Consider the following 144179-nt stretch of genomic DNA (forward strand, 5'->3'; position numbering starts at 1 on the left):
GTGCCAAATGTAATATTTTGGATATCCTGTCACTTTTAATCCTGGCGATAATGGTGCCAAGGACAAATCGAGAGGGTGAATCTCTTTGCAATGGGGACTGAGGCTGTTGGGCAAAACTTTGGTCCTTCTTATAATGCTAAAACTTAGCTGCCCCTTTCTGCCTCTCGTATCAGTGAACCAATAGGAATGTGTTTTTGGGGGGTGTGACGAACCTGAATAGCTTCAACACTACCTTGATGTGTTGGAAGCCAAGGCCTGTCAGAATTGCCCGGGCTTTGGTGTGAAGCACGAGGCAGGTATATTCAGACACCTCTGCATGGCTGTACTTTATACAAGAAAAATGTCAGCACACCTAGTTCCAGCTAAGCAGTTTACTGGAGTTCTATACTGTCTGACACAATGTTTTTTTGGAAGCAGAGGCCTTCTTTCCCAGTGTAGCATTTAGAACAAACAAATAGAATATTGAACTGAACAGAACATAAAGAACTGTCTAGTATGATCCAAAAAGACCCACCCCCCACAATTTTGTATCAAACGCTGCTCCCAAGGCCCATTGACAAAGTGCTCCTGATCAACAGAGAGGTTGCATTTAGTGGACAGCTCCTACTTGTGCCTATAATTAGAATCGGGACTGTGAGTGTTTGAATGTTCCATTTGACGCCTGTAACGATAACCAGAAGTTTTGCCATTGCACATGCTTTCCAAGCACAGAAAGCCCATACTGTGCATGTGTGAAATGCAAAAAGAAAGGCCAAGATCCAAAGCTGAGGAAAAACAGCAGTGGGGTAGCACCAGGAAGGAGCTTGTTCCAAAAGAGCAAAATATGGTATAGTACAAAATAACTTTCCGGTACAAAACTGGCCTCTAGGAATACCGGTTTGTATGGTGTAAATCCAAAAGAAATTCTTCTGTAGTAGAATCTTTTTCCTGTCGCCACCATGGTTAGGCCGGAATGTGATCAATTACTATTCCTTTTTACTTTATGGATTTCATGCTAAGCATTACAAGTGGTCTGCAACTGGCTTATCTTGATTATCTTGATGGGTTTGTTTTGATGGCTATTCTCCAGGACCATCCAAATGTTGCTCCAGTGTTTTTGAAAATCTGCAGTTGAAGATACCTGTAGTCGTGTCAACATACACCAGAGATCACAAACATTTTAATTAGTAGACACTGTAATCTGTGTTACAGTTGTAGCATTGGCATAACTGAAGGGTCTGGCCCAGGCCCAGACTGGGATCAAAAATGGGCCCCCACATTTTAGAATGAGCAGCCCATTTTTTTTTTTTTTTAAACCAAATTACAAGAATAACAATTAGAAGAGTAACGACAATATCTGGCTACGCCCATAGTGTATCCTAAGAACGTTGCGTATCCTACGTAATGCGCGTAGCCTGATGAATCTTTATTCCTCCTCTGATGGGTTGCCTAGACGAACAGCCTAATGTCCCTCCCTGAATGCCGGTGTCCTATCGAAAATAGTCCCCCATCGGATAGTGTCCGCCCTCTACTGCGCAAGCGCAGAGCCTGGCATCAGATAGTGTCTGCCCTCTACTGCGCAAGCACCAACGGAGTACATAGGACACTCCGAAATGAGCCTAAAATCAACAGCTGAGCATTATCTCTACAGGGCGCATGCGCACTTTGCACAGTTCATACCATAGTATGTCACATGCACCCGCATGGCCCCGCACGCTCCCAGGGCTTGTACAACTTTGTAAGGGGCGGTGTGTGGGGCGGTGAGAAGGGCAGATACTTCTATTTTGCTGTTTATCTTACCCCTGCACAGCATCTTTCTACACGTTTTATGGATGCATGATACTGTGCCTAATTGTTTGTGTTAGGTCCTTAAATACGTACAGCAAACACGCCCATAAAAATTGCTAAACCCACCCTTCACTATAGAAAAGATGCCCCCCAAAACATCCGCACATTTTATAAATCCCCTCCAGCATCAGGAGCGTGCGGAAGCCTGTGACAGAATGTAACATGAATTGTGCAGGCGCCGTTTATACTTCTTCATCAGCTGTTCTTCTTCGGAGACTTTCGGCGTCTCCTTTTGTCCTCCTTACTGTGCAAGCCCGGCGCCTGCGCAGTACGGTGTGGACACTATCCAATGGGGGGACACTTTTCTTCAGAACACCGGCATCCCTATTGAGTGCTGGCATCTCTACGACGGTGGCCTGTGTGAGGGTGCAATTTAAATTGAGTAAATATTAAATATATTAAAATATTAAATATTGCAGTTCTTGGCATCTAGAGCAACCCTTCTTGTCAGAAATAAAAAGGGAACTTTCAACTATTTTCTCATTGGTCAGCTCTGATCAGTAAATCTCTAAAATTTTTTACTTTGTTTGAATGTGTGTATTGTCACAGGAAAGAATACTGCCATGGATTTATCAGTTTAATCCATTCAGATGTGAAGTTATGCATCTGAACAAATGGAGCTCCAACAACACCACCATCTTGTGACATCTGGTTCAAAACCATATTATTTGTTCTGTCAAGTGCCTTCTTTACGATGGCTTTAGGGTACTTTGAATCCCAAGAGCTTGTTCCTCATCAGATTGATCTGACGATTCCTTTTCGAATAACATCGAACAGGTGCATACCATCTGTACATCTGTGAGACCAGAAGGTTTTCACGTAGGCATTTGAGGTCTGTAGTGAAGTGCAGAAGGCCATGCCCATTGTGTGGGTTGTCTGTCCACTAATTTACATTCTAAACATACTCCTAGAAATACACGTTCATAATTTTCCAGGTAGGTGTTTGGTGTATTCCTATGGGTAGGTTTAGAGCATAAATTAGTGCAGATATATAGCTTACAAATCCTTTATTGTCCCTGATGGCAGCCAGGCATTTGTATAGTACTGTACCCAGTCTTGTGATTTTCATCAGGAAGATTTATTTCAGTGACGAGTGCAGTCATTTATTAATCTCATCCACTCCCTCAGACACATTGACATTTAGAGTATGTGTTGTTGTAACTAGGCTCCGATCTGTGTTGCTTTTTATGGACAAATCCAGAGTCATTCTAGCAAAAGCCAGATACTTTGTACTTTGATCGTGAACATTGCGATTATTATTTGATAAGTTGGCTCGGGTAGCACGTACTGCTCATACTCTACATGTGACTTTTCATGGCTCCATGGAGATCCTCTGCACCGATGGACACATTTTGTGACGGATATCTGTCACTATTAATGAGATACAAGGCACCATACTATATAGAACGCCTCATACATGGACCTTCCTTTAGCAGAACAAGGGGAAATGAGAGCTATGCCTAAACTTGTGCAAATCGTAAACCAAGGTATCCGTTGAATTCTTTCTTCTCCTTCAACTTCTTAAAATAAATAAATCACTGCGTATGTATAGCTTCCACCTTCAAGCTTGAACATATATATATATATATATATATATATATATATATATATATATATATATATATATATATATATATATATATATATATATATATATATATATATATATATATATATTTTAACGTTCTTCTAAATTAATATTTCTAATTTCCAGATCATTATACATAACATGTATTTCCAGGCATCCTGATAATAATCTTCAACCATGTTGTTTGTGTTTAACTTTGATTGATGTGGACATAGGTTGCTTTTACAATTATTGTATGCAATCAAATTCTGCTAAAAGTTGACTGTTTTATAGGCAGAGAATAAATTATTAATAAAAAAATATTCTACTGTGTTTTAGACTCAGAAACATCCAGGATGTCCTCATCTAGGACCCACCAGTCCCCGAAGAGCTCTAACTCCGGACCTTCCTTCCTGAAGATCCGCTCTCCGTTTGCATCTTTGTTCTCCTTTAGGAAGTCAAAGCATGAAGTGAAACTCCCAGCACAAAGCGAGAGGTAATGGAAGACCTTTATCTGTCTGGGTATTGTACAATGTGCAGCTGTTATAATTACTGGTAGGAATGTGTTATGATCCTGGTTATATAATCTGTATTTTCCTTTCCCAAGTCTCACTGAAATCGGGAGGGGCATCAGCTGACAAGCACCCACAAGCCACATCATGTGCTGGCAGCTGCTACCTGGCCACAGGGCACCCGGAACTTGTAGTCTTTGGAAACTAAGGGGATGCAAGTTGTGTTGTACTACTGTATACCAAAATGTTTTCGAAAAGAACTTCTGAGGTGTGTTAGAAAAATCATGACATTTAGCCATGAATGTATAAAAGTGTGCAAGCTTTTTGTTATCTGTATCCCATTTGACAGAAGCAGCTGTATCATTTAGACCAACCTCTCTTAACCAGGGTTCCTCCAAAGACTGCTAGGGGTTCCTTGAGCTGTGGTTGATTGACCTTCAATTTGATGGTTTCCCGCATAGTTCTGGGGTCACCACTTGGCAGAGTCAGCTGCATAAACACAGTGATCTTTTTAGCTGTTTGTAGGGTGACATTTTAGCCACCACTAGAAAAAGGGGGCACTATTCTCACTAGCTATCAATGTAAGGGGTGTTTTTCCCACTGACCACCAATATATTCATTTTTGCAAGGGTTCCACAAGAACTGAAAATTATTTCAAGGGTTCCTGTGGGGTAACGACAAGATTGAGAAGGTCTAATTTAGACTTACTGATGCCAACCCAAAAACATTTTTTCTAGTTTTGAAATGGAAATATTAGAACTCCTATTGGGTTTTTACAGGTATTCATCACTCTGTTAGAGAGATTTCCCCTCACTTACTGAGCTGCTGGCAATGGTTTCCCCAGACACAATGTAAGGGTAGATTTGCAACAGCAACATAAATCTGAGGCCCTGGCCTTCCCCTACTCTACTAAGGAAAATCATTTATTAGTTTTGTCTGTGCTGCTGTTGTCTCACTTGCTGTCTGGTAAATCATTGTCAGCAGGTTAGGAAGAAATGGTAAATCTCTCTGATGCAGCTCCGGATTGCAGTAAAAATGAGGGAGGGGTTCTAACCCTTCCACACTGTATTCAAAACCCAAAAAAAACATTTTGGTTGGACACTACTGTGCAATGCATGAATCTATCCATTGCATATAGGGGGGTGGTGTGGAAAGAGGAGACGGTGCCCGGGCGCCCCTAATGGACTCGCCGCCACTAACGCAAACCCAGGGAAGAATTCTAGTCCACACCCTGAGAAAGAGATCTGAGGTGCCAGCCCAAAGACCCAAGCCTAGCCCGAATGCATCAGTTCCAATCTGTCTGTGGATGTCAAGTTCCTTTCCTTACAAAGAGGCAAGTTTTGGGGTGGATAATCTTCTGTTTACATGAATGACTACAGAATCAAATCTTTGGAGGTATCTTAAGTTTAGGAAAATTAAATGATAATGTGGACCTTTTTAAATTTTATGGACATTTATAAGCCATACAAGAGACTTTTTTTGTGCTCTTTTTGGGATCATTTTTCATTAGCCTAACGACCGTCATGCCCCCTACCTCTTGGTTTTATGGACTGTCATGCCCCTTCCCCTTTATTTTTCATGGACAATTGCTATACAGCTGAGATCTTGATATCTACTTATTCTTATGTGTTTATTATTCTCTATTTTTACATGCTTGAGATAGTGGTACATTTATGGGAAAGTAATCCAGGTGAATGTTAAGGGCATATTGGGGGCAACAGGGTTTGTGATGGTCTCTCTTGTGACCAAAAAGAGTTGGTTGAAAGGGTCTTGTAAAAGCCCCTCCTAATGTCTATACTGCGTTTTGCGATGTTATTGGAACCTATGGATGGATTACTCTTTTAAATTTATTATTTTGCTTAGCAGTAAGGTTTAACTATATTATTGCTTAAAGCGGGGGTCCACCTATCTATCGTTTTTTTTTTTTTTTGGAGTTCATTCACAAACTTTTCTTCTCATGATTATCTACTCACATGTTCTGTGTAATAAGTCCGCCTGTGTCCGATTTTGTTGTAAAGAATAACTTATAAAATTCACTGAAGGCGGTTTCCATCTTCATTGTGGGCATTTGAAGCCCACAAGCATGTATTTCCTGGTTGCGGTGAATGCTGTGCTCCCAGCATTCACCGAGATGTTGTGATGATGTTGTTGCATAATGCATGCTGGGAAGCCTGAGACTAGCTCCCAGGGGACTGTGGGAGGTCTGGGAGAGGCTAGAAACACGCCTACTCCCATGGGAGGAAAACCAGGAAGTGCTAAGAAGATTAGAAAAAAAAAGGTAATTACGGCGATTTAAATTTTTTTACACAGCATGTCAGCATCTATGCAAGGAAGAGAATGCGTAGAGATAATGTTCAAAATTTGGGTGGAACCCCGCTTTAACAAGTAAGCTTGTGTTGAAATTGAAACTCAATATGAGGAACTTGCATATGGGACCAGACAATGTGTCTGGAAACCATAGGGTTTGTTTTTATATATTTTAAGTGACATAATCAGTGATATAATAGTTTGCTTAGCTACAGATATGTAAAGAATTCTGAATATATGTATCATTATAATTGGTTAATTGAACACGTTTCATTTGCATTCTGTATCTTTTTGAGTTCTTTAAACCATAGCGAATACTAAACACAATGCAGTTCTACCCAGCGGTCAATCTTTTAATCGACAATATTTCTCACGTAAGAGGAGATTGCCTCCCCTGTGTGTATTTGGAGGTGCACAACTGCCAAAAATGGCTTCAAAACAGCACTTCCTACTCACGCTATAATTGCTGCCTGTACATGTAGCCATTTCCAGGCAATTTCAGCCACTCTCAACCAGATTTCAAATCACTAACACAATCAAGATTGATTGAAAATACAAAGGAAATTTACTGTATTATCACATTTTATCTCTGACAAACTTAGATTTTTTTTTTATGGATTGAAACAGATTTAATAAACCGAGAGAATAATTGAGATCAAATGGAAATTGATCCACATCAGGAACCATCATAAAACAGTATGGTAGAAAGCAGGTAGATGTTTCCTCAGCTTGACTGACCAGCAGTGATTGTTCTTCTTCTCTTTTTTTTTAATGAAAATCAGATCTATATTGAATAACAGTCAGGTTGCTATGTGTATAGCCAGCATTACATTTAACCTACACAGGTTGAACTAGATGGACTATTGTCTTTATTCAACACTACCTACTATGAAACTATGAAACCTAACCCATCCAATGGATCGATAATACTTAGACTAGTTATACTTGTCTGTTTAAAAAAAAAAAAAAAAAAAAAAAAAAAAAAGAAAACTAGTCGTACTTTAAGCACACGTCGTCCCCCCTCCTCCTTCCAAGTAAGAACCCCAAGTCTTGTGTTAATTTGTCCCCACTCCAAGATCTTAGAAAAAGGCCATTCTTTGTTCATCACAATTCCATTCATATTTTGTTAGGAAAATGAGCAGAAGGGGCACAGAGCTGGAAAAAGCATACAGTTAGTGAAGTCAGAACTGCAAACTTGTTCCAGATCAGTGATTGTGAAAGTATTAAAGCATTTGGATAAACTTCAAAACAAATTACCATTTTCAAAAGGGAAATGGTATCCTGTGTATTTTGTCAGTACAGGCTACCCTGGAAAGGCACTTGCCTGGGAGAATGAAAATACGGTAGTTACCTGGCTGTCATGGAGGTCAGCAATGGAAATATTTCTCTGCTGATAGGTATTCTGGGAAGTGTGTGCTTTTCCAAATCCGCTGTCAGTTTATGTGCCTTCAGCTACACTTTAAGATAATATTTGAGTACAGGTCCATTTGTAAGCTATATTTTTAATTCCACTGAAAAGCAAACATTTTAAAATAGAACATGCATTGTTAGTGGGGACTGTGTCCTCTGCTAAGCCAGGCAGAACCATTAGGGGATCTAACATTATTGGAGTGCTGAGGAGCGTGGAAACAAGAGTAATTACTTCTATCAGGAAAGCCTGCGGTTTACAGGGACACACTATATGGATACGTTTTCCCTCTGCTGTGATTAATCCTAATGATTAATGGCATATCCCGTTAAATGGGAGTGATTAATCAACTGACGTTCTGGCAGTGTGATTGATGGGGATATTTGTGGCCATCATGCCACTAGAAGAATACAATTCCCCTGGAATACCTCAGATTATTATGTGTGGCAGCTATCAACAAAGAAATGTATGTCAAGTTACGAAAGATCTAAAGAATTCTGCTGTTGACCAGCCAATACGGGTCAACCATAGTATGTTTGTTTTTTTTATAGAGAAACCACAAAGTGGCTAACTGGTACTTTCAGTAGAGATGCAGGGGTCATCAAAGCCTTTAAGTTAAATTCCTCCCAGACAAAACATGGCTGACACCCATTGACCTCAGCCCAGTATCTTCTTCTTTTTTTTTTTTTTTTTTTTTAATTTTAATTTTCATTTGTCTAAATTTGTCTGAGCTGTAAAATGAACAATAGAACATCAGCAAATACTTAACATTCCAAGGTGTGTTACAGGTCTGTATTTGTGCTGCAAGTGCTCTGTCACCTGTAATTGTTGTTCAGCAGTAGGGTCACTTTGTTATTTATTTAAAAAAGAAATGTATTAGTTTTGGGTGGAATGAGGCAGAGTTTAATCTTTAACAAAAAAAAAAAATCTGCGCTAATATGTAAACGACTAATGAATACAAGCAGCCAGCATAATTGGTTGATATCCAAGCACAAAAGTCCAAAATCTATAAAATGCGGCGCTAAAAATAGCAACTGATGGAATGTCCAAAAGAACTAAAAGTTGGGGGTAATCCAATCACCAGCTATAGTGCATATATGGGGAGCACTCAGCACCACGTGATAAGGTAGTTTGCTTACCAGATGACTGTAAAAGATAGGCATGTGAAAATATTCTCAGGCTCATCCCGCACATTCGGCTCTCTGGAACCCCTCATCCATTAAGAAGCAGCAATATCCAGGTGGAATTCCCCTCTATCAATTTCTCCCAGATTTCACGCCAGAAGCAGGACTTCAAAATCATGATCAGCAAACGATATTATGAACCCGAGATGGTTCAATCTATAGATAGGAGGCGATGTGCCCAAAAATGGAAGGAGTGAGTGGTGTCCAGGAGACGCAGGAACCTGACCAGCATAATCCCTCATAGATACACCTATGGATTGAACTAGCTCGGGTTCTTAATATCGTTTGCTGATCACGATTTTGAAGTCCTGCTTCTGGTGTGAAATCTGGGAGAAATTGATAGAGGGAGAATTCCACCTGGATATTGCTGCTTCTTAATGGATGAGAGGTTCCAGAGAGCCGAATGTGCAGGATGAGCCTGGGAATATTTTCACATGCCTATCTTTTACAGTCATCTGGTAAGCAGACTACCTTCTCACGTGGTGCCGAGTGCTCCCCCATAGGCACTATAGCTGGTGATTGGATTACCCCCACCTTTTAGTTCTTTTGGACATTCCATCAGTTGCTATTTTTAGCGCCGCGTTTTATAGATTTTAGGGTTTAATCTTTGACTAAAGCGGGGTACACGCTATGAGAAAATCGAGCGAACGATCCTCACGGTTTTTCTCGTTATTACACAGCAAGTGGGAACCCAGGGAGGAGATAATGTGCAAAAGTTCTCGTACGACACAGGCTTTTTTTTATGTTTAGTGTATCTGATCATGCGCAGTCTTTCGTATCTGATTTTTCTCATACAAAAACGGTACACATTAAATGAAAATCGTTCGCCCCTTGTTTGAAAAAGGTTTGCCCCTTCGGACATTTTCATTTGCAAAGTCAGAATCAGATTTTGAAAGTTGTGTAAACACTATACGAAAATCGAATGGTCATGCCTTGTACAGAATCTTTTTTTTTTTTTTTTTTTTTTTCTTATAGTGTGTACCCAGCTTAAAGGAGTTGTAAACCCTCAAGGTTTTTCATCTTAATACATTCTATGCATTAAAGTGAAAAACCTTCTGTGCTGCAGCCCCCCTTTTTCTTACCTGAACCCGATCGTGACAGGGACGAGCACAGCAGCTCCAGCCGCTGTCTCTGGTCCTCATTGGATAGGTCGATAGCTGCAGGAGCCATTGGCTACCACTGCTGTTAATCAAATCCAGTGACACGGACCCGGGGGGCGGAGCCGAGTCCTGCTGTCTGTATCAATGGACACAGCACCAGAACTCGAGAGTGCGCCCTCTTGTGTGCCCTCATGGAAAGCAGCTCTCCGTGGGGGCAGTCGATAAAAAGGAGGAGCTGGGAGCGCCGCCGTGGGACCCCAGAAAAGGAGAATCGGGGCCACTCTGTGCCAAACCTTTGCACAGAGCAGGTAAGTATAACATGTTTGTTATTTAAAATTTAAAAAAATGAACCTTTACAATCACTTTGTCTTTAGTATCATTGCTCACCTTGATGGTGAGACCTGATTTTCCATGTCTTACTTTGACAGTCATGGAGTGTGGTGAATTGCCCATCATTTTCTTCTCTCTAAAGTGCAGAGCCCTGGTTTGGTTCTGCTGTGTTAAATGACCATCCTTGGACTACCTTTTTTTACAATTTGCGTTCCTTGCTAAAAAAACACTTATAGGTTCCAGTTCAGCAATCATATATTCATTTGATTAGAACTTCACAGAAATTCCCCCACTTCCCTGACTGTAGTGGACCTGGGACAATTTTTACCTTCCTCCCCATGTCGGTCATCTTTCTTCTAACGAGGTCTTCGCCAGGTTCTCTTCATCCTTCATGTGCACTCTGGTATAGATCTTGTCCATGGGTAAGCTGTACTGCATAGGACCACTGGAGACCTCTACGAGTATGGCTTATGCATATGAATGAAAAATGAATGGAGCCACGGCACAGTAAGAAGAGCAGCCAGTCAGGACTTTGTTGCAGTTAAGATTTCTGGATTGGGGAGGAAAGTAAGTATTATAGCGGGTGGCTGCGATTGGGTATCTTTCAGAAACTCGTTAGGTGAGATATTTGCACTTGAGTTTCTGACTATACACACTTGATGGTGTGGTGGATATTATATTGGATATTTTGTTAATTATAGAAAATGCAACAAAAGGAACTGGAACACACAAAATCGAGGGGAAAGAGCCAAAACTTCCAGGCAGAAAGCAAACAGAGTTGGAAATTTTGGCAGGGAGAAATTGCTGTTGGGATATTCAAGACTTATAAAAAATCTTGGGGTAGATGGAGATCACCAAGCTCTACCCATAACTAAAATATTACTTTTGAATGGGCTGACCCTTTTAAAGCAACCCATTCATCATATAACGCATCCCCTGTCCACTCCATTAAAATCATAAACATGAGAAAGTCTAAAAATAATTTGGCTGAAGAAAACTTTGCTCTAAAACACTATACCAGCCAGTCACGTGACTTTGGACCCCAGACCCACATGTTTTACGCTGAAGGGATGCCTTCATGTGATTGTCCACCACAGCCCTGCTTTCTTCGAGCAAGGTAGGCCTTTTAGGACGTTTTGTTGGCTTTTATAACTTTCCAGGAGCAGGGTAGATGGGATGGGGGTGGGGGGCTTTATATGATATAAGGCTACTTTTAAAAGCCATGGAAAATTATTTGTTTGTAATATTCATGGGCTGTAAACAATGCTCTGTTTTATGCGGGAGCATCAAATGCTGGATAATTGAATAGTCTATTTCCTGTTTAATTGCCATATAAGCATAGGATTGGCTCACTACCAGCTCTTTTTTGATTTTATGTTCAGTGACATATTCATTAGAGCATGGTTGAGTTTGTTACACTCCTGTATTCTCAGTTTGATACACCTATGCAGTTCTGCATTCTTGTAATATATATAATGTAGTCACTTGGGCACTAGGTGGAACCGTAATGGTAAATGTAGATGAACTGGGACCTGACTTAACCAGTCTCCATCCACCTTACTCATCTTTTGGCTCTTGAAAAAGATCAAGTACATTCCAACAAAACACCTGGCAGGGGACAGTTAGTTTGTGATTGTGCCTTCTTATCTAACTGATTAAGCTATAGTGTAAGAAGGTGACTAGTACTCTTCCTCATCACTTGCTATGAGCCGATGCAGGGACAGACTTCATTGGAGTGTAAATTGATCCCTGTGTTATTGGCCAATAAAGAATTTTGGGATGGAGCTTTGTTTCAGTTTAGAGGATGCAGAGAGGGAGAGTCTTGTTGCGTGTTGGAGTGCTGGGCTCTCCCATTCCCATAGAAAGGTGAAGAAGCTCCACAGATCACCATAGTGTTCGATCACCAATGAGGGGTAATTTCATTTGGCTCGATTGCATTTGGGAATGTGTGTTTACTTGTTCCATGTAACTGACTTAATGCTAGAGTCATTGCATTAGCAGGGTCTAATTTACCACCAGGCACAGTAGGCACTGGCCTATAGGCAGGAGAGTCAGATTTTTTTTGGTATCAACCGTACGTTCTTTATCTTATCAGTAGGAATTGTATACAGGCTCAGTAGCCATTTTATACACGCTCATTTACACAGTCACAATATTTTAAGCCAAGTAAGAACAACAATATACAAATTGTATTAAGAAACCCCTTCAGGTTGGTCCACCTTTGTTCACACTACTTCTGGGTGCACACCCAGCTCATTACTGCAAAACAAAATTAAAATAGTAGATGACCACGCTTCCAGTAAAGTTTTTCTTTTTCATACAAGTCTATTCTAAAAGGTATACAAAGAAAAACCGAGACCTCTGATGTATTTACCACCAAAAAGCAAATAATCATAGAGCTGCTTAATGATTAAGCGTGAAATACATCAGAGGTCTCTGTCTTCGTATGTGTACCCGTTTTTATGGATTTATATGTATAAAGAAGTCGTTTAAACTTTACTGGATGTGTTGTCATCCATTGGTTTATTATGTTCTGCAAAATAGATGTTCCTAGCAGAAGGGTATACATTGAGTGCCTACAGGTTGTGTCTTTCCTATTCAAATGTGTGGTTAAGCAGCTGAGCCTCTTCATCATACCTTATGTATTGAGTGGCAGCTCCATAGTTCTCACTCCACCTATTCATATTAATGACCTTGTGTTTTTAAAGTATTTTTAAAGGTTAAAATAAAGAAACAGTGTACTGTCTCTTTTAAACTATGTGATCTCTCCTGTCTGTATTGTATATCTGGTTGCCGATGTTCTAATTTACCCGATTGATCCTGCCTGCACCGCTCCTCCCAAGTAAACTGACCATGGTAGTATGGCAGCCAATCCATGCTACCGTGGTCAGTTTACGTGCTCCTGCCTGTATCTTCTGTAGTCAGTGCTGTATAGGCAAGTGTATTTAAAAAACAAAGCTCAGTCCATTCCAGCTTGATTTTATTAGTTCACACATGGTGTTTGTAACATCAAAGATTACAACTACTTTAAGGCTGGGTTCACACTGGAGAACGCATGTGGCTCACAGCAGGAGTCCGGTACATCTCCATTCACAGTTTCTGGTCCAATTTCAGCCCAAGTTTTTGGCTGAATTCGGACCTGAAACCAACCAAAAGACGCAAAGGACTCCCGTGCAATTTGCACCGAAGCCGCTGCAGAAATGTGCGAACCGGCTCCATAGAGAGCCGGTCACAATCTCCTGCTATGTGAATTAGATGGGGGGAAACCCACATCCAATTCGCCATAGTGTGAACCCAGCCTTAAGCAGTATTAAACCCAAAAATGTATTATATTGCAAATTGTGTATAATGCGCCACCGAAAAAGACAACTGGAAAAACAGTCCAAAAAAGATCTGGAGAGCAGGAGGAATCCAATCACCAGCTATAGTGCATATACAAAGGGGCACTCGACACCACGTGATAAGGTAGTCTGCTTACCAGATGGCTGTTAAAAATAGGCATGTATAGATATTCTCAGTAACATCCAGCAAGTTCAGCTCTCTGGAACCCCTCATCAATACAGACAGCAATATCCAGATGGTTTTCTCCACAGATCAATGTCTCCCAGAAATCACACCAGTAACTTCTTGCAAACTCAACTGAACGCGCAATGAACCTTATCTTGCTTGTGTAAACTTCTACTCCCATCAGTTCACCTTGTAATAGAAATGAACAACAGCCTGTGTGACAAACAGGGCTGGCCCGGTAAATACTCTTGTTCTTGTTACAGCTCAAAGTTTTGGATCTCACGTTACTTTATTTGCCATTAGTGACGATATCAGTGCCTGAGCATGTTCAGATCACCATCCTGGAAAAGCTCTGAAAAAAAAAAACGAAACTCAGTCCATTCCAGCTTGATTTTATTAGTTCACACATGGTGTTGGTAACATCAAAGATTACAACTACTTTAAGGCTGGGTTCACACTGGAGAACGCATGTGGCTCACAGCAGGAGTCCGGTACATCTCCATTCAGTTTCAGGTCCAATTTCAGCCCAAGTTTTTGGCTGAATTCGGACCTGAAACAGACCAAAAGACGCATAGGACTCCCGTGCAATTTGCACCGAAGCCGCTGCTGAGATATGTGAACCTGCTCCATAGAGAGCCGGTCACAATCTCCTGCTATGCGAACTAGATGCGGGGAAACACACATCCAATTCGCAATAGTGTGAACCCAGCCTTAAGCAGTATTAAACCCAAAAATGTATTATATTGCAGCTTACCAATCATTAGACGTGGTTGCTGCATTTGTTTTCTTATCTTTTGGCTTTCTTCCCTCTGTTTTGACCTTGTGATCTGGTAACACAGCTCCTGTATTAGTGAGACACAACTCTGGATGAATGAGCACAGGAGGTATAGCGGCCAGCAGCATTGTCAGTCTGGGGGGTGGGGGGGAATATATATATTAATGTATTAGCAAATATAAATACACTACACAAATTGAACCTAAGCTCCAGCTCGCACTTTATAATCAGTTACACAAACAGTTGTTTTCCTTATGCAATAAAGGTTTTGTATGAATAAATAAAAGCTGATCATTTTAATCACCCCTGCCAGTTTTAATTGGCTTGTCTCATCCATGTAAACTGATACATTCTGCTGGAGAGCTTGTGCTTTTGCAAAACAACAGATTTGCTAGCTGGATCGCCAGATGAAAATAGAAGAAAGAAAGCCTAAGAAAAGAAAACAAATGCAGCCATCACATCTAAGAATTGGTAAGCTGCAATGTAATGTTTGCTTTTGGGCTTAATAACGCCTTAAGAAAAGACTCCATAAGCTACAGCAGTCTTATTCAAGTTTACCCCCCCCCCCCCTCAAAATGGTGTAAACCACCACTTCATGTAAATGACGCATATATAGAACCTGAGATTTAAATTAACAATAATAACCATACTAAGCGAATAAAGAAAAAAAAAAAATGAAGCCAGAGATGGGATTTTTTTAGGGATAAGGTACCAACACAGACATAAGCAGTTGCTCTCCCCTACTGTTAGCTGAAGTGTTCTGCCTATTGTTGCTGCAGACATGAAGGAATGTGCATACAGTGTAATGAACATGTTTTGTGTTTTGGGTGTTTGTGTTGCCTGGTGATCACAGTCATCTGCTCTATGACTTGGCTCTTGATTTCTACGCACATGGCGATCAATACGTACTTTAGCAAGTAAAAACCTGATCACCAAGATGACTGACAGGCTGCAAAGCGGCTGTGCCTTTCCCTCCAGAAAAACTTAATAATTATAAAAAAAAATAAGTTGTGGAGTGCTGGAAGGCAGGGAAGGACAGTATTACCATCCACTCTAATTTGTTGTCTGGGCTTTGGCTTCACTTCCTGCAGATTAATTTGTGGATAAAAAGGGTATTCTGTATGTGCTAGTTGTACCTTGCTGCAAACAAGGTTAGTAGGGTCTTATAAACTGTCTCCTTTTTTGTTTGATTTTTAATTCAACAATTTTATATATGGTCTATTAAAGGTTAGCTGCACACTAACAAGCAAATTCTGCTTGATTGCTAATAAGAATCATGTACAGCCTTCTGATATATCCTGTTGAATTAGCTGAATTGTTACTGTACATGATTTATATAGTGTCACTAGTTTAACAACTTGCTTACCAGCACATATATGTAAAAATGTTTTTTTTTCTTTTGCTAGAAAATTACTTGTATCTATCTATCTTATCTATCTTATCTATCTATCTATCTTATCTATCTATCTATCTATCTATCTATCTATCTATCTATCTATCTATCTATCTATCTATCTATCTATCTATCTATATTATAATAATGTTTTTATTTTATTTTTTTTAAGCAGAGGCCCTACAGAATAAAACAGGGGTCATTGCAATTTTTTATGTCACAGCGATTTGTGCAGCGATTTTTTTTTTTTTTTTTTTTTTTTTTCATACGCAATTTTTTGGGAAAAAATGCACTTTAATTAAAAAAGAACAAAACACAATATATAACCAAATTTTTTTGTACAATATGAATGATGTTATGCCGAGTAAATAGATCCCCCAACATGTCATGCTTCAAAATTGTGCACGCTCATGGAATGGCACCAAGCTACGGTACTTAAAAATCTCCATAGGCGACACTTTAACATTTTCTACAGGTTACCAGTTTAGAGTTAGAGGAGATCTAGTACTAAAGTTAATGCTCTCCCTCTGACATTCACGGCAATAGCGCACATGTGTTTGTTGTTTGAGCACTGTTTACGTATGTGGGTGTGACTTAAAATTCACTGCTGCACGCGAGCATGGGGGGGGGGTCAAGGGCGGTTTAAACTTTTTTTTTTTTTTTTTTTTTTTTTACGATTTCCTTACTTTTTTATTTTTACACTGTCCCTTTTTAGAAAAGCTTTTTTTAAATCACTTTTATTTCTATCACAATGAATATAAACGTTCCTTGTGATAGAAATAAGTAGTAACAGTTTCTCTTTATGGAGAGATCTGGGGTCAATAAGACCAATGTAAAGCGTTAAATAAAACAAATAAAATCTTGATCTAATGCTTTAAAAAAAAGGCTTTATTTATATTGGCCCGAAACCGGAAGTGACGTCATGATGTCACTCCGGTCCTTCTTGGCCAGTGATGGCGAACCTTGGCACCCCAGATATTTTGGAATTACGTTTCCCATGATGCTCAACTTCACTGCAGAGTGCATGAGCATCATGGGAAATGTAGTTCCAAATCATTTGGAATGCCAAGGTTCCCATCACTGTCCTAGGCCACAGAGATGAGTGGAGGTGATCTTTCCTCCGCTCATCTCTGTGACCGGATTGGTTCCTGGGGATACCGATCGCCCAAGCCTGGGAACCATCAGTAAAAGGCGGGAGGAGCGACCCCTCCCCCTGCTTCTAAAAGTGATCCACTTGGATCACTTTTAGTGGTTGGAGAATCGCTGACTGAAAAAAACAATTCTGGGGTTATGGCATATTGCTGCAGCCATAACCCCGGTATTCAACCTTCTACCAAGTATGTCCTTTGACTATGGCCTAGTAAGGAGGTGGTTAAACAGTGCTTTACAATTGTGAGAACCAGTTTCAAACAGTAGAGCATTAAGGGTTTTATAAAGCAAAGTTCCAGTTTAACACTTGGGTTTCCCTCACAGGGGTTATCCAAGTCTCTACGAAATCTCCAGACTCCAGGTCCCAAGCCAGGTTTTACCAACTTATAAGGAAACTGAAAATCCAGTTTCCTTTATATGAGACAAGCACCCTGCAGCCCCTTAACCTACCCTGATGAGAACCCTGTGTGACACAAAACCCTCTTCACACCATGGCAGGGCACAGCAGTCACAAAATATAAGGAGGGACAGTATAAAAACATTGCAGTTCAAGACAAAAGGGTTGGGAGGATCCTAATTGTGAGAGCTTACAATCTCAAAGGGAGCAAAAGGGTAATGATTGAATGGGGATGAGTTAATGAAAAAAGGAAAAATTCAGTTGTTTGGTAGAGGCAGGATAGGCTTCCCAGAAAAGGTGGGTTTTCAGGCATTGCATAAAGGCAGATAGAGTAGAAGATAGCTGGAGAGATTTGGGGTAGGGTGTTCCAAAGGATGGGAGAGACTCCTTAGAAGTCTTGGAGGCAAATGTGGGAGCTGACAAGAAAGCTAGAGAGCAGGATGTCTTGGGAGGAGCAAAGTGGATGGTGTAAGTGATAATTTTAGGCGAGGTTGGTGATGTAGCTCAGGGCAGAAACGGAGTGGTTGAGAAGGTGGCCGAGTCTATTGGTAGCAGATTGAAGAGGAGAGAGCCTGTGTAGAGGTAGGTCAACAAGGAGGGAGTTGCGGTAGTGTAGGCAAGAGATAAAGAAGTGAATTTTTGGCGATGGTGTGTTCATATGCACAGTGGGGAAAATTAATTATTTGATCCCTTGCAGATTTTGTATGTTTGCCCACTTACAAAGAAATGAAGGGTCTCTAATTTGTATCATTGCTCCAACAGTTGTCTCTTTCTCACCAAGCTTCTTGCTGGTAGTCTTGTAGCCCATTCCATTCTACAATCTTGTCCCTGATGTCCTTTGACAGCTTTTTGGTCTTGCACATGATGGTAAGGTTCATGTGGACAGGTGTTTATTATACACATAAAGAGTTGTCGTCATTGACAGGAGTAATCTGTGTATCACGTGAACACATACTGTAGCCAGTCTGAGGGAGCCATAATTATTGTTGTTTGGTAGGGGATGTAATACTTATTTTACTCACTGAACTGCAACTCAATTTATGATATTTGTATTGTGTTTTCTCTGGATTTTTGGTTGATATTCTGTCTCTATCATTGAAAATAAACCTATGATAAAAATTATAGACCCTTCATTTCTTAGTAGGTGGGCCAACTTACAAAATCTGCAGGGGATCAAATAATTTTCCCCACTGTATTCCTTGTATTCATCCTGCATTTTAACATTTCTGCTGTACAACATTCAAACAGCATGGAGGTGCTTGTGGTATGTTCTCTGTATCCCATAGTTCAAACCTATTCCTGTACTTTGCAGGCGCTTGCACATGTATTCCTATCACTATATAGACCTCCCTCCTGCATATCCATATTGAAGAGTTGCACGCCTTTACTGTCTTGATGTGGACTTGCATTTCTGCAGATACAAAATTTCTGGTGCCTATTCATGTCACCACAATTGGACACTCAGCCTTATTCACCAGTGCATTGGCTTCTTCATTGGAGAATATTGTCTTTTACATTAAAATATCCCGTAGCAAAGCATCAGCACCAAGGATGGCATTTACAAGTCAGTATACACCACATATTAGGTCTTAATTTTAAGAGCAAAGGTAGGTTTAAAATGAATGATAAATTAACTTGTGGTTTAACTACTTTGCATCTTTCTTCCCTCATCCTTTTTTTTTTTTTTTTTTTTTTTTCTGTAACTCTTTTAGTCTGTACTACTAATAATTTATTAATCATAATGTCAAAAAACACGTGTATGAGCTCGAGTAGTCGTGTTATAGTGATAAATACTCTGGTTCTTGGAGTTCCACAGTGTTGTTCAACTCTGGAGGACATTTTTGGTAAAACTTTATTACATATAACTGCAAGTTAGCTTGGTGTTTTGTAATTGCTTTGTACTATTTGATAAGGTTGACTACTGGCTTTTGTTACACTGCTTTTTTTCATACCAGGGTCTTGGTATGATATATGAAAAATCATCATCATAAGGTCTCTTTTCCCTGTAGATTCAACATCTTCTCAACCTTGAACCGGCCACCTCCAAACACTCAGCCAGTGAAAAAGAAGGTGGGTGTGGTTGTTAGAGATCCTACCACAATTAGCTGAATTCCATCAGGTGAAGCATTTGTGACTATCATTGTAAGCCTCACATATGAAGTACTTTAAAGAAGTGTTTCAGTTCCCTCCATGCCATCAGGTATCTCTTCTCTTCACTAAGAACATGAAAGGGTGACATGTTGATAGGGGAAAAACAGGGACATATCATCAGAGATACTTAGAACATGAGGACCAGTATTGTAAGGTGGCTGATTTTACAGTTTGCTTTGTTTTGAAATGACTCTCTGTCATTGATAGGCATTTCCATATTATAGGTGAAATTAGAGATCTAGATGTGACACAAAATGTATACCCTACACTATCAATGTTTCTGCTCCCCAGAAGCCGGTAAGTCCCACTGCAGTCTACTATGGAACCTGTGAGACTTCTGCATCTGCAAGGCAAAAAGACAGAACAGTTGCCCGCAGGCAGTGGAGTTCGATAGGGGCCTACAACCAATAACTGGGGTATATAAAACACATAACCAACATAGACACTAGGGCTCATGCACACTGCATCTCAAAGAAGCTGCTCCTACAGGCTTTTGAGCTTTTTTGAGCTCTCGTTTTTTTCTGCCTGGAAACTCCCCCTCCATGTTAGCCAATGTGTCCATGCACACTATGGTGTTTTCAGTTTACAGGCATATGAGCTTACAGGCAGAAAAACCCCCCACCAAACTACATTTTTGAGAGGAGCTTTAGAGGAAAAATAAAACTGGAAACGCACAACAACAAAAATTGAAAAAGATGAGGGGAGGGTTTGTGGAACAAAAACGCTTATGCTCGAAAAAGCTCACAAAAATGCAATAAAAATGCCAGAGCACAAAAAAGCACAAAATTCTTTAAGCTTATAGTAGTGAATGATAAATCTATAAAGAAGGTTCTTGGTCAATAATGCCTTGTTTCCACTGAGGGGATCAGTTCGGGCCGGGCCGGGCCGGTACAGTTTGAATGGCCTAGAATGGTCTGGTCTATTCTGGTGAGCGTTTCCACTGCAAGTGGGACCACAAGGGGCCATACAGGGTTTAGAAAAAATGCCTCAGCATAGCACAGCGGAGGGTTTTCTGTCAGCCAATCAGTGGAATGTATCGTAGCTCCGCCCTAACCGAACCGTTCCATTTTCTATGGCCCCACATCTGAAGCAGGACCCTGAATGGAACGGTTCGGTTGTATGGGCTGCTTTCATAATGGAAACACCCAAAATAGCGTACCATACCGAACCGATCCGCTCAGTGGAAACAAGGCATAATATAGCCACTTCAGCTCCAGGCCTTTTCTGGCACTTCTTGTTTACATGTAACAATCAGTATTTTTGTTAGAGAATTTCTTAGAACCCCCAAACAGTATATATATATATATTTTTTTTTTTAAAGCAGAGGCCCTAGGAAATAAATTGGTGGTTTTTTGCTAATTTTTTGTATATCACACAGTACCGTATTTGCGCAGAGGTTTTTCAAATGCAATTTTTTGGGAAAAAAAGAACACTTTTTTTAATATTAATGCAAAAAAAAAAAAATACATAACCTAATTTTTTTGTAAAATATAAAAGATGATGTTACGCCAAGTAAATAGATAACAAACACATCGCACTTTAAAATTGTGCATACCCGTGCAACAGTGACAAACATAAATTTTACTATTCATAAGCGATGCTTTAAAAGCCTTTTATAGGTTACCACTTTAGAATTACAGAGGAGGTCCAGTGCTAGAATTACTGCCCATGATCTAACGTTCGCGGTGATACCTCACTTATGGGACCATCACTGTTTTCATGTCTGCCGGACTGATGCATGCGCTCGCCTTTGGGCATGGGGGGATAGGGGCACCTTACAATTTTTTTGAATTAATAATTTATTTTATTTTTGCTGTAATTTATTTTCTATCGCATTTATTGCTGTCACAAGGAATGTAAACATCCGTGTGACGGCAATAGGCATGTGACAGGTTATGGAGAGATCTGGGGTCTATAAGACTATGGTGTCTGAACATTAAGGTGAGGTTCACACTGGTGCCATATGATTTTGATCCAATTTTAGGTGCAATTATGTAGTGCAACTTGGATGTGGCTGGCATATTCTATGGGGCCAAAATCATGCTGGAATGACACCAAAGTAGTACAGGAACATTTTCCAAAATCACACCATGCTTAGTTGCATTGATGTGAATGGGCATCATTAAAAACAATGTGATTTTCCATTGTCATGTGATTCTGTGCGACTCAAGTCGCACCTGAAATGGCACTAGTGTGAATGGAGCCTAAATAGTTGACTGATTTTATCATGTTTCCTTTTATATTCCTCTGTTGCAGTTTGAAATCTACCAGTCAGCAAGAAGCGTAAAACAGATTGCCAGCTTTTTTGAGTCCCATCAGAAAAAAGTGAATCAAAATATCCCGTCTGATGTGCAGCTGCAGAGAGAAGCTTTCCAAGGTAAGGAGGGGACATTTTAACATCATCTGTTATAAAGAAAGTAGTTATGCATTAGAAAACTGCAAATTGTTTATTATTTTACACCAAACCAGAGAAATCAGCTTGTACCTGCTTAGATTGGAACAGCTTCCAGGATTAATGCTGCTTAGCAATTTTCACACAACATTATCTTTTGGACTTCTGCCCTCTGGAAAAATGACAATACTGGCTTGTAAATATTTTTTTCCAAATCTTCTTATTGAAAGTTTTATCATTTACAGATTTTTACAACCAAGGTAAACTAAGAGCAATTGTTCTCAACCAGTCACTATTAAACACTGTTAATGAACACAACAAGTTAGTCTGAACATAGTTTGGAACAGTCTAAAGCCGGCCATAGATGATTAGAATCTTGGCAGGTTTCTGATAAACCAGCCGAGATTCGAACCATCTATAGGCAGGCTGATTGTACCCAAGTCGATCCATCCAAGCAGCATGTTGGATTTATATACGCAATCACGGTGTTTGCAGGAAAGAAAGCTGCATCATCTATGGCCTGCCTTAAGCTGCTAAACCAGTGATGGCGAACCTTGGCACCCCAGATGTTTTGAAGCTACATTTCCTATGATACTCAACTACACTGCAGAGTGCATGAGCATCATGGGAAATGGAGTTCCAAAACATCTGGGGTGCCAAGGTTCACCATCACTGATAAACAGTGTTAAAGTGTTTGTAAAGTCACTATGTCACTATGACTTTACATGTATGCCATGCAGATATGCAGCCATTAACAATAGTGTAAGTGTTTGTTAGAAATGAAAAGGCGAAATACCGTTTCACACCACAGCTGTGTGGTCACGTGATCTCCCTGTGCTTGCCGGCCTTAATCTACAAAGAGAAGTGGGAAGGGCCAAGATTCCCCTGTGACGTAAGCCAGCAGAGGGGAATCTCGGCCCCTCCTGCTTCTCTCCATAGATTGAAGCCGGCCAGCACAGGGGGATCACGTGACCGCACAGCTGTGGTGTGAAACGGTATTTCGACTTTTCATTTCTAATAAACACTTACACTATTGTTAATGGCTGCATATCTGCATGGCATACATTGAAATTGATCTCATGCTGATGGGGGGGGGGGGGACTGTCATAGGAGAGAACAAAGCTGCGGATAACGAGGCACATAAACCGACCACGGTAGTCTGGGCTCAGCAGCCATGATTATCGTGGTCAGCAGAGGCAGGGGGACTCAGGAACTGGCAGGATCAACCAGGTTTATTATCAGTTAGTAATAGAAGAATTGCACAGCACAAGCACTGTGCTGTTATTCATGCCTTAAAGGAACAGGATCTTTGGGGGGATCTTTAAAGCTGAACTCTGGGCAAAAATACAATATAATGTGGTTGTAAATGTATTTAATAATAATAAAATTAAAGTGATACTAAAGTCTGTTTTTTTTTGTTTTTTTTTTTCAATTAAAGATAACAAACATGTTATACTTACGTGCTCTGTGCAGTGGTGTTGCACAGAGCAGCCCAGATCCTCCTCTTTTTGGGTCGCTCTTTGATGCTCCTGGCCCCTCCCTCCTGTTGAGTGCCCCCACAGCAAGCAGCTTGCTATGGGGGCACCCGAGGCGAGCCAAAGCTCTCTGTGTCCATTCAAACACAAAGCCACAACCTAGTCACAGCTCAGCCTGCCCCCTTTCTCTCCTCATTTGCTCAATTACTTTAATAGCAGCGGGAGCCGATGGTGCCGTGCTGCTGTCTCAGCCAATGAGGGAGAGTCACAGACAGCCGAGTCTCTTGTGCAATATCGCTGGATCTAGATGGACCTCATGCAAGCATTAGGGGGGCTGAGGGGGGCTCCTGCACACAGAAGGCTTTTTATCTTAATACATAATGCATTAAGATAAACCTTCTGCCTTTACAACCACTTAAACCAAATCTGCCTTGACATGAACCTCCCGCCATCCATTACAAAGCAGCCCTCAGACTTTGAGAGATAGGGGCAGCAGTAGGTGCCAACAGACGGAGGGAGAGAGCAGAAGAAACAAACTTAATCGCTTATGTGTGTGTTGCTGCTCCATTATTATTCAATCCGCATTCTATAGGTGCAGAGATGACTATACTGTATTCTTTAAAGTGTACGATAGTCCCCTATGCCCAGCCAGTCTTACACTCACCTGCCACTGATTCCAGCCGACCCAGCGCATGTGTTCCTATGACGAATTAAGCTTTGTACACACGATGACTATCGGACAAATGATTGCTTGTTTTTTTGGGGGTTTTTTTTTCATGCTAGTCTCATATTTAAAACCAAAAGGTTATGATAAAATACAACTTTGGAAGTGATGTAATGTGTTGTATTGTAATGTATTGTTTTTCATTTCTGAACATAGGTGGTCTTAGTCTTCGGACTTTTTTTTTTTTTGATAAATACTGTTTTCATGATTGTGCCTCCTGAATACATTCAGATGAACTGTCATGATCAATTCTCGAAAGATGTGTACTGCCGATCAGATTATAGGACAATCGCTTTGATTGATTTTTCTCATCATGTGTACTAGGCATTAGTCTGAAGTGTGATCTTGTATTCAGAAGGGCTAAAGAACCCTTGGGCCAGTTGAGAGTTTGACAAGCTAGTGTGCAGCTTCATTGTATATACACTATATTACCAAAAGTATTGGGACACCTGCCCTTACACGCACTTTAATGGCATCCCAGCCTTATGCCTCGTACACAGGTTCCGATTATCGGATGATAAAAATCGTTTTCAGATTGATCGTTCGATAATCTGATTGTTAGTACACAGCTTTCGACAGCCGATCACGACTGTCTAACAAAATATGAAGGGACAAACACGAAAACTTTGCTCGGACGACAGCCCATCGTACGACAATCGTTTAATCAGTTACAGTAAGCGTCCGCTAAAAATCGATAGACAAAAACCACGCATGATCGGAAACGCGAAAATAAACCAGAAGGACACAAGGATCACACGTATTTGACATCATTTCAAATAACGTAGCTACGCACAGCGGAAGGTTTTTCCAGAATCGTATGACAAAAATCTTACTTTTGGCAGAGCACATTTTGCACTGTTGTATTCGATATTATTTTTTTGCAACAAAATGCGAACGATTTGTCTTACGATAAACGGAACATGTGTACGAGGCATCAGTCTGTAGGGTTCAATATTGAGTTGGCCCACCCTTTGCAGCTATAACAGCTTCAGCTCTTCTGGGAAGGCTGTCCACAAGGTTTAGGAGTGTGTCTATGGGATTGTTTGATCATTCTTCTAGAAGCATATTTATGAGGGCAGGCACTGATGTGGATGAGAAGGCCTGGCTCGCAGTCTCCGATCTAATTTATCCCGAAAGTGTTCTATTGGGCTGAGGTCAGGACTCAGCCAGTAAAGTTCCTCCACCCAAAACTTGCTTATCCATGTCTTTATGGACCTTGCTTTGTGCACTGGTGCACAGTCATGTTGGAACAGGAAGGGGCCATCCTCAAAATGTTCCCAGATAGTTAGGAGCATGAAATTGTCCAAAATGTCTTGGTATGCTGACGCCTTAAGAGTTGCCTTCACTGGAACTGAGGGGCCAAGCGCAACCCTTAAAAAAACAACCCCATACCATAATCCCTCTCCAACAAATGATTTGGACCAGTGCACAAAGCAAGGTCCATAAAGACATGGATGAGCGAGTTTGGAGTGAAGGAACTTGATTGACCTGCATCTCAACCCGATAGAACACCTTTGGGATGAATTAGAGCAGAGACTGCGAGCCAGGCCTTCTCATCCACATCAGTACCTGACCTCACAATTGCGCTTCTGGAAGAATGGTCAAACATTCCCATAGACACACTCCTAAACCTTGTGGACAGCCTTCCCAGAAGAGTTGAAGCTGTTATAGCTGCAAAGGGGGGGCCAACTCATTTTTGAGCCCTACGGACTAAGACTGGGATGCCATTAAAGTTCATGTGAGTGTAAAGGCAGGTGTCCCAATACTTTTGGTAATGTGTATCTCGCTGGTTTGGGAACTGCTGAATGGAGGGCTGTAGGTGCAGTTTTACGCTTGGAAAAAAGTAGTATCACGTTTCTGGCTGTGCTGTATGGCAGTGATGTATTAAGTACAAAATTGGCTGGACAGAATTGCACATCCTTTGGCAGATTTGCTCACTTGTGTATTTTGAGGTTTGCCTGGAATGCGGCTTTAATAGTTACTTGCACACTTTATTATTTTTTTGTAATGGGAAAAAGTTTCCATCACATCTCCTCCACTTTTTTCTCTAAGGGTACGATTAACGATAGTTGCATTCAATCAAGAAAATAGTGTATATTTTGCATTTGCAGCTCCTGCACGACTTTTGTAATTCCCCTGTGAATTATTCTATTTCCCAGCCTCTGCAAATCCAGGCTCTGTGCTATAATTGGTAAATCTAGTACAAGAGCAATATTATGACAGTGACTCATACATTCCTTTTTATCTAAGTTAGTCTAGGAGGGACTGCTGTCCCATTAGAATAGCAGCTGAACGGCAACAAATAAAAATGTTTTCTGCAGTGCTGAGCATGGAACAACTCTGTGGCTTGAGGGGTGTGTAACGTTCTGTATTATGTGTTTGATGACCAGTGATTTATAGCATCATCACATGAACATAATTATTTTCACATGTTTTCTTTTCCTTGGCTGCTCACTTTTTTTATTACGCATTGTGGATAGTTTTAATTTATTATTAAAGTTTCGGGTATTGGGTGGTCACGTGTACTGTGATTAAAACTTGAACGTGCCAGTACAGCTACAGATCCATGGCTTACTGATTATTTGATAGCAGTTACAGCACATGACTTCTGCTTGTTTGGTTGCTAGAGATTACTGTACATCAATACTGCTCACTGATCGGTTGCTAGATGTTACTAGACATCCTTACCACTCACTAATTGGTTGCAAGAGGGTACTGAACATTATTACTGCTCAATGATTTGTTGCAAGAGGTTAGTGCACATAATCTCCTCACTGCCTGCACACCATGGACTGGGCAGGGAAGGGACCCATCAATAGACGGAAAACTCCCAGGGATCCTAGGACTCCTGGGATCAGTGGCAATGTTAGGGGGGCATTTGATCAGTGCAATGCTGGGGGGTTGATGGGATCGGTGGGATGATGGGATTAGTTAGGAGGCAGTACACTTTGACAAATTCTGAATCATGTAGAGCAAAGCTGGGAATCTTTGGCAAGTATATAGTGGAGGATTGTACACTGACCACTAATGTAATGGGAAATTACAATCGCCACCAAAGTGAGGGGGGATTTACACGGACCACCAATGTGAAGGGGAATTTGCACTGACCACCATGTAACGGGGGATTTTACACCACACCCCATTATCGAGAGGGATTTCTACACTGACACCAATGTAATAGGAGCATTTACACCAACTACCAGTGTAAGGGAGAATTTACACTGACAACCATTGTTGAGGAGGTTTTGTACTGACCATCAATGTAAGGTGACACTATTACACCGACCACCAATGTTAGGGGGATTTACACCGCTGTAAGGGCAATTTTGCACTTACCACCAATGTAAAAGGAAATGTACACTGATCACCAATGTAATGGGGGATTTTACATCAACTGACAATAAAGGGGGGATTCTACACTGGCCACCAATGTAAGGGGGGGGGGGGGGGATTTACACTCGCCACCAATTTAAAAGGGCTTCTACATGGACAACCAATGTAAGGGAGGATTTGACCACAAATGCAAGTTTGGATTTTTTTCCAATTTCCAATATAAAGAGGAGTTTTTATATTGACCACCAATGTAATGTGGATTTACATTGACCACTAATGTAATGGGGATTTACACTGATTACTAATGTAATCGGAGCATTCACAGTAACCACCAATGTAAGGAGGGATTTACACTGGCCACCAGTGTAGATGAGATCTACATCCAAATCAGCAAAGGAATGGCTTCACCAGAAGAAGATTAAAGTTTTGGATTGGCCCAGCCAGAGCCCAGACCTGAGTTCAATTGAAAATCTGTGGGGAATCTGAGGAGGGCTGTGCTCAGGAGATGCCCTCGCAATCTGACAGATTTGGAGTGTATTTGCAAAGAAGAGTGGGCAAATCTTGCCAAGTCAAGATGTGCCATGCTGATAAACTCATATCCAAAAAGACTGAGTGTTGTAATAAAATCAAAAGGTGCTTCAACAAAGTATTAGTTTAAGGGTGTGCACACTTATGCAACCATATTATTTTATTTTTTTATTTTTACTTCCTTCCACCTAAAGATTTCAGTTTTTTGTTGTTCAACTGAGTTGTACAGTTTATAGGTCACATTAAAGATGGAAACAGTTCTGAAATTATTTATCTTTGTATCATTTTTTTACATCACAGAAACCTGACATTTTAACAGGGTGTGTTGATGTATAAATTAGGTGTTTTCAGTGAAGGGTGCTGCATACAAATAGAGACCAAATACAGAATGATTCTGTATACAATTGTCTTGTCAATCAATTTACTGTCTAGGAGAAAAATATGATTGTAAGATCAAAAAGATTGTTTGATGTGCCATACATTTAATCTGTTTTTTCATCCAGACCAATCAGAGCAATTTTGAGCGAATCATTTGATTTAATTAAAGCAGTTCTAGAGGCTGAAGGGATTTTTTTATCTTAATGCATTGTATGCATTAAGATAAACAACCTTCTGTGTATAGCAGCTTCCCTAATACTTACCTGAGCCCCATCTAGATCCAGCGAATTTGCATAGGAGTCTTGGCTGTCCGGGACTCTTCCTTCTCATTGGCTGAGACAGCAGAAGTGCGTCATTGGCTCCCGCTGCTGTCAATCAAAGGCATTGAGACAATGAGGACAGAAAGGGGGCGGGACCTGAATGTCTAAATGGACACACAGAGCAGCGGCTCAGCTCGGGTGCTCCCATAGCAAGCCGATTGCCGTTGGGGCACTCGGCAGGAGGGAGGGGCCAGGAGTGCCAATGGGGGACCCGAGAAGAGGAGGATCTGGGCTGCTCTGTGCAAAACTACTTCACCTAGCAGGTAAGTATAACATGTTTGTTAATTTTAAACAACAAAAAAAACTGACTTCAATATCACTTTAAAATAAATCGAGGATACATGTGTCTCTTTGAGAATTCTTAGATTTGATCATATTGTCAGGAATGCAGATTGAGGGCCAGGTCTTGTTGTTCAACATCAGTACCTGACCTCACAAATACTCTTGTGGCTGGATGGGCACAAATTCCCACAGACAACTTTTGAAAATCTTGTGTAAAGACTTTCCAGAAGAATGGAGGATGTTATATCCCTAAAGCGGCAGACAACATAGAAATGCTCATGGTTGGTATGGATAGGTGACAGTGTCAAAAAAAAGGGCGCCACCATCCCTGATTAGCATATACAATCAGAGGTTATTTAGTGGGATTTTATGGGCGCCAGGCAAATAAATTTAAACAAACATCAAGATTAAAAAGTATAAATGACATTTTATTGAACACAAACAAAGTTTAAAAATGATTATGCTGGCTATGCATAATATAGAACAAACAGCGATACATATCAACATAAAGAATAGGGGGTCACTCAGCACTATAGTCCCGACATGTTTTACCTGTTGGGGCCTCCTCAGGGGATATGTGTTGAGGGACCAAGCTGGATATGTCACTGTATAGAGTAAAATATAATTAGAAGCCATTCAAATATTAACCAAAAATATATGATTAAAGAAAAATAGAAAAAAAAAGAAAAATGTTAGCGACTGTCCAAAGCTAAATTATTCAACTGCCCACTATTGAATAGTTACCTGCTGTAAAGATGAAACCAGACGTAGGAAAACGGACATTGTGCTGTATTGGGGAGAGTTGGCCTGGGTGGGCCCAGGTAAGGGCCATGAGACCAATGTCTGCCACATAAGAAAATAATGTGAGTGGAATGGTGATGGAAAGGTTGAAGGGTGGAATAGTCAGGGAACGGGGGGGGGGGGGGGGGGATGGAGGGAAGAAAGAAGGGGGGGAGGATGCAGAGGAGAAAAGAAAGGAAAGGGAAAAGATGAGAGGAAAAGAACCAAAGGGGAAAGAAAAGGAAAAAGAATGGGGTGTGGATAGTAAGAAAAGGGGAACAAAAAAGGGGGGGGAGAGAAGGGACCAGAAATGGACAAAAGGGGAGAGATAGTGTAGGGAATGGGATGTGTGTAAAAACAGCCGGAGGGTGGTAATGGAGAAGGAGGGGCGGGCGCTCGAGCAGCTGACATAGCCCATTTAGTGGGTGCGCCTCTGTATATAATAATTTAGCTTTGGACAGTCGCTAACATTTTTCTTTCTCTTTTTTTCTTTAATTATATATTTTTGGTTAATATTTGAATGGCTTCTAATTGTATTTTACTCTATGCAGTGACATATCCAGCTTGGTCGCTCAACACATATCCCCTGAGGAAGCACCAACGGGTGAAACATGTCGGGACTATAGTGCTGAGTGACCCCCTATTCTTTATGTTGATATGTATCGCTGTTTGTTCTATATTATGCATAGCCAGCATAATAATTTCTAAACTTTGTGTTCAATAAAATGTCATTTATACTTTTTATCTTGATGTTTGTTTACATTTTTTTTGCCTGGCGCCCATAAAATCCTACTAAATAACCTCTCTGATTGTATATAGAAATGCTCATGGTTTTCTAATGGGATGTCCAACAGATTATATAGGTGTGATCTGACTTGCGTGGATATAGTTAGAGCAGTAAAACACAGTTGCTGCACATTGTTACAGAGCCACAGCCCTGTGTTTAAAATAGAAAATATGGCTTAAAATATGTAGTTAAAAAATATAAACCAAATTGGGTTTCTTTTACACCTTGAAAAGAACCTGTCAAAAAAAAAAAAACGCTCCAGCCACCAACTTGGCACCTACTAAGCCTTAAAAAATCTGCCAAATCCCTGGCCAGTATGTCAGGCAAAACTTCCCTGTGGTGATGAGCCCAGTCCGCTGCTTCATGCCTATTTCCCCTGGCAGTCCAACATAGCAATGGGATAGTTTGAATGTGAGCAGTACAGGAGGTAGTGGCATACTCAGACGCTACCTGAAAGTGCTGAGGATTTGCCTGTCAGGCTGTGCAAGCAGGAATGTAGAGGGTACTGTTGGTATGCGCAGATATTCCTAGGTGCCTTCACTGTAAACCTGCAGCAGTTTTTTCTTTTTTTTTCTAATCACAGGGTCTCTTTAACTTAAGCTGATCTTGGTTACATTAGCTGAATGGCAAATATAGCTAAAAAATGCATAAAGACTAAAAATGATAAAAAATGATAATGTTCAAATTATTATGGTAGGATGCACATTAACCATTTTGTATATTTAGTTTTAGGAGATCTGGACCAAAAACTTGCCCAAGAACAAAGTTGCAGCCACCCATCGAGAACTAGCATAGCATCAACTTATAAATATGGCAATACGTACAGCATGGAAAGTTCACATCACCATACATCAGACTCAAGGAAAGAATACAGCACTTTATCCTCTCATAATGAAAGAAAAAAAGTCTCTTTGGGAGATATGCATACCACCCACGCCACATACCAGCCAAGGAGGTTTTACGAAATGTACTCAATCAGGCATCAATCAACATCACAATCAGAGGCTTACAGAAAGAGTATCTATGATAAAAGCCCCTCTTTGTGCTCTGACACCCACTGTAAACCACCAGGTTTTGTACCCATCTCTGGGAAATTTTCTTCAAGCAGCTTGGATCTACCATCGGCGAGCTTAAAACAAGAGTGGATCAAACATCACAAGCCAAGGAGGATACCCATCACCTCAATCAGATGGAATACATCATCAGCTTCTAGCCACCCTGAGGTGTCCGGAAGACCTTTCCGAACACAGTCTGCTCTGGATCTTACAAATTGCGGTAACACTTCTCAGCAAAATCGAATATTTAATCTTTACAATTCCAACAGAGTTACTTCTTCGGGCTCTGATTTCCATAAACTCAACTATCAAATTGACTTGACAGGTAGATCATCTCAAAACAGTTCAGATCAATGCCCCACTGGATATTACACAACAGACTCTGGTGGCCATGGATCCATAACCAAATATGTGACACAAACTAACAGCCACTGGGAGGAAGAGAACAAGGAAAATTCTTTTATGTTAAACAAAGTCACAAGCCAGCCACCTTCTTGTGCTAGGACTAAAACAGACAAGGATACAGAACCTATAGAAGTTTTACATGAACATCCAGCACTAGATAATGTTTGTAACTTACAGGATCAAGTAGCAGACTTTATTTTCACAAGCAATATATCTGATCCACATGCTTTGAATTCACAAACAGAGAACATCTCTCCTAAAATAGATATGTCAGCAGTCGACACTGAACATTTTAGAGAGAATTTGGATGTGGGTCAGAACATTCCAGTAGGCTTCACAATGACACATAAAATTGAAAACAAAACAAAAGAACCTGTCAAGACACATTCTGGTGGCCTATCGGAATTGGAGCCCATGGAAGTTGATGTTCCAAAGGCTTCACTTCCATCTACAGTGAATTTTTCATCCACTGCTGAAGACTTGAGACTAGTTGGCAACAGTAATCAAAAAGACACTTCTCTTCTATCTCTACAAAAACATTTGTCTTATACTGGACCTTTGTTCACTAACCAGGACAAAGCAACATTTTCATTTCAAAGTTCTAAACATTTATTTGAACCTAATAATATAAAGGGAGATTATTCTTCTGTTACAAATGTGTTTACATCTTCAAAACCCATTGTTGGGAGTGATACAACTTCAAAAAACCTCTCCACTGATATTGCTGAAAGAATTTTAATGCTTAACTCAAGACGGGGTTCAAAGGACAATAACTTTGAAGGGTATAGGTCAGATATGCTGAAGCATCAGAAAAGAAATGCATCTTCACTTCCAGATTTAATTGATAAGAAAAATGAGCAATGCTATTACACAGATGACAGTTCCCCAACAATCAAAAATGGCTCCTTAACCACTGTGTCCAACACAAAACTGTCTGATAAAGCACAAATAATGTGTTCAGGAAACAACTTCAGTTCCCAGAATTTCACAAGCCAGATTGAAGATTCAAACTTCATAACTTCGGATTCTCTAGAAATGGTAAATACATGTTCTTTTGATCCAGAAATTGACAGAACATCAAAAGAAAAAGATATCCCATTGCTGGAAAGGGTATCCTTCTTGACAGACACTGTAACAGAAATTGATGGTACAAAAGCCTTACATATGCCAGAGACTGATCCTCCTAATTTAGACCTATATCAAAGGTATAAAGCATTGTATGTTAATAATCGGCCAAATTATGTCCAGCGTGGAGCTGATACAAATAATAATAGATCATTTTCCAAAACAGTACAAACTCCTAAGGAACATAGTGAAACTGATGGGTCAAACAGTGTGTTTATTTCAGTAACAAATCAACAAGATATTGATAGAGGAACACAAAATGTAGAAACTGTAAAGGAAATGTCCCAAAACCATTTGAATCCACAAAGAACTAGCAAGATAACTGAAATCAATGAGCCTCCCAGAATTCAAAGCATAACCATCATTCCCAACAGGCAGATTGTGGAGGAGAATTTACAAAGAAAGGACGACGCAGATAAAAAGTCCTCAAACCTACATAAAAAGCAGTTGCGTCTGGCACCAGAGCCATACAAAAAGAGTGTTAATACCAAAGAGGACACCAACCCCCCATTTTCTGGAGGTGGGCTGAAGCCAAACATTTATACTTGTGAAAATATATCTGATGATATCCCATCTGTTGAAATCAACACCATTTCTGAAATTCAACAGACATCTAAAACATACACTTCTGAAGGAGTAACAGAAAGAACTAAAATTTATGAAACGTGTTACACAGATTCCTCAAAGCCTGATGTTGATACTGTTGAATATCATAAGGTTGTTTCAATCTATTACACCTTACCTCGTAAATTTTCTAAAAGACTGTCAGATGTATCCCAGAACAACTTGAAAAACATTGATCAGACTCTTGAAACTAGTCGAGCTCCCAGTGCTCTTTTGGAGAGGATATTAAATAGGTGCTCAGAAGCTGAAGAAAAACATGACTTCAGTTACCAAAATAAGGAAAAAATATCACCGTCCCATTGTATGCCTGAAAATGTATTGACCAAAGAACTGGATTCAGGAGAAACTCCTTTAAGCCAACAGCATCTTTTAAATTTCAATCTCATTCCTTTGCAAACTAATCTAATAAGTAAGAACAGCACACCCTTTCCTGGTGCAGAAATTACTCCAACTGATTTTAATTTGACAGACCAGTTCAATTTGGAGGACCAGTTTAGTTCTTTGCATATCTCCCAGAGTGGTTGTGGTCACAGAGGTAATGACTTACAGATACAAAGAAATTCCACAAACCGAAATGAATATAGTACTACAAGGACTTCACCCCGGCATAACCAAAATACTTCCTACACGTTACCCAATAGGAAATGTAATCTCCAGGATTTGGAGAGAAGTATTCTTGAGAATGATGTTGCTATGGCACGTAACAGATGTAACGTATATTCGAAAAGAGAAAACTCATTTCCTGTAACTCCAGAATTGCAGGATGTCATTTTATCACCAACGTTTGGTTACGATAATCTTCATTTTACTGGAGGTTGCAATTCAATTGACTTTCAGGAAAGGCAGATGAATAATATCCATAATTGTGTGGAAAAAGAAGACCGTTTGTCCAATAAAGATTCCTTTGGAGGTGGAGTTATTTACAGAGAAGATATTCCATCGTTCTATAAATCAAAAAGTTTAAATAGACGTGAATCACACCATGCAAGAGACACCTCACCAAGCATGGAAACCAAACTCGGTAACCAATCTCAAAGCCAGCCTTATGCTACTAGACCATCTTACAACTCTGAATTTGTCCAGAAGAAAATGAAACCTATAAATGCCAAGAGATTTACTTTTTCCTTTGACAACAATGGACAAAGAGAAAACAGCAACTCTCAGTCAAGTGAATCATTTGGTGAATGTATTGGGCAGTCTGACGTTGATTCACCATCTGTGTTTTATTCACCAAAGGGCAATTATTCTTCATATGCAGACAGACATTATTATAAACAGAGAAGCTTAGCTGAGGGCAGAACTTCTCAATCTTCCAATATGTATCGCTCCAAAAGTTTGAAAAGCATCAATCATGATTACAAAGAGGAAGAGATTGAGATCAGAAGAAAAAGTGATGGAAATTTTTCTTCGAAAAGTTATGGTGGGAATATGAAAGGCAGGAATCCTTCAGGCATCTGTGACAATGGTACACGTAACAGGATACATTCAGCTGAGATTATTGATGAGAATGATAATTGGCAAGATAGCAGTACGGGCAATGAAAAAACCCCTGTATACACTGCTAAGGCTGTTGACTATGGAATTTTTGGAAAGGAGCAACAGGAAGCACTTTTAAACAATGTAAAGAGATCACTCACTGAAGGCAGGTTATGGAGGCCAAGTTTTCTAAAAAATCCAAACTCCTTGAGGAATGAGGATTCTTATGAAACAGGCTGTAAGCCTGATGATGATCTCAAAGGGACTCTAAATATATATGAGGGCGTGGTCCCTCCCAATTCAGAATCTGATACTGATACAACAACTGATGATGAATATTACTTGAATGAAAACGACAAAGAATCTGAATTGTGAAGTCCTTCAGGATTAGAACCGACACAGTATTGCTGCTTTTTTCAGACACTGGCTTTACATGACAATATGTGTAAAATAATTTTGATATAGTAACGTTTTGACAATAATTTGTTTTATTAAAGTGCAATTTGGAAGGTACAGTAGCTTCTTCTAAATCCCAACTACATATGTATATTTCAAGAAATATATAGCATAAAGAGGGTGCCAGTTATGGTTTTAGGTTTTAAGCAAGATAAGTAAAAGAAATATGAAAGTATCAATCCCATTCTTGTGATTTGCAAATTTTAGGGAGCTATGCCATGCGCTTTTTGTAACCGGTCCCTTTACCTGTGCTGGTGAATGGCAAAACCTGACATACACTCACATAAAAAAACAGTTAATTTACACATTTTATACATCTTATTGGTGCTGGTGAGATATGCGTAGTGAGGTATACCTCCAAAAATGAACAATTTAAAGCCACAGCCCAGCAGGAAAGGTTTTGTTTTTTCTGATGGCTACTGGAACCTCTGAGTAATGATGAAATGCAAAGCCATTTATCATGAAACAAGGGTCAACGCATCAGCTCTAGGCACATATTTTCAGTCCCTTGGTATGTTTTTGTTTTGTGTTTGTTTTTTTCATTGAAATGCATTTTTGATACTGTTTTACTAAAGCAGGGGTCTCCAGACTTTCTAAAGAAAGAGCCAATTTACTGTTCTTCAGACTTGAGGGGGGCCAGACTGTGCCCAGTGGGAGCAAACAATGCCCGATCTTTGGTATTAGGGGGAGAAATAGTTGGGGCCATTGGGAGGAATAGTGCCCCATTTTTGTTTTCAGTGGAAGCAAATATGCGCCATTGTTTGTGTCAGTGAAAGAAATAGTGCCCTATTGTTCGTGTCAATGGCAGGAATTATGCCCCATTGTTGGTGTCAGTGGCAGGAATGATGGCCAAATATTGGCAAGCAAAGGGCCACATCCAGCCCCAGGGCTGCAGTTTGGAGACCACTGTGCTAAAGCATGATCAATCTCTAGCTAGGTAAAACTTTTTTGCAATTGTCAAGTGCCTATATGCATACTATTTTTAAAGAGACAATGTCACCAGACCATTCAATATAACAGTCCCCGTTTTACTTACCTGAGCCCGGGAATTTCCAACGGCAAGGACACGCTGTCCCTCTGCCCAGGGTTCTCGGTACTTGATTGGATAGATTGATAGCAGCGCAGCCATTGGCTCCCGCTGCTGTCAATCAAATCCAGTGACCGGGGGGGGGGGGGGGCAGAGTCCGGCATTCGTGTCTATGGATGCAAATGCTGGACTCTGAGGGTGTGCCCGGAAGGTAACCCCCCCCCCCCCCCCCCCGGGAGAGCACTTTCCTAGGGGGTTATTTGATATGGGGAGGAGTCGCTCAGGGACCCCAGAAATTGAGGATCGGGGCCACACTATGCAAAGCGAGCTGCACAGTGGAGGCAAGTATGATATGTTTGTAAAGCTTTGTTTTTTTAAAAAATAACAATCACTTTAAGTGTACAACCCCAATTTCAAAAATTTGGTCCCAATGTGTAAAATGCACATAAAAACAGAATGCAATGATTTACAAATCTCAGAAACCAATATTTTATTCACAATAAAATGTTTAAACTGAGCAAATGTACCATTTTAAATAAAAAAATAAGGTCATTTTGAAATTGATTGCAGCAACATGTCTCAAAAAAGTTGGGACAGGGCAACTAAAAGCTGGCAAATGTAAGTGTTTGTAAAGGTTCAAACTTTTCTTTTAAAAACAAACCTGTTATACTTACCTGCTCTGTGTAATAGTTTTGCAGAGAGCAGCCCCGATCCTGCTTTTCTCAGGTCCCCCGCAGGTGCTCCTGGCCCCTCCCCCCTGCTGAGTGCCCCCAGAGCAAGCTGCTTGCTCTGGGGGCACTCGTCCGTGCTCGCTCCCAAGCCTCCTCTGTTTGTGACACACAGAACCCTGCTCGGCCCCGCTCCCTTCTCAATGAGTGCGATTGATCGCAGCGGAAACCAATAAGGAGAGAGAGATACCCGGGAGAGCGTCTGCTTTTGTGCACATTGCTGGATTGGGATCGGTGAGTATAAGGGAGGGCTGAGGGGGGAGCTGCAGACTGAAAGTTTTTTTACCTTCATGCATAGAATGCATGATGGTAAAAAAACTTTCAGTCTGTAGAGCCACGTTAAAGTGGTACTAACAAGGAAGAGCTGGAAGAACATTTTTTTAACTAATTGGGTTAATTGGCAAAAAGGTCAGTAACATAATATGGTATAAAAAGAGCACCTTAAAGAGTCAGTGTGTCCCCGTTCGCCTGCCAGAGTCGACCAAAAAATTCACATGTAATTTCCAGGTTGGCTCTGGGGCATTGCTTGCACAGTGCAAAAGACTGTTCCACTGCCTTGGCAGTTAACCAATGCTGCACTGTTAGAGTAAGGGGGCAGGGTCACATGTCATATTTACTGAACAATACTAAAATTCTGATGAGGTTCAGGTTTGTGTGACTACGAGGGAGCTAACCGAAGGCAAGTACAGCACTAAAGAATAGCTATGTAGCAAACCTCTTAACGTGCCCTGACTGGGCAAAATACAGGTTCGCTTTAAGAATTTTAAAGAGGAGCTTCACTTCCCAACCCTAGCCAGCCCCCCCATACCATTTTATGCTGAGGTATGGCAGGTACACATGCCATTGCAGTAGAAACTGGACAACCTTCGGCCCGTGTGTACAGCTGCCTATCTGACAGAAGCGCATCTCATGACTAGCAGCCGACCGGAATCCGATCAGTGATTGCAGCCAATGGCTGCCAGTGCTGTACTGGCATGTTCTGGCAGGGGGGTGGCACCTAGGGGGGAGATCACTGTACTAACATTGCTTGTGTAGTACAGCGATCTGTCAGTTTTTTTTTTTTTTTTTTTTTTTAATCGTCCAGCCCGCTGAGTTGAATGAAAAAAACTTAGTGTGTGTAGGAGGGTTTATCCACAAAAACTTACATGATTAGTGAATCCAGTATATTCTGCAGTGATCCAGCACATGCTTACCTGGTCCCACGCCACTATCTTCTCTTATGTCGTTGGCAGCTGGCTGTCAATTCCAGATTCTTGCCCCCTGATGGCGCACTGCAATAACCAGACCCCTTGATGACATGGTGTGCCCCGGAGTCTCTTCGGATGCATGATGTAAGTATCCCAGGAGGCTGCGGGCAATTAAATACATCTTTTTCATCTAGATGAGAAGCCAGGAAGAGCGGGATGTGTCCCCAAAAAAAGGTAATAGGAAAAAAAAAAGTTTAAAAAAATTCCGACTGTGAGGGAGTAAGGGGTTAGGAGTGGAATGCTGGAAAGTGGGTGGGGAGGGTGAAGGTCAGCTTTAACTTCATTTGATTTAAACTTGGATGTGATCACATTTCTTCACGTTGTCTTTTGTTAACATCTTTCTCTGTCATAGCTAATGCAGGTGAAAATGGATACATCTCTTTTAATGAAGCCCTTTTATATTTTTCTTTATCAATGGAATCAAAGACTGCATATGTATTTGTCTCTAAAAAAAAAAAAAAAGGAAAAAGTTTGTAAAAATGTTACTTGTGTAATATAGAGATGGTGTGACTAATCTGCATACGCCCGCTGCTAAGGAATTGGTCAGGCACACATACTAATTTAGGTGTCCTGGCTGCTGGTACCTTGGTTCACAGGATATAATGTACTATAAATTAAATCTGGGCAAACCTCTAAATCCATTGTTATAAACACACAAACTGTTTCTGGAGGCAGTCTTGTGATTGGGGCAGTGCTGCCAGATAATACAGCCCCATCCTAGACCTTCCTGCAGACTACACTGCAGTTAGAGACCCTGAGAGGATAGAAATATGGAGGTTACCAGTACTGGTCTGAAATATTTTCTGGCAGATTTATTGGATTCAGTACAACACTATGCATATTGTGTGTGTTTTTTTTTTTTTGTTTTGTTTTCTTTTACATGACTGAAAAGGATTGCATTTTAAATGTTGGCATATTCTGACTGAATTGAACAAACTTTGAGCCATGGGGGTCCTACAAACACCTCCCTGGCTTGACAAAAGTTAATTTTCCATCCAGCTCAGATGATTTTTAAATCATCAGCCGTACAGTGACTGTATACTATCAGATGCAGCACCACTGTATTCAGGAAGCCATAGGAATCGTGGATGCCAGATGCATTGGAGTTGATTTACTAAAACTGGAGAGTGCAAAATCTGGTTCACCTGTGCATGGTAGCCAATCCGCTTCTAACTTCTGCTTGTTAAATTAAAGTGATTGTATAGTCTTTTTTTTTTATTTTATATTTTTTTGTTCAAAATAACATGTTATACTTGCCTGCTCTGTGCAGTAGATTTGTACAGAGCAATCCAGCTCCTCCTCTTCTCGGGTCCCTCTTCAGTGTTCCAAGCCCCTCTCTTCTGTTGAGTGCCCTTACAGCAAGCAGCTTCCTATGGGTGCACCCGAGCCAAGTCACAGCTCCCTGTGTCCATTTAGAAACGGAGCTACGGCCCGGCCCTGCCCCCTTTCTCTCCTCATTGGCTGACTGACCTTGATTGGCAGAAGCCAATTGCACCGCGCTGCTGTCAGCCAATGAGGAGGAGAGTCGTGGGCAGCTGAGACATTCCTGTAACATCGCTGGATCTATAAGGACCTCAGGTAAGTATTAGGGGGGCTGGTGTACACAGAAGGCTTTTTATCTTAATGCATAGAATGGAAACCTTCTGACTTTATAATCACTTTAAGCTTTGACAAAAAAAAACAAAAAACTGGAAGCTGATTGGTTTCTATGCAGAGCGCAACCAGATTTTACACTGTCCATTTTGAATCAACCCCAATGCCTGGCAGTGGTAATTCCTATATCCACACTATTGGCATGGGAGGGGGAATCAATTGCTTTTCTCTTTTTTTTTTTTTTTTTTTTTAGCCCACGGGCTGAACAAGAGAAAGGTGAGCCACATACAGTAAGCATATGTCTTTACATTAAAAAAAAAAAAAAAAAAAAAAAAAAATTTTTGGATAAAACTAGAGATAGTGGAGGTGTTAACAACAGCAGCCAGATACTACTTGTCACTTTAGGGTCAGCAGATATTTATAATCCAATGTCCAAGTGAGTCCTCCACTCATGGTTAATGATGTATATAGCTGTAAATAAACTGACCGCACTTTCAGAAATATTTATTTTTATCAGAACTGAAGTATGGATATATTTTATAAGCAGGGTGTAATGCTTGATAAAAAAAACATGTAAAGTATTTGTATTATCTATTGATGTAATATAATGAAAAGTATTTTTTGTATTTTTTTTTTACTGTATCATTTGTAAATGTAAATGTATAAAAAAAAGTTTTGTGCTTTTATGTTTGTTCTAAGCCGTGGATGAAAACTTTGGTCTTGGAAATAAAACTGTCTGTAAGACGCGTATGCTAGGATTGGAACGTGTAATTCTCAAATAAAACTTGCACTTGGTACTTTTGTGTGTGCCGTTTTATTATCTACATCCAATGATATACAAATATTAAAGGTCCCAGTGGAATGGACGGAAATTAGATCATTGTTGACTGTAGTATAGTAGCTATCCGGCTTAAAAGCTTTAAGTAAATTCCAGACCTGGGTTCCTTGCCTCCCCAATGCCAATCCCTCTTTGCTACCCTAAATTAAATTACCAAAGTAATACAACTTGGAACAGTGCCGATTGCAGCTGAGGAGAGATTCTTGTAGAAGATCTAGACAAGGGTATAGCTACTGGTGACAAGTGCAGTGATGCTTCCATATAAATGCCTATTATTTGGTTGTGTCACCAAGTTTTGGGGACGTTTAAAATATTCCCACCATTAATTATTGTCGAATGGCATTCAGGGTAACAAGTTCACATTTAAGAAGTTCCCCAGAGTATAACAGCTGCAGCAGTTACAATGGAAGCTAATTTATTTATTACAGGTACTTGTATAGCGCTGTCAATGTATGCAGCGCTTTACATATATATTGTACATTCATATCAGTCCCTGCCCTCAAGGAGCTTACAATCTAAAGTCCTTAAAACTCACATTCATACATACACATACTAAGGCCAATTTAAACAGGAGCCAGTTAACCTACCAGCATGTCTTTTTGGAGTGTGGGGGGAAACCGGAGTACCCAGAGGAAACCCAAACAGCTACAGGGAGAGCATACAAACTCCAGGTAGTGCCGTTGTTGGGATTCGAACCAACAACCCTAGTGTTGCTAGGCGGATGTTTACATCTCTATCATGCATTGTCTCACCAAAAGTGCAGCCTGCATCCTTTTTTTTTTCTTTGCTTTGCCTTGCTGTACACATTTGGTGTGGGGCTTATAGATGAGAAGAGTATAACAGATACTGCGTTTATAGCAGCATACCATCCGAGTAGTCAAACATTTTTTCATTAAGGTTTACAATTATCTGTGTGCATTTTTCATGTGTTCCCATTTAAGTCTAGAGAGCCAAAAACATGCATTGTTCAAGCAAAAAGGAACACTGTACTGTTTTCCAAGAAGATAAAAAGCATAGGTGTGGGCGGGCCCCATAGAAAATGTTATCCTGCATTGGCCAATACATGTAAAATCGCACAGGTGTGAACGGGGACTTTATTATTTATAATGCATGTAACAAAAATAATGGAGGGTGGTTGACCCACATTTAAATGGTTAGCAAGAAGATATATGCATTAAAGTGCAAAAAATACCTGTTTATCCTGCCTGAAAGCCAGTGACTTTGCAAGCTCCTATGCACTATGACTGTCGTGCACTGAAATCTCAGCAATGCTGTCATGTTCGCATCTGTGCACTACAGAATACCTCCCCCTTATGGTATGGAGAAGAGATGTGTTCAGTAGTCCAAATCAGGTGTGAGCAGATTGGAGTGATTACAGATTGCAGTACAATGAGGGAGCAGGGTTAGACTAGGACAGGAAGTGTTTTTGCTAGCAGGATCACTATGTAAAATGAAAGGAAAAAGAAAGGCAGCCATCACATCAAAGGGACTGGTAAGTTGCAATTTGTTAAAGCTAAATTATAAGCATACAGTACCTTGAAAAAGTATTCATACCCCTTGAAATTTTCCACGTTTTGTCATGTTACAACCAAAAACATAAATGTATTTTATTGGGATTTTATGTGATAGACCAACACAAAGTGGCACATAATTGTGAAGTGGAAGGAAAATGATAAATGGTTTTCAAAATTTTTTACAAATAAATAAGTGAAAAAGTGTGGCGTGTATTTGTATTCAGCCCCTCAGAATCAATACTTTGTAGAATCACCTTTCACTACAATTAGAGCTGCAAGTCTTTTTGGGGATGTCTCTACCAGCTTTGCACATAACGCAAGCTCTGTCAGATTGGACGGAAAGCGTCTATGAACCGCAATTTTCAAGTCTTGCCCCAGATTCTCAATTGGATTTAGGTCTGGACTTTGACTAACACATCAATAGACTTTGATCTAAACCATTTCAATGTAGCTCTGGCTGTATGTTTGGGGTCATTGTCCTGCTGGAAGGTGAACCTCTGCGCCAGTCTCAAGTCTTTTATAGACTCTAACAGGTTTTCTTCTAGGATTGGCCCCGTATTTGGCTCCATCCATCTTCCCATCAGCTCTGACCAGCTTCCTTGTCCTTGCTGAAGAAAAGCATCCTCACAAAATGATGCTGCCACCACCATGTTTCACGGTGGGGATGGGGTGTTCAGGGTGATGTGCAGTGTTAGTTTTCCACCACATATAGTGTTTTGCTTTCATGCCAAACAGTAAAATTTTGGTCTCATCTGACCAGAGCACCTTCTTCCACATGTTTGCTGTGTCCCCTACATGGCTTCTCGCAAACTGCAAACAGGACTTCTTATGGCTTTCTTTCAACAATGGCTTTCTTCTTGCCACTCTTCCATAAAGGCCAGATTTGTGGAGTGCACAACTAATAGTTGTCCTGTGGACAGATTCCCCCACCTGAGCTGTGGATCTGTGCGGCTCCTCCATAGTTACCATGGGCCTCTAGGTTGCTTCTCTGATTAATGCTCTCCTTGCCCAGCCTGTCAGTTTAGGTGGACGGCCATGTCTTGGTACTTTGCAGTTGTGCCATACTCTTTACATTTTTGGATAATGGATTGAACAGTGCTCCGTGAGATGTTCAAAGCTTGGGATTTTTTATAACCTGACCTTGCTTTAAACTTCTCCACAACTTGGCCTTGGCCTTTGCCTTTTTGATGCTGTTTGTTCACTAAGGTTCTCTAACAAACCTCTGAGGGCTTCACAGAACAGCTGTATTTATACTGAGATTAAATTACACACAGGCTGACTATTTACTAATTCGGGGACTTCCTAAGGCAAATGGTTCCACTAGATTTTAGTTAGGGGGTATCAGAGTAAAGGTGGCTGAATACAAATGCATGCCACACTTCATTTTTTTATCCCAATAAAATATATTTACGTTTTTGATTGTAACATGACAAAATGTGGAAAATTTCAAAGGGTATGAATACCTTTTCAAGGCACTGTATATATGAAATAAGATAACACAGCTCTGTAATCATTATTGCAATATTAAACACATTTTTAACATACAAGCAGTGTATGTACCCACATTTGACCTGGTGTTAGCCTCTTGCAATTCCTGGAGAGCAGAGCTGGAGCTTTTGAGAAAGAAGCAGCTTAAAGAGCAAACCAGTTCTCTGAAAAGAGGAGAAAGCAGAGGGACAGAAAGAAAAGCCAGTCACTTGCACTGTCTGGTTACAGCTTGGGGTGAGTTCAGACTAGAATTCTGCTTTAAATTTGTGTTCTTGGGTTTGGAATGTTAAAAGTGGAGGAGATCGTGTATTTTCTCTCCTTCCTTTTAATGTTTACCAGTACTAAAGGGTGCACTAACAGTGTGGACACTTACATCATATTGTCCAATACAACATACTATGCATTAGGTTTGTGGTACATAGCATTTGGAACAAAGAAATGAAAACCAACATACATGTTGGATAGATATTGACTTTGAAGAAATTGTTCTCCATCCATCTCCTCTTAATCTTTCCAGTTATTCTTGGTATATACAGTGCAATATATATATGTATATATGTGTGTGTGTGTGTGTGTGTGTGTATATATATATATATATATATGTATGTGTGTGTGTGTGTGTGTGTGTGTGTATATATATATATATATATATATATATATATATATATATATATATATATATATATATATATATATATATATACACACACACATACAAAACCCCAAATTCAAGAAAACTTGGGATTCTGTGTAAAATCCACATAAAAACAAAATGCAGTTATTTGCAAATCTCACCATCTCTTCCATTTTAAGAAAAAAGGTGATTTTTAAATTTATGGCAGCACCATGTCTGAAAAGAGTTGGGACAGGGCAACAAAAAGCTGGCAAATTAAGTGGTACTAACAAGGAAGAGGTGGAAGAACATTTTGTTACTTAAAGTGGTTGTTGTAACCTTTAAAAAAAAAAAAAAAGAGATCCTGTTCCGTTACGTTGAACCGTATGGTGCTTGTGCTGTCTAACCTGTCCCTCTGTAAGCTGAAAAAAACCTGGTTGATCCTGCCTGTTCCTGTCCCCCCTCTGTGTGCTGACAGTAATTATGGCTGCTGAGTCCTGATTACTATGGTCAGTTTACGTGCCTCCGACATCCGCTGATCTCTCTCCCCCTCCCTCCCTGCCTGTCAGCTCCTGTGTCTGTTTGTGAGCCATCTCAACACCCCCCACCCCTCTCTCCTGCCACTATTAGTAGCAAACTTTAAAAAATTTCACTGCCACCCCTTCTCTTTTATCCAGCCATAACACACAGTGTAAGTGTTTGCTGAAAATGATGCCTCTAAATACCTTTTTTCAGATATCATCAGGCCAGCCACCTGACTCCCAGCCGCTCTATTCCTTCAATCTACGGGCAACAGTGGGAGGGACAGAGACCTCCCTCTGATGTCAGCCTGGGAGGTCGTGTGACTGGCCAGAAGATATCTGAAAAAAAGGTATTTAGAGGCATCATTTTCAGCAAATACCTTTTTTTCAGATATCTTCAGGCCGGTCACACGACCTCCCAGGCTGACATCAGAGGGAGGTCTCTGTCCCTCCCACTGTTGCCCGTAGATTGGAGGAATAGAGCGGCTGGGAGTCAGGTGGCTGGCCTGATGATATCTGAAAAAAGGTATTTAGAGGCTTTGTTTTCAACACTTAAACAGTGTGTTATGGCTTTATAAAAGGGAGGGGCTGGCCGTAAATGGTTTTGTAAGGTTACAAACACTTTAAGTTAATTGGCAACAGGTCAGTAACATGATTCAGAGTAAAATCTGTAAAAAGCTTTGTCTACACTAAGCAATTGCTGAACAATTTCAAAATACAGTGCCTTGCAAAAGTATTCACCCACCTTGGCTTTTTACCTATTTTGTTACTTTACAGCCATTAGTTTAATGTTTTTTTTAATCTGAATTATATGTGATGGATCAGAACACAATAGTCTAAGTTGGTGAAGTAAAATTAGAAAAATCAGTAGATAAAACTCTTTTTCAGAAATAAAAAAAATGATAATTGGCATGTGCGTATGTATTCAACCCCTTTGTTATAAAGCCCATAAAAAGCTCTGGTGCAACCAATTACCTTCAGAAGTCACATAATTAGTGAAATGATGTCCAACTGTGTGCAATCTAAGTGTCACATGACCTGTCATTACATGTACTCCCAAAATATATGGAGGAAGGTGCTCTGGTCTGATGAAACTAAAATTGAACTTTTTGGCCATCAAAGAAAACGCTATGTCTGGCGCAAACCCAACACATCACATCACCCAAAGAACACCATCCCCACAGTGAAACATGGTGGTGGCAGCATCATGGTGTGGGGATGTTTTTCAGCAGTCGGGACTGGGAAACTGGTCAGAGTTGAGGGAAAGTAGGATGGAGCTAAATACAGGGATATTCTTTAGCAAAACCTGTACCACTCTGTGTGTGATTTGAGGCTAAGATGGAGGTTCACCTTCTAGCAGGACAATGACCCCAAACATACTCCTAAAGCAGCACTTGAGGGGTTTAAGGGGAAACATGTAATTGCGTTGGAATGGCCTAGCCAAAGCCCAGACCTCAATCCAATAGAATATCTGTGGTCAGATTTAAAGATTGCTGTTCACAAGTGCAACTTGAAGGAGCTGGAGCAGTTTTGCAAGGGAGAATGGGCAAAAATCCCAGTGGTAAGACATGGCAAGCTCATAGAGACTTATCCAGAGTGACTTGGAGCTGTGATAGCCGCAAAAGGTGGCTCTACAAAGTATTGACTTTAGGGGGGTGAATAGTTATGCACATTTTTCTGTTATATTTGTTGTTTGCTTCACAATTAAAAAAAAAAAAAAAAATCTTAAAAGTTGTAGACATGTTCTGTAAATTAAATGATGCAAATACTCAAACAATCCAAGTTGTGAGGCAACAAAACATGAAAAATGCCAAGGGGGTGAATACTTTTTGCAAGTCACTGTAATTTTCCTCAAAATTGCTAAAAATGGAAACGCAATACCGGATGCCTGCGATCCAAAGATGGTACCGCATTAAAAACAGGCCTGTTTCTGTGATGGACATCACTACATGGGCTCAAAAATGCTTCCAGAAATTGCTGTCTGTGAAAACAGTTTACTGTGCCATCCAAAAATGCAGGTTAAAGCTCTATCATACAAAGAAGTCATATCTGACCATGATTCAGAAACACTGCTGTTTTCTCTGGGTCAACGCTCATTTAAAATGGTCTGTTGCAAAGTGGAAAACTGTTCTGTGGTCAGGCAAATCGAGATTTGGCAATCTTTTTCGCAACCATGGGCGCTGTGACCTTTGGGCTTGTTATCAGAGCCGATTTCAAAAACCTGCATCTCTGATGGTATGGGGGTGTATTAGTGTGTATGAAATGGGCAGCTTGTACATCTAGAAAGGCACCATCAATGCTGATATATCAAGGTTTTAGAGCAGCATATGCTCCCATCCAGACAATGGGGTTTATTTACTAAAGGCAAATCCACTTTGCACTGTAAGTGAATTTGGAAGTGCAGTTGCTGTAGATCTGAGGGGAAGCTCTGCTGATTTCTATCATCCAATCATGTGCAAAGAAAAATGATGTTTTTTATTTTCCTTGCATGTCCCCCTCAGATCTACAGCGACTGCACTTCCAAGTGCACTTGTAGTGCAAAGTGGATTTGCCTTTAGTAAATCAACCTCAAAGTCTTTTTCAGGAAAGTCCTTGCATATTTCAGCAGGACAATGCTAAACCACATACTGCATCTATGGCAAGAGCATGACTTCATAGTAGAAGAGTTTGGGGGCTTAACTGGCCTGCCTGCAGTCCAGACATTTCACGAATTGGCAGTATTTGGTAAATCTTGAAATTAAAAATATAATAAAGGAGGCCTAGGACTGTTGAGCAGCTGGAATCCTATATTAGGCAATAATGGGACAACATTACTCTCCCAAAACTCGAGCAACTGGTCTCCTCAGTTCCCAGAAATGTAGGCCTCTTGCACTTGATACTCCTGTTTGAGAATCTACTCAGACTTTTTTTTTGTATGTATCTACACATATTTACACGCATTTTTGCGTATATGCGTTTGTGCATTTTGGCACGCACTCGCGCAAATGCGCGAAAACTTATTCTTGCGTTCTCGTTCTGCACAATATAGATCATTTGTGCGCATGAGGCGTAAATTACTGACCAAAAAAGCTGATTTTTCTATGTTTTTTTTTTTTTTTTTTACTGAAGAATGCACAGCACTTGTTTACGTGCCTGTGTGCATAGGCACCTTACAATTAACGGGCTGTATTTTAGCTCAGTAAAAAAAAAAAAAAGCTGTACTGAGCTTTTTCAAGCTGCAGTGTGCAAGAGGCCTTAGGCTGGATTCACACCTATGCATTTTTAGTGCTTTTTGCATTTTGCAGATTTGCACTACAGAACGTGTTCCATAGGAAACCATGGTAAAGGGACTGTAGTTCAAATCTGCAAAATGCAAAAGCACTAAAAATGCATAGGTGTGAATCCAGCCTTACAGAGTGTTGTTAAAAGAAGAGGTGATGCTACACCATGGTAAATCAGGCCCTGTCCCAACTTTTTTGAGATGTGTTGCTGCCATCAATTTCAAAATTATCTTATTTTTTTTTTTAAATGGTATGTTCTCTAATTTTAAACATTTTATATGTTCTCTATTGCCACTCTGAGGGGCCAATAGATGGGGCCATGTATTGTAAAATCTTGGATAGGAACCTTCTTCCCTCCCCAGAACACTGAAGATGGGCCTTCCAGCATGACAATGACCCAAAACATACCGCCAAGGCAACAAAGGAGTGGCTCAAGAAGAAGCACATTTACGTCATGGAGTGGTCCAGCCAGCCTCCAAAGCTTAATCCTATAGAAAATTTATAGAGGGAGCCAAAGGTTAGAGTTGCCAAGAGACAGCCAAGAAACGTTGAAGTAACCAGAGAAGTATAGTTTTTATTTTTATTTTTGATTCATGCTTATGTGCATACAGCATCAGACCGATTGTGCAGCTGTCCCATGCCGTCTCTGCACTGAGAACCGAGCCACCAAACATCGCCGATGGCTCGGTTTTCACAGATCCCCGAGAGGAGAGCTGGTGACTGTCAGTCAGCAGCTCTCCTATGTGCTTCTCCACGCTCATTGGAGCACTGAGCTGTGGAGGGGCGGGGAGCGGCCGTCTCAGCGGCTTGCTGAGACAGCCTTCAATTAAGGCAGCTGGTGGATCCAGACTTGGGAAGTGGGGATGATACGCTGCCACGACTGATGGCAGTGACGCAAATTGCACTACTGTGACCCAGAGAAGAAGCTCAACCTGGACTTCTCTTTTAAGATTTTAGAGAAGATCTGTAAAGAAGAGTGGACCAAAATCCCTCCTGAGATGTGTGCAAACTTGGTAACCAACTATAAGAAACGTCTTACCTCTGTATTTTTTGCTTGGGGATCAAATACTTATTTTACTCACTGAACTGCAACTCAATTTATAACATTAGTATCATGTTTTTTTTTCTGGATTTTTGGTTGATATTCTGTCTCTATCATTTAAAATACACCTATGGATGGCTCGCGGTTGTCGGCACTATACCTCCAATTGCACAGACCTATGTAAGTTACCACTCTGAGGGAGTGTCTTCACCCCACCCCTTGATTTGTTGATAGAGGTTCAACTTTTCAGACGTAGCTCTTTAATTTCAGACACATCACTTGAAGATTGGCAACAAGCCATGAAACGTGTAGAGCCAATACATGCCGTGTTTCCCATTATTTCGCATAAGTCCATTATCTATTTTATGCTTTTACCTATCATTATAGGGATCCATGAAGCCATAGGCCAGACGGGCACTCTTCATAATAATTATGTGTGTGTGTGTATGTGTATGTGTGTATATATATATATATATATATATATATATATATATGTGATATCTATTGCTACCCATGTTAGTATCATGTTAACTGTTGTCAATTAGACATTGAGATCATATGTGTACCCTTTTTATATGAATTAAATAATGTATATGAATCTCCTCTGACATCAACAAGGCATTTTTGTCCACACAACTGCCACTCACTGGATATTTTCTCTTTTGCAGACCATTCTCTGTAAACCCTAGAGATGGTTGTGCATGAAAATCCCAGTAGATCAGCAGTTTTTGAAATACTTAGACCAGCCTGTCTGGCACCAACAAACATACCACGTTCTAAGTCGCTTAAAGCAGAGCTCCACCCAAAAGGGCCCCCCTCCTCCTTGCCCAGTTGCCGGGCCATTCACAAAGTGCAGCGTGCTTCGCGCATGCGCAGTAGGGAACTGGCTGTGAAGCCGCAAGGCTTCACTGCCGCTTTCCCGTAGAAGAAATGGCGGCGGCAGCACCCGAAAGTCGATTGAAAAATCAACTGGGGTGAAGACACCGCTGGATACCAGGGCAGGTAGGTGTCACAGCATTAAAATTCAGCAGCTACAGTACTTGTGAGCAGCCCTGAGAGACTGGTGCATCATCAGTTAGAAGTCTGGTTTTGATCTTCATAACAGGGAACTAGTGCAGGGATTTATAGTGAACAAAAATATGAACTTAAAATCTTTTTGATCAAATTGTGAAAATGACATTGTTGTCCACACTTCTCATCTTCACCTAACCTATCTTACTACTGTTGTAATTCATTAGTGACTTTCCAACAATGAAGTCATCAACAGGTGGCCAAGTGACCTAAACAGACGTCAGTTGTTGCCCATTCTTGCTGATTCAGATGTCTGGATATTCATTTGTCGCGGCCAACAGACAATGTCCGTACATACCCTCCAGAGAGATTTTCTGCAGGCAGTAGCTGTGTTGAGGATATTTAACCTTGAACAAGTCACCTGTTTCCTAGACACCAAAACAATAAAATGTTGGCCCATTAAACTCAGGAAAACAAAAAAAAAAAAAAAAGACACTTGGGGAATTAATTGTAATTACTGCTTTAATATGAACCTCAAAAATAATCCTGTTCAAAGTAATGATTACAAAAATGTAATTTTAATAAATCTTTTAAGGGGTTGTAGACCCTCGTGTTTTTTCACCTTAGCATCCTATGCATTAAGGTGAAAAAACTTCTGACACTGTCCAGCCCCCCCGTTTTACTCACCTGAGCCCGTTCGTTCGCTCGGCAAATCCAATGACGCGGGGGGCGGGGCCGAGTCCCGCTTTCTGTGTGAATACATGCAGAAGCAGGACTCTGGAGCGCGCCCACACAGGTGTCCACCAATAGAGCCCTTCTCCATCGTGAAAACCTGTTGTGGGGAGGAGCTACCAGCGCTGCCAGGGGACCCCAGAAAAAGACGATCGGGGCCACTCTGTGCAAAACGAACTGCACAGTGGAGGCAAGTATGACATGTTTGTTATTTATTTATTCTTTTTAAACAAGGGTTTACAAACCTTTTAATCTTTCCTATTACGTGTTTTCACAGGAGGATCTAGCCACCAGCAATGCTACATCCTTGTTTCCTGAGATTTCTCCCCTGAAGAGTATATGAAAACAGAAGCACACAAGGAGGAGAGATACATTGAAGCAGTAATAGAGATAGAAGATTAACATCAGGCAGAACCAGAACCAGGAATAGAAGGCAGACAAAACTCAAGTCTCCAGGGGGGACTAAACACTAGAATTTCAACTGAAATCTCAAAGCTTGGTATACACTAGTAGAATTTTGTTTGAATATTTTCATTGTAAGAAAGTTCATACATTTTTCTAATCATTATTTGGGTCAGATTTGAAGAGGCAGGATGGAAAATATTTCTCAAGTGTACAAATTTCTAACAGTGTTTGGGGTGTTCATGCGGTAAAATCTATTCATTCCAAAATCAATGTTAAATGCAAACAAAATCTTGAACTTCTATCGAGCAAGATTTTAATGTACTAAGAATTTTTGTAAGAATTTTAATTCAAAATTCTACTAGTGTATACCCAGCTTAACAGTGGGTGGCTCTGCCAGCTCGACAAAAGTAAAATAATCAATCACCTCCTGTCAAAAGACCCATGCTTAATAATTGTTGGACAAACTGTGCCTGCAGGCATTGTTCATGTATTCTGACAGCAGGGCTGGTGCAAGGATTTTTGACACACTGGGCAAAAACTCATTTTGCCGCCCCCTTGGCGCTGCCCCTGACTCCACACCCTTTGTCTTGCCCGTGTATACCCCACCTTTTTAATGACTGCTCCAATTTTGGGGGTGTAGCCAGTCACCTGACTCACGCATGATACGCAAGCAGGGTATGTAAGAGCCAGGAAAGGGTGGGGATAGAGATTTTTGCAGCACCTATTTCTTCAGCTGTGGTCCAAGGGCCCGCACCTGCGCCTTTTGGACCTGGCCGGAAAACCCGGAAGCAGTGGCATCACTAGGGTTGGTGTCACCTGGTGCACGTAAAACTTGATGTCACCCCCCCACCGCAGCCCAGTGTTGGAGCTCGTTGGCGTCAGTTGCGGCAGTCAATAAGGCCCACAGGCAGTATTAGGGCTAGAGGATAGCAGGTTAGGCAGTTCCCAATGGCTCAGTTCCTAGGTACAGTAATCGATAATGGCCGACAGTGATCCCTCCGGGTGGACATTCGCTCACTCTGGGTTGCCCGGGGTGACTCTGCTCAGTGGTGGTGCTGGGCAGCGTGGCTCTCTCTCTGGTGGCGCTGGGCAGCGTGTCTCTCTCTCTCTGGTGGTGCTGGGCAGCGTGGCTCTCTCTCTGGTGGTGCTGGGCAGCGTGGCTCTCTCTCTGGTGGTGCTGGGCAGAGTGTCTCTCTCTCTGGTGGTGCTGGGCAGCGTGGCTCTCTCTCTGGTGGTGCTGGGCAGCGTGGCTCTCTCTCTGGTGGTGCTGGGCAGCGTGGCTCTCTGGTGGCGCTGGGCAGCGTGTCTCTTTCTCTCTGTTGGTGCTGGGCAGCGTGGCTCTCTCTCTGGTGGTGCTGGACAGCGTGGCTCTCTCTCTGGTGGTGCTGGGCAGGGTGTCTCTCTCTCTGGTGGTGCTGGGCAGCGTGGCTCTCTCTCTGGTGGTGCTGGGCAGAGTGTCTCTCTCTCTGGTGGTGCTGGGCAGCGTGGCTCTCTCTCTGGTGGCGCTGGGCAGCGTGGCTCTCTGGTGGCGCTGGGCAGCGTGTCTCTCTCTCTGGTGGTGCTGGGCAGCGTGGCTCTCTCTCTGGTGGTGCTGGGCAGCGTGTCTCTCTCTCTCTCTGGTGGTGCTGGGCAGAGTGTCTCTCTCTCTGGTGGTGCTGGGCAGCGTGGCTCTCTCTCTGGTGGCGCTGGGCAGCGTGGCTCTCTGGTGGCGCTGGGCAGCGTGTCTCTCTCTCTGGTGGTGCTGGGCAGCGTGGCTCTCTCTCTGGTGGTGCTGGGCAGCGTGGCTCTCTCTCTGGTGGTGCTGGGCAGAGTGTCTCTCTCTCTGGTGGTGCTGGGCAGCGTGGCTCTCTCTCTAGTGGTGCTGGGCAGCGTGGTTCTCTCTCTGGTGGTGCTGGGCAGCATAGCTCTCTGGTGGCGCTGGGCAGCGTGTCTCTCTCTCTCTCTCTCTCTCTCTGGTGGTGCTGGGCAGCGTGGCGTTCTCTGATGGCGCTGGCCAGCGTGGCTCTCCCTCTGGTGGTGCTGGGCAGCGTGGCTCTCTCTCTGGTGGTGCTGGGCAGCGTGGCGTTCTCTGATGGCGCTGGCCAGCGTGGCTCTCCCTCTGGTGGTGCTGGGCAGCGTGGCTCTCTCTCTGGCTTCCCCCAGCACAGTCCTCTTTTTTTCCTGTATCCTGTAGCTCAGGGATGTCAAACTGGTGGGCCTCCAGCTGTTGCGGAACTACAAGTCCCATCATGCCTCTGCCTGTGGGAGACATGCTTGTAACTGTCAGCCTTGCAATGCCCCCTGGGACCTGTAGTTCTGCAACAGCTGGATGGCCACCAGTTTGACACCTGTGCTCAGCTGCTACAGTGTACTTACTCCCTGAGCTTTTTTCCGGGATCCAGGCTCCCCCCCCCAGTAGAGTGCATGCTGGAGGCTGTAGTCTGTTCCCTGTGCCAATCTTCGGGGACTACAGGTCCCATTATGCATTGCTCCCCTAGTCTCTTCTAAATGGCCCTCAGCTGTGGCCAACGGGGAGGGAAAAAGAGCGGGCAGGAAGCTGGTGCGAGCCGCTCTCTTTTCTCCCGCACTGCTGACAAGAGAAAGAGAGGGGGCTAGTGGGAGAAACACTCTGACAGCCCACAGCTCGCCTATCCCATGTCACAGCGCCGCTTCCTGGTGGACTGAGCAGGGGAAAAGAGCCCAAGCGCTGTCACCGTTTAACTCACGGGGGGGTGGGTTCAGCACAACTGACTGATGTACGCTTTAGGCCGGCGCCTACCTTGCCTATAAGTAGCGCCAGCCCTGTCTGACAGGTGGCTTTAGCAGCTTTTAGAATACAACAGCCCTGCAGAGAAGATTTGTCCATCCACGCTGTTGGTATGTATGAATAAATCTTTGTGTATGGCAAGTAGTATTATCATACAGGATTAATGTAAAGCTAACATGAACATGAGACGGTTGTATAAGGCTGGCCATACATTATACAATTTTCTTGTACAATGTTCCTTTAGATTTACCAAAACCATATAATATGAGGTCAAATCTAAACACTTTCAATTTTTATGCATTCAGACAGGACCTTGCACTACATGGTTAAAGGTACAGTATCTCACAAAAGTGAGCACACCTCTCACATTTTCGTAAATATTTTCTTATATCTTTTCATGTGACAACACTGAAGAAATGACACTTTCCTACAATGTAAAGTTGTGAGTGTACAGCTTGTATAACAGTGCAAATTTGCTGTCCCCTCAAAATAACTCAACACACAGCCATTAATGTCTAAACCGCTGGCAACAAAAGTGAGTACACCCCTAAGTGAAAATGTCCAAATTGGGCCCAATTAGCCCCCCCCCCCCGGTGTGACTCGTCAGTGTTAAAAGATCTCCAGTGTGAATGGGGAGCAGGTGTGTTAAATTTGGTGTTATCGCTCTCACTCTCTCATACTGGTCACTGGAAGTTCTACATGGCACCTTATGGCAAAGAACTCTCTGAGGATCTGAAAAAAAGAATTGTTGCTCTTCATAAAGATGGCCTAGGCTATAAGAAGATTGCCAAGACCCTGAAACGGAGCTGAAGCACAGTGGCCAAGACCATACAGCGGTTTAACAGGACAGGTTCCAATCAGAACAGGCCTCGCCATGGTCAACCAAAGAAGTTGAATACACGTCCTCAGCCTCATATCCAGAGGTTTTCTTTGGGAAATAGACGTATGAGTGCTGCCAGCATTGCTGCAGAGGTTGAAGGGGTGGGGGTCAGCTTGTCAGTGCTCAGACGATATGCCGCACACTGCATCAAATTGGTCTGCATGGCTGTCATCCCAGAAGGAAGCCTCTTCTAAAGATGATGCACAAGAAAGCCCGCAAACAGTTTGCTGAAGAAAAGCAGATTAAGGACATGGATTACTGAAACCATGTCCTGTGGTGTGATGAGACCAAGATAAATTTGTTTGGTTCAGAAGGTGTCAAGTGTGTGTGGCGGCAACCAGGTGAGGAGTAAAAAGACAAGTATGTCTTGCCTACAGTCAAGCATAGTGGTGGGAGTGTCATGGTCTGGGGCTGCATGAGTGCTGCCGGAACTGGGGAGCTACAGTTCATTGAGGGAACCATGAATGCCAACATGTACTGTGACATACTGAAGCAGAGCATGATGCCCTCCCTGTGGAGACTGGGCCGCAGGGTAGTATTCCAACATAACTACCCCAAACACACCTCCAAGACGACCGCTGCCTTGCTAAAGAAGATGAGGGTAAAGGTGATGGACTGGCCAAGCATGTCTCCAGACCTAACCCCTATTGAGCATCAGTGGGGCCTCCTCAAAACGGAAGGTGGAGGAGTGCAAGGTCTCTAACATCAACCAACTCTGTGATGTCATCATGGAGGAGTGGAAGAGGACTCCAGTGGCAACCTGTGAAGCTCTGGTGAACTCCAAGAGGGTTAGGGCAGTGCTGGAAAATAACGGTGGTCACACAAAATATTGACACTTTGGGCCCAATTTGGACATTTTCACTTAGGGGTGTACTCACTTAATGGCTGTGTGTTGAGTTATTTTGAGGGGACAGAAAATTTACACTGTTATACAAGCTGTACACTCACTACTTTACATTGTAGCAAAGTGTACTTTCTTCAGTGTTGTCACATGAAAAATAACTAATAAAAAGGAAATAACCGCGCTAAATATAAGTGAAACACATGAAACAATCTCCAAGACTTCCGTGAGGAAGTACATATATAAATACAAAAATGTTGAAAATTATTAACAATTAAATTATGAAAAGTACATGGGTCAACACATGTATGTATGAATCAAACATGAGTGTCCATATGTGATATTTGCGAATAAAAATAAGTGTCCATATATAGTAACAGAAAATAAAAATGTGAAGTAATGATATGAAAACAGTCCAAGAAAGACCCCTTGGATGAATCCAACCAGAGTCAATGGTGTAAACAATATGAGTGACAACCCATACAGTATCCGCAAATACCCAATAATTGCGCTTACCGCAAGGCAAGCGTACACCAGCCTGTATCACGTCTTGGGTTGGAGAATCCAGATGGTGCTCTTAGACTGTATACATCGTAGCTGAAAGGATGCAATGAGGACACCAAACTTCCATCTCATAGACATGTAAATAAAAAAAAACTGGCCATAGTGTAATACTGCCAAACTAATTAAAGTTTAGAAAAGGTAGAAAACTTACACTAGTGCATAAAGATACAGCAGGAAAAAATCAAACTCAGTAGTAAAGATGAGACCCCACACTCCGTGCAAATATTGCGCTTACCACAAGGCAAGCCAACAACAGCTTGTGTTCAGTATTGGTTAACCACACCACACTACGTGATCCACCACCAGGCAAATAATGCGCTTACCGCAAGGCAAGCCAACCACAGTTTATGTTCAATAGCAGTATGAGAGATCCATTGGCGTTCTGGACTGCTTGTGGCAGGAACCGGGGGATACAGCAGAGACTCCAAAATGACATCTCACAAGCATGTAAATAAAAAGGAACTGGCCATAGTGTAATACTGATAAAAACGATTTAATAGATAAAGGTAGAAAACTCACATGAGTATGTAAAAATACAGCAAACAGCCGGCCGGCATAGCGAGCACCCGTCTACACTGAAAATGGCGATGACGTCAGAGCGTCAACCTCCCATTTTCTTTTTTGTTGAAAGTTTTGGGTACCAACTGCAAGATGTAAACCAACATAATTCACATGTGTATGTTTGTAAGTCTTAGGTACAAAATGCACATCTCATCTAAGGTATTTATGGCCAAAGATCTTGTCCAAATTTCCAAATAAGTATCCATTTAGTCCAGCTTGACAAAGCCAATGTCCTTCGCATACTGCCTGAAGCACTGGCGGCACATGTTCAGTCCATATTTGCGGATCAGTCCATGTCGGTTTGAACACACGCGGCAGGAGCGGGATCCCTGGCCGAACTTCCTCGGGTGACTCCAGTAGAGCTGCTGGTGGCCCATCGTGCTCGCCTCTCTGCTCGGGAAAAGGCTTAGGGAGGTTGACACTCTGACGTCATCGCCATTTTCAGTGTGGACGGGTGCTCGCTATGCCGGCCGGCTGTTTGCTGTATTTTTACATACTCATGTGAGTTTTCTACCTTTATCTATTAAATCGTTTTTATCAGTATTACACTATGGCCAGTTCCTTTTTATTTACATGCTTGTGAGATGTCATTTTGGAGTCTCTGCTGTATCCCCCGGTTCCTGCCGCAAGCAGTCCAGAACGCCAATGGATCTCTTATACTGCTATTGAACATAAGCTGTGGTTGGCTTGCCTTGCGGTATGCGCATTATTTGCCTGGTGGTGGATCACGTAGTGTGGTGTGGTTAACCAATACTGAACACAAGCTGTTGTTGGCTTGCCTTGTGGTAAGCGCAATATTTGCACGGAGTGTGGGGTCTCATCTTCACTACCGAGATTGATTTTTTCCTGCTGTATCTTTATGCACTAGTGTAAATTTTCTACCTTTTCTAAACTTTAATTAGTTTGGCAGTATTACACTATGGCCAGTTTCTTTTTATTTACATGTCTATGAGATGGTAGTTTGGTGTCCTCATTGCATCCTTTCAGCTACGATGTATACAGTCTAAGAGCACCATCTGGATTCTCCAACTCAAGACGTGATACAGGCTGGTGTACGCTTGCCTTGCGGTAAGCGCAATTATTGGGTATTTGCGGATACTGTATGGGTTGTCACTCATATTGTTTACACCATTGACTCTGGTTGGATTCATCCAAGGGGTCTTTCTTGGACTGTTTTCAGATCATTACTTCACATTTTTATTTTCTGTTACTATATATGGACACTTATTTTTATTCGCAAATATCACATATGGACACTCATGTTTGATTCATACATACATGTGTTGACCCATGTACTTTTCATAATTTAATTGTTAATAATTTTCAACATTTTTGTATTTATATATGTATTTCCTCACGGAAGTCTTTGAGATTGTTTCACGTGTTTCACTTATATTTAGCGCGGTTATTTCCTTTTTATTAGTTATTTTAGTGCACATCTCACTGTTTAACTGCTGCTTTTTGGGGGGATATTTTCTATAGGTAGCGCAGTATTTTATTTTTTTTTGAGGGGTGAGGGGTGTACTCACCTTTGTGAGATACTGTAAATCTAAAGGAAATTGAATGAGAAAATTGTATAATGTATGGCAAGCTTAAAGTGATTGTAAAGGTTCATTTTTTTTTTCTTCTTTTAAATAACAATTTGTTATACTTACCTGCTCTGTGGTTTTGCAGAGTGGCCCCAATTCTCCTTTTCTGGAATCCCCCGGCGGTGCTCCTGGCTCCTCCTCCTCATCGGGTGCCTCCCACAGATAGACGCATTCCATTGGGGCACTTGTGCAGGCGCGCTTCTAAGTCCTGCTGCTGCGTCCATTGACAAAGACAGCAGGACTCAGCCCCGCCCCCCCATCACTGGATTTGATTGACAGCAGCGGGAGCCAATGGCTCCCGCTGCTATCAATCTGTCCAATGAGGACCGGACCAAAGTCCAAAGAGGCTGGATCTTCTGGACTCCTTCTCATCACTGGAACGATCGGGTTCAGGTAAGAAAAAGGGGGAGGTCTGGGGGGAAGTGCAGCACAGAAAGTTTTTAGAATGCTTTAAGTGAAAAACGCTGAGACTTTACAACACCTTTAAGACTTCTCGGGTAAGCTGTGTCTAATGTAAATATCTAATATGCCTCACCTAGTTGCCACCCCATGTGGTTTCATGATCTATTCAATTATCATGGCTTTAAGTTTATGAACTTGATGATTATGCATCACAAAATGGACCTCAACTAGCTTGTTGGTGTCCAAGTCCCTACCCATGGCTGTATGTTCAATGGCCAATTTAATATCGCTGTGATGCTTCCGAAAAATCATTTCCTAAAAGGGCTAATGTTTTTCCTTATGTAAGATAGGAAACATTATTCTAGCAATATGGACTACAATCGTAAAGTACAGTAACCTCTGGCATTTCCATGCACCGCATGTCCCTCTAGTGATCAGTATAACAGGTGACATCATATTTGTGTGCCAAACAAGAGATTGTGGGATAAGTAGTTCTCCCGACTGATAATTACTTTGCATGATTATGTGCCTGGACTACATATCCCAGGGATCTTTTCTACCATCAGGAAGATTGCCGGGAGTAGCTATAAAAAAAAGCAAAAGCCTGCGCAGAGCTCTCTTCCTCCTGGGCCTGAAGCAAGACGGACCTCTCCGTGCATGGAAAGAGGGGTCGTGGCCTACCATGCGGTGTACCACCTTCCAACCCGTACCAGAGGGGCCTAGCTCTGCCAGCACCACTCCGGTCGCCTGCCAGTTGGTGTACCAAGCTTCACACAGGGGGATAGTAGATCCGCTGCACAAGTGTCGCTCCACAAGTTACAGTCCGGAAGACATCATATCGGCCTGGTTGTTGGTGAGAGGGCAATCGCCCAACCTTTACAAATACTTTATCACGGTTTTATACTTTGCACAGACATCTTTACCTTAGGAATTCTTTACTGAACTCACTTTGAACACTGTGCAGAGACACCTTTAGTTATGTTTACAAGGAACCTATTGCTTGTTACCACCTTATTGGATTACAGTTAATGAGGTCCTACATGCCGGTGAAGAACATCAGATCTGCAATGGGGACATTACTGTCATTACTGCTATAAGGGCCTTTATACTATCACCTTTAAGTCTGACCTCTCATTAGGGAGCTTATTGGCCGGCCAAGGACTCCCTCTTAAGAAGTGTGCCAGTATATTCAGATATCTGTGTCCATCCTTACAGGTGCTAGCAGTATTTCATTGACCCAATGTATATAATATATTGTTCTACTTAATAATATCTTGCTTTGTGTTATTTGGGGGAATTCCTTTACTGAGTTGGCGCTGTCGCCTAAAACTCAGCAGATCTATTACCTCCTCTTTGTGTCAATATCCTTTTCAATCTGTTCTAGTAAACCTTATCAGAACATGAATACACAGAGTTGTCTGACTTATTATTTTAAGGTGGTGCAAGGATCTCGGAACCCAGAGTGTCAGGTGGGTTGGAATGTTCACCAGGTCATGGCAGTGGTCTTTTAATGGCTCATGAAGGAGGATTGTATCTTGTAATGAATAGGATGATTTCAGTATAATCACATAGAAGGTTAGATGTTGGTGCCCTTTCCCTAGCAGCTAGTAAAGTACAAGAGATCCATCAATTTGTTGTACGTGTGTTGCAACTGCTGTTCGCAATCATCAGAATCAGAACAAATTTGTAAGACCCATAGAAACTGACCGAAAGTCGGCAACAACATGAGATGTTGCGGTTGACTGGTATGGTACGTAAATTTAACAGATTCGGTGCTTTGTGGACTTTAGGATGGCTTTATATAGGGGTTTTTTTTAGTAGAATTCAAATATCATTGTGAAGTCAGTTACTGCATTCATGTATATGTAAATATTTCTGTATCAATCATGGTCACTATGTTGCCCTTTTAGCTCTTGTTAGTCCCAACAGCATTGGCTGATCCTTTACTATTATGAGTACACCCTGCATTTACAATAATAAAGAATTAGTCAATGCTGGCAAGGGGTGTGTGAAAAACTGTAGTAGCTACAGTTCCACCCCTGACAGGCCCTGTGCATCTTGCTGCACTCTGCAACCTTCTACAGAAGCAGCTAGACTCTAAAGGCCCATACAGTACACACGATCAGATTTTCCAACGGGAAATGTTCGATGTCGGGCTGTTGGCAGAAAATCCGACCGTGTGTATGCTCCATCGGACAATTGTTGTCAGACTTTCTGCCAACAAATGTTGGCTAGTATGTCTTCAAATTTTCCGCCAACAAATGTGTGTTGTCTGATCTTCCAATCGTGTGTACTCAAGTCCGTCGGACAAAAGTCCAAAGTACAAACACGCATGCTCAGAATCAAGGAGAAGCCAGAAGCGGTCGGTCTTGTAAAATAGCGTTCGTAATGGAGAATTAACATTTGTGACGTCGCAAATTATATCTCCAAAAGTAGCACACATTCTCTTCTTCTTTAATGGGATAATAATGAAGCTGCTTTGCTGGTGATACTGATGGAATTATTGCAAACAAATTTTCAAAGGCTTTTTTTTCCTAGTGATATCAAGAATAATATATATATATATATATATATTTTTTTTTTTTTTTTTTTTTTTGGTAAAAGTTACTACAGCACCATTATCCTGTAGTTTTTAAGATCAAAAGATACAACTATGTTGGTGTCCCTTGTTAATTTTACATTGTATTTTTTAAATGTAACTGCCTACTCCCAAACTGTCATTTGAAGTAAAACACATAGCCAAGTATTATTCTACACATTTTTTTTTTTTATTGTGCATTAAAAAAAAGAAAACAAATACAATTAGACATGCTATCTGCGAATAGAACTTAACTAAAAAGTTCATTCTATGCATCCAAAAATATACCAAATCAAATCATTATTCAACCAAAAAAAATAACATCAAAGCAATAACTCCAAGGCCAATAATAAATAACACGTTATCTCCTCTGATTCTGCAACATGTCTGGTTGACGAACGGCCATTCAGAAACAAACTGAAAAGCACTAAATGAAAAACGCGAAAAGAAAAGCACGAATCAACACTCACCAAACTTCTACTAACACAAAATTAGCAGAAGGAGCCCAAAGGGTGGCGCTAAATAGCTGAAAAACCACGTAGTAAGACTAGTACGTCACTACGTTTGTAATTGTTGGCCAACATTTGTGTGACCATGTGTATGCAAGACAAGTTTGAGATAACGCCCTTCGGACAAAATTCCACGGTTTTGTTGGCGGAAAGTCCGATCCTGTGTACGAGGCATAAGGCAGTGGTTCTCAGGACCCACAAACAGGTCAGGTTTGCAAGATAACTGAAATACATCACAGGTGATATAATTTGCTGCTCAGTGATTGCAGTATTCTAGTCTGCATCTCCTTAAGGTAATACTTAAAATCTGGCCTGTTAGTGGGTCCTGAGGACAGGAGATGAGAACCACTGCTCTAGGGGAAGACACACAGGGGTTAATTTACTAAAACTGGAGAGTACAAAATCTGGTGCAGCTCTGCATAGAAACCAGTTTCCGTTTTTTTTTTTGTTTTTTTTTTTTTTCTCAAAGCTTAATTGAACAAGCTGAGGCTAGAAGCTGATTGGCTAGAATGCACAACTGCACCAGATTTTGTACTCCCAGTTTTAGTAAATCAACCCCACAGAGTGCAGGGGGCAGCAGTTCCAAGCATGAACTTGCAAGCAGTAGAGCTGCCAAGCTCCGACCGTTTTTTGTAGTACATTAAGTAGTGAATGGTATACTTGGCCTATAAACTGGGTTATTACTCCTCTCACTATATTCAGCACATATCTCTGTACCTCTCAGACATCTCTTAGATCAGTGTTTCTCAACTGCAGTCCTCAAGGCGCACCAACGGGTCATGTTTTCAGGATTTCCCTCAGGTTCAAAAAACTGTGGTAATTACTAAGGCAGTGAAGCGGATTAAATCCCTTGTGCAAAATAATGGTAAGCCTGAAAACATGACCTGTTGGGGCGCCTTGAGGACTGGAGTTGAGAAACACTGTCTTAGATGAAGCCACACTAGCCCTGAGAGCGACATGCTCCAGCTACAAAGCCCAAAAGCTGGCCATGGTAAGCAGGATCTCCGTCAGCAGGTAGACATTATATCTTTGGGCCATTGACACGCATTGTATTTACTTCAGTCTTGTGTGTGCAATTGATCATATTGTTTATCATTTTCAAAACAATGGTCAAAGTCAGATAAGACAGTGAGCTGAATGGTGAGGACTAAGGCTCCTTCCACATGGGATGGATCCGTTTAGCAGGGTGCGCCAGCTCAGCAGAAGATCGCTCTGTCGATCTCTGCTGAGTCGGCGGATGACAGGTCCGTCTTTGCTCACTGAGCGAGGAGGAGCCTGTCAGAGCCCCCGCTGCTTCCTATGAGGAGATCAGACGAAAACGAACAGCATGTCCGTTTTCATCAGATCTCATCTCATCCCATCCGATCTGCCAGACAGATGGCTGAATGTATTGCCATATGTCTGATTTTAGCGGATCGGATGGCAGATGAGTGTCAGCAGACACATCTCCGCTGACATCCGCTTGCCCATAGAAGTCAATGGATGGCCCGCCCAGATCCGCCTGAAAAACGGACAGGCGGATCCGAGCAGGCTTATCGTGTGAAAAGGGCCCAAACCTTCAAGAGCACATTATTTTTTACTGAGGGCCACACCTACTTATAGCACCACCCCTTGGAGGAGCCACTGGATTGTTTGTAACCTTCAACCCTGCACCATTGATGATATCCCCTGTACCTGGCCCTGAGTGTTCACACACCTAAGAATGTTTCAATAGGCTTTAATAACACAAAAAATCCCTGAAATGGAAAAGGTTAGGCAAACAAATTCAATGTCAAACAGTTTAATAAGCAACAACACACTTGGCATAAAAATGGCCTACCTACAAGCAAAGGGCCCTGGCTCCACTGGCCAGTGGGACAATATCTTATAACCCAATCCTACTGGAGTTAGAGCCCTTGGTCTCTGATGGAGTGGTTACCTCTCCCATCTGAGGGTATTGACATTGGTAATTGAACTGAATTCAAAGATACTTGTGATCCAGTTAAGGAGGGGTTCTGGGGAATGTGACTATGTTTTATCCTAAAGATGGGTGTAACGTGAATCATGGAAAAGGAAGAGGAAAGGGAATTGCCAATAAGAGTAATTTTTTTTTCCACTGCATCCCATGACAAAGCTAGAACAGATAAATATCTAATGGGTGGGAAGCTTAAAGTGGATGTAAACCTGATTCATGAAATTTGACCTAAGCACATATACAGTACAGTGGGGCAAAAAAGTATTTAGTCAGCCACCAAAAGTTTTCCCACTTAAAAAGATGAGAGAGGCCTGTAATTGTCATCATAGGTATACCTCAAATATGAGAGACAAAACGTGGAAACAAATCCAGACAATCACATTGTCTGATTTTTGAAAGAATTTATTTGCAAATTATGGTGGAAAATAAGTATTTGGTCAATATCAAAAGTTCATCTCAATACTTTGTTATATATCCTTTGTTGGCAATGACAGAGGTCAAACGTTTTCTGTAAGTCTTCACAAGGTTGTCACACACTGTTGCTGGTATGTTGGCCCATTCCTCCATGTGGATCTCCTCTAGAGCAGTGATGTTTTGGGACTGTTGCTGGGCAACACAGACTTTCAACTCCCTCCTAAGGTTTTCTATGGGGTTGAGATCTGGAGACTGGCTAGGCCACTCCAGGACCTTGAAATACTTCTTACGAAGCCACTCCTTCGTTGCCCGAGCGGTGTGTTTGGGATCATTGTCATGCTGAAAGACCCAGCCATGTTTCATCCTCAATTGCTGATCGGAGGAGGTTTGCACTCAAAATCTCACGATATATGGCCCCATTCATTCTTTCATATACACGGATCAGTCGTCCTGTAACCTTTGCAGAGAAACAGCCCCAAAGCATGATGTTGCCACCTCCGTGCTTCACAGTAGGTATGGTGTTCTTTGGTTGCAACTCAGCATTCTCTCTCCTCCAAACACGACGAGTTGTGTTTCTACCAAACAGTTCTACTTTGGTTTCATCTGACCATATGACATTCTCCCAATCCTCTTCTGGATCATCCAAATGCTCTCTAGCAAACCTCAGATGGGCCCGCACATGTACTGGTTTAAGCAGGGGGACACGTCTGGCACTGCAGGATAAGTCCCTGGCAGCGTAGAGTGTTACTGATGGTAGCCGTTGTTACGTTGGTCCCAGCTCTCTGCAGGTCATTCACTAGGTCCCCCCGTGTGGTTCTGGGATTTTTGCTCACCGTTCTTGTGATCATTTTGACCCCACAGTGTGAGATCTTGCGTGGAGCCCCAGATCGAGGGAGATTGTCAGTGGTCTTGTATGTCTTCCATTTTCTAATTATTGCTCCCACAGTTGGATTTCTTCACACCAAGCGGCTTGCCTATTGCAGATTCAGTCTTCCCAGCCTGGTGCAGGTCTACAATTTTGTTTCTGGTGTCTTTCGACAGCTCTTTGGTCTTCACCATAGTTTGGAGTGTGACTGTTTGAGGTTGTGGACAGGTGTCTTTTATACTGATAACAAGTTCAAACAGGTGCCATTAATACAGGTAATGAGTGGAGGACAGAGGAACCTCTTAAAGAAGAAGATACAGGTCTGTGAGAGCCAGAAATCTTGCTTGTTTGTAGGTGACCAAATACTTATTTTCCGCCATAATTTGCAAATAAATTCTTTCAAAAATCCGACAATGTGATTGTCTGGATTTGTTTCCACATTTTGTCTCTCATAGTTGAGGTATACCTATGATGACAATTACAGGCCTCTCTCATCTTTTTAAGTGGGAGAACTTGCACAATTGGTGGCTGACTAAATATTTTTTTGCTCCACTGTATCTCACAAAAGTGAGTACACCCCTCACATTTTTGTAAATATTTTATTATATCTTTTCATGTGACAACACTGAAGAAATGACACATTGCTACAAAGTAGTGAGTATACAGCTTGTATAACAGTGTAAATTTGCTGTCCCCTCAAAATAACTCAACACGCAGCCATTAATGTCTAAACCGCTGGCAACAAAAGTGAGTACACACTTAGGGGTGAAAATGTGGGCTTATTCATAGCTGTGGCTATGAGTAAGCACTCGTCATAAGTGCGAAACGCGTCAGTGATCCCTGTACGTTCCTGCTGTAATGTCTTGTACATTCTATGATCCAGTTTTTTATCAATAAAGGCACTTGTCATCTAGTCCGGTGTGCGGCTATCCAGATCACTTTGCTTACCTCCGCTCAACTCAGCATCAGCCAGAACCTGGGGCTCTTTTCCTTTGAAGGATTCCAATTTGTTCATTCTCCTATCGGTTCAGGCCTGCCTGAGTGGTGGAGCACCCTTTACTTTGTTTGGATTTCTGAATATTACATACTGGGCAGACCATTGTACTGGGAATAATACATACTGGACAGACCATTATACTGGGAATATTACATACTGGGCACGCCGTTATACTTGGAATATTACATACTGGGAATAATACACACTGGGCAGACCATTATACTGGGAATAATACACACTTAACAGACCATTATACTGGGAATAGTACACAATGGGTAGACCATTATACTGGGAATAGTACACACTGGACAGACCATTATACTGGGAATAGTACACACTGGACAGACCATTATACTGGGAATAGTACACAATGGGTAGACCATTATACTGGGAATAGTACACAATGGGTAGACCATTATACTGGGAATAGTACACACTGGGGAGACCATTGGGAGGAGCGACGTGCTGACGTCACCACGATCCTCGCTGATCCCGGAAGTTACGGGCAGCAGTATGCAGTCGGCCGGCAACTGTTTTTATGCGTATCTTATCATCAACATTGTGAGTGTGGTTCTTTTTATTTTTATCTTCAATAAAGTGTTAAAATTTGTTACGCTATGGGAGCTGTTGTTACTTATATTTACATGGGAAACGAGTGACCATCTGCTACGTAGAGGATCCCTGTCACAGAGGTCTATGAGTGTCCGTTTACGGTCCATACATACCTGAGGCTGGGGTCAACAGCCATACGCCTGCTTGATCTCCCGAAAAGAGATCTAGGGAGTCGGTAAGGGGCCATTTTCTACATAGGTGGAGGAGCTTTCCTGTCATCACTGAATCCTGGGTGATTTAGCCATATGTCACATACCATTCGGATGCTTACCACTTTTTCCTCAGGCAAAGATTTTGCACATTTATGAACTGTACACTCCATGTACTCTGCATTTTGGACTTTATGTTGTTCACTACACTGGGGAGACCATTATACTGGGAATAATACACACTGGGGAGACCATTATACTGGGAATAGTACACACTGGACAGACCATTATACTGGGAATAGTACACACTGGACAGACCATTATACTGGGAATAGTACACACTGGACAGATCATTATACTGGGAATAGTACACACTGGACAGATCATTATACTGGGAATAGTACACACTGGACAGACCATTATACTGGGAATAGTACACACTGGACAGATCATTATACTGGGAATAGTACACACTGGACAGACCATTATACTGGGAATAGTACACACTGGACAGATCATTATACTGGGAATAGTACACACTGGGGAGATCATTATACTGGGAATAGTACACACTGGGGAGACCATTATACTGGGAATAGTACACACTGGACAGTCGATTATACTGGGAATAGTACACACTGGGGAGACCATTATACTGGGAATAGTACACACTGGACAGACCATTATACTGGGAATAGTACACACTGGGGAGACCATTATACTGGGAATAGTACACACTGGGGAGACCATTATACTGGGAATAATACACACTGGGGAGACCATTATACTGGGAATAATACACACTGGACAGATCATTATACTGGGAATAGTACACACTGGGGAGACCATTATACTGGGAATAGTACACACTGGACAGACCATTATACTGGGAATAGTACACACTGGACAGATCATTATACTGGGAATAGTACACACTAGGGAGACCATTATACTGGGAATAGTACACACTGGACAGTCGATTATACTGGGAATAGTACACACTGGGGAGACCATTATACTGGGAATAGTACACACTGGACAGACCATTATACTGGGAATAGTACACACTGGGGAGACCATTATACTGGGAATAGTACACACTGGGGAGACCATTATACTGGGAATAGTACACACTGGGGAGACCATTATACTGGGAATAGTACACACTGGACAGACCATTATACTGGGAATAGTACACACTGGACAGATCATTATACTGGGAATAGTACACACTGGACAGATCATTATACTGGGAATAGTACACACTGGACAGATCATTATACTGGGAATAGTACACACTGGACAGATCATTATACTGGGAATAGTACACACTGGACAGACCATTATACTGGGAATAGTACACACTGGGGAGACCATTATACTGGGAATAGTACACACTGGGGAGATCATTATACTGGGAATAGTACACACTGGGGAGACCATTATACTGGGAATAGTACACACTGGACAGTCGATTATACTGGGAATAGTACACACTGGGGAGACCATTATACTGGGAATAGTACACACTGGGGAGACCATTATACTGGGAATAGTACACACTGGGGAGACCATTATACTGGGAATAGTACACACTGGACAGACCATTATACTGGGAATAGTACACACTGGGGAGACCATTATACTGGGAATAGTACACACTGGGGAGACCATTATACTGGGAATAGTACACACTGGGGAGACCATTATACTGGGAATAGTACACACTGGACAGACCATTATACTGGGAATAGTACACACTGGGGAGACCATTATACTGGGAATAGTACACACTGGGGAGACCATTATACTGGGAATAGTACACACTGGGGAGACCATTATACTGGGAATAGTACACACTGGACAGACCATTATACTGGGAATAGTACACACTGGACAGATCATTATACTGGGAATAGTACACACTGGACAGATCATTATACTGGGAATAGTACACACTGGACAGATCATTATACTGGGAATAGTACACACTGGACAGATCATTATACTGGGAATAGTACACACTGGACAGACCATTATACTGGGAATAGTACACACTGGGGAGACCATTATACTGGGAATAGTACACACTGGGGAGACCATTATACTGGGAATAGTACACACTGGGGAGACCATTATACTGGGAATAGTACACACTGGACAGATCATTATACTGGGAATAGTACACACTAGGGAGACCATTATACTGGGAATAGTACACACTGGACAGTCGATTATACTGGGAATAGTACACACTGGGGAGACCATTATACTGGGAATAGTACACACTGGACAGACCATTATACTGGGAATAGTACACACTGGGGAGACCATTATACTGGGAATAGTACACACTGGGGAGACCATTATACTGGGAATAGTACACACTGGGGAGACCATTATACTGGGAATAGTACACACTGGACAGTCGATTATACTGGGAATAGTACACACTGGGGAGACCATTATACTGGGAATAGTACACACTGGGGAGACCATTATACTGGGAATAGTACACACTGGGGAGACCATTATACTGGGAATAGTACACACTGGACAGACCATTATACTGGGAATAGTACACACTGGGGAGACCATTATACTGGGAATAGTACACACTGGGGAGACCATTATACTGGGAATAGTACACACTGGGGAGACCATTATACTGGGAATAGTACACACTGGGGAGACCATTATACTGGGAATAGTACACACTGGGGAGACCATTATACTGGGAATAGTACACACTGGACAGACCATTATAATGGTTCTATGTGTCCCCTCAGTCAGTGGGATCTTTGCAGACTGTCCCCTCCACAGTGCAGGGCGATGTGTTGATTGGCCGCACAGAGCACCAATCAGAAGCGGCCAGATCCTCCGGCCCCCTCCCCCCTGAGAAGTTTGAATGACTGGAGGATCGGAGCGGGGCAGAGTTGCGGGCACACATGGCGTACTCCGGGCTGTCCGTCCCTCCGGGGCCCCCGCTCCTCCTCCTGGCCCTCTGCTTGTGTGCCGGTGCAGAGCCGCTGAGCCCGGAGCGGAGCTTGGTATGGGGTCCGGGGCTGGAAGCCTCCATCACCCTCCCGGTCAGATACTTCTACATCCAGGCGGTGGACAGCGCAGGACGGCCTCTCACCTCCTCCCCAGGTAATGATCCGTCCCGATCCCATCCCAGGTGATCCATGGATCCTCCCAGCACAGCCAGGGACACCCGGCCCGCCCCCCTCTGACGTCACCCGCCTCATTCCTGGCATTTAACTCTTTCCCGACCCTCCTCATGGTCCAGACTCTGTGATTGGAGGATCATGTCTGATCTCTTCATACTCCTCCGCCTGGCTGTCATACTGATCCTCATATGCCGGGGATCAGAGTGACAGCCAGGAATGTCATGACTTTTCCAAGTTTTTTTATATATATATATATATATATATATATATATATATATATATATATATATATATATATATATAGGGCTCATTCACACAACATGCACTGTCACTGTGTGATTGGCGCAGTTAAGTAGATGTGCGTTGACATGCGTTTTTTATTGCTTTGTGCGTTTTTGTTGTTTTTTTTGTTTTGTTTTTTTTGCAACAGAAGCCAAATTTCTTTGTAGTTTTTTTTCCTTAAAGTGAAATTCCGCCAATTTTCTACATGTGGAATCTTTATAATGGCCATTAAAAGTTGTTGCCGCCTTGGAGGCAGCCATGTTGTTATTAGCGGCGGACTAACAATGTCCACTCATTATATCCAGTATCATAGTGAATACGCTCCCGGGTTCTGTGAAAACAGGTAACTAGTCCAAATCTCCAATTACTGCTGCAGAGTCACAGGAAGTGACATGATTGGAGATTGTGGCTGTTTTTGGCAGAACACCGGCGGTGGGGAAAGGAGGAGGGGGCCGAACTTCCGAGTGATCTCGCCGCGGCAAGATCTTTCCCAAGTGGGGACGGGTACCTGTCAAAAACAGGTACCTGCCCCCCCCCCCCCCAAAGGTGCCAAATGTGGCATCGGAGGGGGGGAGGCAGATAAGCGGAGCTTCCACTTTTGGGTGGAACTCCACTTTAGGAATGATATATATATATAATGTTTAAGTAAATAACTTTTTTCCTTATTATTTTCAGCAGCACTCCCAGCTGCGACCGCCCAGGCGATGTCAGTACTAGGCGATTCGCAAGGACTCCTGGGATATCGGCGTCATGTATCCCAGGAGTCTATGCGAATCGCCTAGTGACGAAATCTTGAGTTCTTTCCAGACCGGAAATGACAGGAAAGGGAGGAGTTGTGCACCATTTTTTAAGAACTGCATCTGCCGGGAGTAAGGATGAGCTCCGGCGTGTTCGCACAGCCCACATGCAAAGCCCGCCAGTTAGTCGGCACGGCGCTGCGCTAATCACAGGCAGTGAGACATTTTCAATCTCTACAGCCACACATCGAGAAATGTCTCACTGCTTGTGATTAGCGCAGCGCCGTGCCCGAGTTCCTGGCGGGCTCTGCATGTGGGCTGTGCGAACACACCGGAGCTCATCCTTAGCCGGGAGGAATGAAGTATCTCTGATCAGGACCAGCCTGTATGTACAATAAAAAAAAATTGGCACTGTCCATCTAAATCAGGCAACATGGCATTGACAATCTCATGCTGGGTAGCCAGCTGCACCGAATCCCAAAAATGAAGAGTAGATGCCCACACCTGACATGGAACCTGCCTGCTTCTGAGATCTGGTTAGTATTCACTATTTTCACAGAAACTACAAGGAACACACATATGACATTATCAAATTTGTGCACAAGTACGGCAGAGAGTTAAAAAAAAAAAAAAAAAAGAGGAGGAGGCATTTTTCTTGAGCTTTTCTTGTACTAAAGGTGCGAATAATGGCCAACGATAAATTCAAATTAATTTAAATTGATGATATTGATTAAAAAGTTGAACACACCGCGCTGCCGTACAGAGACAATAGGCGTACACAAGCCCTTCACTGAGCATTTACCTGTTGTGCGGTCAGTTTAGCTGTATTGAGAGCCGGTTCACACCAGATGCAGTCAAGTACGTTTTTATTCCGTATTAAAACGCATGGACAGTATTTAACATGGATTCCAATGGCCTTAGTTCACACCAGTGCAGTGTGCTCCAATGCAGTCAACAAAAGTAGAACATGCTGCATTTTTTTTTGTATGGAACAGATCTAGACTAGAACACATCAAAATTGAGAACTAGGATGAAGAAAAAAATATGATGTGAAAAAACACATCAGAACGCAGCAAAAAAGCTTAAACACGCACCAGTACACATTTAAAAAATGCATCAAAAAGGTGCATGCAGAAATGCATCCGCAATGCAGAAACTGTGCTGTGAACTGGCCCTTAGAGAAAATAGAATTCTGTGCATTCAGGATCTGATTAGAAACGCTAAGGCTGGGTTCATACCAGGGTGGTTATAAATCAATGAATTAAAAAAAAAAAAAAATCAAAAAAGTCAGATTTTTTATTTTTATTTATATCAGATTTTTTTTTTTTTAATCAAATTTATTTTAATAGAATGCTCTTGGAGTAAAAATCTATCTAAAAGATAGTTTTCTGTTTAAGATACATTAATAATTTAGTATATTCAGCATAAAACGGAGCTTAGTTATGTAGCATGAAGCTGTATATTCTGCAATATTTACATTTTACTTATTCAGTGAATCCAAACTCTGCAAGCTGGGATAACATGCACTGCATTGATGCATTCACACAATTTCACTGTAACCATGAGATAAAACAAAGTTCAGCAATATTCCTTTATCCCATTGTGTTGCAAATCTATGTACACTACAAACTGTATGATTGAATTGGTTCTGATATTGCTGTTTTACTAACCTGACAGCTTATTATTCTAAATAGGAAACCTTCATTTTATTTGCAAATATTAAATATTCTAACTACCAGCAAAAATAAGTCCTTAAATTTAAAGAGCACCTGTCATTTCAGATCTATCATGTCCTGTTAGCGGGCTTCCACTCACATGCTGCCGCCACGTCCCTCACCTTGTTGTGTCACTGCCGCATCATCGTCCTATTAAAGTGAATGGGACTGTTGGTGAGTCAACAGCGGGTCAGAGGAGGAGCCACTGCGGGACAGAAATGACAGTTGCTCTTTAAAAATTTTGATTTAAATTGAGTTGATTTAAATCAAGCCTTTTTACTAGTGATTTAAATTGACTTGATTTAAACCAAATCCACCCTGGTTCACACTTATACGAATTGGATCCTGGTTTCTCCGCATCCAATTCACATGACAGGACAGTGTGATGGGCTCACAATGGAGCGGGTTCACACATCTCTGGGGCGGCAATGGAGCGCACAGCAGAGGGGTCATGTATGTCTTTGGCTCTGATTTCAGGCAAAAATTTGGACCTAATTCATCCTTGTAATGGAGAACAGGGACGCACCGGACCCCTGCTCTGAGCCGCTCTGCACTGTGTTTGAACCTGGCCTCTAAGCGACTAAACCCACAGGAAGATCTAAATGCAGGAAAACGTGATCTGCAAGCCATAACAGTTGTGTCTGATCACTTCTGGTTTGTAGAAAAGCTAAATACAGCAGTGTCAGTGTGAAGGAGGCCCGAGCCTCGGAAAGAGGAAGTATTCCAACACCTGTTGTGACTCGGGACAAGCATGCAAATGAGGAAAGGTGACATTCCTGCTCTACATATCTGTTACAGGAGCACAGAGGACATTCGATCAGCAGGACAGCCAGGCAGGGAGCATTTTCAGGAGAAGAGGATGGCAGTGTCAGGGTCCACATTCTCTAGTACAGGGTTCCTGGAAGGAGAGATCACATACGTCTATACAATTTGTACCATGTAGGCTTTATGTCTGAATTGTCAGTGAACACAGAAGGTGCGGAGCTCATGGCCGATCGTCTTTCCTGAGCACGTTCTCTGCTTCTTTCCTCTACAGACTGCTCCCACATTTCCTTGGCTGACCCTCTCTGATAGAACAAACCCTTACATAATAATATTGGCAGAACACGGTCCTTCCCACAAACTCAACACTAGCCAAAGAATGAGAAGCCTGCATCTGTCTCTGCTCTTGCTTTTTCCGTTCTATATTTTGTGTGCCCAGTGTATCGTATGACTTTTTTTTTTTTAAAGAAAATACTTGTATCTTCTTTTTTCATCTTTGTTGCTTGTCAATACTACTGATCTCCTGTAGCCTGTTTGTAGCCACTTTGGGGTTGATTTACTAAAACTGGAGAGTGCAAAACCTGGAAAGGGTCGGAGACTTTTTTTTTTTTTCCTGCAGCAGATTGCGTTTTGCATGTAATATGCATGACTTCTCCATGACTTCAATGGAGCCGCACCAAAAATGAAAGTGTTGCATCCTGAAAGGATATCTAAAACAAAACAAAAATGTCATACTTACCTCTTCTGTGCAGTTGGTTTTGCAGAGAGTGGCCCCGATCCTCTTCTGGGGTCCCTCAGTGATGCTCCTGGCTCCACCTCTTCTCGAGTGTCCTGTTGGAGAGCCCCTCTCCCTCGGGCGCGCTCCTGTGTCCTGCTACTGCGTCTGTTGACACAGACAGCAGGACTCGGCCCCACTCCTGGCTCCTGCGTCATTGTATTTGATTGACAGCAGCAGGAGCCAATGGTTGCGCTGCTATCAATCTATCCAATCAGGACCTATGACACCGGCTGGAGCTGGTGTGCTCGTCGCTGTCGCTGAAAAGGCCGGGTTCAGGTAAGTAAATTGTGGGCTCTGGGGGGCAGCTGCATCACAGGAGGTTTTTCACCTTAATGCATTATCTTATCAATCCCTTTAACAACTGATAAGTCATCAACTGTCAGCGGCCATTCTTTTTAAAATTTTAGTGTAGGGTTTTCCTCCAAATCCGTACCAGACCTAAAAAGGGGTACCCCACTCCTTTTTTTATTTTCCAATTTTTTTTTATTTTTTATTTTTTTTTTGATGACCATTCTTTTTTTTACATTAAGGCCTCTTTCACACGGATGATCCGTATGTCCGTTTTTCATCCATCCGTTTTCGGATGAAAAACGGACATACAGTCATCCCTATGGAGCGTCGGATGTCAGCGGTGACATGTCCGCTGACATCCGACCCCGCTCCGATCCGAAAAGTGTAAGGCCTCTTTCACACGGGGCAGATCAGTCATGATCCGCCCCGTGAACATCCGCTTGCTCAGCGGGGATAGCTCCGCCGATCCCCGCTGAGCAGGAAGATGACAGGTGCATCGCTGCACACTGTGCAGCGACGGACCTGTCAGAGCGCCGCTCTCCCCTATGGGGGGATCGGATGATGACGGTCCGTAGTGTCCGTCGTCATCCGATCCGATCCGAAAACGGAGGAAAAAGTAGGTTTTTCCTCCGTTACACTTTTCGGATCGGAGCGGGTCGGATGTCAGCGGACATGTCACCGCTGACATCCGACGCTCCATAGGGATGACTGTATGTCCGTTTTTCATCCGAAAACGGATGGATGAAAAACGGACATACGGATCATCCGTGTGAAAGAGGCCTTACGGAGGAAAAACCTACTTTTCCCTCCGTTTTCGGATCGGATCGGATGACGACGGACACTACGGACCGTCATCATCCGATCCCCCCATAGGGGAGAGCGGCGCTCTGACAGGTCCGTCGCTGCACGGCGTGCAGCGATGCACCTGTCATCTTCCTGCTCAGCGGGGATCGGCGGAGCGATCCCCGCTGAGCCAGCGTGTGTTCACGGGGCGGATCATGACTGATCTGCCCCGTGTGAAAGAGGCCTTAGCTGTCAGCGGGGAACCCCACTGACAGCTGATGACTCATTGGTTGTCAAGAATGTGGCAGGCCAGCTTCCTGACCCACTCCACAACCAGCTATACACAGCTATACAGTGTTTTAAGAGAAAAAAAAAAAAAGAACACAAAATGCATGAAAACTGCATGCAAAAATGCAGGTTTAAAAACGCAAAACGCACCTGAAAACAGCATAACTGCAACCACATAGATGTGAACCTAGCATAAAACCTGGAAGCTGATTGGTTTCTATGCACAGCTTCACCAGATTTTGCACTCTCCAGTTTTAGTAAATCAAGCCGTTTGTGTATACATGCATACATTTCTCAGGGTGAGTTTACTGATGGTGACAACTGTGAACCATATCTGTGTCACTTGTATTTTCAGTTGGTTGCCTGTGTGATAGGGTGACAACACAGGAGCACAATTGGGAGGCAGAGACAGCATGTTGTCACCCTATAACAGAAAGTGCTTCAGCAAGATTCTCATGTATGCATGTTAAAAAATATTTTTTTATTTGTATTTTTTTTTCACATACACTATATTGCCAGAAGTATTGGAAGGCCTGCCTTTACACGCACATGAACTGTCCACAAGGTTTAGGAGTGTGTCTATGGGAATGTTTGACCATTCTTCCAGAAGTGCATTTGTGAGGTCAGGCCCTGATGTGGATGAGAAGGCCTGGCTTGGAGCCTCTGCTCTAATTCATCCCAAAGATGTTCTATCTGTTTGAGGTCAGGACTCTGTGTAGGCCAGTCAAGTTCCTCCACCCCAAACTCGCTCATCCATGTCTTTATGGACCTTGCTTTGTGCACTGGTCCAAATCAGTTGGTGGAGGGGGGATTATGATGTGGGGTTGTTTTTCAGGTGTTGGGCTTGGCCCCTTAGTTCTAGTGAAAAGAACTCTTAAGACATCAGCATACCAAGACATTTTGGACAATTTCATGCTTCTAAATTTTTGGGAACAGTTTGGGGATGGCCCCTTTCTGTTCTAACATGACTGCGCACCAGTGCACAAAGCAAGGTCCATAAAAACATGGGTGAGCGAGTCTGGGGTGGAGGAACTTGGCTGGCCTGCACAGAGTCCTGACCTCAACCCGATAAAACACCTGTGGGATGAATTAGAGCGGAGACTGCGAGCCAGGTTTTCTCATCCAACATCAGTGCCTGACCTCACAAATGCACTTCTGGAAGAAAGGTCAAACATTCCCATAGACACACTCCTAAACCTTGTGGACAGCCTTCCCAGAAGAATTAAAGCTGTTATAGCTGCAAAGGGTGGGCCAACTCAATATTGAACCCTACGGACTAATGCCCCGTACACACGGTCAGACATTGATCGGACATTCCGACAACAAAATCCTAGGATTTTTTCTGATGTTGGTTCAGACTTGTCTTGCATACACACGGTCACACAAAGTTGTCGGAAAATCCGATCATTCTGAACGCGGTGACGTAAAACACGTACGTCGGGACTATAAACGGGGCAGTAGCCAATAGCTTTCATCTCTTTATTTATTCTGAGCATGCGTGCCACTTTGTGAGTCGGATTTATGTACACACGATCGGAAATTCCGACAACGGATTTTGTTGTCGGAAAATTTTATAGCAACCTCTCAAACTTTGTGTGTCGGAAAATCCGATGGAAAATGTGTGATGGAGCCCACACACGGTCGGAATTTCCGACAACAAGGTCCTATCACACATTTTTCGTCGGAAAATTCGACCGTGTGTACAGGGCATAAGACTGGGATGCCATTAAAGTTCATGTGTATGTAAAGGCAGGTGTCCCAATACTTTTGACAATATAGTGTATGCGTTGGTGTCAAAATATGCTTGTCATAATTTTCCTTTTTTCACTGTTTGCATGCTGCCTTACCTAATTGTGATGGAGGGAATTTAGATTTGTCAAAAGTGAATTATTCCCTCTGGATTCCCATCCTTGTAAATTCCTATTATCCTTGTTGATGTCTACACAAGCAAGATTTTTCCAGATAAATACCATATATTAAATGCACATGTACAGTATACTGTATGGTACGTTTTGGTGTGCGGCTGGTGTGTAGCATCGGTGACAAGCAGTGCCTTTACAACACAAGGCTCTGTATACTTAAAAAAAAAAAAAATTTTACTAACTTTATTGGAAGTGTACAAATTGTACACTTCATTGACAGGTCTCTGCGTATTGCACTGCGCTGTGGTGACCTGTGGTGCTATCCAGTGTGCTGCAGAAAAATGGAAGATGCCTGCATTTTTCCACATTGCACATCACAACAGTGTGAATGGGGCACATAGAAAACAATTGCTTTCTTTTTGTGCTTGCAGGGACTGGCATTGATCTAGTGCAATGGTCTCCAAACTGCTGCCCGAAGGCCAGTTGTGGCCCTTTTCTTGCTTTTATCCGGCCCATGGGATTATATTTCATCCTCTGACACCAACAAAGGGGCACAATTCCTTTCACTGACACCAAAGATGAGACATTGTTTACTCCCACTAATGCTGGGACATTTTCATCCGCCTCCCGTAAAGTCTGCTGAATAGTGTACTGGCCGTTTCTCTTTTTTTTTTTTTTTTACTGGCCGTTTCTTTAGAAGGTTTGGAGACCCCTGATCTAGTACAGTAAGATTCCAGTTACGGCAGAATAATATTATAATAAAGGATTTGTATAGTGCCAACAATTTGCACAGCACTTTAAAAAGCGAGGGCAGACATTACAGTTGCAATACAAATCAATACAGGAGGAATCAGAGGGCCCTGCTCATTAGAGCTTACAATTTAAAAGGGAGGGTTAAGTGATTCAAAATGTAATAACTGTGGGGGATAAGCTGATGGAGAACAAAAATAGATTTGTTAGGTGGGGGCCAGATAGGCTTCTCTAAAAAGAAGGGCTTGTCAGTTTTCAGGATCATCTAAAGTTGGATAAAGCAGGAGATAGTCGAACCAGTTGAGGTAAGGAGTTCCAGAGGAGGGGAGAGGCTCTAGAGAAGTCCTGGAGGCAAGAATGGGAGGAGATGGTGAGGGAGCTAGAGAGCAGAAGGTTTTGGGAGGAATGAAGAGTACGATTTGGTTGGTATTTGGAGACTGGGTTGGTGATGTAGCTGGGGGCCAAGTTGTGGATGGCTTTGAAAGTTGTTGTTAGAATTTTGAATTTATTTTGTTGGGTGAGTGGGAGCCAGTTGAGGGATTGACAAGGAGAAGTAGCAGACGCTGAATGGTTGGTAATGTGGATGAGCCTGGCAGCAGCATCCATGATGGACTGAATAGGGGATAGTCTATGCAAATGTAAGCCAATGAGGAGGGAGTTGCAGTAGTCGAAGCAAGAGGTAACCAGGGAGTGAATTGGTGTCATTGGTTAGAAAGGAGCATATTTTGGCGATGTTGGAATCTAGGATTATTACCCAGCACCCTGGCATGAGGGGACAGACTGGTATTTTTTATTGAGAAGTTAGTGAAAGGGGCAAGTTGGAGAGAAAATATTGTGAGCTCGGTTTTGGATAGATTGAGTTTGAGGAAGTGTTGTGACACCCAGACTGATGGGTCTGTTAAATTATTTGTGATGCCTGAGGAGACTGATGGGGTAAGCTGAGGGGTAGAGTGATAGATTTGGGTGTCATCAACATAGCCTCCCATGGCTTCCAATACAATTTCTATCAGCTGACCTAGGGAGGAGATGTTGATCGAGAATAGGAAAAGGACAGAGCCTTGGGGGACCCTGAGAGAAAAAGGAAGGGAAGAGGAGGAGAAGGCAGAGTTGTAAGTGACACGGAAGGTGCAATGAGTTAGGTAAGATGAGAACTAGGGTTGTCCCGATACCACTTTTTTAGGACCAAGTACAAGTACCGATACTCGCCGATACCGATTACTGATACTTTTTATTTTAATGTCACGTGACATTTTTTTTTTATTTTGTTGTTTTTTTTTTGTTTTGTTTTTTTTTTACAATGCCCTTTTTTTTTTTCTTTTTCTTCTTTTTTTTTTTTTTTTTAGGGGGGGGGGGGGGGGTGGACGGTGTCTGTGTGTTTTTTTTTTTTTTTTTTTATTATTTTTTACAATAATTTTTTTATTATTATTTATTGCAATACTTTGTGTTTTGTTTTTTTTGTTTTTTTTTTTGTTTTTTTTTTTATCAGCCCTGTTGTGGGGCTTTGGTGAGATATCAGGAGTCTTAACAGACCTCTGATATCTCCCCCTTGAGACAGAGAAAGAAACTGAGGATAGAGATTCCCCAGTCCCTTTCTCTTCAGCCTCAGCTGCACTGAAAATGAATGGAGAGAAGACAGCGGCTCCTCTCCATTCATAAACTGACACATCGTAATCACAAGAGATTACAATGTTTCAGTTATGTGAATGGACAGAGTAAGCTGACTCTGTTCATACAAAAAAGGAAGAGTACATGGAGAGGGACAGAAGCAGAACGGAGGGGACATGGAGTTAGAACGGAGAGGGACAGCAGAACGGCATGGAGGAGGATGCTGTGACAGCCAGCGATGATCGTGTGTGGGAGAGTTACAAGCACCGATCACCGTATATAGATTTCACTAAAGCAGCTGAAAGCCGCTGGGGGAGAAGCTTGTAACTCCCCCACGCACCGATCACAGCTGACTGTCCAGGTATCGGGTGAAGCATCAGGAGAATTTGCCCGAGTACAAGTACTTGGGCAAATGCTCGGTATCAGTGCCGATACCGATACTAGTATCGGTATCGGGCCAACCCTAATGAGAACCAATGAAGATTATGGTCATGGAGACCAAGAAAGTGAAGTTTCTTGAGGAGGAGGGGATGGTCAAATGTGTCAAAAGCAGTAGAGAGGTTCAAGAATAATAGTGCAGAATAGTGAACGTTGGTTAGCCATTAGTAAATCATTGATTTCAATCAAGTTTTAGGAAAGCAGTTTCTGTGGCGTTTAGGTGGTGTGAATGAGCCCTGATAGGAAGATTATTGTTGAAATTAATCTGGCAAGGGGGTTGTAACTGCCAAATAAATTACTTCTCATCCATATAAAATTCCTCTTTTAATTTTTTTTTCAGGGAGTAAATCATTTAAAGTAACCATTAAAGCCCTCTCCAACAAGGAATACATCCGAATTCATGTTCCTGACCCCCTGGATAGGAATGACGGCTCTTTCCTGATGAGGTACCGAATGTATGGCAGTGCCATCGAGGGATTGCTGATTGAAGTCCTTCACAAGGACAAGCATGTCGCTAAATCTCCTTATATACTTAAAGGTATTGTAAAAGGACCTTATTGTATTGTGACTGTGTGTATACAGTTAGGTCCATATATATTTAGACACAGGCACAATTTTCATACTTTTGGGTTGTATGCCACCAGAATAAAATTAAATTGAAAAAATCCAAATTAATTTGTAGTGCAGACTTTCAGCTTTAATTCAAGGGGTTGAACATAAACATCAAGTACAAACTTTAGGAACTGCAACCATTTGTATACACAGTCCCCCCAATTTCAGGGGCTGTGTAAGAAAAAAAAATGGTTGCAGTTCCTAAAATTTGTACTTGATGTTTATGTTCAACCCCTTGAATTAAAGCTGAAAGTCTGCACTTCAAATTTATTTGGATATAATCATAAATAAAATGTTCATTTTTATTATTTTGTTGAGAATCCACTTCTTTTCCTTCAAAAGCTCCTGGGTTGCTTTTGTGTGTGTTTTGGATCATTGTCCATCTTTACTGTGAAGCGTCATCCAATCCACTTTGCTGCATTTGGCTGAATCTGGCCTGACAGTATATCTCTAAACACTGCAGAATTCATACGGCTGCTTCTGTCTCTGTCACATCATTAATAAACACCAATGACCCAGTGCCACTGCAAGCCATGCATGCCCATGACATCACACTGCCTCCACCATGTTTTACAGATGATGTTGTGTGCTTTGGATCATGAGCTGTTCCAAGCCTTCTCCACACTTTTTTTCTTCCCGTCATTCTGGAACATATTAATCTTAGTTATATCTTTCCAAAGAATGCTTTTCCCGAACTGGTCTGGATTTTTTAGATGTTTTTTTTAGCAAAGTCTTACCTGGCTTTTCTATTCTTCAGGCTTATAAATGGGTTGCACCTTGTGGTAAACCTTCTGTATTTGCTTTCGTGAAGTCTTCTCTTGATTGTAGTCTATGACAATGATACGCCCACCTCCTGATGAGTGTCCTTCACTTTGTCTGGATGTTGTGAATGGGTTTTCCTGCAATCATCCACCACTGTTGTCTTCTGTGAACGTCCAGGCCTTTTTATGTTGCTGAGCTCACCAGTGCATTATTCTTCCTCAGAATGTACCAAACTGTTGATCTGGCCACTCTTAATGTTGCTGCTATCTCTGGTGGATGTGTTTCATTTTTGAAGCCTGACAATGGCCTGTTTTACTTACATGGACAGCTCCTTTGAACGCATGATATAGGTTCACAGCAAAAGATTCCAAATGCAAATACCACACTTATAATCAACTCTTTTACCTCCTTAATTAATGAAGAAATAACGAAGGAGTAACCCACACCTGGCCATGAAACAGCTTTTGATTCAATTGTCCAGTTACTTTTGGTCCCTTGAAAAAGGGGGGATGGCTATTCTTAAGAGCTGTAATTCCTAAACCCTTCCTCCGATTTGGATGTACATAGCCTCAAATTAAACCTGGGAGTATGCACTTTCAGCCCATATCCATTATATAACTATAGCTTGAATATGTTTTAGTAAATACCTGGGAAAAAAATTAAAATTGTGTCCAAATATATATGGACCTAACTGTATGTTAAAGGGCCAGTCCCCCTAGGGTTAGGGTTAAAGTGGAGTTCTGCCAAAAAAAAAAAATATTAAAGTCAGCAACTACAAATACTGCAGCTGCTGACTTTCAATAATCGGGCACTTACCTGTCCCAAGGTCCCGCCCGTCTCCCCCTCCTCTCTGCGGCGCCAGCATTGTAAGTGTGGGCGCCCGGCTGTGCCTTCACAGCCGGGCACACACTGTGCATGCTCGAGCCGCACCGCATGCCGTGACTGGCCAGGCAATCATCTGGGACCTGTGATGTGTCCCAGATGATTGCCGCGACGGAGGGGGGAGAGGTGAGCTCCCTTCTGGTGCCGCGGTGGCCAGGAGGAAGTTGAAGCTGGGGCTTCCCTCCCCCAAATAATGACATGCCAAATGTGGCATGTCAGGGGGTCACCTCCCTTAAAGCGGAAGTTCCATTTTTGGGTGGAACTCCGCTTTAAAGTGATATTTAGTTATAGGCGGAGCTTTGTAGACTGACAAAATCCATGGTTTGTTTCGTTTTTGGACACAACAATTCCCAACAATTCTTTTCTCTTTTCCTGTTCATTTTGGAGTTTTGGGGGCTCCCACCTACAGGGGGCTAATTCCTTTTGTGACTTTCTTCATAACATAAAATGAATAAGAAAAAAATCAGCAGAGGGGTAAACTCTCATAATGGCCACAGCAGGTGTGCAGACCTTGAATTTATCAATAGGCACCAAGAAAATTTAGAAACTTTTAGATGGTTTAATACTCCAGCATCTACCAAAAACGAATATATCTGTTTTGGGTTGACTGACCATTTAAAGAGGCTGAATCTGTGGAAGATGTGACCGAAAAAGAAGACAGAGTGCAAAAGACTAGTCACCAGTATTGTCTGTGCTCTCTCTGCTGCTGATCATTTCCCCCATTACTGTCTTACCATGTCTTGTTCTGCACTGTGTCTGAGGAGGCAGCCATCTTGTAAAGGAGCAGTGCTTTGGCTCCTTATATCAGAGTTGTCCCTCCTCCTGATGATCAGTGATGTGATGATTGGTGGCAGAATATTCAAGAGGCAGCAAGAAAGGTGTAGGAAGCACAGATCTACAGAACGAACAAAGCAGCAGCGGGGGGATGCATGCAGGTTGTCGGGCATAGATTTCTCTCCAGCAGGGAGAACAGGGAGCAGCACAGTAGTGATATCACCAGATCTCACTCCAAATGTAATGACAATAGCTGTCAGAAGCACAGTACCTTGGATCTCGCATTGTAGATATAGAGTTATGAAGCTGCAGTCACATGAGTGCCTATTCCTTCCTCGCATACCAGGAACTGCTCTGCTATTTTTCAGAAGACAATACAGACAATATAAGTTTTGTGTAATTCCTGCAGAATAGACTCACAAATCTCTATACAGTATGAGTACCTTTCCTAAAACCAGTGCTGTGTAACGTTTGCTCTGCCTCCTTCATTTTTCTAACTTCCAAGGTAGGTTTTAATCTAATTGGATTCTGTGGGGACTTTCATAGCACTAGCTCTTATTACACATCAAGCTTTCTGTTTGTGGAAGACATTATTTCTGACTAGAGTATATTTTTAAGCTGCATATTTTTGGATGTGTGAGGAAATGGCCATTTAATACCTGTTTTAAAGGGTAAGGAAGCAAAATTTTTCCTTTCCCCTAAGCTAGCATAGCCCACCCCCTAAACTGGCCTATTTCCTATTTCTCCCCAGGCTTCTTGATCCAATTTTTGTGTGTGCACAGTTGGACCCCATATACTTCTAAGGGCTGGTATACAGATTGACTCCTATCTATCTACCAACCCCATAGACTTCTAATCTGTAGCCTTAGACTGTAGTGAACACTGGGTCAAGAAGTTAGTGGTGGATTGTAAACAATATGACGACCCTCTTAGTGAGATTTAGGTAAGTCCATTGATTGGGTTGGGGGTAAGAGTACGACAACTTTTCCACAAAGCTGTAATGATTTTGAGTCTGTTTTTTTTTTTTTATTCTTTTATTTTTTTTGTTTTTTATTGTCACTTTTGTTCAATAAACGCACAATGTGACCAGAAAAGATATACGTAGTTGTGGCGAGTCATTCAGTTCAGTGTGTAAATTACAGCTTTAGCTAATGACCTCTGTGAACAATGAGCATTTTTCAACAAAACTACTATTACCAGAAAGCTACTAGATATGCCCTGTGGGAAGGAGGAACTATTCTAATCAACAGATACACCCGAGAGTACTCAAAGAATTTAGCTAGGTTATTGCTAGATTGTTATTCCTAATTCTTAAGGACAGCTTACTGATTGGAATTGTACCAGATGATTGGCAAAAAGCTAACGTGGTACCAAAATTCAAAAAAGGGCTGTGATATATACCTAGATGTTGCAGGCCAGTCAGCCTAACAACAATATTTGGTAAACTATTGAAGGGGATGATAAGACACTATATTCAAGAATTTGTTGATGAAAATTGTATTATTAGTAGTAACCAACATGGATTTATGGTTCATGCCATACTAACAATAACATTCTATGAGGAAGTGAGCTATAACCTGGTAAGAGGAAGGCCTGTGTACGTGGTCTATCAGGATTCAACAAAGCATTTAATTCAATACCCCATAAACGCTTAATTTACAAACTGAGGTCAGTTGGCTTTGACGACATACTGTATATACATGTATGTACCTGGACATAAAACTGGTTACAGAGGCGCGTCCTAAGAGTGGTGATAAATAGTGTTCTGAAGTTATGAGCGGAGTGTCCCAGGCCTCTGTCCTGGGACCAGTTCTGTTTAACCCGTTCATAAATGATATAGAGGTGGGTATAAATAGTTCAATTTCAGTTTTTGCTGATAATACAAAGCGAAGCCGGGTAATAAACCTCACAACAGGATATAACAAGTTTATAGGAAGACCTCGATAAAATAGAGGGGTGGGCAACTACGTAGCAAATGAGGGTTAATATTGACAAATGTAAAATAATCCACTTGGGGGCTAAACATATGACTGCAAGTTACTCGCTAGGGGAAGTACCTCTGGGGGAATTAAAGCGGGGGTCCACCTATCTATCGTTTTTTTTTTTTTAGTTCATTCACAAACTTTTCTTCTCAGCATTACATACTCACATATTGTGTGTAATATGTCTGCCTGTGTCAGATTTCGTCGGAAAGAATAACTTATATTATTCACTGCAGGCGGTTTCCATCTTCATTGTGGGCATTTGAAGCCCACAAGCATTTATTTCCTGGATGCGGTGAATGCTGTGCTCCCAGCATTCACCGCTCGTTCCCGCACATGCTCAGTGGCATCCTGGGAAGCCTGAGACTAGCTCCCAGGAGACTGTGCTGAGTCTGGGAGAGGCTAGAAACACGCCTACTCCCACGGGAGGAAAACCAGGAAGTGCAAAGAAGAATAGAAAAATAAAAGGTAATTACGGCAATTAAAATTTTTTTAAACGGCATGTTAGCATCTAGGCAAGGAAGAGAATACATACAGATATTGTTCAAAATTTGGGTGGAACCCCGCTTTAAGGATGGAAAAGGACCTGGGGATCCTAATGGATCAAAGACTCTTTAATAGCATGCAACGCCAAGCTGCAGCAAGCAAGGCTAGCTGACTATTAGCATTACATTTTTATTTCTTGTTACTCAATACTATCACTTTAAAAACTCTGGTTCAGCCATATCTTGAGTATGCCATGCAGTTCTGGTCAACTATCCTCAGGAAGGATGTGGAACTGGAGAGAGTCCAGAGAAGGGCAACAAAACTAATAACAGTAGTGGAGGACCTCAGTTATGAGGAACAATAAAAAAAATAAACTTAAAAGGAGATATGATCACAATTTTACAAAGATCTAAATGGTGATTCTAGCATAGGGAGAAACTATTCAGTTTCAGGCCGCTTATCAAGACACCTGAATACTCAAAGAAGCTGTATGAGAAGCGGTTTAACATTAAACTTAACATTAAACTAAAAGGGATTCTTTGCTGTTAGAGCGATAAGGATGTGGAACTCCCTTCCACAATTGGTGGGAGGTGTTGATAATTAAAAAAAACTTTTTAGATGGACATTTTTTAGCATATACAATATACAGGGATATGGGAAATGGAGACCTAGAGAGACACACACCCCCAAACCTGTTGAACTAGTTGGACAGTGTCTTTATTATTTACCTTACCAACTATGTAACTAACCACTTTATTGGTGTCTTCACTCGGTCACCTTCTCTTTTTAGTCTGGTGACCATTGTCAAAATAAAAATGACTCAAAGTGCAACATCTAGAGATGTGGAAAAAATCTTGAATGGGGACTGCTGATCTGTCTAAGGCTCCGTTCACATACATTATATGCGAATTGTATGCATTTTGAATTGCATCTGATTCGCATGACATGTGAACCAAACTGTGTTTCTATGGAGCCTGTTCACATACAGTATCTGCGGTGCAGCAGCAGTGCAAATGCGCTGTTAATTTAATAAGAGTCCTGAGTGTTTTCTGAGCACTGCAGTGCGGTTCAGATGTGAATTCCAGGCTTATTGCTTTTTATGGGAATGCATTTGAATTGTGCATGCCATCATCGTTGAACACTAATTGATGAAAAAAACAGCGTGGGGTCCCCCCCCCAATCCGTACCAGGCCCTATGGGTCTGGTAAGGATTTTGAGGGGAACCTCACACCAAAAGTTTTTTTAAAAATGGTGCGTGGTCCTCAAAATCCATACAAGACCCCTTTCCGAGCATGCAGCCTGGCAGGCCAGGAAAAGGGGGGGGGGGGGTGAGCGAGCGCCCTCTCCTGAACATACCAGGTCACATGCCCTCAACATGTTTATGGGGACAAGGGCCTCTTCCCCACATCCCTGGCCGATGGTTGTGGGGTTCTGTGGGCAGGGGGCTTATCAGAATCTGGAAGCCCCCTTTAACAAGGGGGCCCCCAGATCCCCCCACCCCCCATGTGAATGAGTAAGGGAGTACATTGTGCCCCCTACTCATTCACCAAAAAGTGTCAAGAAATAATTAAAAACACGGATGGTTTTTGACAATTCCTTTACTAAAAAAAAAGAAAATGTTCCCTGAAGTAAATCCAGCATCAATCACAATTGATGGGTTGGCGTCATTCATCGTGATTATTGACACTGGAATTAATTTAAGGGACATTGTGTTTTTTTTTTTTCTTTTCTCTTTTTTATTAAAGGAGTTGTCAAAAACCGTCTCAGTGTTTTTATTTATTTTGACACTTGTTTTGGTAAATGATTACCCCATACTCATTCACATGGGGGGGCAGGATCTGAGGACCCCCTTCCAGATTCTGATAAGCCCCCTGCCAGCAGAGGCCCTTGTCCCCATCACCTTGGGGATGGGGTGCTTTGGGGGGGGCAGAGCAGAGCCTGCCCTTTAACCATCTATTGTTAAAGACGCCGGTGGCCGCCAGCTCCAACATTTTACATCTGAAGCGTATCTGGAGATCGCAGCTGAACAGCAGTGAAAACGGAAGGGAAATTCGCACCGGACATGTGTGAACCTATCCTAAAAGGGGAATTCCCCTCACTTTGTATAGATTCTCTCTCACTTCCTGTTGCATTTATTGGACAGGAAGTGAAGGATAATTTCTAAAATGGTACAAAAAAAAAACCTCTACCTTTTATGCTGTCCAAAACTAAAAGAAAAAAAAAGTTTGCCTATACATATATTTTAATCGTATCATACCCTGCTGCCAAAGAAGCTTGCAGACTTTGTTCAGACATGCTGACACACTCACTAGTGTTCAGTTGACAACCCACCAGCATGCTTTTGAATACTGCAGGACCCCAGAATTGCAAGATAGTAGTGCTAACCGACTATCTGCTATGCTGTCCTTTCAAATCACTAAAGTGGATTTGTGTGTTGCATAATGATTTCTTCAAATAATCCGAAACCATACAGATAATTATTTAAAGGCTGGTTTGAAACCTAATATTTCAGCATTGTCTCTCAACAATATTATTTAAAGGTGTGGCAAGACAGTAATATTTCCTGCTACTTAATATCTTTTGGCCTTTGTCTTGGCTTGTTCCAGTATTTGGAGAGGATGAACTAGAGGATTAATAAAGGAAGAAACCAGGTAAGGCCTCATGTACACTGCTGCTGGTAAACTGATGTTTAGGAGCAGTTGGGTGTTTTTTCAGCTGCCCCTGAACTCTCCTCTGTTATCTTATCAGTACATGTACACAGGGTTGTTTTATAGTCGTTTCTAGGCAGAAAAATGCGTTCAGGACGGATGTTCAGAGGCATTTGAAACACCAAACGCCTGTAACAGCTTGTAAACGCAGTAAGGCTTAATGTACACAGGACGTTTTTACAACCTCTCCTGAACGATTTAACTTGACAAATAGTAACCCACGTTTAAAACGTCGGTTTTGCCGCAATTACATGCCACATTTAGCCGCGTTTGCATTTAGAAGCGTTTGAAATTTTCATTTTTGGCTATTTAAAAAAAAAAGCCTGTAAACGAAACGCGGCTAAATGTGAGTTACTGCGTTTTAGAAGCATTTGGCGCTTGAAATGCCAAAAAAGACCTCTAAACTCAACCGCATAAAACATTAAACGAACCTGTGTACATGTACACATAAGATAACGTTGGATGAGTTCATGGGCAGCTGAAAAAAGGAACCAACTGCCTCTGAACGTCCATTTACCAGCAACAGTGTACATGAGGCCTAACTCGTGTTTAGCTGCGTTTCGTTTACAGGTGTTTAAAATTTTTGACTGTTTGAAAAAAAAAAAACACGCTTCTAAATGCAATCGCAGCAAAACTGACGTCTTTAAAATGTCGATTATTATCTGTCAAGTTGAATCGTTCAGGAGAGGTTGTAAAATGTCCCGTGAACATTAAGCCTAACTGAAAATAAGGTATACTGATTTAAAAAGGGGGAGCTGTTGAAATTCCTATATATGAAAGTTTTCCTTATTTTCTTGCAGTGGTAGATTACATAAAACCCAACACCCTGACCCTCCACTATGTAGATGCCATGATTAACCTCTTGATTATTATCATAATTTGTATGTTTGGCTAGAGTTGCATTTAAAGTGGTTCTAAACTCAAAACATTCACAAATGCAAATCGCAGCAATATCGCAGTGAAAATGCACTTCATTCTTTTCTGCACCTTCTCCATTGAAGTCTATTGAACCAAAAAAGCACAGTTTTGCATTTAAGAAAGTCCCTGACCCTTTCCAAAAACACAGAGGGCATAAAAATGCATTGCTGTGAACGTGTTCCATGGGAAGCCATGTTAAAAATAATGTCCTACATTTCTGCAAAAAGCATGAAAAAATGCATTGGTGTAAATGGAGCCTTAGACCAGAAAGTAGATGCTGGCATTGCACAATGCTTAAACATAGATGGCTGAGTCCATCTTGGGGAAAAAATCAGATGAAGGCATTGTCCGTAGGAGTACCTAAAAAGAAAGAAGGCGTAGACACCACAGCAGCTACCATCCAAACATAATTTATTAGAATAAAGATCTCATCCCAGCAATAGAAGTATAAAAAAGTATTCACAGCCAATTGCCATTTAGGCCTGTGTGCCTTTTCTGGTGTGGGATTGTACCACATCTGGCATGTGTATCAGCTGTGATTGGCTATTACTATTCTAATAAATTATGTTTGGAATGGTAGCTGCTGTGGTGTCTATGCCTTCTTTTTTTTCTATTTTGGTACAATTGTTTGCCAACACCCACCCATTCATAGTGGGTATAGCACCGCCATGTGCTGAACTGGTGAGATTACCAAGATTCAATTTCTGCTTTGTATTTTCTGTAGGATGTATTCTGTGATGTCTGTTTAGGGTTATTAATATCTTTAAGTATTACCCTTGCTCATTACTTTGATGTGAAAAGAGTACATCTGATGCTAGATCAACTTAAAAATACTTGCTATGTAAAAGTTTTATGTATTTTATTCTTTCCTTTAGGGCCTGTTTATCATGAATACTGTGCCTGTCCTGAAGAAGACCCAGAAGTTTGGTTAGAAACTTTGTCTTGCCCCACCAAAGAGTCACAGATCTCCAATGACTTTGCGCCTTTCCCCAGTATAGACCTGAAGAGAATGCTGGAAGAAGTTCCTCGGAGATTTGCGGAACAACGAGGAGCCATTGTACATTACACAATTCTCGATAATCAAATCTATCGGCGCTCCCTGGGCAAGTACACAGACTTCAAAATGTTCTCAGATGAGATGTTGCAGTCATTGGCAAGAAAGGTACCAGTATACCAAGATTCCTTCCAATATCAAATTATTTGTTCTTTTTCCCCAAGCTGTGAACAAGGCTTGGCCGGTTATTTTTAGATCTTGACAGTTTACATTTAATAGAAATGTGATTGCTGCCTAGGGGGCAGATGCTTGTGTGTATGATTCACCCACTTGCTGTGGTGTCTGAAGCTCTGAGAAACGAATAACAAAAAAATCACTTGTTTTAGGTACTACTGCCTGATGTAGAATTCTATATCAATGTTGGGGACTGGCCAGTGGAACACAGAAAGGTCAATGAGACGCCTGGGCCATTGCCGATGATTTCTTGGTGCGGATCTACTGACTCCAGAGACATCATACTTCCAACATATGACATCACCCACTCTACTTTAGAAACCCTCCGTGGTGTCACCAATGACCTCCTCTCTATCCAGGGCCACACTGGTAAGAGTATCATCTTTTTGTTGACACACAATCCCATATTGTATATACATCATAAATCAATGCTTTTTTTTATTAAAAAAAAATAAATAGAGTTGTAAAGGCAGAAGTTTTTTTTTTTCATCTTAAAGCATTAAGATAAAAAAAACCTTCTGTGTGTAGCAGTCCCCCAAGCTAACCCAGTGAAAAAACACAAAGCTGCTACACACATATGTGACAAGTATTCAAAATGGGCTAATGTGAAAATGTAGCGCTGAAACAAAACAAAAGCAAAATGTATATAAGTGAATAAAGTTCAATGACCAGTGGGTAATATCCACTATAACATAAATATAGACAACATAAGTGATAAAGTCTCACAGTGCAATAAGATATGAAATCCAAATCTTATTGCAAGTGAAAATGCAAGTGAAAAATCTTCTGGTGTATAAATCATCAGCATGGAAATCTTGAAGTAGAAAGAGGTAAAACACTCTTACCAGAACAGGTGGATTCGGATGTCGGCGACACTGAATCAAACAGGCTTAGAGATCCACATGGATGGCTTTCTTGGGAGGAGATGGAAGTCCCAGATCTCAAAGGACATCTCCTTTAGACTGGACCTGCTGTAGTGGTGTTCACCAACCGGAAGAAACCATGCAAAAAGTGGAGGACATCCAGATCTCGTATCCAATCCAAAGAGTATGAGGAGAGAAAAAAATGAAGTAATCCAATAGTGCAGGTCAAAGAGGTAGGTTTATTGGGCCAAACCAATATACAAATAATTAAAAACGTGATCACGTAAAATAAAATCAAGTGTTTTTTTTTTTTTTTTTTTTTAACGAGCCTTTACAATCACTTTAGCCACTTCAATACCAGACACTTTCGCACCTTCCTGCCCAAGCCAATTTTCAGCTTTCAGTGCTTACACTATTTAAATGACAATTGCATGGTCATGCTACACTGTACCCAAACTAAATTTTTATCATTTTGTTCCCACAAATAGAGCTTTCTTTTGCTGGTATTTGATCACCTCTGCGACTTTTATTATTTGCTAAACGAAAAAAAAAAAGACAGGAAAAGTTTGAAAAAAAAGGTTTTTCGTTGTTTTTGTTATAAAATGTTGGGAACTGATAAGCTGCACTGATGGGCACTGATAAGGCGGCACCCATGAGGTGGCACCTATGAGATGGCACTGATGAGGTGGCACTGATGGGCACGGACGATGGGTACTCATAGGCGGAACTGATAGGCAGCACTGATAGGTGGCAGTGATATGCAGCACTGGTGGGCATTGATAGGCGGCACTGAAGGGCACTCATAGGTGGCACTGGTGGGCACTGATGGACACTGAAAGGCTGCACTGATGGGTACTTATGGGTGGCACTGATAGACGGCACTGATTTCACTAATAGGCATCACTGGTGGCACTGGCAGGCATTTTACTTGGCACTGATTGGCAGCTGCCTGGGCACTGCTTGGCATATCCCTGGTGGTCTAGGGTGGCATACTTGGTGGACCTGGCGGCATCCTGGTGGTCCTGGGCGGGCATCCGAGGGGGGCTGCGCTGATAAACAATCAGCGCAGACCACCCCCCCGTCAGGAGAGCAGCCGATCGGCTCTCCTCTAATAGCGTCTGTCAGACGCGAGTGAGGAAAAGCTGGTAAACAGCTCTTCCTGTTTACATCGTGATCAGCCGGTGTTGCGGTGTGTCAGACTGACATGCCGCAACAATGAATGCCGCCATGAGCGCCCCCATGGGCGCGCGCCGGCAGTTATCCTGCTGGACGTCGTGTGATGCCCAGTCAGGATAACTGAACCACTTCCCGGTCGTCATTCTGCTATAGGCCGGGCTGGAAGTGGTTAAGGTGATGTCTTTGGAATTCCATGGGTATGTTTTTATATTTGTAGAAAAACTAATGCCTAAAAATCTATTGTATATACTCTCAATCCCCCTAAACCATACCCCATGTAACTAATTGCTGCAGTCCAAAAAATGTAAGTGACTGCGGTCACATGACACTCCAGGTCCCAAATCTTCTTTTTTCTTTTCTGCCAAGTGATAGGGTCCCTCTTCAAGTGTCCACATTGCTGGCTCTGTGATGTGAACACTTCTTATCGAAATGTCAAGTGGCCTTTCAAGATCCTAGAGACTGAAGAGCAGATGATGTCATGACAAGGGGACTTGTTGGCATGGACACAGCCTGTAACCAAAAGGGGCACCAGTGAGAAAACCAGTTGCCAGGCTAAAAAAAAATGCATGCAGGTTCTGGGGTAGTCTGGTTGAAAAGGAGAGGACTGTATGGCAGGTTCTCTCAAGATTAGTAAGTTCTCATTTGAAACCCCAAATTCTGAGGTTCGAAAAGACTTTGGGCAGAAAAGAGTCTCCAAACCCTGATTGCAGGAACTTAAGGGTTAACTCACTGGCAAGGGAGGCTTGAAAATCAGCAGACAGGTGTCAACAGGTGTCTATGAGTTATTGTTGATAGGGTTCACAGCTGTTAACAAGTGTGATCTATCTAGAGACTCTGTTTTGCTGATCTCCTGCAGTTTTCCCTGTACCCTAAAGTCATGGAAAACCTAAACCCAAGTGTGGGACTGATATATTGGTGGTGAGATCTTGGCCTTTCCAAAAAAAAAAAATTATAATATATATAGTATTTAAATGAATGAGCTGCTGTGCCTGTGCAAATGCGGCACACAGGGAATGCCAGAGTGTTGTGAACCTATCCTAAATTTTGGCTGTCATTCTGACAGCCGGGAACTGCAGGGAAAATTGTCATGGCAAGCTGCAGTGGGTGGGGGGCGATATAGGGCATGCTTCCTATTCTCTGTGTTCTTTGGTGAAATTTTTTAGGGTGTACGTAGCATGCCTAAGGTACAAGTATGTGTAATAATTTTATGTACTTCTTTAATGCTTATGCTACAAAAAACAAATGGGGAAAATGAACAATAACACAAAATGTCTCAAATTTTTTCATAATTGGGGAAAAAATGCTAGTGAGGAGCAAAAAGGAAGGAGTTAATTAGAAAATTACTAATAACAAGGGGTTAATTAGAGTTAAATAAGACAGACTTATGAAAGTCTAAGCCGACCCGAATATAACCCGAGGCACCTAATTTTACCACAAAAAAATGCGAAAATGTATTGATTCGAGTTTAAGCCTAGGGTGAGAAATGCGCAGCTACTGTAAGTGGAAAAGAGGGTCAACATTGCCCATTTGCAGCCTCACTGTGCCCATTTGCATGCCTCACTGTGCCCATTTGCAGCCATAGGTCCCCTGAACTTCAAACTCGGTAGTTAAGGGTTCCTAGATGCCCCCTAGCTGCAGCCAATATTTGGGGTCTCTGGACCCAAAGGTTCCCGAGATGACATTGCTGCAGATAGACACAGTTGACCAACTTTGGGGCCCCGTATCTCGGGGCCTCTTGGTGCTAGGAACCCCAAATTTGGTATGCAAACCAAGTGGAACTAGCACTACAACATATTCAATAGCTGGGGTTCCCAGCACCAAGTGGCCCCAAGATACGGGGCCCCAAATTCAGTTCGGAAAATGTCAAGCACTTTTCTGCAGCAGAGAATGACATTTTCTGAACCGAATTTGGGGCCCAGTATCTCGGGGCCACTTGGTGCTAGGAACCCCTTTGGATGTGTTGTAGTGCTAGTTCCACTGGGTTTGCGCACCAAATTTGGGGTTCCTAGCACCAAGTGGCCCCGAGATAAGGGGCCCCAAAGTCGGTTCGGAAAATTTCATTCTTTGCTGCAGAAAAGTGCTTGACTGGAGTATAAGCCGAGGGGGGCATTTTCAGCACAAAAAAGTGCTGAAAAACATGGCTTATACTCGAGTATATACAGTACATTTTATGCATTAGAAATGCTTGCAAAAGTACAGGTTGTTATTTTGAGAACCTGAGCTAGCTTCATTGTATTAAGATCAGTAATGTTGATGTAGGCTAAAAATTATTCATTTATCCAGGATACATTGTTTCGTTTTTTTCACCTGCTAGTTTCAAAGTGCTTTTTAGCACGCTGATAAAGGACTGTTGACTGCTAACGTTGGAATTTCTTTATCGTACATCATGGGACGCAGAGCCTAAGTAATAACCTAATGGGTATATAGGCACCTTCAGGTGATGGACACTGGTATACCCAATACAGGAAGTTCACTCCCTTTATATATAACCCCTCCTCCTTTTCAGGAGTACCTCAGTTTTTTCGCTAGCGTCTAAGGTGTTGGTCACAAGTGAAGATGTGCTCTGAGGAGCTCCAGGAGGGATCCTTGCGGGATTTAAATAGCCTCCATAGACCGGATCCATCCAAAGTGCCACTGAGGCCAAAGTGGATGGTACCCGGGCCTCGTATACGAAGCACGAGGTTTGGACCCCAGGCGGGACCCAGGACTTTGGTCATGCTACATTACCTAAAAGCTTTTCCTAGCGGTGCTTTTACAGGTCCAAGGGAGTGTAACCCCGATAAAAAGGGACGTTTGCTAAGCGCAGCCCGCCGTGATGGGTGAAGGTTGGATTAACTGTTAAATCAGCAAATCCTGCGGCGGGGATAAGGTAAGGGAAGAAACTTTGGAACTAAAAAGTTCACCTATGTTTTCTTCTTTAAGGGAAAAAATGTTGTCATGCCTTAAATCTCCACTAGAGGAAGCATATGCATTCTTTAATCTATTGTCTTCACTCCAGCTCAGTGTCAGTCTATGTGTGGCCGCAGCAGCTTGTGCAGGGGGATTTCCCTCAAGGTAAGAGATCTGCCAATGCTTTTCTCCCCCCTAAAGGGACCAGAAGGGTTGGTGAAACAGCAGTGGTTGTACACCCCTTGTAATACCCTCCCCCTCAGCGGGGGGGGGTGCGAAGGTCCCGTTTTTTTTGCTTCAATGGTTGTTTTCCTCTGCCTACTGTGTCATGGGCTCTACCCCCCTTGTGCTGGGTCTGCGGACCCGAAAGCCGCCCACGCGCGAGCGCGGGAATAATTTTCAAACAGAAAAGAAGGGGGCGGGGCCAAGCGCTGCACCATTTAACGTCCACGAGGACACATGGCACAGGCAGCATTAAGGATCAGCTGTAGCAGTCTTTCCTCGGCTGACAGCGAGGAGGAGCAAGCAGGCTGCACACGGGACACAGGAGCGGTGGGGCACTAAGGGCTGTAAGTGGCATTCCTAATATAAGAGCTTATTTATGCTAAATGGGATCACCCAGATAAACATTTTCTCCATCCTAAGAGATTCTCAGTTCTCTATCCCATGAAGGAGAAATTCACCAAAAAATGGAAAGTACCAGCAGTTGACGCTGCGATTTCCATTGTATACAAAAGTATAACTTGCCCAGTAGACAATGCACAAATGCTTAAGGATCCAACAGATAAAAGGTTGGAATTCCTGTTAAATTCCTCTTTTTCTTTGGCAGGTGCCCTTACTCAACCTACAGTTGCTGCAATAGGCATCTGTCAATCCCTAAAGGACCAATTTAGACAGGCCCTTAAAGAGGTTCCTGCACAACAAACCCGGGATTTGGCTGAGCTACCAAGAGCATTATGTTTTGCCATAGACGCCATTAAAGATTCTATTTGCCAGGCGTCTCGTCTTGTGCTAGTACACATGTGTAGAATCCTGTGGTTGAAAAGTTGGTCAGCCGAAACACCATGCAAAAAACTCCTGACTGGGTTCCCTTTTCTTGGGGATCGGCTATTTGGGGTTGATTTGGACAAATACATCCAAACGATTTCCAGTGGGAAAAGTACTCTTTTGCCAGTCAAAAGAAAATATAAACTCCCTTCATTTAAACGGGCTCTTTCTCCTACGCCAGGGGCATCCGCCTCTAGGCAGTGGCGATGGCCTCCGCTGTCAGACTATAGAGGAAAACCTCAGGCTCAGGCCCAGGCTCAAAAGAAGTCCTGGGGCCAGAAACCTTCAAAACAGAATTCTAAGGCCTCAATATGAAGAGGCGCCCCCCCTTGCCAAGGTGTGGGGAAGACTTCTGCAGTTCTCAGAAGTTTGGCAAGAGGAAATTCAGGACAAATGGGTCATCTTCACGGTATCTCTAGGGTACAAACTGGAATTTCAGGACTTTCCACCATCTCATTTTCTGAGGTCTAACGTTCCCAAAGATCCAGGGAAAAGACAATCTCTGTTTTGGGCGCTAGACCGACTAATAGCTCAGGGGGTGATCATACAAATCCCCACAGAACAGCAAGGTTTGGGGTTTTATTCAAACCTCTTTATGGTACCAAAACCGAATGCAGATGTCAGACCCATTCTAGATCTAAAAAATCTAAATCAGTTCCTGAAGATTCGCTCCTTTCGCATGGAGTCGATCAGGTCAGTGGCTTCTATCCTACAGGGAGGAGAACTTCTGGCATCTATCGACATCAGGGATGCATATCTGCATGTCCCTATATTTCTCGCTTACCAAAGGTTTCTGCAGTTCGAGGTAGAACAGCAGCATTTCCAGTTCATAGCCTTGCACTTTGGGCTAGCTACAGCACCCCGAGTGTTTACAAAAGTCCTGGCCCCACCTCTAGGCAGGTTAAGGGCACAGGGCATAACAGTCTTGGCGTACCTAGACGATCTATTGCTAATAGACCAGTCGGTGGCTCGTTTGGAGCATGGTGTACGCATTACAACTGGTTACCTGAAAAGTCTAGGCTGGATTCTCAACCTAGAGAAGTCTTCCTTAAAACCGCTAAAAAAGCTGGAGTACTTGGGTCTGATCATAGACACAGCCCAGAAAAAGGTGTTCTTGCCTCTGGCAAAGATCGACTCCATAAGAGAGCTGGTGCGGATGGTCAGGTCAAAAGGAGATCCCTCCATTTGCCTTTGCATGCGGTTGTTAGGAAAGATGGTGGCTTCATTCGAAGCAGTTCCCTATGCTCAATTCCATTCGAGACTGTTGCAAAACAGTATCCTGTCTGCTTGGAACAAAACGATTCAAGCTTTAGACTTGCCAATGCGGCTGTCCCCAAGGGTGTCCCAAAGCTTCAGTTGGTGGTTGCTAACCCAGAATCTGCTTAAAGGAAAATCCTTCAGACCAGTTATCTGGGAGGTGGTAACATCAGACGCCAGCCTTTCAGGCTGGGGAGCAGTACTAGAGAAGACAACTGTCCAAGGACAGTGGTCAAAAACAGAGAAAGCCTTGCCCAACAACATCCTAGAGATTCGGGCAGTGTGTCTGACTCTAAAGGTCTGGACTTTCAGGCTACGGGATTGTCCTATCAGAATTCAATCCAACAATGCCACAGCTGTGGCCTATATCAATCACCAAGGGGGCATCAAGAGTCTCGCAGCGCAGACAGAGGTGAACCATATTTTAACTTGGGCAGGAAGGAATGTTCCATTCCTATCAGCAGTCTTCATTCCGGGAGTAGAATATTGGCAGGCAGTCTCTTCACCCCGACATTTTTCGGGCTATTTGTTAAAGATGGAGGACTCCGAACGTAGATCTTCTAGCGTCCAGTTTTAACATGAAGTTAGTCAACTTTGTGTCCAGGACACGGGATCCACTTGCATGCGTTGGTGACCCCGTGGGATCAGTTCTCACTGATTTATGCATTCCTCCCTATTCAGTTGCTGCCACGACTTCTTTGCAGGATCAAGCTGGAAAGAAAGCCGGTAATTCTGGTAGCACCAGCATGGCCCAGAAGGTCATGGTATGCAGAAATCGTAAAGATGGCAGTGGAGGATCCATGGTCCCTTCCACTACGGACAAACCTACTTTCACAGGGGCCGATATTCCATCCTACCTTATGATCTCTAAATTTAACGGCTTGGGTATTGAAACCCACATTCTGAAGAAACGTGGGCTTTCCAGGTCAGTTATCTCTACCCTGATTAATGCAATAAAGGCAGCTTCAAGAACTATATATTATAGCAGGGGTTGGGAACCTATGGCTCGCGAGCCAGATGTGGCTCTTTTGATGGCCGCATCTAGCTCTCGCCTCTCAATCCGCGGATCGCGTGGTGTGCCGATCCGCGGATTGAGCCCATAGGAAAGGCCGCGGCTTCGACCTAGCAACAGAGCGGTGGCCATCTTGGTACACCCGGTGGCGGCCTAGGTGTGCGGCGCGCTGACGTCATCATCACCCGCCTCAACTACTCGTGGATCTGCCTGCTTGTGTGGTAAACAAGCAGACAGTCGTAAGGGAGATGTGGATATTACAACAGTGGGGGAGAGATGTGGATATTACTACAGTGGGGGAGAGATGTGGATATTACTACAGTGGGGGAGAGATGTGGATATTACTACAGTGGGGGGGGGGGGGGGTGTGGATATTACTACGGTGGGGGGGAGATGTGGCTATTACTATGGTGGGGGGGAGATGTGGATATTACTACAGTGGGGGGGGGTGTGGATATTACTACAGTGGGGGGGAGATGTGGATATTGCAGTGGGGGGAGATGGGGATATTACAATGGGGAGATGTGGATATTACAGTGGGGGGGGGGAGATGTGGATATTACAGTGGGGGTAGATGTGGATAGTACAGTGGGGAGATGTCCTCACCACGTATCAACCAGACTACAAAGCCATCAGCAAAACCATGCAGCACCAGAAGTCGCATTCATGGTAAGAAGTACTTATTCATCATTGGTCAGCATAACAACATTATTAAAAAGAATTCAGAAACTTATTGTACTTTAAAAGTGTTGGTCTTACATAAAATGCACACATTTACATGTATTTAGTTTTAAACAAATTGTATGGCTCTCACAGAATTACATTTTAAAATATTTGGCGTTCATGGCTCTCTCAGCCAGAAAGGTTCCTGACCCCTGTATTATAGTATCTGAAGGGCTTATGTTTCCTGGTGTGAATCCAAGGGTTGGAACCCTCGGAGATATATCATAGGCAGAATTCTTGCCTTTCTACAATTAGGGGTAGAGATGAAATTGGCCTTGAGTGCTATTAAAGGCCAAGTCTCAGTTTTATCGGTCTTATTTCAATGACTGCTTGCTTCACATTCTTTAGTCCAGGGTTTTATGCAAGGGGTGATGCGGCTTAATCCGCCAGTCAAACCACCCTTGGGACCTGAACTTAGTTTTGTCAGTGTTACAAAAACAGCCATTTGAACCGTTACAACATATTCCCTTAGTCCTTCTGACAAGGAAGTTGGTATTCTTGGTTGCTATATGCTCAGCAAGGAGGGTTTCGGAATTGGCTGCTCTTTCTTGTAAAGAGCCATATTTGATTATTCATGAGGACAGAGTGGTGTTACACCCTCATCCAAATTTTTTTTGCCAAAAGTGGTCTTAGGTTTTCACCTGAACCAAGATATTGTCCTGCCATCGTTTTTGCAAAACCATGTTCCAGGGAAGAAACTACATTGTCTTGATGTGGTGAGAGCAGTGAAAGTCTATTTAAAGACAACTGCTCAGATTAGAAAGATTGATGTCTTATTTATTCTGCCAGAGGGTCCTAAGAAAGGACAGGCAGCGTCGAAATCCACTGTCACTAAGTGGATTGGGCAAGTTATAATTCAGACTTATGATTTAAGGGGTAAGATTCCTCCTTTTCAAGTCAGGGCTGTTAGTGCTTCTTGGGCAGTGCGTCACCAGGCCTCCATGGCTCAAATCTGTAAGGCCGCAACTTGGTCTTCAGTACATACATTCACCAAGTTTTATCAAGTGGATGTAAGAAGGTATGAGGATATCGCCTTTGGGCGCAGTGTGCTGCGGGCAGCAGTATAAGTCCTCAAGTCTGGGGGTACCCTGAGTTATTACTTAGGCTCTGTGTCCCATGATATACAATAAAGAAAATAGGATTTTTATAACAGCTTACCTGTAAAATCCTTTTCTTGGAGTACATCATGGGACACAGAGGTCCCTCCCCTCTTTTTGGGGTTTAAGTATATTGCTTTGCCACAAAAACTGAAGTAATCCTGATAGGAGGAGGGGTTATATAGGGAGTGAACTTCTTGGATTGTGTATACCAGTGTCCATCAGCTGAAGGTGCCTTTATACCCATTAAGTTATTACTTAGGCTCTGTGTCCCATGATGTACTCCAAGACAAGGATTGTATAGGTAAGCTGGTATAAAAATCCTATTTTCTCTGTTTTTTATAATCATAAAAACCTAATTTTCCCTCCTTAATGCTAAAGGTCCACCCTGGGATAACAAAACCGAGCAGGCCTTCTTCAGAGGACGGGACAGCCGGGAGGAACGTCTCCAGCTTGTCCGAATGTCTAAAAAATACCCTGATCTTCTGGATGCTGGTATCACTGGATATTTCTTCTTCCGTGAGATGGAGAAGCAGCTGGGGAAAGCTCCACTAGTTGGATTCTTTGACTTCTTTAAAGTGAGTCTTATGACAGACTGTCACAAGGTCCAAGTCTGAACTCTCTTTCCTGGCAAGGTAGTTGGATCAGTTATTATATAACTAATCAGACAAGATGGAGGAGATCACAGATTACAGTGGAGGAAAAACATGGGTTACAGTCCTGTTTTATTACGTTATTGGAGCAGATATTTTTTGCTTGTTTTGTCTGCACCTCCATTCTAATATATATATGGCAGATATTGGTTTCCTAGAGCAGGAATGTGATGAAAGATTTTATTGGCTGCTGTGGGTAATACCATGTTCCGTCCTTGTTTCAGATGTTACCAGTTGCCACTAGTGAGACTTATGCAGGCTCCAATCTCTGTACAAAACTATAATGTAAAAAGACATTTTAGTGCCCCAGTTTATCCAATCTTAGTGATAATATCTTATACTTCAAATTAAACCTGTAACCTCAGACATGAAATCTGAACAAAGCACATATTTCTATAGTGTTTACTTGCCTCTCTCCAAAGCACTAAGTGTCATTTATCGGTGCTGTCTAGTAGATACTATCAGCATGAGTCCCTTCTGACAAGTTTTCCTGACACCAAGAGAAAAAAGGTGACAGGGGAGGGATCTCCAGCTGATTGACAGCCTCAGCTCTGTTCCTGTGTGCTGTGTGAAGGGAGGTGTGTCTCTTCCCTCCAATCAGCTCTCAGAGCTCTTGCACAGTGTGCAACTGCAGCTCTGCAACCCCTGCAGAGTCTGTGAAAAATCCTTTTCATCCCTGAGCTTTACAAGGATGTACAGGACAAATGGCTGCAGATAAACAGGTACAACATATGTAGGAGGATTTGTTTCATCTCTGTGTATCACCTGAGGCCAGTCACTTCACTGGGTATAGGTAAGGGTTTACAACCACTTTAGTGGACCTTCCTCCACTGTAAATAGCATTAATGTAAAAAAAAAAAAAAACACCTGTAAGGGGAAAAAAACTTCAATATACTTACCTTACCACTGGCTTCTCTACTGAAGGGGTGATTCATTATCCTTCCAGTTAAGTCCCATGGAAAGCCAAGTACATGAAATCTCACAAGTCTCAGCACAGTGCAAAGGCGTCTTCTCTTGAGATTTTGGGTACTTGACATTTCCCCAGGATCCTGCCAGTAGGATGGTGACATCATTCTCAAGGCCGGAAGCCAGATTAAGGTAAGGTATTGACTAATTTTAGGTTTAAGGCAGAGACATAAATACTGTTTTGTGTTTCATATCTGATTCTTGTGTTTCCACAGTACAAGTACCAGGTGAATGTGGATGGGACAGTGGCAGCATATCGATTCCCCTATCTCTTGCTGGGTGACAGCCTGGTGCTTAAACAATCTTCTTCCTACTATGAACACTTCTACAGTGCGCTAAAGTCAGGGAAGCACTACATTCCCATCAAACGCAGCCTGGGGGATCTCATAGAAAAGATACGCTGGGCAAAGGTGAGACCATCATTTTATAACTTAAAGTGGTAGTAAACTCTTCAGAGCTATGTACCGTGGCCATGACCTCACTGCGGCTCGGCCATTCAAGCGGCTGCAACCTGCGGACCCGGAAGGAAGACTGGGTGAAGATGGAAGCCGCTGCAGCAGTGATAGTGTGCCGCTGGAGGGCTTTGTTTCAAGGTAAGTCTTTCATAATGAGCTAGTATGCAATGTATACTAGCACATTATGCCTTTACCTTGTCGGGATCCCCCCCACAAAGTTTGCTACCATTTTGAAGGACTACAGGCAGGTGTGAAAATGCTATTGTACACCACACAATTGTCCTGCTATTCAGCAAATAAAGCCTAAAATTTGAGTTTTTACTTGCCCTAAAGTCCATTTCTTGTATTTCCTTAAGAAACACAGGATTCAGAGACAGTTGGGTTATACTGTCATCTATATATATATGAATAAAAGCAAACATGAATCCAGTTTACTTAGTGATGAGACAACTCAGCCACGATAAGGGGGGGTTACTGGTTCGTCCAAATGGATGGGATACCTCCAAAGATTAATGGTTACTAAGGAAAATTTGGGGAGTGGGGCCCCAAGAAAGCAATCAGGAGGATCAGCCATGGTATACCGTATATAGACATGTAATTAGCTTTATTAATGTAATTAGCTTTATTAATGTATCAATAGTAGGTTAAAAAAACACTAAATGTAAAACAATGACATTGATGTGGAATTATTCCCCAACATACCCTGTTATAAAGAAGATCCTGAAGAAGCGCACAATCACGTGTGCAAAAAGCATTGACGTAGGTAGCGCCAGACCAGCCCCACGCTCTACCATGTGTCCCAGCTAATGTGCGTGATTTCCCCGCACCGCCATCTTTCCTTGGTCCGCTTGAATAAGCCTGCCCTGTATTGACTCATGAGCCACCATAGTCAACCTCCCAGACAGCTGATCGGAAACCTCCGCGCATAGCCGAGATATATCGGATTGCGATCGCACTGCACCGAGTGGACACGCCCTAAGCCTAATCAATGCGGCAATATCTATATCCACTTCAGTGACACTCTTGGGGAAGTATGGATCAGATAGAATCACGGTGGTTCCAGCCATTACTACGGAATGGTGAGAGCCTTCGGGCTGTGTTATAAATTTACCGTCTCTCTCCCTACCTGTCCCCCCTCATATATGAAGTGAATATTGAGTGTACCTACACGAACTGTGCATTGTCGGCTATGTCAACAAGGCTAAATGATAATTGAAGTCTGACACTGCATGAATAACTGTGCCTAAACAATTCATTAACTCTATCCCGATCGGCTTATACTTAAATCCAGGACGCCTGTCTATGGATGACAGTACTAGACTAGTCTACTACTACTGTGCTCAGTGACATCATTATTAACCATTTCACCAGGAATTCCATCAACTCATGGACACCAGTATCAACATAAGTCCTAAATAGACATTCAGCAATTAAAAAACTGTCAAATTTAGTTTAGATACTATTTATTACATGAACATGAAATCCCTGTGTTTAATTCAATCCTAATAGCAGCACCATTTATTTCTATTGTGACTGGGTATGCATGTGTGTGTATGCGTGGGGCCCTTAGTTCTGGTGCCATATTGTGACAACTTTGTCAACCTTGTATGTGTGTTTTTTTTATAATGGGGTATGTTGGGGAATAATTCCACATCAATGTCACTGTTTTTTAACCTACTATTGATACATTAATAAAGCTATTTACATTTCTATATACGATATACTGTGGCTGATCCTCCTGATTGCTTTCTTGGGGCATCTCTTTGCCCCACTCCCCAAATTTTTCTATATTGTCATCTAAATGCTTTGGACACTGCCAAAAAAACAATCTTAATACTCCCAGCATGCCTCAGTTTTGCAGCAGAGCAATGCTAGGACAAGGATCACAGACACAAATGGGTGAGACTTGTGTCCCTCAATGAACTCTAAGGTTTGTTTCACACAGGCTTCAGCTTGTATAAGAGCAGTGTGAACAGCAAGCGTTGACAAAGCATTTGCAGAGATTTCAGCAAGCTTTGTTGAATCTTTTAAAGTACCATTTAGCTCCAGTTTGTAAATGTTAAACACAAATCCTAATGGGAGTGCTGATTGCCACTTAAACCAAGCTGCTAGCAGTTTTCAAAGCTTCTTGAAGCTTGTTGAAAGCCTGTTAGCAACATGCTTATAGTGGCAATCAACACTCCTATTAGGTTTTGTGTTCAGCATTGACAAACTAGATTTGAATGGTAGTTTAAGGGCCAGTTCACACTAGTGCGATGCTAGATATCGCATGTGATTCGCTCTGCTGTGCAGATCACATGCAATGTCTGTGCGATTCAAATTCAGCCACACACATCTAGTGTGAACCGGCCCTAAAAGCTTCAACAAATCTTGCTGAAAGCTCTGAAAATGCTTTGTCAAAGCTTGCTGTTCACACTGCTCTTATGCAAGCTGAAGCCAGCGTGAAACAGGCCTAAGGGCTTGTTTACACTTGATTCAAAACATGGCATTGGACACAGTCTTTTAAAGCTCTCTGAATGCCAGTCAAAGCTCCTGTCACTAAATAAACGGTTAGCTTACAGTCATTGTGTTTCCGTTGCTTCAAAAAATATACCCCATGTCGCTTTGGTGATGCTTCAAAGCGTCTCCAAAGCCTCCATAGAAGTCTATGACAAAGCTCGCTTGAAGCACCTGCAGCTTTTGAGAGGCTTTTATCCAGCTTTAGCTTCCCTGTGTTTTTTGGAGGTATTGCAGATATGAGATATCAACAGACACACACACACACAGGGCATTTGCCAAGCTTCATTAATGCTTCAAAAAAGCATCACAGAAGCATCAAAAACACATTAAAAAAGCATATTGAAGCGGTAGGCGCTTTAATGTGTGTTGAAGTCGAAGCAAGTGTAAATGAGCCCTTAAATAGATTTTATAATGTGTACAAACATCCAGTTTTCTTGAGGGACACAGGATTCAGAGACCACTGGGACATCCAAAATCATCCTGCTACAGTCAGATATTTCAAATTTTGACTCTCCAGAGCACCTGCTGCCAACTTTCTGCACCCCAGTTCATATGTTTTTGTGAATAGGACGTGGAAACAAAGCTAAGCAACTCTCTCAGGGCTTAAGCAATCCACCCCAGAACTCTCACTCTGTAAATCCAGCAATGATCTCTGCTCAGGCGATAAAGCATGGGTAAGTGCTCAAAAGGATACAAAAACTGACATAGTGCTCACTGAGGTATTTTTATTAAGAAAATAAAGAAAAAAATGCAGTCACATAATAACTGAATAAAATCTCCAAAATCACTTTAAAGCCATTCCAATGCTGCATGGGTAGATGGCTCTTACATCAGCGTGCTTCCAAGCCACGCCCTAGGCCATGTCCATTTTGTTGTTCTGTCATCACTGGGTGCGTGACATCAAATTGAAGTATGTATGTATAGATATATGAATCAGCAGAGCATATTTTTATACACATGTGTTGAGTGATGTTTTATTTTCATGTCTGCAGCTTTAATGTAGTTCACTACTGGTGCGCAGAGTCACATTCTTCACAAAATCTAGCAAATAGTTGCTTGATGTCAAAAAGCTCAAGAGGCACTCACAGGCCTTGTAGAGTGTGGCTTGAAAGAAAAGGTTGGAACACAATACATAAGACCGAATAATAATTTGTCTGAGCCATGAAGACCATGACCTGCGGAGACCATCAGGATTGACAAATTAGGGTTTATTTAGTAAAACTTGAGAGTGCAAAATCTGGTGCAGCTGTGCATGATAGCCAAACAGCTTCTGACTTCAGCTTGTTCAATTAAGTTTTGACAATAAAACCTGGTTTCTATGCAGAGCTGCACCAGATTTTGCATTCTTCAGTTTTAGTAAATCAACCCCATAGAGTCAGAATTTCTAATGGAAGCTGTGGCTGTGAGGTAAACCCACACGGCATGGAATACATCCACACAATGAAGGGAACTCTTCTGATGCACTGCAGCTAGACAGATGGATTAAAGAGCCATGCCCTGGTTGAGGTGAAAGGCCGAAAATACCTTTGAGAAAAAAGGAGGCTCTGGGCCTCAACACCTCCTTGTCCCTGTGTAGAAAGGTGCTTTACAGACCAAGGCTGTCAGACAGATGCCTCACAGAGGTGATTGACAACTAGGAAAGGCCACCTTTTGAGTAAGAGTGGAAAGGGGATTATCCAGAATGGTTCATTAGGAGTAAGGATGAGCTCTGGTATGTTTGCACACTCCACGTGCAGAGCCTGCTGGGAAGTCGGCATGGTGCTGCGCTAATCAAAGGCAGTGAGACATTTCCCGATCTCTGCAGCCGCACATCGGGAAAATTTCTCACTGCCTGTGATTAGCGCAGCGCCGTGCCGATTTCCTGGCGTGCTCGGCACGTGGAGTGTGCGAACCAGCCGGAGCTCAACCTTAATTAGGAGTACCAAGAGAGCCAAATCAAGATCCCACAAAGACACAGGTGATCACACAGGGGATGAAATGCACCCTGTACAAAGGTTCTAACCAAACAATAGGAAATTAGCGGTATTTGGAACCAGATCTCAAGTGCTGATATTTGACTCTTGATAGTACTCTGCGCAAAATGACCCTTGATCTAGTACTCTGTGCAAAATGACCCTTGATAGTGCAAAATGATGATGAAGGCCTGATTGCAGGGTCAGGATTCATCAAACTGAGTATTTCCAGGGATGAGAGCTTCTTTCCTTGCTTCAAGCGAAATATGCCTTCCATGTGTGATGGTATATATTGCAGGAGGTAGATTTCCTATCTTTTATCCAGGTAGGAACCACCAACTCAGAGAGGCCCTTGTCCCTCCAAAACCTGATCTTAAACAGCCTTGCCATTAAAGCCAGGGACTGTGACGTCTTTGAAACAGAAGGTCTTGATAGGCTGGGAGAGCCCACAGAGCATCTGCCCGGAGTCTGAACAGGTCAGAATATAGAATCTGCTTGGGCAGATCCAGAGCTATAAATAATACTGAAATACCCCCCATTTCCATCCCATGGAGCAGACTAGAAAGGAGAAAGGCATGCATGAGACTGTACTGATCTTACTGAGCCACCAGAGCATTCTCTGCTTCTGCCAGAGGATCTCTGTACCTGGAGACAATCCTGTCCAGTTTGCTGTTGAAGCTGGAGGCCAAGAGGGACACAGATGGCATTCTCCCACTTATATCACAGGTTGTGGAACACTTCCAAGTGTTGAGCCCCTTCTCCCAGATCCAGGCTTTGACAGCTGAGGAAGTCTGCCTACCAATTGTCCACTCCTGGGATGTAAATGGCAGCCTGTAGTTCTTCCCAGGACATAATCCTTTCTAGGTTAGAATACATTTACATTTGAATACAGTTTTGTTAACTTATTAATAGACGGTCTGCATAAACCTGTGGTTTGTGTCTATTGATGCTTGGAGAAGTTTCTCCAAATCCTATCTAACAGAAAATCTCAGTGCATCCAAGTTTATCCAGTGCAGTCATTTTAGAAATCAGAAAGAAACTGAACATTTCCTGTTAAAAGCAGAATTAAGAGGTTTTTTTTTATTACATTCCACACTGCAGGGATGCCTTATAATCTAGATTATAAATCTTCATGTAAGAATTTGCACACTTATCTTCTTCCTATTTGGCGATTTAACTGAAACTTCTGCTGTTATGTTCTTGTCTCTTTTTTTTCCAGGATAATGATGAAGAAGTCAAAAAGATTGCCAAAGAGGGCCAGGCTCTTGCTAGGGAGCTGCTGCAGCCTCACCGCCTCTACTGTTATTACTATAAAGTCTTCCAGGTGATTGATCTGAAATCATCATTTAGATACAGAATACCTTATTAATTCCAAAGGGAAATCATGAATCATAATTATGAATTGTGTAATCATTTTATTTTTGGAGTCACTAAAATTGTGATTCACTTTTCAGTTTTGTCTAAATATGTCTGTTTTTAGTCTTCAATTTTAATGTTTGACATTGTAATGCTATAGCCATTGTCATCAACGTTTTACAGTCCCCAGATTCTTAAAATATATTGTACTTGGATATTAAAGTGAAGCTATTACTAAAATGTACATGTCACATGAATAGGACACGTTAGATTGTTGTATTCGATTAGAAAGACCCTTCCTAATACAACTGCAATGGGATTAGGCACAACAACTTTTCAGCACTACAAAACCTGCATATGTAATGAGCAAATATGGTTTCCCTATGTACATACAGTATGTACTTACAGAATATGCACGGAAGTATGTTTTTGTTTTGTATAAATGAGCACAGTCTGATAAGGTTGATTTGCATTAGAAAAAAAAAAAGCGAGTTTTTCTTAAAGAGGAGGTCCAGCCTGGGTGAAAAAAAAATCAAAAGTCAGCAGCTACAAATACTGCAGCTGCGGACTTTTAATTAGGGCACTTACCTGTACCTTAATTAGGGCACTTACCTGGCCAGGGAGCCCACGATGTTGGCACCCCAGCTGATCTTCAGATCAACTCCTAGGTGCTCCTGCCACAATTCCTGGTAAGGGTTCCCTACTGCACATGCGCAAAGCGCACTGCGAGTTTTAATTGGCCTGGTGGCGGGGGAAAGAGGAGGGGGGGCCGAACTTCTGAGAGATCGGGGAGCGGCCTGTCTCCTGGAAGTGGGGAAGGAGACCTGTCAAAAACAGGTCCCTGTTCCCCCTTCCCCCCTGAAAGGTGCCAAATGTGACACCGGAGGGGGGAGGTAGCATATAAGCGGAAGTTCCAATTTTGGGTGGCACTCTGCTTTAATTTTGGAGAGGTATTTACTATAACTGGCACACAGAATCCAATCTGCAGCTGTGCATAGTAACCAATCAGCTTCTAGGTTTTATTGTCAAAGCCTAATTCAACAAACCTGAAGTTAGAAGCTGATTGGTTTCTATGCACAGCTGCACCAGATTCTGTGTGCACCAGTTTTACTAAATCTCCCCTTTGAGTCCAAAAATAAAACGGTTGCACATGTGCCAATATCCACTAGATTGTCAAAAAAAAAAAAAAACTATTTCTTTTATAACTTGGTCTGCAAGTGCATGTGGGCGGCAAGTACCTGTGTATTGTATTGTTGAGTATTAGTGTCAGGAAGCTAGTTGTTAGGTAATTTGGACAGGGTATAATCCCCAATCCTCATTAAATTAGTAGGTACGATGGCCGGCAGGTGTGAAGATGCAACTCGGTGTACATCTTGCGGCATGTATGCGTTCCTTGATCATCTGATCGAGGGTGAACACTGCTGTGCAAAATGTAAGCACATTGTTTCCCTGGAAGCCCAGGTTCTGAATCTAGGGAAGCAACTGTCAGCACTGAGAATACCCTCCATACTAAAGGAGGGCTGGGGATGTACTCGGCAGGTGCCAGCACAGAGGCGGGTGGAGACAAAGAGGTGTAGGTACTAGAAACGAGTAGATGAGTGACAGTCAGGAAGGATAGAGGGGGAAGTGCCAGGGAGGCCGATCCAGGGCTGGGGCATCCCAATAAGTACGCTCCATTGAGTGACATTGGTGAAACCAGTCAGGGACCAGCACTGCTGGAGCTGCTGGAGCTGGGGGACTCCCCTAGCTGCCAGGGGAAGACCTCCTTCAGTGAGAGTGGGGGTTAAGTGAAGGGAAAGGAAACTGTATCATTAGCAGTAATCAGCATGGATTCATGAAGAATCATTCTTGCGTAACCAATCTATTAACCTTCTATGAGGAGGCGAGCTGCCATCTAGATAAAGGAAGGCCCGTAGACGTGGTGTATCTGGATTTTGCAAAAGCATTTGACACAGTTCCCCATAAACGTTTACTGTACAAAGTAAGGTCCGTTGGCATGGACCATAGGGTGAGTACATGGATTGAAAACTGGCTACAAGGGCGAGTTCAGAGGGTAGTGATAAATGGGGAGTACTCGGAATGATCAGGGGTGGGTAGTGGGGTCCCCAAGGGTTCTGTGCTGGGACCAATCCTGTTTAATTTGTTCATAAACGACCTGGAGGATGGGATAAACAGTTCAATCAAATTAATGGGGTGGGAAACTACATGGCAAATGAGGTTTAACGTGGAAAAATGTAAAATAATGCATTTGGGTGGCAAAAATATGAATGCAATCTATACACTGGGTGGAGAACCTCTGGGGGAATCTAGGATGGAAAAGGACCTGGGGGTCCTAGTAGATGATAGGCTCAGCAATGGCATGCAATGCCAAGCTGCTGCTAACAAAGCAAACAGAATATTGGCATGCATTAAAAGGGGATTCACTCCAGAGATAAAACGATAATTCTCCCGCTCTACAAGACTCTGGTCCGGCCGCATCTAGAGTATGCTGTCCAGTTCTGGGCACCAGTCCTCAGGAAGGATGTACTGGAAATGGAGCGAGTACAAAGAAGGCCAACTAAGCTAATAAAGGGTCTGGAGGATATTAGTTATGAGGAAAGGTTGCGAGCACTGAACTTATTCTCTCTGGAGAAGAGACGCTTGAGAGGGGATATGATTTCAATTTACAAATACCGTACTGGTGACCCCACAATAGGGATAAAACTTTTCTGCGGAAGGGAGTTTAATAAGACATGTGGCCACTCATTTAAAATTAGAAGAAAAGAGGTTTAACCTTAAACTACGTAGAGGGTTCTTTACTGTAAGAGCAGCAAGGATGTGGAATTCCCTTCCACAGGTGCTAGTCTCAGCGGCATCAATAGTTTAAAAAACTATTAGATAAGCACCTGAACGACCTCAACATACAGGGATATACAATGTAATACTGACCTATAATTACACACATAGGTTGGACTTGTGTCTTTTTTCAACCTCACCTAAAATGTAACTTGTTCAGCTTATCCCCGCGTTGTCGCTTTACCTTCTTTTTTTACATTTTTTATTTTCTTTACATTTGAAACTGAAACCCATCTTTCCATTCTCCTGAAATTCTACAGTGGTTCCCCAGCCAAAGTTTTTTTTTTTTTTTGTTTTTTCAGAGTGGGCCTGGGTTAGGTGTTCTGTAAAACTCTACTGCTGTCTGTGGGGTTGATTTACTAAAATGAGAGAGGGCAAACTCATTCGCAGCTGTGCATGGTAGCCAATCGGCTTCTAACTTCAACTTGTTTAATTAAGCTTTGATTAAAAAAACCTGAAAGCTGATTGGTTTTTATGCAGACCTGCCCCAGATTTTGCACTCTCCAATTTTATAAAATCAACCCCTGTGTCCCTGCCTAGTGCAACATTCCTACTCCATTCTCATGATATTTAGAATCTTGTCAGTCTTGTTGAGATTGACAAGATTCTAAATATCATGAGAATGAGGTTCTGAAAGACAAAGCAAAGTCATCCGTGGCTGCCCAAGAACTGATCTTTCTCTTAATTTCTGTTACCGGGACCTACCGGACGCCCACGATCACAGGGGATTGCGGTATACAGACAACTCATCTGGGTATATTAGTTTGGATGTCCCTTATCAAGCAAAGGCCGTGGCTGGGCTAAAACCATCTGCATGCTTTTGCTTGCCATCTGGTAAGCGAGTTTTTTAATAGGTGGCGGCACTTAAGTTTGGACCAAGCTCACCTGGGTGTTTTGTTATGAACTTTGTCAATGCACACTTATTCTGATATCTATAAGTCATTGCTGGTTTAGACATATAGAGCGCAGCTTCTCCTTCCTACTCTGTTTGTGTTATCTTGCAATTAAGCTGCTGCTGTTTGGATTTTTTAATATGTTAATTTTTTAATCATCATTGCCACTTATATCTAGCGTGTTTTTTTTCCTATATCTACACACACACACACACACACACCCCCATACCCCCATGTGTACACATATACACACACCCCCACATGTGTACACACACACACACACACACACACACACGTACGTACACACACGTATAAAGCCCTTTTAAAAGTTCTAGCACAGTACATTTCCTTCACACAGCCAGGTACTGCACTGTAGGGGGAAGCAGAGAGCACAGCACACTCCCCTTCCCCTTTACTCTGACTTTGCTAAAACTGACAGAGCTCCCTCAAAGTGCCGATGGACAGTTCAGCAGGGGATCGGGAGATTGGGCTCATCTGACAGCCCTTCTCTCCCCTAATCCCACGGCACACCTGAGGACCTCTGGCGGCACCCTAGTGTGCCGCCTCACACCAGTTGAGAAAGACTAGTATAAGAAAATGTAAAGATAAGTAAAATACTGCGCCAACCTATAAAGTGTGAGCAGCCAACACAACAATTAGACAAAAAAATGGTAAAAATGGAGGTATAAAGTGTAGCACTAGAAATGAAAAAAACAAAAATATGTAGAAAAGTGAAACAGGAGGCTATCTGGAAAGACTAGTCTCTCACGTATAGAAGCTTTTAACAATATTGTGTGTTTCACAACTGTTAAAGTGAAAAAATGCGTCATGCGACTTAAAGTCGCAAAAAAACGAATATATGGTGTCACAAGTATTTGAAGTATATTACAGGCAGGAGTGCAAAACAGTGTAAGATGCAATAAACTGCAAAGTGTCAACGTATAAAGGTGACTAGTAAAAATAGACTTGCAATAAAGCATACAAATATAAAACCCGTGGTGGATCTTATATAAATTACAATGTTATAACAGCTGAAACCAAAAAATACAAAATAAACAGTGAATGTGAGTCCCAAAAGTGGTAGTAGTGAAACGGGATGTAATGAAGAGGCAACTGCTGTATAAGTCAGTCTCTGAGGTGGATGTATTCAATGGTGGATGTACACCCAGGAGTGCCTTCACCATCAAAGGGAAAAGGGGAGAAAGGTACTCTTACCAGGAGCGATGGACCCAGATCACCGTATGGTGGTGGGTCAATAAGGCATGGAAACGGAGACCTGAATCCGAGCTCCCAAGATGGGCTGCACGATAACCTCTCCAATAGGCAGATGAACATCAAGGACGCCAGTTTAGGGAGATAAATGGAACATTGCAGCGCCAAACAAGTATCAGCTTACTGGAAACTTCTCCTCCGGGTAGGATGTGTGGTATTAAAGGCTGCGACAAAGTACCCCATGATTAGTGGGTCCTACATTATCCATAGATTGGGAGATCCTGCTTCTCTGGAGGAGAAGTTTCCAGTAAGCTGATACTTGTTTGGCGCTGCAATGTTCCATTTATCTCCCTAAATTGGCATCCTTGATGTTCATCTGCCTATTGGAGAGGTTATCGTGCAGCCCATCTTGGGAGCTTGGCTTCAGGTCTCCGTTTCCATGCCTTATTGACCCACCACCGTACGGTGAGCTGGGTCCATCGCTCCTGGTAAGAGTACCTCTTTCTCCCCTTTTCCCTTTGATAGTGAAGGCACTCCTGGGTGTACATCCACCATTGAATATACCCACCCCAGAGACTGTCTTTCCAGCCTCCTGTTTCACTTTTCTACATATTTTTGTTTAGTATAAGAAAATGCACTTCAGAATGAGGAAACCAGAAAATCTGTATATCAGGACAGGAAATGAGGGAAAATCTCCCTAACAGGAATGACCAGACAGAAGATCTAACCTTTCCCTGCTCTATCCAAAACTAATAAAGGTATTCTACTTCACTGAAAATGTTGATTAAGCCAAATTATTTAATATTTCTGTTTTTCAGACGTATGCAAAACGTCAAACAAGCCGTCCAGAAGTCCGTGATAAAATGGAGCTTGTTCCTCAGCCAGATGATACTACTATCTGTAAATGCCATATAAAGAAGAAAAGCAAGGATGAGTTGTAGTACACCAATGGGATCCTGAGTTCCAGACAATAACATTGGTCGTCTCCAAAGTGTTACTTTGAATGGCCTGCTTGTATACTGTAAAGCAGTACTGCTGTGGCCAGAGATGGGCATTACACAGTCTAGAGGTTTACACAACTCCCACGCAGTACAGAAGGACTCCTTTAATATGATTTTTTGATAAAAATTCCATGTAACAGTTTTCATTCCAGCAGGATGTCATATACTGAGCCATGGTTATATGAACTGAGCCAAGAGTAATGATACGATCAAAGCCATAGCAACCAGTCAGCTCACAGCCCTTATCTGATAGGTGATCTGTGGCTGGCTGATACACGTTGCGGTACACCATTGTTATCATTTTTCTTAAATGACTGTATTTTGTCTTTTACCCACTTCTACTATTACTTATCTTTATGACGGGAGCGGTGGGTGCTTAGAAATAAATATGAAGGTTTCCTTGATATAGGGAGTAGCTGCAGGACTCCATGTCGGCAGCCATTAACAAAATGTATAAAGGTGGGCTGTTACAAAAGAGGTACTATTGCTAAGCGCAGGACTCCAAACATTTCTTTATCTATCACTTAGAAATAATTTCCAGGTTTCCCACAATACAGTAAAAAGTTTAATAAAACAGTACAGCAACCACAAATATCCCTTTTAGCTTGGGTCATAGGTCTACACCTTTATCTTCCTGTATTGAGATTTATACGTCTAGTGGTCTATAGGAAATCTCTGACCCCTGTTGAAGAAGGAGGCAAAGGCAGATGGAACATTAAAGCATAACAAAACCTAAAAACAAAAATGTTGTTTTTGGTCACTTTAGGTCTGTTAAATATACCATTTGAAAGTGTTTTATTTTAGCTGTTAAAAATATCTTCATAGTGCCAAAAAATCTTGTGAGCTGCTAACTTTCTGTGTTTGTTGCCGGTGCTGTTACATTGTCCTCTGAGGACTACAGAACCACACCTCTCTGTGTTTTATAGAACAGCAGCTGGAGGTATTGTTGTCAGTTACAGCCAGTGAGCCAATGAGGAGAGTGCAGGGGGGCGGGGCCGAGCCATCCTCTGTGTGTGTGTGGATGGACAATTGTGGGAGTGAGCCTGATTGAGTGCCCCCATAGGAAGAGGCTTGCTATTGGGGGCACTTAGCAGGGCAGGGAGTCAAGGCTGCCAGGCTGGGGACCCAAAAAGAAGAGGATCGGGGCTGCTTGGTGCAAGACCATTATACAGAGCAGGTAAGTATAACATGTTTGTAATTAAAAAAAAAAAACACAACCTTTACTCAAAGATCTAGAAAATGAAGGTTAAAAAAACATACAAAAACAAATGTAAGCCACCTAAGGACTGGGTAAGCTGCAATATTTTACTGTTTTTGGGTTTAAATATGCTTTAAATCAATGGAATGCAGACAGGGTAGTGGGTACTGCTCATAACCTACCTTGACCCCATCCCGCCTCATAGATACCACTTTGTCAAATCTGCCATGAAGTTTTTACTGTTTTGCTCTTGCTTCCTTTCACAATGCTCTTGTACCAGAAGCGGTATCTACAGAGATAATTTATATTGCAATGTAATGTAAAATGACACATGTACGTCCTATGAATCAATGTCTTAATTGGAGGTTAACTGACAACACAACTGTTGTACTCTCTTTTTTTTTTTTTTTTTTTTTATTCAGCAAAAGAAAGACCAAGGGTACTAATAAAAGAATGCACACTGAATGCATTGTGCAGGTGTCTAAATTTGGCCATACACCATAAGATTTCTATCCTTCTGCCCCACAGGCTAAACAAGAGAAATAACTTGACTTCTCCACACCATGCTAAACAGCATGGATAGATGAACCTCCAGCGCTGTCTACTGTATTCCCACCCAGCTCCTTTGTCAAAAGTCAGTTGACTGATCAACTTTTGTAGAGCCAGGTGGTGCTGACTGGGCCCCAAATGAACAAATTTCAGTGGATCCAGCAGGAATTGGCCAAAATTTGAACAGTTTTTGGCCAGCTTTAGTCTTCAGTTTGGCCCTAGTTTAAATAAATGTTTCTTTACATCCTGTGTGAGTGAAAGGAGCAGTTTTACTTTAATTCTGACCTATGCAAATGTATATACTTACCTCCCTTTCTCTCCCCTTCTGCTCCGTTTAGCTGCCGAGAGTGAATTGAAAGTTTTGGGTAAGCGAAGAGTCACCAGAGTCATAGGTTACACAGGGCTATGAACTCCGCTGTGACAGTGCTGATTGGCCCAGGGCTTTCGCACGGAGTGAGTCTCATTTGCCTCCATACCTAGAAGTACTGGGAGTTCTCTAAATGGCAAGGAAGCGAAACCTGCAAAATAAAGGAAACCTGTTACATTTGTTCATGATGAACATTCAGTGCTCTCTGGTTTTTGCTGTTTTCCAAAACTATAACAATGTATATTGAGAAATATGAAGAATATTCAGTACTATTTTATATGACCGTATCTCCTTCAACTGCTGCTGCTGCAAATGTACATATGTCTATGTACTGTTTTTAATATGAATTTATAATAAAGAATATTTTTATGTCTCTAATTCTAATAAAAAAAAAACCTGTGCAGAGTATCCCCCCAGCCCCCGCTTAATACTTACCTGAGCCCAATCTCAATCAAGCGCTGTGCCGGATAACAGCAGCTCTCTCCATCCTCACAGAGCAGATGGATGGTAGCGAGGGGCCATTGGCTCCTGCTGCTGTCAATCAAATCCTTTGACAAGGGAGTGGGGGGCGAGGCCAAGCCTCGCTGTATGTGTCTGTAGATACAGGAAGCAGCTCAGGATCAAACCCGTAAAAGCTGCTTGCTATGAGGGCACTTGCAGATGAGGTGGAGCCAGGAGTGCCAGCGGGGGACCCCAGAAGAAGAGGATCTGGGCTGCTCTGTGCAAAACCATTGCACAGAGCAGGTAAGTATAACATGTTTGTTATTTAAACAAAAAAAAATACAAAGTTTTTAAATTACTTTAAAGTTGAATTCCAGCCTAAAGCTAACTAGTGTTAAAAAATGTCCCCTCCCCTCCTACTGTTACTTACCTACAGTGCCTTGCAAATGTATTCACCCCCCTTGGCATTTTTCATATTTTGTTGCCTCACAACCTGGAATTAACATGGATTGTTTGAGGATCTGCATCATTTAATTTACAGAACATGCCCACAACTTTGAAGATTTTTTTTTTTTTTTATTGTGAAGCAAACAACAAATAGGACAAAATAACAGAAAAAGTCAATGTGCATAACTATTCACCCCCTAAAGTCAATACTTTGTAGAGCCACCTTTTGCGGCTATCACAGCTCCAAGTCGCTTTGGATAAGTCTCTATGAGCTTGCCACATCTTACCACTAGGATTTTTACCCATTCCTCCTTGCAAAACTGCTCCAGCTCCTTCAAGTTGGATGGTTTGCGCTTGTGAACAGCAATCTTTAAGTCTGATCACAGATTTTCTATTGGATTGAGGTCTGGGCTTTGGGGCTTTGACTAGGCCATTCCAACACATTTACATGTTTCCCCTTAAACCACTCAAGTGTTGCTTTAGCAGTGAGTTTAGGATCATTGTCCTGCTGGAAGGTGAACCTCCGGCCTAGCCTCAAATCACACACAGAGTGGTACAGGTTTTGCTCAAGAATATCCCTGTATTTAGCACCATCCATCTTTCCCTCAACTCTGACCAGTTTCCCAGTCCTAACTGCTGAAAAACATCCCCACAGCATGATGCTGCCACCACCATGTTTCACTGTGGGGATGGTGTTCTTTGGGTGATGTGATGTGTTGGGTTTGTGTCAGACATAGCATTTTCTTTGATGGCCAAAAAGTTCAATTTTAGTCTCATCAGACCAGAGCACCTTCCTCCATACATTTTGGGAGTATCCCACATGCCTTTTTCGCAAACTCAAAACGTGTCATTTTGTTTTTTGCTGAAAGTAATGGCTTACTTCTGGCCACTCTTCCATAAAGCCCAACTCTTTGGAGGATATGGCTTATTGTCGTCCTATGTACAGATACTCCAGTCTCTGCTGTGGAACTCTGCAGCTCCTCCAGGGTTACCTTAGGTCTCTGTGCTGCCTCTCTGATTAATGCTCTCCTTGCCCAGTCTGTGAGTTTTGGTGTGCGGTCGTCTTTTGGCAGGTTTGCTGTTGTGCCATGTTCTTTCCATTTGGTTATGATATATTTGATGGTGCTCCTAGGGATCATCAAAGATTTGGATATTTTTTTATAACCTAACCCTGACTTGTGCTTCTCAACAACATTGTCCCTTACATGTTTGGAGAGTTCCTTGGTCTTCATGGCAGTGTTTGGTTAGTGGTGCCTCTTCCTTAGGTGTTGCAGCCTCTGGGGCCTTTCAAAAAGGTGTGTATATGTAATGACAGATCATGTGACACTTAGACTGCACACAGGTGGACATCATTTCACTAATTATGTGGCTTCTGAAGGTAATTGGTTGCACCAGAGCTTTTTATGGGCTTCATAACAAAGAGGGTGAATACATACGCACATGCCAATTATCAGTTTTTTATTGGTGAAAAATAGTTTTATGTATATATTTTTCTACTTGACCAACTTAGACTATTGTGTTCTGATCCATCACATATAATTCAGATTAAAAAAACACTGAACTAAAGGCTGTATTGTAACAAAATAGGTAAAAAGCCAAGGGGGTGAATACTTTTGCAAGGCACTGTACTTATACTGCCTAACCTGTGTAAATAAAAGATGTGTATGGTTACCTATTCTTAAGCCTGATACACACTATAAGTTTTTTCGTTGAGCCCGAACTTACAGATGTTGGTGTAGCGATCTCCCCCGCTGAGCTGTTGTGTTCTTACAGAGGGACTGCCTCCCACCAGAACACTCCGATCAGCAGCCAGTTGCTAATCGGATGCTGGTTTCCAGCTTGCTCGTTCAACAGAAGGAGGTTGTGAGACTGGCTTTTGTCAGATGAGGAGCTGTAGATACAAGCCAAAAGTCGTTCAGTTCCTCCCAAACCGATTGTTTTCGGCCTGTGTTGTACCCAGCATTAGTCCACTCCAGTCCGGTCATGTGATCCCCTGTGTAAAGGAGTGGCAGCTGTATGGGAGAGAAGGGAGCACACGACAATGGCTAGGAATTCTGGAAGTGGGGTTATCACCCATAGACACCCAAACCCCAGTCATTGTTGGTGCTCCCTCCTCTCCCCTGCAGCTGCCGTTGACTGACAGAGGGAGTATACATACCTTTTTTTTTTACACAGGTTGGGAAAGATAAGTAGCAGGTGTGGGGAGGGAGAATTTTTAATCAATTGCCGATCGTATAACCTAGATGCAAGGCAGCTTGGCTGCGCCGGATCACGTACCTAGTACGTGATCTGACACTTCTGGGTAGGGGGCGTGCGCTGCCGGCGACCCGGCCGTGCTGTGATGAGACACGGGAGATATCGATCATCGGGTGCCGGCCAATGGATTACCATCGGCACCTGGTCGATCGTTATGAATTTACATGACTAGGCAGAGCCCTGTCCTGTCAGCGGGGAAGTAATACATTTTCTTTCCGCAAAGCAGGGAATAAAATCTTATACTTCCCCTTGTAAAAACACCTCCCACAGTACATGAAAACACTGGCTAGGCACACATTTAACCATTTGATTGTACTAGATGTTTAACCCCTTCCCAGCCAGTGTCATTAGTACAGTGACAGTGTATATTTTTAGCACTGATCACTGTATTAGTTGCACTGGTTCCCAAAAAGTATCAAAAGTGTCAGTGAATGAATATCCGCTGCAATTTCGCAGTCCCACTATAAGTTGCTGATCGCTAGCATTACTAATAAAAAATAAATACAAATTCCAGTATACTGTATATCCCATAGTATGTAGACGCTATAACTTTTGCGCAAACCGATCAATATACGCTTATTGGGATTTTTTTTTCCCAAACATATGCAGCACAATACATATTGGCCCAAATTTATCAAGAAATTTTGATTTTTTACAGTTTTTTTTTTATTGCATATGTTTTATAGCAGAAAGTTGTCGGTCTTTTTTTGTTTATAGCGCAAAAAATAGAAAACCGCATTTGTGATCAAATACCACCAAAACAAAGCTCTATTTGTGGAGAAAAAAGGACTTGCATTTTATTTGGGTACAGTGTCGCACAACCAAGTGCCATTTAGGGGTTAGATCTTCCGGAGTAAGTCATGCCCTGTACACACGACCGTTTTTTGCCGTCGGAATAAACTCTGAAGGTTTTTATGATGGAGTTCTGATGGAATTCCGCTCAAGCTGTCTTGCATACACACGGTCACACCAAATTCCGACCGTCCAGAACGCGGTGATGTACAACACGTACGACGGGACTAGAAAACGGAAGTTCAATAGCCAGTAGTCAATAGCTTCCGTCTCGTACTTGCTTCAGAGCATGCGTAATTTTTGGTACGTCGGAACAGCATACAGACGAGCGTTTTTTCCGATAGTAATTTGTTCTGTCAGAAAAATATAGAACATGTTCTTTATCTAAGTTCGTCTGAATTTTCAACAGAAAAAGTCTGATGGGGCATATACACGGTCGGAATATACGATGAAAAGTTCCCATCGGACTCTTTCTGTTGGAAATTCCGCTCGTGTGTACGTGGCATTAATGTTAGGCTGGAACTCTATGTTAAGCCTAACCTTTCATTCTATGAGTAAGACACTTGGGGGAGATTTACTAAAACCAGTGCACACAGGTTTTATTGTCAAAGTTTAATTGAACAACCTGAAGTTAGAAGCTGATTGTTACTATGCACAGCTACACCAGATTCTGTGTGCACCAGTTTTAGTAAATCTCCCCCTTGTGTCTGATATCCATCATATTCATCCTATTGATGCAAACAGCAAGAAACTAATCTTATTCACACCTGCTACTTCATCTGTTACACCTTGGCTTGCAATGGGAATCTCTTAGTCGAATTCTGAAGTAGTAGGTAAGCTTAAGCACTTACGAAAAGAAAACCAAGATGGCAATTTGTGTCTTGCAGATGTCTCTGATGGAACACGTCGATGCCTCTCCCAGTCCACCCCTGGCAGATGGCAATGCAAAAATCTTGGTGGCTATTGTGAGTTGTCAAGCAGGCCTCATCACAAAGATCAATGAGGTGAACCTCTGTGTTTTCTTGCTGCACCAAGACCTACAAAATCTTCCAGCTCGGTGTTGGAAGAGTTCTGCATTGGTCACTTGGAAGACTCTCTTCAACGAGTGGTTAACAATGCAATCTCTACAGCAAGTTGACCTTCTGCTTTAAAAAAAATAAATTATCAGGAGAATCCCCTTAGCTGTTTTCACTTCCTATACATTTTTATTTAATTTTTGCATAAGTACAAGGAAATAACACATGGACAAGAAAATTGCACATAATAAGAGGCCATGTAAAACTCCTTGCATATTCTGGGTAGAAAGGTTGTGCCGCCTGTGAAAACAAGGGCTCTAGTCAACATTATCACGTAACAACGTATAACAAGTCTTAGGTTTGTTTGGGAAATACAGGTGTGCGTGCTCAATGATGAAAATTCAGGAATAGAGTAAGGGATCAAAGTAGGAAATGTAGGAGCAGATGGGAAGGGAGGTGGAGTAGAGGATCCAAGTAGGTAAGGGGAAAAAGGAGGTGAGGGGGGAGACTTTGGCGTTTCCTGAGAAAACCCTTCCAATTTACAATGTTATAGACAGATTAGGCTTTTGGAAAAAAAAGCAACATATGGGCATATTGGAACTATGGGATCCACCTCTGCTGTTTGTACATTCAGGTAGAGGGCTATTACAACAGCATTTATTATTCAAAGAGCCCACAGAATCCCTCCCAGATCTCCTTACCTGGGATACCACCACAATATTTATTATGAGGGAACTAAAATACAGGGACTGTGATGCAACCCAACAAGCAATACAAGAGAAAGGCCTATCACCTTTGAAAATGTGTCAATCTCCATATATTCAGACTACTCCTAAGAAAATTTGCGTCAGTGCTCCATGTTCCAAACAGCAAAATGCAAGCTTGGGAAATTTCAGATCTGATATGCTATGGCATGGGTGTCCACAGGTAGGGGCAAGGGGGGTCAAGTGCCCCGCCTGGAATCAGGGATTGGATCGGCACATTCAGCACAGTGACGTCGCTATGGGGGTGCGGACAGCCAGCGGGGTGACACCATCAAGGTGCTGTCAAGCCTCCCCATCAGTGTAGTGTGACTGCGGACTCTTTTCCCTGCTCAGTTCAGCAAAGAACTTGGCGCTGTGTCAGGAGAAAGGCGAGCTGCGGGCTGTCAGAGGGTTCCCCCGCTCGCCCCCCTTTCTCCTGTCAGGGAGAAGAGATGGCGGCTCTCACCAGGTTCCCCGCCCAGCTTCCTGCCCGCTCTGTTCCTTCCCCACTGGCCATAACTGAGGGCCAATTAAAGGAGACTAGTAGAGGAGAGCATCATGGGACATGTAGTCCCGAAGATTGGTGGCCCCAATTTCCACAGGAAGGAGGCTACAGCTCGATCAAGAGAGAGATTGAAAGACTGCAGCCTGGAAAAAAGCTGAGGGAGTGAGTGCTACAGGACAAAGAAAGAGGAATGTGCTGAGCGGAAGCCAGAGAGAGTCATGCTGCTCAGCGTGGCTCTCTCGCTGACCATAAAATGATGCCCCCCCTGAAAAAGTTCTGCGGACGCACATGTGCTATGGTGTTATCCTTCTAAACTGAGGGCCGTGGATCCCATTAAGACTAGCTTCTTGAAACCCCCTCAGAGGCTATAGCATGGATTGACATGCATCAATCACCAACTGTCAGCTGATAAAGACACTAAATCTGGCCCTACATTGGTAGATTTCCGTTAAACGTCCATACAATAAATCTCATCTGTACATTTGATAGATCAGAGACTTGACAACTGTTGCTCAAAGGTACTTCAAAATATGTTTTTCTTTTAACTTTCAATTTTGGAATTAATGAAATTTCCCAACCAAACCCACATTCACTGGTAGAAATTTGTTCCTTTGAGAAAAATTTTCCATCTTGCTCCTTTGATTTTTTTCATCACTACAGTCAAAAACGATTGTCAATATGACCCCATTTATAAAAAATCAAACAAATGCTCCAAAAATTAAAAAAATTGAGTTAAATTCTACTGATGTAGGGCCAATTTAACAGTCTCCATAAATGTCACTTTTCTCCAACCGTTTTGTGTGCCTTTACATTGGATGTTGTGCAGAACTTAAACACTCATGATTTTGTTTATCTGCCTGAGCCCCCTGCACAATTCTTCCATTCAGATATAGCTGCTTTGATGAAGCCTTTATTGGAAATGTTACAAATTCTGTTTATTTGCCTCCTATCGGTTCCTCTTACACTTTTTAACTTGTAGTATACTGAGTTGTGCAGATGGCCTGGTAACACTCTGTGAACTTGTTATTGATGATTTTGCATTATTTCCAATTTCCTACGAACACCCCAGATAGACTGTCCTGGTGACAGTAATAAAAATGCTTTTGTTTTTAGTCAAGTAAAGCAAGGGTAGACCTTGCCAGATTTTCTTGGTGTCTGTGTCCTTATTCCAGATTTCCCTCACTTCATGGTCTGGTGAATGCGTTTTATTTATTTTTTCGTTTTTTTTGCAGAGGGGGTGTTTTGAACCATTTTTTATTCATCACCCATAGGGCAGCACATCCACCTGAATGGGCTTCCCTATATGCAACATTTGCTCCAAAGAAGCTTCAGAACTTTTTTTAAGAGCGGAGCTTGGTGCGTTTTTTAATGTGTGATTATTGGTGCAGCGCATTTCTGAAATGCAAGGAAACTCACAGATGTGAATGGAGCCTTATTGTTCTTGTGGTAATGCACCAAATTAACTTTTAGGACCCATTCACATCTAGCATAGTGGGAGCGCACACTGTAGCGCAGCCCATTGTTAATTTCAACGGGCTGAGCTACGTGTGGCTCTTGGGACATTTTGGTGTGTTGTGGGTAGCGTGTTTTTTACTGTGTGTTTTGCAGCGTTTGCCACTTTTTTTTTAACATGGCAAAATGTGTGTTTGCTTCTGTGTTTGGGGTGCCGTTAACAATTAATGGCAATGAAAGCACTAGTAATTTTAGGTGTATAAAGGTGGCCATACACTATACAATCTGATTGTACAATCTCCCTTAGGTGTTTCCTCCAATTTATATAAATTTGATAAATCTATCTAGCCAATTACTCTGTATCCAAACAGGCAGGCCCTTGCACTACAGAGTTGATGGTAGATCTAAAGGAGATTGTACAATCAGATTGTATAGTGTATGTTGAGCTTTACAGAACCCAGGGTACACTCCTCCTGTTGTTAATACTACAGCTTTATCCACATAGGCTGTTATCCCACCTCTCATTTTCTGCACGCTTCAAAATTCCAATTGAACAATCTATGCAAGATTAACCACTTGCCAACCACCTTCCGCATATATATTACGGCAAGGCGGCTCGGCTGCGCAAACCGACGTACCTGTACGTTGATCTGTGCATGCGGCACTGCGGGCACGCGTGCATGCCGCGGGATCTCACCCGCGGGTCTGGCAGACTAGATTTCCGAGGACCCCCTGCGATTGCGGCAACGAGAGAGGCAAAACGGGGATCTGCATATGTAAACAAGGCGAATCCCTGTTCTGACAGGGGGGGAGAGAGAGATCAGCTGTTCCTTGTAATCAGGAACTGCAATCTCTTTATACTCCCAATCAGTGTGTCCCCTGACAGTTAGAAACACCTCTGTAGGGAACACAGTTAACCCCTTGATCGCCCCCTAGTGCTAACCCCTTCCCTGCCAGTGTCATTTATACAGTGATCAGTGCATTTTTATAGCACTTTTATTTTTCACTGTATTGTTGTCACTGGTCACCAAAAAGTGTCACTTAGGTTTAGATTTGTCGGCCACAATTTCGCAGTCCTGCTAAAAATCACTAATCACTGCAATTACTAGTAAAAACAATAAAAAGTCCCTAAATCTTTCCCCTATTTTGTAGACTCTATAACTTTTGCGCAAACCAATCAATATATGCTTTTTGCAATTTTTTTAACCAAAATATGCAGCAGAATACATATTGGCCTAAATTTATGAATAAATTTGTTTTTTGTTTTTTGGATATGTATTATAGCAGAAAGTAAAGAATATAGTTTTTTTTTTCAAAATTGTCAGCATTTTTTTGTATATATTGCAAAAATTAAAAACCGCAGAGGTGATCAAATACCACCAAAAGCTCTATGTACAGCGTTGCACGACCACACAATTGTCAAAGTGACGCAGTGCCGTATCGCAAAAAATGGCCTGGTCATTAAGGGGGTTTGGAAACATCCATGAAGACAGTGAGGTAAGCATGTGTAGAATAAATGGAAAGCTTTGATATTTTTGCAAAATACATACATTAATGCTTTATTGGTACACAGGGGAGCTGGGATTTAGAAACAAACAAAAGGTGAATAAGGGTGAATTTAGCCTTAACTACTTCAGACCCGGATTTACCCCCTTAAAGTGGAGGTTTGCTGAAAAAAAAAATTTAAAGCCAGCAGCTACAAATACTGCAGTTGCTGACTTTTAATATATGGACACATACCTGTGCAGGGAGCCCGCGATGTCGGCAGCCGAAGCCGATCCGTCCTTCGGCTTTTGGCTGCTGCCGCCGCCATCCTCGGTAAGGGAATAAGGAAGTGAAGCCGTGCGGCTTCACTTCCTGGCTCCCTACTGCGCATGCGCGAGTCGCGCTGCGCGTCCTCTCAGGTCCCTGCTGTGTTCTGGGACCTGTGTGTCTCCCAGAATACAGCGGGGGAGGACGGGGTAGGCGTCGGAAGTGGCATAGGTCACCGCAAGCGCAGCGGTGATCTATGCCAGGAAGTGGGAGCAAATACCTGTATTAGACAGGTACCTGCTCCCTCCTCCCCCCTGAAAGGTGCCAATTGTGACACTGGAGGGGGGGAGGAATCCAAAAAGTGGAAGTTCCATTTTTGGGTGGAACTCCACTTTAATGACTAAGGCATTTTTTGCGATACGGCACTGCGTTGCTTTCACTGAGCGTCGTGCAAAGCTGTACCCAAATAAAATGGATGTTCTTTTTTTCCCACAAATAGAGCTTTCTTTTGGTGGTATTTGATCACCTCTGCGGTTTTTATTTTTTGTGTTATAAACAAAAAAAGACCTAAAATTTTGAAAAAAAAAACAATATTTTTAACTTTTTGCTATAATAAATATCCCCCCAAAAATGTAAAAATCAGTTTAGGCCAATATGTATATTGCTAAATATTCTTGGTAAAAAAAAATTACAATAAGCCTATATTGATTGGTTTGTGCAAAGGTTATCGCGTCTACAAAATAGGGGATAAATTTATGTAATTTTTATTAATTTTTTTTTACTAGTAATGGTGGTGATCAGCAATTTTTGTCAGGACTGCAACATTGTGGCAGACAGATCGGACACTTTTGACACTTTTTTGGGACCAGTGACATTTATATAGCGATCAGTGCTATAAAAGTGCACTGATTACTGTATAAATGACACTGGCAGGGAAGGGGTTAACACTAGGGGGTGATCAAGGGGTAAAGTGTGTCCTAGGGAGGTGCTTTCTAACTGTGGGGTGGGGTGGACTGACTGGGAGTACAGAGAGATCGCTGTTCGTAATCACTAGGAACAGACTATCACACTGTAATCCCCTGACAGAACACGTGCACCATTGCCTCACCCTCTGTATCTATTACACGAATCGCGCAGTAGAGCCGCCCTTCCGCAGTATAACTGCGGCGGCTGGTCGGCAAGTGGTTAACCGCTTCCGGACCGCCCACAGCATATATGCTACGGCAGGGATGCCCAGCTGCACAAAATCACGTATCCGTATGTGATTTACTGCACACAGGGGGAGCCAATCAGCGGGTCTGGTGGCCGCGATGGTCACCGCGACCCATCGATCATTCTGTGGAGACACGGAGCAGCGGTGTGCCTATGTAAACAAAGGGAGCAAAGGAGAGATCTTGTGTTTCAGCTGAAACACATTCTCTCTTTTCCTCCAGTGTATCCACTCCCCCCACAGTTAGAAAGCACCACCCAGGCTCACACTTAACCCCTTCATCGCCCCTGATGTTAACCCCTTCCCTGACAGTGTCATTTATACTGTGATCAGTGCATTTTTTTAGTACTGATCACAATATTGGTGTCACTGGTTCTGAAAAGTGTCACTTAGTGTCCAATTTGTCCGCCACAATTTCGCAGTCACACTAAAAATTGCTGATCATTTTTAAAAATAAAAATGCCATAAAAATATCCCATAAATTTGTAGACGTGATAACTAGGTAAGTATAGTAACAACTAGTTGCAATCTTGGAACACCCAATAAGAGGATAGTATGCGACCGGTCCAAACTACATGGCATGTCCACCAATACCAGGAGCCTGGCGGACAAGATGGGTGAACTAGAAATACTGTTGTACAAAGAGGATTTGGATTTTGTGGGAATTTCAGAGACCTGGTTCAACAGCTCTCATGATTGGCTGGCAACTATTCAAGGGTATACCCTTTATCGCAAGGATAGAGAGGGTAAAAAAGGGGGAGGGGTATGCCTATATATCAAGAATAATGTACAAGTGAATGTGAGAGATGACATCACTAAGGGAGCTAGGGAGGAGGTGGAATCCTTATGGGTAGAGCTCCAAAGGGATGAAGCTAAGGGGAAAATATTACTGGGAGTATGCTATAGGCCCCCTAACCTGAGGAAGGAAGGGGAGATGGATCTCCTATCACAAGTTTGATTAGCAGCAAGGATGGGAAGTGTTATCATAATGGGAGATTTTAATTATCCAGACATAGACTGGGCGGAGGGAACCACGCATTCGTCTAAGGCTCGCCAGTTCCTAAATGTCTTGCAGGACAATTTCATGGTTCAGATGGTAGACGCACCAACTAGGAATAAAGTGTTACTGGATCTGCTGATTATCAACAATACAAACCTGATTACGGATGTGGAAATATGGGGCAATTTAGGAAACAGCGATCACAGGTCAATTGGCTTTAGTATAAATCACACAAATAGGAAACATAAGGGGAATACACTGAATTTCAAAAGAGCCAACTTCCCTAAACTACGAACCTTGCTGGAAGGCATGAATTGGGATAAAATCTTAAGAACAAAGAACACAGAGGAGAGATGGGTTTGCTTTAAGAGCATATTAAATAAGGGCATTAGCCAATGCATCCCATTGGGTAATAAATTTAAAAGAGCGAACAAAAGTCCTGGATGGCTTAACTCCAATGTAAAAATGCATATAAAAGCAAAGGAGAAGGCCTTCAAAAAATACAAGGTTGAGGGACCATCATCAGCATTCAGACTTTATAAAGAATGCAACAAGAAATGTAAGGGTGCAATTAGGGCGGCTAAGATAGAACACAAAAGACACATAGCGGAGGAGAGCAAAAAAAATCCCAAGAAATTCTTTAAGTATGTAAACAGTAAAAAAGGGAGGACTGACCATATTGGCCCCAAAAGAATGAGGAAGGATATCTGGTTACAAAGGATAGGGAGATGGCAAAGGTATTGAATTTATTCTTCTCCTCAGTCTTCACGAGGGAATCGGGGGGCTTCGGTAACCAAAACTGCAGTGTTTATCCTTATGATACATCACAGGAAGCACCTCCATGGTTAACAGAGAACAGAATTAAAATTAGACATGGTAAACTTAACATTAATAAATCACCAGGACCAGATGGCTTGCACCCGAGGGTACTTAGGGAACTCAGTCAAGTAATTGCCAGATCATTGTTCCTAATTTTTTACTGACAGTCTACTGACTGGAATGGTGCCAGTTGATTGGAGAAAAGCCAATGTAGCACCAAAATTTAAAAATGGCCCAAAATACATCCCTGGGAATTACAGACCAGTTAGCCTAACATCAATAGTATGCAAGCTCTTGGAGGGGATGATAAGGGACTATATACAAGATTTTAGTAATGAGAACAGTATCATTAGCAGTAATCAGCATGGATTCAATCGTTTTTGTTAAACCAATCTATTAACCTTCTATGAGGAGGTGAATTGCCATCTAGAAAAAGGAAGGCCCATAGACGTGGTGTATCTGGATTTTGCAAAAGCATTTTCCCCATAAACGTTTATTGTACAAAATAAGGTCCGTTGGCATGGACCATAGGGTGAGTACATATAAAAGAAACAAGGTGGGGGGCGCCTCTCTAAGTGTAAACAGTATAAATTATTGCACAATATTAAAAACACATACAAGATATAAGTGGGAGTCATGCTTGTCATAAGTGTGTAGTCCTGGCAGTTCTACTGCGTCCCACAGGCTCCTCGCACCGCCAGGACTACATTACTATGACGAGCATGACTCCCACTTATATCTTGTAAGTGTTTTTAATCTTGTGCAATAAATGATACTGTTTTAATACTACATTTAGAGAGCCCCCCCCCCCTGTTTCTTTTATATGTTTTGCAGAGTTGCTGGACACGCTCTGAGGATGGCTGCCTCTATTTAAGTCACCCCCTTACCGTGGTTCAACTTTGTTTTTACCTAAAGACTGACTAATCAAATGTACATAATTACAAACTAAGGGCATTGCCTCCTTGAGCGCCAGATACCCAATTTACCTTCATAGGGTGAGTACATGGATTGAAAACTGGCTACAAGGGCGAGTTAAGAGGGTGGTCATAAATGGGGAGTACTCGGAAGGGTCAGAGGTGGGTAGTAGGGTCCCCAGGGTTCTGTGCTGAGACCGATCCTATTTATTTTGTTCATAAATGACCTGGAGGATGTGGTAAACATTTCAATCTCTGTATTTGTGGACAATACTAAGCTAAGCAGGGCAGAGGCGGCTCTCTAATTAGGCAAAATAGGCGGTGGCCTCAGGCCTCGCAGTCATAGGGGCCTCGCACAGCTGGATTGTTAACCTAATTAGAGAGCCGCCTCATTCAGCAGCAGAGATCTCCGTCCCGAGTCCCCTCGCTCTGCTACAGGGAGAGATAACAGGCGGCAAGTGAGACCTGTGATCGGAGCTCACATACATCTCCGGATCACAGGCAGGGAGGGAGAGCCGCTCAGTAGAGCTCTGACAGATCTCCCCCCTCCCCCTTCTGCCGCACAGCCAAACAGAAGAGGAGAGAGAGCTTCTGCTCCTCCTCCTCCCGCCCTCTCCTCCAGTGTCTGCCCCGCCCACTCTCCTCGGCAGTGTTCTCTGTTCTGCCTCACAGAAGGGGATGTGTGGGCGGGAAGATTCAAGCTGAAGAAGAAAACAGAAAAGGAAAAGGGGAGTCTGATCCATCCATCCAGTCCCTCCTGCGTCCCAGTGAGTAGACTGATGTAGGGGATGCTCTTCCTTCCCTTCCGTCTCCACCCCCTTCTCTTTCTTTCTTTCCATTCTTTTTGTCTCTTTCTTTCTCTTTCCTTCATTTTTCCCCATCCCCCCTCCCTCTCTCTCTTTCTTTCTTTCTTTCTTTCTTTCTTTCTTTCTTTCTTTCTTTCCCCTTCCCCCCTCTTTCTTTCTTTCCCCATTTCCCCATCCCCCCTCTTTCTTTCTTTCTTTCTTTCTTTCTTTCTTTCTTTCTTTCTTTCTTTCTTTCTTTCCCCATTTCCCCATCCCCCCTCTTTCTTTCTTTCTTTCTTTCTTTCTTTCTTTCTTTCTTTCTTTCTTTCTTTCTTTCTTTCTTTCTTTCTTTCTTTCTTCCCCATTTCCCCATCCCCCCTCTTTCTTTCTTTCTTTCTTTCTTTCTTTCTTTCTTTCTTTCTTTCTTTCTTTCTTTCTTTCTTTCTTTCTTTCTTTCTTTCTTTCTTTCTTTCTTTCTTTCTTTCTTTCTTCCCCATCCCCCCTCTTTTCTTTCTTTTCTTTCTTTCTTTCTTTCTTTCTTTCTTTCTTTCTTTCTTTCTTTCTTTCTTTCTTTCTTTCTTTCTTTCTTTCTTTCCCCATTTCCCCATCCCCCCTCTTTCTTTCTTTCTTTCTTTCTTTCTTTCTTTCTTTCTTTCTTTCTTTCTTTCTTTCTTTCTTTCTTTCTTTCTTTCTTTCTTTCTTTCTTTCCTTTCTTTCCCCATTTCCCCATCCCCCCTCTTTCTTTCTTTCTTTCTTTCTTTCTTTCTTTCTTTCTTTCTTTCTTTCTTTCTTTCTTTCTTTCTTTCTTTCTTTCTTTCCCCATTTCCCATTTCCCCATCCCCCCTCTTTCTTTCTTTCTTTCTTTCTTTCTTTCTTTCTTTCTTTCTTTCTTTCCCCATTTCCCCATCCCCTTTCTTTCTTTCTTTCTTTCTTTCTTTCTTTCTTTCTTTCTTTCTTTCTTTCCCCATTTCCCCATCCCCCTCTTTCTTTCTTTCTTTCTTTCTTTCTTTCTTTCTTTCTTTCTTTCTTTCTTTCTTTCTTTCTTTCTTTCTTTCTTTCTTTCCCATTTCCCCATCCCCCCTCTTTCTTTCTTTCTTTCTTTCTTTCTTTCTTTCTTTCTTTCTTTCTTTCTTTCTTTCTTTTCTTTCTTTCTTTCTTTCTTCCCCCTTTCTTTCTTTCTTTCATCCCCCTTCTTTCTTTCTTTCTTTCTTCTTTCTTTCTTTCTTTCTTTCTTTCTTTCTTTCTTTCCCCATTTCCCCATCCCCCCTCTTTCTTTCTTTCTTTCTTTCTTTCTTTCTTTTCTTTCTTTCTTTCTTTCTTTCCCCATTTCCCCATCCCCCCTCTTTCTTTCTTTCTTTCTTTTCTTTCTTTCTTTCTTTCCCCATTTCCCCATCCCCCCTCTTTCTTTCTTTCTTTCTTTCTTTCTTTCTTTCTTTCTTTCTTTCTTTCTTTTCATACAATGTAATGCTGACCTGTAACCACACACATAGGTTGGACTTGTGTCTTTTTTCAACCTCACCTACTATGTAACTTTTGTGCAAACCAATCAATATACACGTATTGAGATTTTTTTTTTACCAAAAATATGTAGCAGAATACATATTGGCCTAAATTGATGAAGAAATTAGATTAAAAAAAAAAAAAAAATTAATTGGTTATGTTTTATAACAGAAAGGAAAAAATACTGTTTTTTATTCAAAATTGTCAGTCTTTTTTGTTTATAGAGCAAAAAATAAAAACCGCAGAGGTGATCAAATAGCACCAAAATAAAGCTCTATTTGTGGGAAAAAAAGGACATCAATTTTATTTGGGCACAGCGTCACACGACCGCGCAATTGTCAGTTAAAGCGCCACTGTGCCGTGTCGCAAAAAAAATGGCATAGTCAGGAAGTGGGTAAAACCAATGGGGAGATAGTGAGCATCCCTGTCAACTATTGTTCTGAATCAAGAACAATACAATATATATATATATATATATATATATATATATATATATATATATTTATTATACAGGATTTATATAGCGTCGACAATTTACGCAGCACTTTACAACATTAGGGCAGACAGTACAAGTACAATACAATTCAATACAGGAGGAATCAGAGCCCTGCTCATTAGAGCTTACAATCTAGGAGGGAGGGTCAAGTTATACAAAAGGGTAATAGCTGTGGGGGATGATCTAATGGAGAAGATAGTGCAGTTGTTAGATGGAGGCAGGATAGGCTTCTCTGAAGAGGAAAGTTTTCAGGGATCGCCTAAAAGTGGATAAATTTGGACACAGTCTGACAGATTGGGGCAGCAAATTCCAGAGGATAGGCGAGGCTCGGGAGAAGTCCTGGAGGCGGATATGGGAGGAGGTGATGAGGGAGCTAGAGAGCAGGAGGTCTTGGGAGGAACGGAGATGGCGATTAGGTTGGTAGTTTGAGACTAGGCTAGTGATGTAGCTGGGGGCAGAGTTGTGGATGGCTTTGTAACTAATTCTTAGTATTTTGAATTTAATTCGTTGGAGAGTGGTAGCCAATGGAGGGATTGGCAGAGAGGAGTAGCAGACACTGAGCGATTTGTAAGGTGGATGAGTCTGGCAGCCGCATTCATGATGGACTGAAGGGGGGATAGTATATTTAAAGGTAAGCCAATGAGGAGGGAGTTGCAGTAGTCAAGGCGAGAGATAACCAGGGAGTGAATCAGGAGCTTTGTGGTTTCACTGGTTAGAAAGGGACGTACTTTAGAGATGTTGCGGAGGTTGAGGCGGCAAGCTTTGGAAAGTGATTGGATGTGGGGCTGAAAGGAGAGTTCAGAATCTAGGATAACACCTAGCACCCTGACATGTGGGGACGGGTGGATGGTTTTGCCATTGCTCTTGACAGAGAAGTCAGGGGAAGAGGCACGTGGGGGAGGAAATATTATAAGCTCGGTTTTGGACAAGTTGAGTTTGAGGAAGTGGTGTGACATCCATACAGATATATCGGTTAGTAAGTTAGTGATGCGTGAGGAGACTGATGGAGTGAGTTGAGGGGTGGAGAGATAGAGAGATAGATATATATAGATATATATATATATATTACTAGTCAATCCACAGTGATGTGGATTGACTTGTATATTTCAAAGGTGTCTTTTAGGGTACGTAGCTACGGTGAATTAGTTAACTCAGTCATAGCTCATAAAGTTAGATAAGCCAATTCTTAGTCCAGGTTTGTTCATAAAAGATGTAACTAATAAAGCTGTATAAAAAATACTAAACTTCAGCTTTAAAACAGAGAGCTATGAATGCAGCATTACTAGATGGCAGGTAAAGAACATCATGAACTTGTGACACACCCTTCTTTCTTATATCCTAACACTTTTCTGTCCATCAGCAAAACAGACCAGCCAGGACAATGGTTTGTAATTAGAACTATAGGCAAAACTTTTTTTCATTTTGGATAGAGTAAGTAAGGGTCATAACCTCTGTTGGTTTATTTTTTGCCATCTGTGCCCTATTAGGGAGATTTCCCTTTACTTCCTGTCCCATAGAAAAAAAACAGCAAGTGAGAAGGAATCCCTGCAAATTAAGGGCATTCCTTGGGGACTCTCAGGTCACCAGAACTAGTGTCCCTATTGGAACATTTCCCTTCTATTACCTTTCTGGGGACAGCCCAACATTTGGGATTATCTTTTACTTTAACTTTCAATAATAATGGTAAACATGACAAATAGAGAGGGGGAATCTCCCTAATGGGGGCACAAATGACAATAAAAACCTAATAGATGTTCTAATCCCTCTCCACTCCATCCAAAACTAAAGAAAATGTTTTGCCTTTAGTTATACTTTAATGTATTATAAAACTCTTTGTGCGTATTTATAAAGAGCAATGCTAATGTAGTTGCAAAAGAGCAATGCTAATGTAGTTGCAGGGAACCAGAAATTGCTATATTTTTGATTTGCCCTTTAAAGATGAAAAGATGAAAGGCTGAAATCTGATTGGTTGCTATGGGTTATGGCACTCTTCACATTGTCATTGCCCTGTGCACTGATTGTTACATTTGTAACACTTGTTAGGATGCATTATGTAAGTAGCTGTTTTCATCCCACAATCAGAACTCTTTATGTAAGGACAGCTCACTATTAGCAAATTATTGCTATATTTTTATTCCAACAGTACATGGAGATGAACAATGGCATTAATCACAAAGGTGTGACATTAAAAACAGTTCACGTCACTGAGCGTTCTCATTAAGAATTATTATTTTGGGATGTGACAAGATACCTGAATACCTCCGAACAATACAGAAGTGCTGGTCAGCTATTGTTACTGCAGTCATGTCTTACACTATATGCAGAAGAATTTTTTTAATGTTAGACACTTGACAGCTGGGAGGTCTGCCAAACTTTTACATGATTAATGGCTAGGTACGCACAAGCACACAATAAGCTTCAGGAGCAAGTATCTCAACAGCTCCAACATTCTAACTGGTGTTTACTCACCTTTTATGTAATAGTCCAAAAACAACTGGACAGTGAAAAAAAGTAATTTAAGTGTACCAAGATATGTTAGATCAGTCTTTCTCAACCAGAGTTCCATGGAACCTTCGGGTTCCTCCAGGTTGCTTGGAGTTCTTTGAGCAATGAGTATATTTTTACCTCTCAGATCAGTAACCACTGTCACCAATTATCTTTTTAGCTATCTGAAAAGGGTAGGGAGCATTCTTGCCAATCACTATCACAGTAGTATACTGTAAGTTGTAGAAACAGAGAATATTAGCAGGGGTTCCCTGAGATCAGAAAGTTACTTTATTAGTTCCTCCATTTAAAAGCACAAAGAAAGACTTGGTTAGATGGTTGTCACTGTTGATCTGAGACTGGGTGATCTCGCAATAAGTGTATGGGAAGCCTCAGATCGCATTATGTGAGACAGGTATTTTTGCAATAGGCAGTTTCAGCCAGAGAGCATCTGTACACACTAATGCCCTGTACACACGATCGGACATTCCGACAACAAAATCCATGGATTTTTTTCTGATGGATGTTGGCTCAAACTTGTCTTATATACACACGGTCACACAAATGTTGGAAATTCCAAACTTCAAGAACGTGGTGACGTACAACACGTACGACGAGTCGAGAAAAATGAAGTTCAATAGCCAGTGCGGCTCTTCTGTTTGATTCCGAGCATGCGTGGAACTTTGTGCATTGGAATTGTGTACACACGATCAGACAACGGATTTTGTTGTTGGAAAATTTGAGATCCAGTTCTCAAATTTTGTGTGATGGAAATTCTGATGGAAAATGTCCGATGGAGCCTACGCACGGTCAGAATTTCCGACAACAAGCTCCCATCGAACATTTTCCGTTGGAAAATCCCACCGTGTGTACGAGGCATTAGTCTGGCCATACATTATACAATTTTCCTTTAGATTTACCAAAAACCATATATTATGAGATCAAACCTAAACAACACTTTCAATTTTTATCCAACCAGGCAGGCCCTTGCACTACATCGTACAAGAAAATAGTATAATGTTTGGCCAGCTTAACCACTTCCCACCCGGCCACTGCACATAAACGGCCGGGTGGGCACTCTCTCCTGAGTGGACGTTCAGGAACGTCCCTCAGAAGGAGGCGGATCAAGCGCGTGCGTGCCCGCGCAGCGGCACGATCACGTTATGCTTGTGCACCCGGACACGGCGCATCTCTGATCGGCAGGAGAGCTCTGTGATTGGCCCTTCTGATCACATGACGGCCGTGTCCAATCACAGCCATCATGTGATGTAAACATAGAGCCGGTTGCTAGGTGATCGGCTCTCCTCACACAGAAGTTGTCGGTGAGGAGAGCGGATCGCTGCAGCCGGCTGGTGATCAGTGAGTATGAGCTGTTTTTTACAGCTTTTTACACACTGATCAACAGTGTAAAACACACATGTAAAACATGTAAACAATGTAAAACACACATGTCCCCACACACATGTTCCCACGTAGTAAAAACACCTATCCCCCACAGATTTAACAGTAACATCACATGTCCCAATGATTATCTGCACACATATGTCCGTGATCACCTGCGCACATCTGTACATGATCTAGAAAATTTCGTTTAGTTTCGATTTGTTGTCATTTGTAAAATACATAATTTAGTTCTGTTATATTCGTTATGTTACGTTAATACGTTTTCGGATAATTCGTTATTATTTCTAGAGTGTCGATATTCGTTATACTGAATCTCAAATCATGTCGAATTCATTCATTATATGCGCTATCATTTCGTTTGTATTCGTTGAAATTCGATATTTATGTATGTATATATATTCGTGATAATGATTCGTAGTTTGGAAAGTTGTTTGTTTATTGAATCTTTTAACACACACAATGATGAATATCTCTTCTTCTCTGCTCAAATACAATACAATACAATACAACACCCTTCTCACTCAGTTCTCAGGAATGCACTTTGCCAGTAATCCAACCTCCAGCACAAAATTAATCAGCTGATTGGACTGTAAGATTTACTTTGAGTTGACCTTTTGTTTCATTAGACCTTTAACGAATTACCGAATCATGTCGAATTCATTTGTTATATCCGCTATAATTTCTTTCGTATTCGTTGAAATTCATTATTTTTTTATTCGGATGCATCCGAATGTCCGAAAGATGAACAATTTGTCCGAATTTCGATTTGTTATGAAACGAATTGCACAAGCCTAACATGATCATCTGCGTACATATGTCCGTGATCACACGAACCAATTATTATACACTTAACAGGATTTTTTTACCAAAGATATGTAGCAGAATACATTTTGGCTTAAATTTATGAAAAAATTTGATTTTATTGTATTTGTTTTAAAATAGAAGAAAATATTGTTGTTTTTCCAAATTTCCACTCTTTTCCGGTTATATCTCAAAAAATAAAAAATAGAGTCGTGAATAAATACCACCAAAAGAAAGCTCTATTTGTGCGAACAAAATGATAAAAATTTCATTTGGGTATAGCATAGCATGAACGAGCAATTGTCATTGAAAGTTTGACAGCGCTGAAAGCTGAACATTGGTCTGGGAAGGAAGGGGGTTGAAAGTGCCCAGTATTGATGTGGTTAAAGTATAAGTAATGCCATCTTTGCCTCTGTTTAATCTACAACTGCCATGATGCTGCACATGTGATCAGTTATGACACCAGCCATTGGATGGTTTGACAGTTTGGTTGAGAGCACAACCAATGGGAGTGGTAAGTTTCCGGCACATGCTTTATGGATGGGTTTACTTCCGCTTTTAAAGGTGCAGTTACTAGACCACTTCATGAGAGCTCAGGGACCAAGACACACAGGATCTAGTCTACAACTTACTGATACATATTCTGTATATTTAGCATCTCGTGGCTCTGCCCTCACTGTCCCTGTAGAATTTACAGGTAGGAATTTTCCAATTCCTTTACAGAACTTATTTCATCATCTAACCTGTGATCAAGTGGAATTATAGAAACTTTTATACCGAAAACGGCATTCATTGTAATGCTTACTTTAGTTCTTTTTTGTTGTCTTTTTCAAGTGTAATTTAAGGTGTTCTCTCCCCAAAGTTTGGAGTTCCATTATGTTTGGATTCACAGTTCCAAAGGCAAGGGAATAAACTTGACTTTGGGGATTAAGGCTTGGACACCCATGTTCTCCCCGAGCCATGTGTTATCAGGTGATGTTAAACCCCTAGTCCACAATTTATAGCAGAAGAAGTTATTCTCCTTTGTCGCCACCTCCTACCTCTTTCATTTTTAAAAACATCTGTACCTCCAAATCTCTAGAATAGGGTATCCCCACCAAATAATAAATAGTCTCAAATCAGTTGGGAAACTGGAGAACAGAATGTGGACCTTGAAGAGAAACCCATTACTTTACAGTAGATGCCTTATAAGCAGTATGCACTTCATAGGAGATCTCCAGGATAAGAGTCCATTAAAGGCTAAAACCATATACCAGCAGAGTTTTGTTTGAATTTTTTTATTTTTAATTTTTTCAATTTTCTATTGGTTAGTGGAGTTAAAGCAACATTCATTTTCATCTGTAGTGATGAGAAAATCGAAAGAAGCAATATAGAATTTTTTTTTTTAAACTGTGAATATTGTTTTCGTACACAAAAAAATAGCACATACGGAAATGTGCATGTTCTAAGCACAAAAGAAACCTGTTTAATGTGTGTGGGATTCCATTCAAGTAGCAGGTCTGGATGAAATTTGAAAGGCTTTTAAACAAAATTAGTTGATTCAATGATGTCCAGAAAGAATGTTCTAATAAACTTTTCAATAATCTCTACACAAACGAAATTCTACTCATCAGAGGTATCTGATGAATGTGATAAAATAAACACATAATAGACAAGATGTCAGTTCAAAGATGACTGTACAGACGTTCTATCATTACGTAAGTGTTTATGTACTCAATGTGCTCTTTTAGTAACAGTTATTTCTGTGAATAAAAGTTTACAGGACAACCAAGTGAAACCCAGCCAACTAACTTTACCCGAGATCCAGTGATTGTCAGAGACATTTTGACCAAAACCCAATCCTGCAAAATTTAACAGGATTAACCACTTAAGGACCGAGCCTCTTTTTGAGATTTGTTGTTTACAAGTTAAAAACAGTTTTTTTGCTAGAAAATTACCGTATTCATCGGCGTATAACACGCACTGGCGTATAACACGCACCCCAAGTTTAGGAGGGAATTTTAAGGAAAAGAACTTACATTTAAATGCCCATCAATGCAGCCTTGCACAGCGTCCATCTGCATGCTTGTCCAGTGTCAATTGCAGTCTTGTCAGTGTCCATCTGCAGCCTTGTCAGTGACATTTGCAGCCTTGCCCAGTCTGCAGTTAAACTGCAATGACTTGTCAGTGTCACTGCAGTTTGAAAATGGCGCCGCCGAGATACACAGAGCCGATCCTCAGCTCCTCCCATAGTCCTGCCCAGTCCCACCCTATGATGGATATAACACAGGTCCAGTGGCGGGACTGGGCGTGACTGTGAGCGGAGCCGAGCGCCGCCCATATACATACATAGCCGAGTGTACTCGGCTAGCTCCGCTCACAGTCACGCCCAGTCCCTCTGTTATGTCCAATATAGGGTGGGACTTGGCATGACTGTGAGCGGAACTAGCCAAGCCTAGCTGAGTATGGCTATGTATGTATATCGCCGGCCGGCGCTCACTCCTCTCACAATCAGCTGGGGGGATCGGCGTATAACACGCACCCACGATTTCCCCCTGATTTTAAGGGGAAAAAAAAGTTTGTGTTATACGCCGATAAATACGGTACTTAGAACCCCCAAACATTATACTTCTTTTTTTTTTTTTTTCTAACACCCTAGTGAATAAAATGGCGGTCGCAATACTTTCTGTCACACCATATTTGCACAGCGGACTTACAAGTGCACTTTTTTTTTTAATTAAAAAAATAAGACAACAATAAGATAATGTTACGCCGAGTAAATTTATACCCAACATGTCACTCTTCAAAATTGCGCCCGCTTGTGGAATGGCGACAAACTTTTACCCTTAAAAATCTCCATAGGCGACGTTTAAAAAATCCTACAGGTTGCATGTTTTGAGTTACAGAGGAGGTCTAGGGCTAGAATTATTGCTCTCACTCTACCGATCGTGGCGATACCTCACATGTGTGGTTTTGAACACTGTTCTTTTAAAAAAAAAGTGTCACTTTTATTCCTATTACAAGGCATGCAAACATCCCTTGTAATACTAAAACAGCATGACAGGGCCTCTTAAATATGAGATCCGGGGTCAAAGAGACCTCAGATCTCATATTTACACTAAAATGCAATAATAAAAAAAAATGTCATAGTTACATAGTAGGTGAGGTTGAAAAAAGACACAAGTCCATCAAGTCCAACCTATGTGTGTGATTATGTGTCCGTATTACATTATATATCCCTGTATGTTGCGGTCATTCAGGTGCTTATCTAATAGTTTCTTGAAGCTATCAATGCTCCCCGCTGAGACCACCGCATGTGGAAGGGAATTCCACATCCTTGCCGCTCTTACAGTAAAGAACCCTCTACGTAGTTTAAGGTTAAACCTCTTTTCTTCTAATTTTAATGAGTGGCCACGAGTCTTGTTAAACTCTCTTCTGCGAAAAAGTTTTATCCCTATTGTGGGGTCACCAGTACGGTATTTGTATATTGAAATCATATCCCCTCTCAAGCGTCTCTTCTCAAGAGAGAATAAGTTCAGTGCTCGCAACCTTTCCTCATAACTAAGATCCTCCAGATCCTTTATTAGCTTTGTTGCCCTTCTTTGTACTCCCTCCATTTCCAGCACATCCTTCTTGAGGACTGGTGCCCAGAACTGGACAGCATACTCCAGGTGCGGCCAGGCCAAAGCCTTGTAGAGTGGGAGAATTATCGTTTTATCTCTGGAGTTGATCCCCTTTTTAATGCATGCCAATATTCTGTTTCTTTGTTAGCAGCAGCTTGGCATTGCATCATCTACTAGGACCCCCAGGTCCTTTTCCATCCTAGATTCCCCCAGAGGTTCTCCCCCCAGTGTATAGATTGCATTCATATTTTTGCCACCCAAATGCATTATTTTACATTTTTCTACATTGAACCTCATTTGCCATGTAGTCGCCCACCCCATTAATTTGTTCAGGTCTTTTTGCAAGGTTTCCACATCCTGCGGAGAAGTTATTGCCCTGCTTAGCTTAGTATTGTCTGCAAATACAGAGATTGAACTGTTTATCCCATCCTCCAGATCGCTTATGAACAAATTAATAGGATTGGTCCCAGCACAGAACCCTGGGGAACCCCACTACCCACCCCTGACCATTCTGAGTACTCCCCATTTATCACCACCCTCTGAACTCGCCCTTGTAGCCAGTTTTCAATCCATGTACTCACCTTATGATCCATGCCAACTGACCTTATTTTGTACAGTAAACGTTTATGGGGAACTGTGTCAAATGCTTTTGCAAAATCCAGATACACCACATCTACGGGCCTTCCTTTATCTAGATGGCAACTCACCTCCTCATAGAAGGTTAATAGATTGGTTTGGCAAGAACGATTCTTCATGAATCCATGCTGATTACTGCTAATGATACCGTTCTTATTACTAAAATCTTGTATATAGTCCCTTATCATCCCCTCCAAGAGTTTACATACTATTGATGTTAGGCTAACTGGTCTGTAATTCCCAGGGATGTATTTTGGCCCTTTTTAAATATTGGTGCTACATTGGCTTTTCTCCAATCAGCTGGTACCATTACAGTCAGTAGACTATCTGTAAAAATTAGGAACGGTCTGGCAATCACTTGACTGAGTTCCCTAAGTACCCTCGGATGCAAGCCATCTGGTCCCGGTGATTTATTAATGTTAAGTCTAATTTTAATTCTGTCCTCTGTTAACCATGGAGGTGCTTCCTGTGTTGTGTCATGAGGATAAATTTCATTTAAATGTCATTTAAATTTTTTTTTTTAAAATGGCCCTTTTAAGAGCTATGGGCGGAAGTGATGTTTTGACGTCGCTTCCGCCCTGCAATGGTATGAAGATGGGTAGGGGCTATCTTCCCCTCACTCATCTCCATACCCAGCATGGAACAACATCTGATTGCCTCCGCCGCTGCCGACAGCCCCAGTAAGCGGCGGAGGGCACCGAAGCACGGCGAGAGGGGGGCCCTCTCCCGCCGCCGATAAAAGTAATCTCACGGTGAATCCGCCACAGAGACCACTATTATCGGAAACCGGACCGCCAGCCGAAAAAGAGAATACTGGGGTTATGGCAGCTAGCTGCTGCCATAACAATGATATTCCTCTTCAAACTTAGGACGTATATTGGCGTGTTACAATCCGAAAGTGGTTAAGGATCTATCATTGGATTTCTAAGCCACCACATTTCCTCTAATCATTTTATTTAAAAAAAGAACTTTGTTCTTGTTCTGGCTAGAGTTTTTCTTGCAATCACAGACAGTGTTGACAGGGGAATCCCTACCGCCGAGCCATTGTATTCTCCAAGCTGGTGGGGGGTATTGAAGAGAGGAAGAACACAATGATTATTGCTAGCACCTATACCTGCCGCTAGCGATAATCACACGTAAAATCCAGCGGTTTGGTTGTACCGATCAACTTGGGTACAATCAGCTGAACCAGCCGAGGTTCGAACCGTCTATGGCTGGCCTTAGGATCTTGAGGTGAAAATTATAGGAGTGGATTTACAGCCTTTGATGGTTGTCACTCTAATAGGTGTCCCTTTCAGTAGCTTTCTCCTCTTCCAGTGTCATGTGTAGAAAAGTTTTTGTCTGAAGTTTCATTTTGGACTTATTTGTTTGCCTCCTTTCTAGCTCCCTTCTTCTCTCCATTGCTCTGTTCTTCCATTCCTTTGTTTCTTCTTTCACCACTGTTTTTTTCTTTATACTTCTCCATCCAAATGTCTCTCACTCTCTCTTCTTTTCCATGTTCTCCCCATACAATAAATGAATATAATATCTTTTCTGTAGAACTGGGTGGGTCAGTACACAGGCTAGTGCGGTATATCTTTAGATGGTTAAAATACTCTTTCATTGCAGGCAAAGCATTTCCCCAAGGACATGATATGACAATTCAAGCAGAGGAAAGAATTGTATTGCATTGCACAGATTGACACGCAAATAACTCGGTCTCACTCTTCTTATATTACCACAGAAAAATCCAGGCCAGTATAGGCTGCATTCTTATTCAAGGAAATACTACTACCAGGAGTCTGAAATTAGACTCATGCTCTAGTACAGAACGGTTATTGTAAAGTAGCACTGCAGCTTTAACATTTTATTTGGTGGATTATAACCTTTATCATGTGTGATCAC

The 144179-nt window shown here is 42.1% G+C and overlaps 3 protein-coding genes across 4 annotated transcripts; 2 read left to right on the top strand and 1 right to left on the bottom strand.

The window, feature by feature from the left end:
- The first annotated feature begins 3108 nt into the window (after positions 1-3108).
- On the top strand, positions 3109-40727 carry EXPH5 (exophilin 5). Its single transcript, XM_073613493.1, has 5 exons — positions 3109-3314; positions 3734-3890; positions 19466-19526; positions 21864-21984; positions 31333-40727. Exons 1-5 carry the CDS (start codon positions 3245-3247, stop codon positions 35664-35666), a joined length of 4743 nt encoding a protein of 1580 aa, XP_073469594.1. The 5' UTR covers positions 3109-3244; the 3' UTR covers positions 35667-40727.
- A 16836-nt stretch (positions 40728-57563) lies between these two features.
- LOC141129804 (small ribosomal subunit protein uS14) lies at positions 57564-57764 on the bottom strand. Its single transcript, XM_073617872.1, has one exon. It carries the CDS (start codon positions 57733-57735, stop codon positions 57565-57567), a length of 171 nt encoding a protein of 56 aa, XP_073473973.1. The 5' UTR covers positions 57736-57764; the 3' UTR covers position 57564.
- A 12536-nt stretch (positions 57765-70300) lies between these two features.
- POGLUT3 (protein O-glucosyltransferase 3) lies at positions 70301-117603 on the top strand. 2 transcript variants are annotated; one of them, XM_073613494.1, is made up of 8 exons: positions 70301-70577; positions 81229-81426; positions 90888-91174; positions 91393-91609; positions 101686-101882; positions 103139-103333; positions 109049-109153; positions 114944-117603. In XM_073613494.1, exons 1-8 carry the CDS (start codon positions 70376-70378, stop codon positions 115064-115066), a joined length of 1524 nt encoding a protein of 507 aa, XP_073469595.1. In that variant the 5' UTR covers positions 70301-70375; the 3' UTR covers positions 115067-117603. The 2 variants fall into 2 exon arrangements, with proteins under 2 accessions (XP_073469595.1, XP_073469596.1); XM_073613495.1 differs by lacking the exons at positions 70301-70577; positions 81229-81426 and adding an exon at positions 88940-89037 and having other exon boundaries at positions 114944-117602.
- Positions 117604-144179: the final 26576 nt, after the last annotated feature.

This window comes from Aquarana catesbeiana, linkage group LG02 (assembly GCF_042186555.1).
Source record: "Aquarana catesbeiana isolate 2022-GZ linkage group LG02, ASM4218655v1, whole genome shotgun sequence".
NCBI classification, from domain to species: Eukaryota; Metazoa; Chordata; class Amphibia; order Anura; family Ranidae; genus Aquarana; species Aquarana catesbeiana.

Coding starts and splice junctions, on each gene's coding strand:
- EXPH5 (XM_073613493.1), top strand. CDS start 3,245: ATGGACCTTCCTTTAGCAGAACAAGGGGAAATGAGAGCTATGCCTAAA. Junction 3,315..3,733: donor TGTGCAAATCGTAAACCAAG/GTATCCGTTGAA, acceptor ACTGTGTTTTAG/ACTCAGAAACATCCAGGATG. Junction 3,891..19,465: donor CTCCCAGCACAAAGCGAGAG/GTAATGGAAGAC, acceptor TTTTCCCTGTAG/ATTCAACATCTTCTCAACCT.
- POGLUT3 (XM_073613494.1), top strand. CDS start 70,376: ATGGCGTACTCCGGGCTGTCCGTCCCTCCGGGGCCCCCGCTCCTCCTC. Junction 91,610..101,685: donor CTCTATCCAGGGCCACACTG/GTAAGAGTATCA, acceptor TTAATGCTAAAG/GTCCACCCTGGGATAACAAA. Junction 103,334..109,048: donor AAAAGATACGCTGGGCAAAG/GTGAGACCATCA, acceptor TTTTTTTTCCAG/GATAATGATGAAGAAGTCAA.
- LOC141129804 (XM_073617872.1), bottom strand. CDS start 57,735: ATGGGCCACCAGCAGCTCTACTGGAGTCACCCGAGGAAGTTCGGCCAG.